The 144,179-nt window shown below is 34.7% G+C and overlaps 9 protein-coding genes across 9 annotated transcripts in view; 7 read left to right on the forward strand and 2 right to left on the reverse strand.

The window, feature by feature from the left end:
• Window positions 1–3,599, forward strand: part of LOC132546207 (ATP-binding cassette sub-family C member 5-like) — a 19,687-nt gene extending 16,088 nt beyond the window's left edge. Inside the window, exons 24-27 of the mRNA XM_060209918.1 lie at window positions 845–1,004; window positions 1,421–1,499; window positions 1,805–1,918; window positions 3,336–3,599. Of these exons, the coding sequence (XP_060065901.1) occupies window positions 845–1,004; window positions 1,421–1,499; window positions 1,805–1,918; window positions 3,336–3,599 (617 nt within the window). The remainder of the gene's footprint in view (window positions 1–844; window positions 1,005–1,420; window positions 1,500–1,804; window positions 1,919–3,335) is intronic.
• Window positions 3,600–9,341: 5,742 nt separating this feature from the next.
• On the forward strand, window positions 9,342–29,725 carry LOC132546208 (ATP-binding cassette sub-family C member 5-like). Its single transcript, XM_060209919.1, has 28 exons — window positions 9,342–9,421; window positions 11,811–11,975; window positions 13,162–13,309; window positions 13,667–13,814; window positions 13,921–14,006; window positions 15,210–15,383; window positions 16,792–16,876; window positions 17,455–17,603; window positions 18,044–18,151; window positions 18,680–18,827; window positions 19,293–19,366; window positions 19,593–19,664; window positions 20,089–20,213; window positions 20,560–20,632; window positions 21,099–21,302; window positions 22,176–22,323; window positions 22,749–22,859; window positions 22,987–23,165; window positions 24,291–24,518; window positions 24,793–24,922; window positions 25,581–25,863; window positions 26,100–26,286; window positions 26,969–27,055; window positions 27,349–27,532; window positions 28,063–28,222; window positions 28,424–28,502; window positions 29,104–29,217; window positions 29,462–29,725. The coding sequence occupies exons 1-28, from the start codon at window positions 9,342–9,344 to the stop codon at window positions 29,723–29,725; spliced, it is 3,993 nt and encodes a 1,330-aa protein (XP_060065902.1).
• Window positions 29,726–34,838: 5,113 nt separating this feature from the next.
• On the forward strand, window positions 34,839–59,619 carry LOC132546209 (ATP-binding cassette sub-family C member 5-like). The gene is made up of 30 exons (XM_060209920.1): window positions 34,839–34,960; window positions 36,310–36,474; window positions 37,274–37,421; window positions 38,013–38,160; window positions 39,939–40,024; window positions 40,462–40,635; window positions 41,040–41,106; window positions 41,305–41,376; window positions 41,570–41,718; window positions 42,091–42,198; window positions 43,308–43,487; window positions 43,958–43,990; window positions 44,435–44,506; window positions 44,663–44,787; window positions 45,415–45,487; window positions 45,857–46,060; window positions 47,010–47,157; window positions 47,464–47,571; window positions 48,031–48,209; window positions 49,996–50,202; window positions 50,848–50,977; window positions 52,514–52,796; window positions 53,804–53,990; window positions 54,491–54,580; window positions 55,420–55,603; window positions 56,186–56,345; window positions 56,781–56,859; window positions 58,006–58,119; window positions 58,390–58,554; window positions 59,521–59,619. Exons 1-30 carry the CDS (start codon window positions 34,839–34,841, stop codon window positions 59,617–59,619), a joined length of 4,059 nt encoding a protein of 1,352 aa, XP_060065903.1.
• A 4,979-nt stretch (window positions 59,620–64,598) lies between these two features.
• LOC132546210 (ATP-binding cassette sub-family C member 5-like) lies at window positions 64,599–90,771 on the forward strand. Its single transcript, XM_060209921.1, has 31 exons — window positions 64,599–64,720; window positions 65,355–65,465; window positions 66,463–66,627; window positions 67,327–67,474; window positions 69,584–69,731; window positions 70,569–70,654; window positions 71,093–71,266; window positions 71,659–71,721; window positions 72,636–72,720; window positions 72,887–73,035; window positions 73,475–73,582; window positions 75,031–75,205; window positions 76,038–76,102; window positions 76,733–76,804; window positions 76,936–77,060; window positions 77,754–77,826; window positions 78,014–78,217; window positions 79,338–79,485; window positions 80,140–80,262; window positions 80,859–81,037; window positions 82,113–82,319; window positions 83,459–83,588; window positions 84,208–84,490; window positions 85,493–85,679; window positions 86,002–86,091; window positions 87,561–87,744; window positions 88,058–88,217; window positions 88,663–88,741; window positions 89,480–89,593; window positions 89,895–90,059; window positions 90,673–90,771. The coding sequence occupies exons 1-31, from the start codon at window positions 64,599–64,601 to the stop codon at window positions 90,769–90,771; spliced, it is 4,221 nt and encodes a 1,406-aa protein (XP_060065904.1).
• Window positions 90,772–100,565: 9,794 nt separating this feature from the next.
• Window positions 100,566–106,114, forward strand: LOC132546211 (uncharacterized). The gene is made up of 4 exons (XM_060209922.1): window positions 100,566–100,580; window positions 102,828–103,362; window positions 104,143–104,316; window positions 104,853–106,114. Exons 1-4 carry the CDS (start codon window positions 100,566–100,568, stop codon window positions 106,112–106,114), a joined length of 1,986 nt encoding a protein of 661 aa, XP_060065905.1.
• Window positions 106,115–109,874: 3,760 nt separating this feature from the next.
• LOC132546213 (uncharacterized) lies at window positions 109,875–111,365 on the forward strand. The gene has a single exon (XM_060209923.1). It carries the CDS (start codon window positions 109,875–109,877, stop codon window positions 111,363–111,365), a length of 1,491 nt encoding a protein of 496 aa, XP_060065906.1.
• A 17,101-nt stretch (window positions 111,366–128,466) lies between these two features.
• On the forward strand, window positions 128,467–130,059 carry LOC132546214 (uncharacterized). The gene has a single exon (XM_060209924.1). It carries the CDS (start codon window positions 128,467–128,469, stop codon window positions 130,057–130,059), a length of 1,593 nt encoding a protein of 530 aa, XP_060065907.1.
• Window positions 130,060–132,150: 2,091 nt separating this feature from the next.
• Window positions 132,151–135,305, reverse strand: LOC132546186 (heat shock 70 kDa protein 12A-like). The gene is made up of 5 exons (XM_060209895.1): window positions 135,264–135,305; window positions 134,480–134,794; window positions 134,131–134,349; window positions 133,733–133,892; window positions 132,151–133,220 (listed from the first exon to the last, which is right to left on the reverse strand). Exons 1-5 carry the CDS (start codon window positions 135,303–135,305, stop codon window positions 132,151–132,153), a joined length of 1,806 nt encoding a protein of 601 aa, XP_060065878.1.
• A 5,238-nt stretch (window positions 135,306–140,543) lies between these two features.
• On the reverse strand, window positions 140,544–143,930 carry LOC132546215 (heat shock 70 kDa protein 12B-like). Its single transcript, XM_060209925.1, has 5 exons — window positions 143,835–143,930; window positions 143,284–143,598; window positions 142,784–143,002; window positions 142,459–142,615; window positions 140,544–141,613 (listed from the first exon to the last, which is right to left on the reverse strand). Exons 1-5 carry the CDS (start codon window positions 143,928–143,930, stop codon window positions 140,544–140,546), a joined length of 1,857 nt encoding a protein of 618 aa, XP_060065908.1.
• Between the last annotated feature and the right edge of the window lie 249 nt (window positions 143,931–144,179).

The raw sequence follows: 144,179 nt of genomic DNA on the forward strand, positions 1-144,179 counted from the left end.
TCATGTGTCTTTGTTCCCCAAACTGTAATGTTTTAAATTGTTTAAATTATTCATTTTTAAGAACATAGTTTCAGATATGCAAATCAGATAGTGTAGATAGTTGAACTTTAAGGCGACTTCATGAGACTTATGCTGTACATCGAAGTACATGTATTCATAATGTAAGCAGTAAAACAGGTTTCCAGCCAATGACCTCATTTTGTTGAGAAACAAATTCACATCGCTTACTTATTAACAAAAAAGGAAATGAGAAGTAGAAGAAAGATTGCTACTTGTATTGTTTAGTGTATCTCAAACTCTATCTGCATCGTTAATTCAGATTCAAAGTTTAATTTAATATTACCGCTGACGAAATTCTAAAATTGTAAATATTATTTTTTAAATGATTACGCGATTTTTATGTTATGGTAGTCTTTGATATTCCATTACGTGTTTCCGTTGAATTTGTTTATATTTAAAGTGCAATCCTTTATTCATGTGTCTTTGTTCCCCAAACTGTAATGTTTTAAATTGTTTAAATTATTCCTTTTTAAGAACATAGTTTCAGATATACAAATCAGATAGTGTAGATAGTTGAACTTTAAGGCGACTTCATGAGACTTATGCTGTACATCGAAGTACATGTATTCATAATGTAAGCAGTAAAACCGATTGCTTGATATTGAGGAGTAAAATACAGTTTGCTTGTGATGAGATTCATACCGTTTGTCAAATAAGGTTATTGACGTATGTTCTAAATCTTTTATGACCGGTAAGGGATGTTAGCACGTCTGTTCGACTTCAACTCTGTAGATTACATTGCTTCAAATGCTAGTTAAAGACATGCGTAGTTTTACATTATTAGGGAAATCCTCCTTGACTGCCGCATTATTTCGATTGTCGGATCTATCGGAGGGTCACGTGTACATTGATGACATTGACATTAGAACTATATCTAAGAAACTCCTGCGCTCAAAGCTGTCATCAATTCCGCAAGACCCTGTGTTGTTCGCTGGTACATTGAGGTAAGTATGCAGTGAATGAATATTCCATATAAGTTCGACATAATATTTTTCCGTCCGTTTTGTCAGTTCTCAGATTCTGTACTATTTGACAACCATTGCTGTATGTAACTACAATAATTTGTTTTCACTGTTGAAGCAATTTTCATGAGATGTCGTTAGCTTTCAGCAATACTTACAGGCAGTGGAATTTGAAAAATCAATATACCTCATTTTGATATCTAAGTCGAATTTAATGTAGAACAAATAGGCTCATGTAAGAGGCAACTTGAATACATGTCGTTTTTTCTTTGTCCCAACTGAAATCGGATCCTAGTAGTGAAAGTTGAATTCTTTATCCATTGTGTCACCTACTGGTCTGTTACTCTCACTATTTTATCGTTCTTATAACATAACAATGGCATGGTGTATCTCCACAGGTATAATCTAGATCCTTTTGGCAAGTATACAGATGAAAAGCTTTGGGCAGCACTAGATCAAGCCCATATAAAGGAAAAGGTACGTGTGATCTATATACCATTAAATGTTATAGAAATATTGCACGAATTTGATCAATTTCAAATTGGATACAAATTATCATTGACATTTTAATCCTGCTTGCGTATTCTACTTATCAACGATGTCCATCTCATTCTATTAAGAAATTGACCATACTATTTTATTTCTACTTTTATTTCACTAATATATATATATGAATTATGGAAATCTACAACAATAATTCATATTGTTATTTTTTCAAAGTACACAAATATGGTTTTCAGCAATAAAGAAACCGATATATTTCTCCTTTTTTTTTTATCTAGATGAAACTTCTCGGCCAAACCCTTGACACACAGATACAGGAAAACGGGGAAAACTTCTCTGTCGGGGAACGACAACTCATATGTTTGGCACGCGCAATCTTGCGTCAGAACAAGGTTGGTAGAATTTCAGGGAATCGAAAAGTTTTATGATACATAAGCATAAATTGTGTACTTTTCGTCTTTACTGACGATGGTACAAATAGTGATATAAAAATATAATTAAGCACAAATGGACCTTTTCAGAACTAGAATTCTGTATGAAACAGCATCAAGTATGAAAGCCTACACAAAACACTTGTACTGGTTTGAGCGCTTTTAGACGTATATATTGTGTAGTTGTCTTAATAAACGGTATACATATTAAATAGGAGTTTCCACCTTTTTCTTTGTTAACCGTTAACTAACATCAGTGTCTTGTAGGTCGGTCAGGACATACTTAGTCGACATTGGATGCTAAAAAGTACCGATCGTTTACTTGAAGTTAAAAACTAATCAAATTAGGCAAATTATGAATCTAATTTATTGACAAGGGAGAAACCTGAAATAAAAAAGCAATTTAAGACCTGAAGTTAAAAGTCTGTTCCATACTTGACATGGAAATATAGGCCAATTCTGGAAATCAAACTCGTTTTAAATAATATAACTTTCTAATTTCTTTTGCAGAAAATAATCTCTGCATTAGCACATTTCAATTGATCTGAATCGAGGAAGCTAAAAGTCGCTGTACATATCTCTTTCACAATTTTTTTTCTCCTAAAACTAAAAGTGATGAGTGGTTTAACAGTATCAAAATGAAATTGATAAAACTTGAATGAGAATATGTGGTAAATTGGAGTTATATACATATGAGGTATCAATGTTTTAGGAAACTATATCGCCAAATACAAACCAAACTGGTTTCATATGCTTTAGCTTTATGCTTAGAAACAGAAATGTTGGTGAAGTAACTACGCTATCTTTGAGTTAAAGATTCTTGATTTTTATCACGTACTATTAACACATATTGAACTTGCAAGAAACCTTCAGTAATTAGTTGTAATAAGGTCAAATACGATTATATATATGCATCACCCGCTAGGTTTTGTTATAACTTCTCTAACCGCCATGCATGGTTTTATATGCTGTATTTCGAGTTAGCCATATCTGGAGATGGTTTCATGTTTAGTTTCTTCCTCCGCAAATTTCGTTTGTAGATGTGATCTTTTCAAGGTTATAATCGTTAGCTCAGGCGATCCAGTATGACCATCCTAGTATAATTCGTATGTATTAAAAGCATGTAATAAAGTTTTAAGTAATTTTGAATCTTGACTTGTTGAACCTCTGAGGCGATGGACTGAACTGTGACAATACCCCCGAAATGTCCTAGCTTCAAGCTATCAATTCCAAAGGCCGGCAATTTCAAGGTCTAACAACATCCGAAAAATCACGTGTTTGGCGTGAATCAAAATTCGGTTCTTGCAATAACTCTGTAGGCGGCTGTTTTTGTGTTAGTTCATTTATGATGTCAAAAGAAAACCATAATGCATTCCAGATTCTGGTTTTGGATGAAGCCACAGCCTCTATCGACACATCCACAGACGCCATGATTCAGCAGACGATCCGAGACAGCTTCTGCGATTGCACCGTTCTCACGATCGCCCACAGACTGAATACTGTATTGCATTGTGACGTAATTATCGTCATGGAGGCTGGGCAGGTGATTGAAATTGGCAATCCACAGGCTTTGCTACGAAAAACGTCTTCACATTTTAACAGTATGATTCAGGCTCAAAAGATTCTATCAGACAATGCTTGATATTCATCAATTCATCGAATTTTTAATTATTATCAATTTGGGTTTTGTATAAAATGTAAAACGCATCATCAATATTAAAACGTTCTAGGACATTTTCTTGTTTTTATTGTCTTTTCATCAGAGATTTCTACAAACATCGCCTTTTTTCAAACGTGACGGCAACATACTTGCCAAATGGACATGTGAAAAGAAAAGAAAAAAATGCACTTACAAGTGTGCATGATGTCCAAATGTAATAGCCAGTTATTTCTCTAACTTGAAGTATATCATCAGTCTTTCATTCTTGGGTAAATGAACAAACAAAACGTTCTATGGACGTAAATATTTCCGCTGTGATGTATCAAGCAGTATACAATTTAGTATTTACAGCTGAATAAAATGTTTTAACAAATAAACAGTGTTACATTCATAACTTAATTTCGGCAAAAATCGTATTGGTACATTTTCAATGCATAGACGAGACGAAATCATGTTTAGGTAGACTCTCGGTGGTTACTTTGACTTTAAAATTAAGAGTCATAACATTTCCTTATTCCACAGTATGACATGGATCCATCATAGTAATATAATGTTCCGACATTATATACAATAAACTCCATACGAGATAAACCATAGGATTTGTCATTGCCTATTTGTCACAAAATTATTGCCATGACAAGCCTTTTGATCGTTTTTTTTTTTTTTTTTGGTTTCGGAAATGCTGATAGAACTAGTGAAGGTTACAACCTTACGAATGCCCGATCGAAGAGACACAGTGAAAGCAGCGTTTGCTGCAGTTGGTATCCTCTTTGAAAGTAATTTGCATCGTCCTTTCAGAAGCATATCTAATATTGTCATATCGATTTTGCAAATCGGTAGACTTTTTAACCTCGTAAACTGACCTCAACATTCAAAGGTTAAATCTTCCTTTAACAATTGAAATTACAAGAAACACTCAGAAAATACAAATAAATAAATAAATAAATAAACACAATCACTAGGGCAAAATAAAACAAAAGACAAAATTACGCGGAGACATCTGAAAAGGTACTAGAAGACTAGTATCAGGTGTTTCAGAAGAGTAAGCGTCTTCTGCTGCATCGACGACACCCACCACGTAAACCTTTGGGCAATCCAATAAGTAATGTCACGTTCTCAAACGAGCAACGTAATCAACAATGGAACCAACAGCCAAAGTACCGAGCATCAAACATGTCCATGTCCATATCACACAAAGATATAGAATATTTCTCATCGAAATCATTATGGCGATAATCAAATTTCCCCTCGACTTCTTATAGTTGGCAACGTTCCATTTCATATTTCTCGCATTTGCAGTACATGTAGGTATGGCGTCATTCATTATAGAATCATGAGTTTTGGCTCAGGATCCCACTCAAAAAGTTACTTGTCAATAGATAAGGCTTTGATGTATAGATATTTTTGCACAAAAATGCGCTCATTCGTTGAACGTAATTGCCAGATAGTACTAGACTGGAACACAATCTATCCGTTTGTCTTAACCAATTAACGTATGTTTTCCGTTCATAATAAGGATTTTTTGTTAAGGAATTAAATGACTTGTAACCTATATGCATGCATTAGAATCGAAACATTTATTAATTTCAAAACCAATTGATTTTTTAAGGCTGCTTTTCACAAGTCTCACTGTCCATACTTGGTTTAGATATAGTACCTTGGACAGCATTTGCTTGAATTAATTTCCATTGCGTGTGTATATTTATCTGTTTATATTTTTGAGTATTTATTAACATTAAAAAATCAATACATATTGTGATAAAAATTCATACCTTTTATTACGACTTGAAAATTATTGTAAATCTGTCGTCATTCTTAAATTCTTACTAGTGTTTTTCTTCGGTACCAAGCAAATGAAATACCCTATCAGCTATGATATGCATGATGCTTTCGATTTCTTTTTACTTAATGGCATACATATATACCAGATATTTACCTTTCACACAAGGAACCATTGTAGACTGTAATTGCGAGCTTTCGAAATGAGTTTCCTCTATAAAGAAAAGAGTGCTAATGACTGCGTTTTAATTTGCAAATGGACGAATGTTTAATCTTCTGTCAAATTGCCTTCCCAATACATTAACGTATTGTAAGGTGTGGTATGGGAGTTTGTAATTGCCCCTTTTCGGAAAGACGAGGAAAATTTCTATATGTTCAAGGAATCAGAATTCAAACACAATATTAAATCACTAAATCTTTTGCTTATATGTATACTTGAGCAAAAAAGTCATAGCTCGTCCATATATAAAGTAGCAAATGCAGGTTCAAAGTCTCCTTGTCGTATATGACTTAGATAAGTGTTCAATGTTGATCCTCTTAGAGTCATTCAGTTATATTTTTGACTTCGTTGAGCTGACTCTTTTTTGTATGTGGACGACATTGGCACCAGGCGAAATGACACTGTCCAAGTGCGACATTCTTACTATAGTGGTATATGTTAAACCTGGGTCTGTTACATCGGCGACAGAACGGTGCAACGCTGTAAATTATTACTTTTGAATAATTCATCTGTTGCACAATAACTATGCATGAAGAGTGTGCTTTTATATTACATACATAAACGTATGCATATCAAATAGATATATCCTTATTAATATATGCATTAACCTAGGATAATATATACCCAGTCTCCCATATACATAGATAGTAAATGTCAAATAAAAAGGTCATAAATGCTTACCCCATTGAATACAGAGGATATTTCACGACGATGTAATTTTCAATAGGCTGCGCTATATGGTAGCTATCATTTTATGTTGTTATCAAGAATGTTCTTACAAAACTGTTTTTATGCATCAAATCTGAACAAGAAAGATGCACACGGGAATTATGTGGTGGAAAATCAGAAAATCAACTTTATCTCAACAATAATCCTTCGTTTTATTTGAGTCCGAAAAAATGAAAATCAGCCATTTAAATGTCCACTGTAATTTTGAATCTATTACATTGGTTGATGGTTGTTTTCGGCAGTGGTAATAGTTGTGGGATGAATAAATGTTTAAACTGCTTAACAACAGTTACTGTTTAATTGTTTTACAATGCAGCCACAATGGTGTACTACTCGACGTGGAGACTCTACAGCATGTATCCTGTCTACAGCCTCCTATGTGTATAATAAGTTAAGAAAGAGGTCCGTCCTATCATTCAGTGTCCCACATTTGGGACATCGTAAGGACCTGAATTCAAAGTGAAAGAAAACACGGTGTTGATCGTGAGTTTAATACAATCATTACAGAATGATATATATTGACTCGTGTGCTGTAGCTTACAATCAATATCCGACTGGTTGAGTGGCCATTGTTCTTAAACTCTAAGGTGTGATTCCCAATGACAAGGTCATGCATTCATCATCATCTATGTTGAAACTGCCCCAAAGGGAAACATGTTCGTACAGAGAAATTGATGTCCTTTTCAGTCCCATCCTTTCCTAGAGACAGAGTGGAATGACTGTTTATGATGAACCCATTACTGTTGGGCTCAATTGGACTTGGTCTTTGCATATTGTTAAAGCTATGGAAACGAATATTTTCTCTGGGCATTTAGTACGTTACGCCTGCCTCCCAAGGCATATAGTATACTTGTTCTATATATCATATATTTTCAATTGAGTTGTTACAATTCTATACCGAACGATGGAGCGATGAAATTCATATAATTTTAACAAAAACAAGACGTAGTGTCATTTAATGCTATCGTACACATGAAATATATTCAATATATAATGCTTTCTCGTGAGATTGCCTCTATGTACCTAAATTCATGTAAATAATACTAATATCACTTTCATCCTACTTTGTGGCTCCTGTGCACTTAGATTCTGATCCTGGACGAAGCCACAGCGTCCCTTGATACATCCACATATGCATTGATTCAGAAGACGAACAGAGATAGCTTCTCCGATTGTGCCGTTCTGACGATCGCACACAGATTGTCCACCGTTCTACATTGTGACTGTATTTTAGTTATGGAAGCCGGACAGGGTAACAGAAACCGGCAATCCACATACCTTGCTATAAAATACGTCTTCATATTTCAGAATTAAGATCATTTCCCACAACGCTGCCGCATGACCTGTGACATGTCATGGAAATATCAATTGATGACCCATGCATGTCTCTGTAGATTTGTTTTTAGAATTGGAGCGTACTTTTAACGATAGGCCGCCAATGGCATAATCATTAATATGTGTTCCAAGAATAGCGAGATAGATGATTTGTAAATTTTGAGACCTGTCAGTTACATCTATCTGGCTACATTGTGGGCACGTATGGTAGGTTTACAACAAATGGCTTTGTAAAGTTTATTTTGGAGACCTCATTTAGGCTAACAAATGGGTCAATTGTATTTTGGTTTTCGTATACCTTTTTCCTATTTGACAATCTGACATTTCTTAATTGATTGGCCAAGATTTACACATCGGATGTCGTCGATGAAGTAGAATACGTTTACTCTTTCAGAACAATGGTCTTATTCTCCTTGTCCTTTTTCAGAAGTCGCCGTATTTTGTTGACATGTGGGTATTTCTCTTGTCGTGTCGATGTCGTATGTTTAACAATAATTCATGTGGTAGAGAAAGCCATAAGATGGCCACATCATAAAAACATAGCCACTACATATCACCTAAATATCTTGCCTTGATTAACTGCGTCACAGGAAACCATTTTATCTGAATTGTATTGTAATATACGTATGTGATTTAAAAAAAATGCATGAAATAAATCATTCCTAGTTGTGAAAAGAACATTGAAATCGCTTGAAATCAACGTCTGTTGCTGCGACTATGGAAAATTGCAGCACTGAGCAAAACTCCCAACTTCTATGGATTTATCAAGAACACTAATTTTTCATATGATATGTAATCGTTTCATCCATGTGTCCAGTATTAAATGGTAATGATAATCAAGTACATTGTCATGCATTTTCCCTTTGATAATCAAGTGTCACTCCTTACCATATGTTGCACCAACAAGATAATTATTCACTGATAACTTAACGATGATTGAAATCTACGTAATTTACATTTACATTATACATGGCGCAATCACAATCGATATTTTGTGAATATGTTGATTAGTTTGACAATTAGTATTATTGAAATAGCGTTATCATATAAAGGATTGTAAATATACTTGTTAAAATGAACTGTAATGGAGGATTTCTCTTACTGATTGTTTTAATTTGATTTCAACTTTTCAGTTTGACAACAGGTAGATAATTTGGCAAGATGTGAATTATTTCAAATAACAAGAAAATACCTTCAAACTTAAACACAACGAAAAAAAAAACCAAACAAAAAACAAACAAAAAACCTAGTGACCTTGATGTAGAATTCATGTAGACTTTTTTTACAATGCTCCTGTACGTTTAATGATAGGTGAGAAATGGCACGGCCGTCAATCCATTATGTCTGTGGTACATGTAAATAACAACTATTTCCCATTAAAACATCTATGAACTGTACATTTGTATAACAATAAATGATTGAAAGGAACTCGCTTAGTTTGTGTATAACACCGATCGGTTTGTCTACTTAACTTTACGAATTCAATTCAAAGATACTGTCTTGTCATTATGCAAAGCGTTGAGTACAAAATGAAATTATATTTACATTTATTGATATTAGGAATCTTCTATTAAACAATTGAAAGGAATACCATCTGTTCTTGCTAATTACTTAAATAGTTCGATATTGTAAGTGTTTTCATTATATGCAAAAGAATCATCATGAGATGTCTTTGGACGGCTTTTGATAAATACGTTCTCACAGAAAATGCAGAGACACGGCGTACGAATTCAAAGAAAAGGTATGTTTTATCTTTAAGAGTAATTACATTTTTTAGTGTAATTGAAACAAATCGTGCAAACAATATACCATTATCTATATATATATATCTGACACTTTATACGCTGAATCATGGTAAATCTAATATGTTTAATGTTTACTTTGAATGTTAAAAACTCGAAAACAAGCTGACCTGTAAAATAAATCTATCCTGAAAATAAATATGTTTCTAAACCCAGTAAAAAATAAGATTGGCCCACAAAAAGGTCAGATCACAGAGGTTTATAGCTGCAATTTTTTAACGAAAGCATTTTATGTTGAAGGCATACCGACACGTTATCAGACAATTGGAAAAGAAACATATTTACAGAGTTAATGCCTTAATATAGCATAAAATGACAGAAGATCACTTTGAATAACTTCGTTAACCTGGATGACTTGAATAACCATTTATTCTTTAATATCATTGGTATAATTATATAAATTAGTTAAACATGTAGAGAGATCTAGGGCAAAATGTATAAGATACATCATGAACCATTAAAGATGTATGTCTCCCACGAGTTCTGAACTGACCAAATATGAGAAGCATGAACAAATGCATTATAGGAAGTCATCGAAAATAGGTAACAGTAGATTAGGAGAGTGTTTTGAGTGAAAGCAACGTTTCATCAGGAGAGATTTCACAAAACTCTTTTCTTTTATTCTAAATGTAAATGTTAATTAAGTTAAGATAGTTTTCCAACTTATCATGCAATATACATGGACCATTATTACCTGCAAATAAACATACGGAATTATACAAGAAAAAGTTCAATCGTCCACTATGAAAACATGGTACGCTTCTCTAAATATAGGCATACACTGTTAGTTAAAGGGTGCAATACGTTGTGCTGTTAGAGTTAACTGCATGCCACTAGTGTTTATATGGTAGGCTATTGGCGTGAACTTAATGTGCTAATTGTGTCAATGATGCATGATAAATCTTACACTACAAATGTAATTAGGATTCGAACCCTGGACCTATGGTTTACAGGTCTTCCGCTCAAATGATCTAGCTATACGAATACCCTTTTAGTCGGCTGTTGTGTTTCATTTAGATATGTTGGCTTACACCTGACATTTCGTCTTTCCGCTTTGCCGCCCGCAAAAAGACGCCAGGCAAAAAGACGAAAAGCCGTCAAAGCGAAAAGCCACCAAGACACCAAATGTCAGGCATAAACTACCATAGTGTGTTGCTGATAATATGATTTACCCATGTTGTGCTTAACTATTGATATATATGCAAAAAAGAAGCAAATATACACTCAAATTTCTTCATTTTGTTCTTTACCAGTGTCATATATTATGGTTTTCTTTTGCATACCATCATCTCATGCTACGAAATGTTACCGTAGAAATGTTATATGGACGTTTTATCTTAGAATATGTAAATATGAACCGAAAAGAATAATCTTTTAATTAGTGTTTGCAAGCTGCTACCAACAGAGCAATTCATAAACGACAGGTGTGACCTTAATGGTATTCAACAAATATTTTAATTACGTATATTAACACCTTCACTTGATTTCAATAAAAAAAAAGACTCGATTCAAATAAAAAGACAAATTAAATGCCAACAAGTATCCCGCTAGTCCCTGTTATGCGCAAAATATCACCAGTGGAAATGAATCCCATATTTATAACATAAAAAAGAAATATGAAAAATAACTACGTCTGCGGTATTCAGATGTGAAACATACATATCAGGAATTTACCATGAACTGGTTCTGGAGACGTGTAGACAGGCTAATACATACGGATACAGAGAAACAGACACTACTTCACGATAAACATATGTAAAGTATATATTTTTATAGACAATCTACAAAATTTTCTCTGTTTATACTTTTCAACATTCTATGTGAGTTAGTCAAGCATAAGCGTATGTAAAATCTTACGGCGTCTTAATCCTGTTATCTCTTTGAAAAGATTGTGTAGATTTTATATGGTAGGCTATCCATAATGTTGTATATCATGCCGATAGAAGACTTATCACATTGATTATAATGTCGTTACTTGTATACCTTACTGGTTTCCTTTTCAGAGTTTAATTCACACAGAAAATAATTGACAAAAACTGCTACACAGCCGAATTAGCAGGATATTGTTGTTAGTGAAAACACGTCAATGATTATGTCCTTTTTGTAGCCAACTATTAACAATCTGCACACTATAAAATTTATCATAGACATTCCACTACTTCGGGACAGATGCATTCACAATAAGAAAATTGACTATTGTAATATCACCGAACGCATGGTACAACGTAGGAAATAATTCACACTTACATACTGTTTTCTTTTTTGAGAAAAAAAAAACCCAGCACAATTGCTTCTCTCAGCTGATTAAGTCGCTATCTACATTTTCAGTAACGGAGAAGTTCCTGTAAATGACGCGGGATATTTGTCCTACTTGTCATTAGGATGGCTTACCCCAATGATCCTGCAGCTGTTTAAGGACAGGAACAAGGAGATCAGAGAAGATGATGTGTGGTCGTGTTCAGAATTGGAGTCGTGTGCCGTCAACACAGAAAGGTACTTCCAAAACTACTAAATATTGCTTGTTTCTGGATAAAGAATATTTATATTTCCTTGAGTGAGTTGGATTTATTTTCATGAATGGATAGCAAGAGTGGAAAATGTTTCAATCCCATGTAACTGATATTTTCCAAGAAACAATAAATATGTTAGCTCTTACATATTATCTCATATCTTATTTATATCAGTTTAATTATGCCGTACCGTCTATCTGCCTATTAAGACAACACCGTTAGATAATATAGTTGGATGTCTGCCACGATTTTATTTTTCAAATTAATTTTACAGAAGTACAATATGTATAATACTCTAAGACTGGTAATGACAGATCAGTTAAAATAAAGTGAGAGTTACTTTCGTTCTGTGTATTGTGATCTGACTGGCCATTTTGGTAAGGTTGTACCAAACATACACACAGCAGTCAATAGTATCTTTAGAGTTAGATACAGTAGAAACAAACAGTTAAACTGTACAATAGACTTGTTTCGTCCTTTTAGAACTTGTTAAACATATCAAACTTGTCATGCTGAAACTACCACTCGTGTTTATACATGATTCAATAATGAGATGTGTACTTGGAACAAAAATGTACATGGAATTTTCTTCGAGCCACTGAGTATAATACAAGATATATGACAAACTACTGAATCTAAAACATCGCATTTTGTTCTGCGTTATTGATAAGTACGTAAGACCTTCTAATTACTTCAATATTACAAATGGTGAGCAAGTTATAATGGCACCGAAAATAATTCTGTAAGGGATAGTAACAACTCAATCCATTTAGACCGGCGGTGTCCTACGTAGCCCCACTGAAGATCTTGAGTTTGCAGTTCGACGCACCCTCTCCGCGAACGAATTGTATGTTGAGACCCGGAGAAACGAATCGGTGTGTATTAACGTGCTTGAAATAGAGAACCCCATACCTAATAACATTAGTTCGAGGATTCGAACAGCGGTCGCTTAGATGCAAACTAAAACGGGTCTTATATCCAGGTCATAAAAAGCTGAAAACCGGCAACATTGGATTATGTAATCTTTGGATACCGCCAGGTTACATGAACATTTATTGTTAATTGATAGTTTTTCTTTCTTTCTACTTTTATTTTTCTTTCTTTTTTTTCTTCTTTCATTTTGCTCTTTATTTTTTTACTCATTTTTTTCATTGATATATTTTCGTCAGATTGGAACCAATGTGGATCAACGAGCTACAGACGTATGGCCAGAAAAAATGTTCAGTTTTTAGATTGTGGCTGAAATTCATTTGGGTTCGGCTCCTTATTGCCTGCATAGCTGTCTGCTTTCATGCCGTTATAGCATTGCTAGTTACGGTCAGTATCAAAGCCAAAGTATGAACCTTCTTTGACTTCAATTTATGATTAACTCCTTTGTCAACCTTCATTCATCGATCTACATCACAATTTTCGTTTTTTTAAAGCTGTGGAAATTTTTTTTTTTCACACACTAAATCATCGCTGCTTATCTAGCTGCAAAATGGAGTACACATTTTATAATTTGACAAAATATTTTCAAACTTTAAAACACATAATAGAAATTTATAGAAACGAAGCTAACTGTAAGGAATATACGATATGCTTTTCTAAGGGGAATAACTGAAAACATCACATGTATTATTAATTCCTGCTATCTAAATACGTCTCAATATGTGATATATATTTCCCTTTTAGGGTTATTTGACTGATGTAATTGCAGCCTATTTAGAACAACCAGAAACATCCATACCTTATGCTGTTGGTTTGGTGATAATTTGCCTTGTTGGACAACTTCTAAGGTGTTGTATATTTACAACTCTTCTGTTTTATGGATCACAAACGGGTGAGTTGTAAATGGTTCTCATTACGTGTGTTATTAAGACGTATCATACATTTCTGTCTACTTACGTAATTGGAAGCAATTTTCTGTTTTTTTCTTTTACAAATAGGCTCAAGGTTTCGTTCAGGAGTCCTAGGGATGGTGTACAGAAAACTGATGAAGTTAAAAAACCTGAATGGGAAGGTTACTTCTGAGGTAAGTTTATCGGAATTGACCATAGGTGAAGTCCAAAGTCAACATGTTTCATTTAAGTAGATGTAACACAATACCGACGGAAATCAAAGGTTCTTATAGTTATTTGCATTCGTACATATCTATAACCGAATTAGCTATGCTTTTATCATAACATTGCATGAAAAGTTCTAATCCATTTACAAAATAAAATTCCTTTGACAAAGATATCACAAATATTACACTATATAACAATTGTATCATATTTCGGACTCTATAAGGCTTGGCGTGTTTAATATAAAAATACGGAGTTAACATATTGCATTGTAGACCATGGCGATTTCTTGTCAAATGTGGGCAACAAAAAATCCTGAAATAGGAACTATGTTTATATTGATTCAACAAGGTTTCTATTTACTATATTTACACCCAAGTTCAAACACGTCATGGACATCTATGGTATGCATAGAGCAAAATTACTTTGCAAGGAAATCAATCAAGATATATGTGTATACACACTCCGTATGGACGAATCTTGTAAAAAAAATTAGAAAGGCAGATATAATTGGGCAAAAGTATCTTATGAGTTAAGGTCTTCGGTCATTGATTTTGAACGTCTTTCCATACTTTGATATCTTTATTGTTGTCTATTTTGTTACATCTATTGATTTCCATGCATTACTCTAGATTCTTTATGTTCAGAAATTTGTTACATTCATAATATCAATCCCATGCTTATATCAACAATGATACAAAACGAAATATCATTTCAAATAAGAAAATTGTATTTTGAAAGAAAAAAGAAAATAATATTTCGATAACATGAAATGGCATTCATTTTGATGACACAAAATGCTATTTCGTTAAAACGTAATATTCGAAATATACGAAATTAAAAAAATAATAATAAACGATCTTACTGTACACTGGTAATTTCCTTTCACCGTTCCCACCACTTTTATTGAATGAAGTATGAAGGCCTACAATTTCGTAGCATAGCGACATTGCGAGTGATTTTACTTTGTATTTCTTAAATGTGTAGCTTTAACTAAAACAAAATATGAAAAGAAGAAGAAGAAAAAAATTGAAAAAGGTTTATTGATATACTCATTTAAGTTAAGTTGCTATTTTCAAAGTACAGAAATAAAACTTGTGTGCCTTATGAGATATGAACTGTCTAAGTTGCAAAGCAATGACATCTTAAAATTAATTTCATATTCATTACAGGTTGTAACTATATTTGGATCAGATTCTTTGCGGGTGTATATGAACTGTCAGTTATTTGTGTATGTCCTCGCAATGCCTGTTTTCCTTGTGGTTGGAACTGTGTATATCTACTACCTCATAGGACTATGGTGCTTTATAACATTTGCAACATTTATTGTATTCTTCATTATTCAGGTAAGGAAGTCATTTTTCGAATATCTAGAATTTTTTTCTTTATTTGAAATATTTTACAATACTTTATCATTCTGTAATATACTGATTTGTACAAAGCTATTCAAATATTTATTTCGTTTCAATTTTACAGTTAAAAACTTAGTTATGAAACTCGTTACATTTCTTCTTTATAAAAATTTTCGTCTGTTGGCTAAAAGACAAATACTTAGTATCGTTACATAGGATCCTATATAGAAGTCTTTGCAAGTATATTTTATCATTAAAAGGATATTTTTCTATGTGAAACCGCAGACACAGGTTGCCACAATCGTGTCCTTATTTGTCCACATAAATTGTAAAATATACCAGATGTTACCAACAAAATAAATAGACTATCAATTGTAGCTGAAACATAAAAATGTTCATGTTGTAAATTATATTTTTCTCTAATCATACCAATCAATGTTTGTGATCAAATTGTTCAATGCGTATTATCAATCTACCATATCCTAAGAATCGTTGTTCTTTACCAAACCTATTTATGCTGTATCCATTTAACTCATTTTCGTGTTCCATAATCGTACATCTATTTTGTAGGCTGTGTCGGTCATTGACCTCATATCCCTATTCCGCGATCATACATCTAATTGTGGCATTGATTGAACCTGTATCTTTCTTCTGCAACACTACATCTATATTTGCAGACTGTGTTAATTGAACTCATCTCCCTATTCCGAAGACGAACCTTAGTATGGACAGATTTAAGGGTATGTTTTCTCATGTTGCTAGTAAATAAGGAAGGGAATGTATTGTTCTGTTAAAATCGAGTATTGAATATTTATAAACGTCTGCTTACTAGCATTGATCTTTTGAAGTATGTATACTAAGGGAAAACAGGTCCACTTTTTTATGATCTGTTTTGGATATCTAAAAACACAATACCTGTATGAAATTGGTTATGCTCTCGACTGCGCTGATGGTTTTCATACACTGCAAACGTAGCAAAATGGGTAAAACAGTTCATGGATTATTGTCATATTCAAAGGAAACAAAGAATACGCATTCAAAAAATGATTTTGAATTGAAAATGACCGAAAGGAAAAGGAATTTAAATAATGAATTTTATACAATATATAAAAATACACCGTAATTATTTCAAATTTCCCAATTGGAGCAAAATCACGAAAGTGAGTTATGTGACACAGGTAAAGTGTCGTGACCATGGCAACTGCTCAGTGGATAAATGTGGCTATATTGTAAGCATCGAAGGGAACGGGGTAGGTGATATGAGTCGAAGAATATTGGTTCGAGGAACCCGTGGTTGAATGATAAAGACGCGGTCAGGACCAACCAGTGCGATATATAGGGCTATTGGAACCGTCGTTGTTTGATTAATTTGGGTTCCACTGCATATTTTATCTTTCTTCAGATACGGAAGATGAATGAAGTTCTTTCCAGCATGAAGTTGATAAAAATGTATGCATGGGAGGAATCGTTTAAACAATCTATATTGGGTAAGGACGCGTATCCTCCCGGGGCAACTGGTCTTATTCTCCATTCACTTTTTAAATAGTATCAGTCTAAATCATTTTTTCTTATTCGACATAGTTTCTCGACTTTAAGTACTAATTGAAAATATTCCGTTATTATCTCGATATTTCTTTTATTAGTTTCGAATTTATTCCTTAAGCGTAATGTATAAAACCGTTTATGTCTAATTTTGCATGAACGTTTTATTCGTTCGTTTGTTTTCAATAGTTCTTCAAAAATCTAATGACTCTAAAACGATTGTAGTAGACATTTTCTAAAATCTAAACATCTTATCAAATATTCATATGCACATAACAACATGAGGACAAAGAAATATTTAATGTAACAATGAAATGATAATTGATAAAGCAAACAATTACAATCCTTTGACCTTCAGAGCCAGCTGTCTTATCAGGTGTCATCATAAAATGCATGAAAAGATATGAACAGATTTACTACAACTTGAAGTTATTAAGTTAAAGAAAAGGAAATTTCCATTATATACAAACGGAGTAAATAATACATGTTAATTTCAAATACTATTGACACGTTTCTTCCATAGGTCTTAGGGACACGGAAATTAAACCATTGTTGCATTCGACAATATTGAATTTGATTTGCAATGCCATCATACCAGTAACTCCTTCACTTGCTGCGGTAGCCACAATATCTATGTATGTTAATGCAGGGAATGAACTAACAGCCTCAACAGTAAGTTATTTTTTATTTAATTTCATTTATTCACTACTGGAATTATTAACAGCAAAAGACAAAAAACTATTTTTCTCTTTTAATATGGTGTTAATTTCCTATCATAACATGTACAAAAAGCAAGGTTTGGTTTGATTGTTGCTAAGCAACGCATTTATAAAATAAAGATGGAAATTGAAAAATACTATATATATGTGTATATTTGTTTAAATTGTAATAAATGAAAACGTTCAAGAATAAAAGAAAGATGTATTTCAGAAGTGAAAGCGTTTTAAGATTCATCGACCACTCCCGCCATGTTAATCTACACATAAATTCACGTTATCAAGTTAATAAAATGTTTAAAGTAATGAATCGCCTAGCAACCGAATGTTAAAAGTGTATAATAGGCGTTTCATCAAACTGATCAACGACGATTAAATGTAACATTTCTGTTGTAGGCTTTCTCTGTTGTTGCCACTCTCAACTTTATGCGAATCATAGTCTCCTTCGTTCCGTACGCCGCTCGTATATTTGGAGAAACCAGGATCAGCTTTGAAAGAATAAAGGCATGTGTTAAAAGGAGATAAAATCGGACAATTCTAGTTATTCTCTTCCATAATTGTTTACATTGTAGTTGTCTCTTATAATTCCTTTTTTCAAGTCAATCATCATCCGTAGTCAACTTTGATATCTGATCATATGTATTGGTTTTATTAAAGCAATATCAAGCATTTACTAAGATGAAGCAATTTTTCATGCGATAATTAACCAGCGATATACCAATGTGTACAGTTTTGGTTAACTATGTAGCGTGTAGAATTTGTTGCAAATGACGCTACAGGTACATTGAGTTTATCACTTTAAGCAAATACAATTACAATACCAGTTTTTGCCTTAATAACTATTTCCATCGATTTACCATAAGGAAAACCAGTTTGCGTATATATTTTACTTTTGCAACATTAAATGATGGCTATCTAATTACAAGAAACAAGAAGCTTTCAAGATATTATATATGATTTTTTAAAGAAATCTCGTTTTTCTTTCTAACGCATTGAAAAACGTTAAACCGATATTGTTGTTTATTTTCTCAGCGCTTTATGTTAGAGGAAGAATTCACGCCGCCAAGTCGCAATGTTACTGTATCGAAGAATGCCATTGAAATACGAAATGCAGTATTCATGTGGGAATTCGGTACTAATAATAACCTTAGTGAAAAACAAAAACAGAAGAATAAAGAAGGTATGAAATTCATATTTCATTATCTAGCTATTGTATGTTTGAATTGTTTTTGCTATGTAATAAGAGTGAAAATATCATTGCAATATGAACAAAGAACAATAACGATTATTACTACACTCAATTGATATGTTCAGCAATAACACGGTCACTTGTTTTCGTAATTGATGTACGTTTTCTGCAAATGAACCGCGTTTAGACCCTTTCACATTTCCTATTGTTAAAGAATTGTACTTGAAAATCTTATATATCAAATGAGTGTCGCACTTTATATACTGAAATCATATGAATAATTTATAAAGAAAAGACAAATTATGCGAAGATGTTCAACTAATGCTACGATTTAGTTTTTTCCGCTGTAATGTGTTGAACGTAAAATAATCATATTAACTATTTACATGTTTGTTGAATTTTCATTAATTTTGATGTTTTTCTTTCGTTTACAACTTTATTTGCTATTTCACTTAGAATTGAACCATCGTTCGTCGATAGCATCATTGGCACTACAGAGCATCAATATTGCTGTCAGAAAGGAAAGAAAAGTAATAATGAAATTTGGATATATCAGTAATTACAACAATGATTTATCTTTAGACAAAAAAACTTCAATTTACAATCACGTACCTACCACATCTAAGATGAAGGAACAGTTAGATTAAGGAAGCCTTTCCTGAAAGTATATGTCCTTTTTGTACAAAATTATTATTTGAATCAAATATTTAATATTTTGAGATTTTGCTCTGTTTAAACTTCGTTAACATTTTTCAGGGGCTACATATCGGAATTTGTGGTACTGTTGGTTGTGGTAAATCCTCCTTGTTGCAAGCGCTGATTGGGAGGGTAATATAAAACTTCATTCAAAAAACACCTATTGTTCAAATCCTTTTCGAGCAATTTAAAATTAGATATGAAATGATGTGCAGTCACCTTAAAACTCAAAAACATGTTTCAAAGGAACGGCAAATACACGTACAAGTCTTGAACCGTGTCATGCAGGTAACAACAAATCTCATTAACTACAAGTTCACCAATATTTCTATAATTGTAAAAAGATGCACGTGAAAAATTTCCTCGAATACAAATTTACAATTTAGAGAAAAAATTACATCATATAGCCTTAAGAAACTTAAACACTGCCTATAACTATGGCCAATGTTCATTTTCTGAAACTTTCTAATTCCCAATTTGTTTTACAAAACTTTGAAACAATAGGAAGATCTTAACATCAAATAATATCAATTAAATATTTTTCTATTGATTGTAGATGCCCTTGATTACTGGCCATCTTGCTGTTGATGGTACAGTTGCATATGCGGCACAGCAGGCCTGGATATTTAACGGAACACTGAGGGAGAATATCCTCTTTGGAAGACCTTTTGAAAAAGATTGGTACGCTTTTAGAAATGCCACTAAATTTATGTAATGATTACGTGTTTGGTGTTATATGTTCCGTCTAGTAATATATAATGCCATATTATCTACTCATGTGATAAAAACAACAGTAACAACAACAAAGTAAAGACAATACCTGCACCGATTGAACTTAGTTTCATAATAATGACGCATACCTTCCAAATCCCAAAAGAAATAGTATTTTCTACACAAGGCTGTCTGTAATGCACATTTCGTTTTTGCTCAAATGAATTTTAAATGCTTTGAACGAACAAATCTGATAACCGAATTTGTCAATAAGCCAACTATAGAGGTAAATGATGTATAGCCAAAATCAATACAGGTACACTACGGTTTTGCACGCCTGCAGTTTGGATCCAGATATCCGCATACTTGCCAATGGGGACATGACTGAGGTAAGTAAATGCTAACAAGCAAATATAATGATTTTGTTTTCGGGCCATCGTGCAATATAACGATATGTAGATATCAGAGTTAAAAAACGTAGAATAACATCGGATATTAAATTAAGAATGAAACTTCATTCAATTAAAATCAATTAATGTATTATTTTATTTTACATAGGAATATTCGCATTTATCTTTTAAATCAATATATATTTAGGAATATCCACATTTATCTTTTAAATTTATATATATTTAGGAATATTCACATTTATCTTTTAAATTAATATATATTTAGGAATATCCACATTTATCTTTTAGATTTATATATATTTAGGAATATTAACATTTATCTTTTAAATTAATATATATTTAGGAATATTCACATTTATCTTTTAAATTATTATATATGTGTTCCACGTTACTTCGTTTAAGAGAAATCGAAAGACAAACATTATTTATCACATTTTCTTTTCAGATTGGAGATAACGGAATAAATCTCAGTGGTGGTCAGAAGCAACGAGTGAGTCTAGCTCGTGCTGTCTACAGTAAAAGCGACATCTATCTCCTTGACGACCCGCTTTCCGCCGTTGACGTTCATGTCGGAAGACACTTGTTTCATAAATGTATTGATACTCTTTTGAAGGATAAAACAGTTGTATTGGTGACTCATCAACTCCAGGTGAACTTAAAATTATCATGATCATGCAATCGATGCGTAAGCACAACATATTACAATGTATATATTGTTACACAGCGACAGTGTTACTTTAATCATATGATAAGCACGGAGCAGGGCATCTGAAACAAGTCTGTTACGCATTAAGATGTCAAATTGGTATATCGCAATTAGGTATAGATAGAAATGAGGCACAGTTTATCAATATGGGTCATATACAGTGGACGTGTTTACGAATAATAATTACGTTTTTTAACTCATGTCACAGATAATAAAACTCTTTTTCCATTAAAGATAAAGTAAGTACATAACACTCTTAAAATATCTAGAGTAATAAATGCTCAAACATGGTTCGCAGGTCAATTGTATTTGTACTTTTGTATTTATAAATAGTATTTAAAACAATTGATGTAATAATTCGGCCTCTTTAGCAAATATGCAATTGCTTCATTTTTATAGTAACTGTTCAATGTTGTCCAAATGCTGCATTATCAACGTGAAATATAGTAATTTGTCAGACTTCTATCTGGAAAATGATTTGTTATTTAAATGGCTATCCTGTCCACATACTTTCCATTGAAGTACGTTCAATCTCAAGATTAAATTTGATTCGTTGAGCTGTTATTCGTAACATATGTAGCAACACCTCGACATTTATGTCATATTTAAAAATCTAATTTCATTTGTAATGCATTAATAAGTATGTTGATAAAGATTCATATGGCACCAAACTGGAAATACCGGAATAAAGTTGAATTATTGAAAAGTAAAAAAAAAAAAAAAAAAAAAAAAATGCACCAAATTTTATCGAATCACAAAATACCAATCCGAATAATGAATTTCTTGGTGTAGTCATGTATTCTCTTTACTGTTTAGTATCTAAAACACTGTGATGAAATTTACGTTATGGATGATGGTGAGATAGCTGAACATGGATCACATGAGTCTCTATTGACCCTTGAGGGACAGTATACCAAACTAATGGAACAATATACTTCCAAAACGGACTGTATCGACACAAAGGGTAATGGCACCACGTTCTTGCTTCTTTATTTCAATGAGTAATATTGCTTATCTTCTTAACACGTTAAGTCTGCCTTTACGAACATTCGGCAATTTTGCCAGTAATACAAAAGCTTCTTCGAATGAACAGTTGTACGGAAACCTGAAGATAATAGCCAAAGCTTTCAATACAAATTAAGAAATATCTACATAAGTGCAGAATGATGAATTAAGATTTATTAAGCGTTTTGTAAATCTAGGCCAATTTAGTGATGGAAACCTTAATTAATAGACATTATATCTATATGTTAAGTAGAAAGTGATATACAGTTATAACGAAAAATTAATTACATTAAATTCACCATTCATCATCCTTTTTACTCTTAATCTAAAACGTCGTGTGATTTCATATTTAGTTATTCTTATTCTTTAATTATTACCTTACAGCTGATCAATCTTTAGAAAAAGATGAAATTATAGAAACAAAAGATACCACAACAAATCAGATACATAGTCATTCACCAGATGCTGTCAATAAAAATGATAATTACGAAAAAGGTAAGTTCAGAGAAACCACTCTGAAGTAAAGAAAGAAAAGTATTTACTCTTTCATTTCCGTTCGTTGTTTATTGCTGTATATCATTATATTGATCATGATCAATAGAACGTTTCCTATGTTGAACAGGGATTCTGACCGATAGAGAGACATCAATGGCTGGCGACATTAGTCTTAAGACATACATGAGCTATATCAATGCTGCTGGAGGCAAAATAGTGACAGCATTGGTGTTACTGTTGTATTTCTTGTCTATTTCATCAATTACCTTCAGTGAATGGTGGCTTGGAATTTGGATCGAACAGACAGTAGGTTACGCATCTGATTTCATAAAAATGTAATGTCATCATATCTCATTACAATTACGAAAATTATTCCCAACATAACTTATAAACTTTGAAAATATTTCTGCTGCTGCTTCTACTGCTATGTATACACTTCTTTATTTGTTAAATATCACAATTCAATTTGTATGAAAATGACCGTAGCGACAAGAACCAACTTAGCTTAGCGTATCAAGATAAAATTAGATGATCAGACCACAGAGGGATATTGCATAAAGTTTTCTTCTGCAAAAATGTACTTTATTCAAAGTAACATTCCAGCCATCTGAATGCTTAAATCGCCATATTGATTAACTATGCGTTTGAGTTGTCAGTTTCTAAATGATCATGCTCAGAAGAAATCTACTCTTATTTTCGTTATATCACTTTATTTGATTAAAACAGAACACTTCCAAACAAACTATAAACTTCGTTCTGATACGCAAAAAACATTTTTAGGAAGATAACGGTCTAGTAAAACAAGTAATATTACTACTAAACCATTTACCATTACTACTTCTACTACTACTACTACTACTACTACTACTACTACTACTATAACTACTACTACATTTGCTAGTACTTCTACTATTACATTTACTATATAAAGTACTACTACTACTACTACCACTACATCATCGATACTCCAGGGGTTAGAATAATTTTTTGCGCTCAGCACCTCTGGAGCATATTATGTTAACATTGAAAGTGTTATGTACGAAACCTTAGTGACATGACGAAAACGACTAGTTTAATCTTCTGATGTACATCAAACGATTTTCCAGGTCGCATATTGGTGTATTGTAAGACTTTGATGTTGGTTTTCACTCTTTTGTAATCTTAAAAAGGTGCGTATCAGTCTGTGATTGGTCAGTTCTTTTTTTCTCCTAGCACCAATCAGTGTTCAATGTTCCAGGGATGCAGGGAACGAAAATGATCGTATCCCCGTGAATATCGAAAACACTATTATTTCTACATAACTACTGCTGCTGCTGTTACTGCTACTTATAATTCAATGATAATAGTTACAACTACCAGTTTCATAATTAGTTTTCCCCGTCTTTTTGTAATATGATGAATAACCAATTTGGCGTTTCGCAATATTTGTAGACTTCAGTAGTGTTGACTACGTCTCCTGTCAAAACCAATGCAAAAGATACTAATTTCTCAGGAGGTGAGAATTTCACGTTGTCATCAGCACAAATACACGTAGGCTCTTCCATGGACCCGGAGACTGAAGACAACTTAGCGAAAAGGGACTGGTATTTGGATATCTATATATATACAACTTTAGCAATAGTTGTACTAGCGTTGTTGAAAGGTCTGATTTTAGGTTTGGTAAGTCATGTTTTTCTCGTAAAAATTTTGAATTTGTATATTATGGTAGTCGAGTAAGTTGAAATGCTCATTTTCTTTTATCGATACTATAGTGGAAAACGTTTGTGATAATACACTTCCCTCCGAATTCTACATGTGCTTCAACATAATTTTGGGACTGTGAATTATTGTATGAACAAGGTACAAATGATGAAATCACCATAGATTTTTGTGTGAGAAATTCAACACGTAAACAGTATGATATAAGCTAGCTAAAACACTATTAATGATGCAGGTGATGATAAGAGCTTCTGCCAAATTACACAGCAATGCTCTTGGCAGAGTTATGAGTGCCCCAATGAAGTACTTTGACGCCAACCCAACGGGTAGAATCCTTAACCGATTCTCACGAGACGTGGAAGATGGTTAGTGTATCTAGTGACTTGATTTTGAGGTTTTTGTTATCATGACCCAAATTAATATCTGAATACGGATTATATATGATATTCTCCTTACCAGTCCATGCTATCCACTTAAATATAGTTTTTAACTCAATCCCTATCAATCAGATCAAAGATGTCTTTTACTTTTGTTAAGGACTATTCAACTTATCATTAACATTATTTTTTGAATGTGTTATAATTTAAACATTTGCTGTGTTTTTAACATCATATATCTCTTCATATTTAATAAACTATACTTGAATATGTTGATATCAAGCATGACATTTGAAATATAAAATCATTCTCGTCCATAAAGTTTATTTTCATCCTTATTATAAATTGTTAAAGTTGTCTTGAATGACGGTTCCAGGGTTGAAACAGCATGACTGGATTAAGGGGGAAGTGCATGTGTCCTTCTGAATTTTGGCATCTTTTTCTCACTCTTTTGATATCTGCAGACACCTCTTAGGTTTCAACACTTTGGTTATTGGCATCAACTACAAGCCGAAGAAGTAACATTAGCTGAATGATACAGTTAAACTCATTGCTTGTATTTAGGTGCTACTTTCTTGAGTGTCCTTTTATGTAATAACTACAGTAACAAGTCTTGCATAATCGAATTCTTCCTTTTTTATTACAGCGGATATATTCATCCCAAATTTGATAGATAACCTTATTCAAGTCATGATCCTTATAATTGTCTCCATTGCCACAACAGCCTACAATTTCCCTTGGTTTCTCATCGCGATTGTTCCGATTGGATTATACGTCTACGTAGTCAAAATATTATCATCCGTATCAATCCGAAATTTCAAACGGCTTGAAAACGTCTTACGGTCACCACTTATAAATCATGTGACCACGTCATGCAATGGACTCGCCACCATCATCGCTTATTCACAGGAAGACGATTTCATGAACGGGTAAGAACAGATGACTATTATTATTGAATCAATAGTGCGTTTGTGTCACACAATATAATCTGAATCAGCAAAATGGGTTGAATGCACTATTTCATTCTTCATTCTGTCATTAATATTTAAAAAGGATACCATCCGTATTCAGAAATCGAATAATAAGACACGGTATCATAATTTACTCCTGAACGTATAGAAAACACACTCTATATATATATCTTGATAATGCCTGTTTATAACAGATGTTGCAAACACTCGGACTCGACTTCCATGGGATTGTTGTTGTTCGAAGCAAGTATGAGATGGATGGGTCTAAGAATGGACATTGGGGGAGGTGTTATTGCCACCATCACAGCTATCATCGTGTTGTTCACTAAGGGATCTATATCCCCTGCTTTGGCAGCTTTGTCCCTCTCTATGTCTTTCAAGGTAGATGACTATGTACATGTAGCATTTATCATTTACTCCGTTCTTAACATGTTTCGTATAATACATGTACTTAACATAGACAAATATATCATTAGATGACAATTGCTTCATAGTTCTTTAAAAAGGATATATATCAATACATTTAATCTGTGCAAATTATGCTCATCTGTTCTGAAACCTCCATTGATAAGGAACCTCATGATAAAAACATCTTAAAATCATAAAGAGGTCTTTCTATGACGTCATGTTAATTAATGGAAGTGTATGATACGTACCCACATCCTCTAAACCTTTGTCTCACAACATAATTTATACGTCTTATGTATAACATACATCATTATCATGATAAATATCCCGATTTCAATCATTATATCATAACACCCCCTTTAATATTCTCTCAGTTTTGTCGAATTTTGTACAAAATCGCGATTCCTTGTTACTGGTGCGATTTTTTTTAACTTTTGAGAGGAAAAAATAGATAAAAATAAGATTCAAGTATCTTATTTCATCACATTTCATGAGCATCTTTAAGAATGATGCGATAGTTTATATCTTTCAAGTTTATCCATGTAATAAATCAATGCAAATAATGCAATTACCCTCGTTGTTCTCATTCTAAAAAAAAAAATAATAAAAATAAACCCAAACAAATGTATGATTATTTTCCATTTCTTGGTGTCAGGTGGCTTCGATCCTCCAGTTCTTCGCCCGTATGCTGAATGAAGTTGAAGCTAGATTTACAGCTATTGAGCGTCTACATGAATATGAGGTATATGTTGTTGGTGATATGATGGTTTTATTTTACGAATATATATCACATAGACTTTAAAACAAATTTTAAGACTTTATAACGATTTTGATTGCTGTAAAGATTATCTAGGTAAGGAACAAGCGTCGTTTTGGTTTTTGCAGTGCAGTGAGGATATAACGGTCGTCACTGCAGTTTTCCTAGTCTGAATTACAACTATGTTATAGTGTTATTTCTCGAAAATGTGTCATCGTGTTGAACATGTTGATTATTTCATCTACTTAGAATGAAAATAATACTTATTGATATCGTAGGACCTTACAGTAGAAAAGGAAACTGGAAAAATGCAGATTGACAAAGAATGGCCAAGTCAGGGAAGGATACTCTTTTCAAACGTGATGATGAAATATCGCAAGGACCTGGACCCTGTACTTCATAACATCAGTTTCGATATCCTCTCCAAAGAAAAGGTCGGCATTGTCGGTCGCACTGGCGCAGGTATGGTTTAATAGATAAAAAAAAATACTCGAGGAACTGCCTACAATTCTTTACAGTTTAAGAATGTCAACAAATTAAAGACGTTGTTTTTGGAATGAGACGAAATTCTTATTTGAGATACAGAATACGACTTCATTAATTGTTCACATGATGATATATTCAGTCGCAAAATTGGACTTTTTCACCTTCCAAAAATATATGAATTCTGCATTGTGGAAAATCTTGTATGTTTGTAAATCATTATGTTGACGACATTTTCTGTTACTATTAACTATTTACTGTTTTCCATCAAATGTTTTTCGTTTATCTTCTTTGAACAAATCATCTTTTTTTTGACAAATAAATGAGACCAGTTCTGCAGTCAAAATTTGACTTAAAACATATTTCCCGAATTTATTCGCAATTTAATAATAAATTCATAAATAGAAACTCTGCAATCAAAGGCCATCGTTTTCAATTCGAGACATTACGTATACAAAGAATACAAGTCTAAGTATAATATCGAATTATTGTTATTAATTGGTGCGAAGGAAAATCATCTCTAGCTGCTGCGTTGTTCAGGCTAAATGAACTATCGGAAGGTGAAATAATCATTGATGACGTGGAAATCGGAACAATATCTAGGAAACGTCTTCGATTAAGTTTGTCATCAATCCCACAGGATCCTGTCCTTTTTGCCGGTACATTAAGGCAAGTTGATTGAAATTGTTTCTTAAGATTTTAGTGTTATCAGAAAATGTCCGAAACTTAGGTGTCCTACTGCAATGGTACTTAAATTATCGTTTACAAAATCATGGAAGTTTCACATATTTTTCCTGGTCACTATAATTACAATGTACGAAGGTATCCGTGATTCTAAAGCTGTTATGAGGTGTGTTTTCATTTCTACAGGTATAATCTAGATCCCTTCAATAAATATATGGACGATAAGATATGGGCAGCACTGGAACAAGTCCATATGAAGGACAAGGTATGCAATACAGTAATATAAAGCCCCCCAAAAAATTGGCAAGATTCTGAATTAACATACTTCGTTCTAAAAGTCTCCACTGCACAAATTTGTTATAAGGGGTTATAGTAGCCCACATTTTATGCCAACGAAATCACTGGTCCATCACTGGTTCATATCGATCGGATATCAAAGATAACCGCTTCAGGTTTTTCCCTATTTTGATTGGAGGGAAGTCGGTTCATATTGCTACCAATAGCATTACCATTTACTCAACAAGTGTTTAACACTTTCAGCGATATGGCAGGGCATTAATATAGGTATATTGTTCAATGGTATCGATATATAATAAATCATCAAAGCTACTACAATTGATAAGATACTTTTACTATCTTATATCACTTCATACAGAGTATTGGCCATCTTGTTAGGACAATCAAACCAAATTGATGTCGCGAAGACGTAACACTAGAAAGGAATAGAAATTCAGAGTGCTAATCTAATTTATTTTTTTGTGTTGATGTTTTCACTCTAATAATTGTGTCTGATATTCTTAAATATACACTTTGATAAGAATATACAATATTTCAATCAATAAACAATTTTGTCTTTTCCCATAAAGTTGATACTTCTTGACCAGAATCTTGACTTGCGCATAGAAGAAAATGGTGAAAATTTCTCCGTGGGCGAGCGACAACTTATATGTCTGGCACGCGCAATTTTACGTCAAAACAAGGTAACAATACATTTGAGGTATTTATATTCAAATATGAAATAGGTCATTCGTATTTGATATGATCTTTTAAAAATAACATAATTTTAATAACCAGAATCGTTTTCGTATTTAGATACCAAAATTGGTAAAAATGAGTTTGTTATGTATCAATGCTGCTTCTGTCTCTATGTGTCACTGCTTAACGAGGTTGAATTATAGATTGTTATTTGATTAATATTTACTTGAGCTTGTATAATTTATTTAGATTCTGGTGCTGGACGAAGCCACAGCCTCCATAGACACAACAACGGATGCCATGATCCAACAGACAATTCGGGAAAGCTTTGCCGATTGTACTGTCCTTACGATTGCTCACAGACTCAAGACCGTACTACATTGTGATGTCATTATTGTCATGGAGGCTGGGAAGGTGATAGAAATTGGTAACCCACAGGCCTTGCTGCAAAACTCTTCTTCACATTTCAGTAATATGTTTCAGGCTCAAACCTTCCAATCACACAATGTTTGATATTAATCAATTTCGTTGATGTACAAAGTCAACATAACACATGGGTTGTTAAATTGTTATCTTAATCTTAACTTATAGATTAATTACGTTTGACTGTTAATGTCATGTCTTCACTTAGTTGAGGAATTATACAGTAACATATAACAATCTGCAATAGCTTCTACCATTGGAGTGATAATCGAATTTGTAATAAGAATGTGAAATGAAAAATACCCTGCCAACGTTGGCATTCGAACTAGCGACCTTTTGGTCTGTAGCCCGACAATCTACCATTCGACAAAAGGAAATGTTGTACTAGCTGAGGCCCTTACTCACTAAAAAATAAAATAATAATGATGATAATACGTGTGTTGATTCTATTTATTTATCTATTTTTACTTATTAAAGGCATTAATAGAACGTATTCATTGCAAGACATCTCTAAATCAATGACGTCACGCGGATGTTCTCTTGAACTGTTTAACTGCTCTCCTATAGATATCTCCATTTTTTTGGTCGCCAATGTAATTAAGACTATATTTTTTTAATTTACTCATTACTTTCACATAAATGCATACCGTGTGCTTTCTGATTAACATCAATAAATATAATACCTCAGGTGAATATAATTTTCTCTCTACATTTTCAGCAACTCATTACTGTCTGAAATGGTAATGATGAGAGCAGCCATATGTATCCTTATAACAGCAGGGTGCATACATGGCTACATGTAGGCAGAGCCTATGTATAAGAAAAATACATAATATCATTAAGATTTGAAACGAATTAATCTCTATTACGGAAACAGCTCGTTAGGCGTTGCTAAAGTAGTTTTCGTAAAACACATATAGGACTTTCAAGTATATCGAGCATGCCTCTTTCCAGAAGTTAATAGAAAAAGAAGCACAATGTGATGAATTCAGATAAAATGCATTGATTTTAATTACCGTATACATCTAAATTGTTCATATAGATACTGGTGTTACTTCATACATATTTTTTCTACATCGATTTTTACTAATCCACTAAAATTGTTTAGATGTGCAACAATTTTGAATGATTTAACTGATCTTTATCTAACAATGTAAGACCATTTTGGTGTAAATACGGCTCTATAAGTCTGTGATATCTTGACTGATATAGTTTTTACTTTTCCTTAGTGTGTAAGACATGTTTCAGGTTACCAATAAGTGAAATAATAGATTGAAACATTCGTACGCTACCAGTATAACGACAAAAAAGTATGCATAATTCATGACCTGTGTTGTTGAATGTTAGATTTATCACATCTGAATATACAAAAAGATTTGACGCTAATATGTAAATATTGTCTAATATCACCCAACGCAGTACAATGATATGTGGTGTTTCATTAACTTCACTACAGCATCTTCACCAAACTAAAGTACGATATCCTGTATTAGATGCGGAAGTTCAGAAAGTAAGGATATTTGCCTTATCTGAAAGTAAACAAAGCTTTGTCAGTAACGTGGATATTTCAGATCACGCAACACAACAAATTAACAAGAAAATACCAATATGTCAAAATGGATATTCTACGAGTACTCCAATGTAGTATGGTGTTTTTAAGCCTCGAGGAAAGCAGATTGCTGATGCAACATATGACAACAGGCCGTTTCCTCCTGTTGTAATTACGGATATCTAACACCAGAATATAATACATCGGAACATGAGAGGGCCATCACTTGATTTAGCCTAACCATATCACTACCACACAACGTAAAACATTTAATTATTAATCAATCAAAGAAAGTAATGTCAAATTTTCAATTGATGATAAGGTATAAAACAACGAAACCAGCAAGAAAAATCACGAGCATCAAACAGCTCCAGTTTCATATCGGACAAAAATCAAATAAAAAAATAAATAAAATAATATAAAAATATTAAAAGGATTCAGAAACGCAACTTCTTCAATTCTTAAATTCGTCGTACTGAAATACATGGCCCTATAAAAAGCAGAATATTTGGTCACCCTACATAATCCATCAATAAATGTTAAAAATCGGGTTGGGGAGGGGGTTCCAATGGTTTAAAGACATTTGGAATGTCACGGCTTACGGTATCCAGACGAGATCCTGAAGCATCATGGTGTGCCTTTCATTATAAGGCACTGTTTGACCTTTCAGTATGATAACGCTAGGCCAAACGTTTTAAAGTTATATTGGGATTTTCTTGCAACCCAGGACATCGTTCCCGATCGAACCGTTGTGGGATGAATTAGACAGAAGAGCTCGGAATCGAGCATACATCACAAATAACCTTCTCCATTTGGTCCATATGAACTCCTTGACATTCAGAAATAAAGACGGTAGAGATGTTTGGGGAGGGCACACACTTTATTAGGGATCGGTCTGACAACTGCAGTTATTTCAACTTGTACAGTAGGGTCCCCTAATTCATGGCTACCGAATGGCGGCCTCATTTGTTAAAAATCTCGGACAATTAGAAGACGGATGACGAATATTCGAAATTAAGTATTGCGATGCACACTTAGGCACACTGCTCATCAATTGTATTTTATCAAACCGCAAAATTGAAGTTGTGTTTCGTTTCTTTATAGTATATTCTGAATGATATCACAATAACGACTCTAAAACTTCTCTATAATTTTTATGTTAGTTGACAATGGGAACAATCTTTTCAAGCGGAAAAAAGTGTGTTTGTGCTCGACCAGTTCTTAATTTCTTCTTTTGTATTCAGTAACATCGGCATTGCATTTTTCTAGAAGTGAAATGCGATCAAGAATTCAGCAAAAAAAAAAAAAAAAACCAAAAAAAAAAACCAAAAAACAAAAAAAAAAACAAAAAAAAAAAAAAAAAAAACGCGTGTGGGTTTAAGCATAATCATGAAGGGCTTTAAATATCTTGAAACTACTTTCATCAGTTAGAGCATGAATTTCAAAGCACATACGGATTCCTTTGGAAATCTAGACCAGAGAGTGCCTAAAACGAGAACATTCTGAGTTGGATTCACTTAACTTTTATTCATTTCTAAAAAGGTAACAATTCCCTTGTGCTTCCAGATATTAATCCCATTAACTTGATACTTGTCTGCAGACATTATTGTCTTTCCTATATGACATATGAAAAAGGTCAAATCCTCGTTGATAACGAATACGAGTCCCTGCCTACATATAATCCAATCTGCCAAGAGAAGAAATATTGGCCAATCGCGTTTCAGATTCCCACATAAATAGATTGCTTATGGGTAATAATGACATGGACCTTTCTCATTTATATTGGTTTTCTAAACTTAACAAGAAGAACATAAAAAACTACTTCCATTCTTAGTACTATAAAATAAGGGTTACATGTTTAGTGAACTTCATGCTTTTGACCAATCTTTGACATTAAAATATTAGTTTGATGAGAACTTTTGACTTCTTTTTTCACTTTACACACAACCTTACCCCATTCTAAACCGAATGATCGCCTCTATTCTTTTGTTATAATAGTTTTCTTTTTCAAAAAGGTGGATGGCGGTACTTACGTATACGAGTAAACGGGAGTATACGGGAATAGATCTACCGAAGAACTATCCAAACAAATCACAGCAAACTTGTTAAGTACTTCAAGTTCATTTTTAGATGTTTTGATAAAGTCTTGTCTTTGAATAACAAAATATCCCCATCTAAATTGGAATTCAAAGACAAGGCAGCCTTTTTTCATCTGAATATTATCTCCATCTTTTCCCACAAACAACATGGACAGCTTTCTACCGAGCTAATGCTTTCCATTGATGACTTTTCCCATTTCGTAATAGCAGCATTCCTGCTTTATAGTGTTTACATGTCGCTGTGAATATCGCGATCGTGACACAGCTTATTAGGATTGACCTTAATTTACATGGTGAGTATCGTGCATGAAACAAAAGACGTAAACCCATGGTCTTATTTTCCCTATACTTTTTCAAAAGTTTCCGTCTTTTTTATTTATATTATGCCAACTGTATAACCACATATACAAAGATGTATAAACTTTATTTATTTTACAACAATTTTGAAACGAGCCTTAACATTATATTAATCACACTGTTCGCCTGATAGAAGCGCACGAAAGGTTTTACTGTGGAAGGAAATCGGAGCACCCGCGGTAAACCCACTTGGGAAAGTGATGCCATACCTTTTTACGTCCGTGTTGGGAATCCATACGCCTAGGTGAAAGGAGAGTGTGTTAACATTTCGCCACCAGACCAATCAAATGCATAATTGGTGATGAATGAGGTCTTATATCATGACGCCGCAAACGATGAACTTTTAAATGACATGTGTTTGAATATCTTTTTTATTTCATCTCATTCCGTTCGCCAATATATAGGTCGTTAGGGTAAACATAGGCCAACGGGAGAGATACAAGGTCATATTGGTAACATGATGAACTAAGTACTCAAATTTCACAACGCTTTGGTTTATAATATTCATAATCAGTTATACTTAGAGAGGCGCGGTAAGGCGACGAATTCATGGTAAGTTTAGAACGACTTTAACTGTTTTGATCAACTTTGATGTTTTTTATCAAATCGAAATGATTAATTTCTTCATACAATTCTATCTTGTGATTAGTTACGTTTGATTTATTCTATAACAGTATAGAATTAAAGACAAATGATTATTTTTTATGATTTATTTTAATATTTCAATCGAAAAGAGTGATATCTTTGTAAGATTTTAGATATGCTGAGAATACATTTGATGATAAACCAAATAAAGTGGTAACATGACCCTTTAAAATACCAAATATTTACCAAACATTAAAAGCTGTGATATCAATTCATAGAAATTAATTGACAGAAAAGTTTGTAAAACAAGTTTATCTAATATTTGCTTCTATTGTTCTACTAAAGTTAAGTTTGTTTAAGAAGGTAAAATATATCGAAGTTTTAATCATGCAAAGTTAGTTTTGCTTGCGTTTTTTATTTCTAATTCGCAATCGTTAAACTTTTGTGGTAACACTAGAGCCATACAATACTAACTTGATGCGTTTTGATAAACTGGAATTTAAGATTATTTGATAATACAAAGTAAATATAGAAATTCTAATGAAGATAATACCATGCTTAAATTGTCTATCATTTATCTTATCAACCTTTTTACAGGTAAAAATTGACTAAAATGAGCATTGAAGGTCAACCAAAGAGCCGGCCATACAGTATAACTCAGGACAGGAAAGTAATAATTTCCTTTCCCAATCCCAGTTTTAATGGTGATCATGTTATAGTTAAAACTGATTCAAGGTAATTAATGCACTTTTATATATATCTAAATGTTAAATATGTAGTTAATGATCGTTCATAATTAGCGATATGCAGATTTTTTTTTATAATCTTCACAATAAGTAACCAGACAGAATGTTATGTATTTTATGCAATCTACCTTACAGCTGTCATATCTGACTGATTTGAATTCTTTTATTATTACATTGCATAGAGCTATTATAAACGACAGTTAGGCACACTGAACTATGTTTAACGTCCGAAACATATCAACATACCTTTCTACTAATTCTAGGTCAAATTAACTCTTACATGTTAAAATATAATATTGAAAACGGAAGATGGGTCAATCACTTATTTTGATCAATACCTACTTGCAAATGGTCATCACCATGTCATCGCATCCACTGCGTGTTTAACAAGTTCATAGAGATAGTTAAATCAGACATTAGAAAATGGCGGTATCATTGTGTTAAGCAAGCTTCATAATTATAATGACTGTCATATTGTTGCATTGTACATTGAATAAACTTAGGCTTCTTTTCTCGCTTCTGGTTTTTTTAAATCAATTATTTCTGGTACAGTTAATCATTACTTCGAATACAGTGAACTTCAATAATTGACAGCTATATGTAACATTCATTACGTCAGGTTTGTAGAATATCTTTCCATCATACTGGTTAGTTGACGCCATTCTGATCGCATTTTATCATAAAGACGGTGATATAATGTGTAACGAATGGACCATTGTTACCGGGGGACAGTTTGTGTTTCTAGGGGAGCTTAGATCACGGACCATCCTATACGTTTGCTAATGTGTTCTAAACTACAACATCTAGCCTTATTTTCTCTGCATATTCCCTCACAACATTCACCAGCTACGATACGAAAATTAGGACACAAATGTGCTGCTGGTCTATATAGGCCGCAAGCAAACCACTATTCCAGATCACATATGGTCATTTTTTCACTTTACAGTATGTCATCACCCCCGTGTGACGAGATAAAATGCGTTCGGTGCATACTATATCTAATTGTTTTGTTGTTGTTAAACTTGCTCTCATTTGAGGTACAAGGTATCAACTTACTTGGATTGCAATTATGTTAAGCCAATACGGTCGATATAGCAAAAAACACTGGTCCTTCCGGAGCATCTACTTGATCCATTCTTAATATCCTTGCATTCCGTGTAAACATTGTTTTCCTCATAATTTACCCTCGTTGAAATACCAATGTTTATCTGTTTTCATTGCCCTATACAACTTAAGCTACCAATTAATTTTCCAGTAACCTTACAGCAGATTATACAACTACTTAACGTCAGGCTTTGAGTGAATATTTCGTTTTACTATTATCATTAATATTTCAAGAAATGGACAAGTTCCTGTGAACAAAGTTGGTTTATTCTCCTATATCACGTTATCATGGATGTCCTCCATGATAATGAAGCTTTACAAACACAGAGACCAGGCTCTGAGGGAAGAAGATGTATGGGAGATATCAGACTGGGAGTCATGTGACATCAATACACTCAGGTAATACCTCCATAATGGTCTAGTCGGTCTGTATTTTGCAATAGTAAAATAGCTTATCATAAGGAAAAAATATTATGATATATATTTTAGTTAAAACGTTATCATTACTTTATTTTGTCACTGTTTATTTCTTTATAACTACATGAAAATGTAAATTTTACTAAAGTAAAAAGGGCTGAATATAGGAACGTGATAAACCAGCGTTAAACAGGACCTAGTATCGTTATCCGCTTGGATCGTCTAAACACACAAGTGAATAACACCTTGCAATACAGACAAAGAATTAGATAAATGGTACCCAGATTTCGTCCTTTCGGGACTCGTCATGGATGCTTAATTTTGAAGATTAGAAAAAGTAGAGAGTGATCAAATGGAATGTTCAAATTCGAGATGGAGAAGTGCACTGTCTCGTAATTCTCGTAATCCAATACCTAGTTTAATTCCATATATCGGATGATTTCTCGAAGGAATGGCAAATGCATGTGTACTAAAGTAGCTATCATAATGTCTGTGTATTGTGAGAACGAGTTATCAGAGGTTATTGATGTATCGTTTATTTCTGTATATCAGAAGAATAGCTTCCTTGGTTTTTTATTTTGTTTTGTTTTGTTTTTTCTTGTGAAAATGAGGAGGCAGAGGGGGCATGTTTCACAAATGATTTTTCATTTTTTTATCACATTTCAAGTTTCAAACACTTTTCATTTGAGCGATAGAAGAATCATTTAATGAATACTTGCAAAGACATGTGCGAGGTAATTATATAAAAAAACCTATTCAAATAACTTTTCTATATAATTAGGTTACAAAAAATATGGGAAGATGAAGTAGCAACACACGGAGAAAAACGATCCTCGTTCTTAAGAGTTTGGTTCAAGTTCATCCAGACACGCCTCTATATAAAGATATTGCTTGTCTTGATCAGTGCTGTGCTCGCATTTTTTATGAGCGTAAGTATGAATTAAGTAGGACATGATCTACCTATGTTATCGACACATTTTATGCATTACATGTACAAAACGTTTGATATCGTATTACTAAATCTGGCAAAGTAAAGACAAATGAGCATTGAAATGTACACCGATATGCAACCTGAAGGAGAAAACAAAATGTCTAATCGGCAGCACTTTTAAAAAGTGTACAACAAGTGCACAATTGACCTGAAACAAACTTTTCCAAATCTTCGGAAACATGTGTAATTATCACACAGTAATGCCAACCGCTTAATGTAGCCACCAGGATGGATTTTGATATATAGATAATACCTTTATCACGTAATAGACAATTTACTACTATGATCATATTAAGAATTGCAAGTTGACTACTCAAGCAACTTCCAAATTGGGGGCTGCCGTGTTATTGTGATGGTAAGGCAGTTGTAGAATGTCATGGCGAAGCGATTTGATGACGTAGATTGTAAGTGCGAGACCCGGATACAATGTATTTTTTTTTTTTCAAATTCCATGTCCTGAAAGAGGTGGATTGAATGATTATCACATTTAAGCTTAACTTTGCCAAAAAAAATATTGTAATTATTTCAGGGCTTCATGACAAACCTTATGGTCAGCTACTTAGAGTCTGAATCTACAGACTTGTGGTACGGTATAGCACTTGTTGCAATAAATATTGTCGGACAGATTCTTAGAGCCGTATCATTTGCTGTTATGATGTTCTTTGGGGTTCAGACAGGTAATATTTATGTCTTATCTATGTTTTATATATATATCTATATATAACTTTATTAAAGAAAATTTAGGAGGTTTTTGCATGAGTTGCATTGTCAGCTTGAATTTATTTAAGCATTAAACTGCTTTCAATTGACCTTCATGGGCGTATGAATGCCAACTGGACGAAGGGAAATTTAATGAAAGAAAGAAACATTTGGTTATATTATCATACAATATCCATGTTCAATCTGTTTTATCACTTGCGGTGAATGTTATTACTCTCACAATTTATCAATTGATCTTTAAATTTGTTGTATAAAACAGTTATGCTACACATGGACCAAAATTAGCGTCACACATTCGGAAATTAAAACACGCTATAGATAGCTTATTTCTTTATTGTATTGTATGAAATTGTCAATATTCGAAATCATTTAGTGGAATTTTACAGGACATTAAGCCTAAAATGGATTTAACACAGGTCTAAACAAAAGCTGAAGGTTATGTTTTATACGTTTAAATCGATTGAATGCATACAAAAATCACTTGTTGTTGCCACTGAAATATTTCTCATGGTATTGTAAGACACCATCATGTCTATTTCATATCTGTGTCTAAGTAACAAACTTTCTTGCACTCTATGCATATCTACCGGGAGATATTCTGTTAATCAAAGTCACCTGAATTATTTATGGAAAGCTATGATTTGTGTTTGCTTAATTAAATTGTAAACAGTTGACATAGCGTAATTCAACATGGCGCCAAAACGTCGTCATATTATTGTCTTGTTATCTCAACAAATTGCAAATGTATTTTGATTATTATTTGCAACATCTGATGAAATTCAACTTCTTCTGTGGCATCGATCAATCATCACAGTTGTAGTATAAACAATCATGTTATGCTTCATTTGATGTAACACTTTAACGTGCTTTGATTGGATAAAAGGAGCATCACGGTCTCATGGAAATTAAGTTTCGCTTTAAATAGTTGACGATTGGTTTTGTAATAGTTTAATTTGTAATGAGTTGAATATTTCTATACATATTTTTTTTTTAAAAATCGTCAGCATTTCACAAAAGTGTATATAATTACGCCCCAAACAATGATGTTAACAATAAACACGTTGGTACAAAACATGTCAATCCAACTTGGAATAACCGAAGAGTGAATAGCTTATGTAGTAGTAATAGGCCATATAATCCTGTGGTTGTTAAACAATGTTTTTCTTTTTGTGACGTTAGAAGTTAATATCATTATCATTACTGAAAGCTTACAGCTAATAAGTTTATACATTAACGCAATAATTAGATAAAAGTATTCCGGCAGTACTCCGGACCCTTCAATCTTAATCTGGATCAGTGACGTGGTTCCTTGTTTCAATTTTTATAGCTACGGCACGTACAATTCATCGACTGTCCGCTGCCTTTGAACTCCAAGAAAAAACATCCGATAAGTTTCTGGAGTAGTAAAACAAAAAGATTAAAGTTTCCGAGTCGGTCGGAAGCTTGACAGTTCCGACTCTTTCTAATGCCTATATGCTCCAGTATTAAATCAAATAGCGTATTATTTCGGCAGGCAAAACTTATATAACGTTCCTGTAAGGTCGGGTCATCTAATTTAGTCAAGATGTACTCAGATAAGTTGTTCCATTGACATGAAAATTATGATTATTATACAAATATGTATTTCATTACAATTTTTGCAAATTAAAAAAAAATATCACATATATATATAACTACTCGTTATGTAATCTCTATTCCAAAACACTACATGTATATTTCTGTCTCATATTCGAAGGCATACGATTCCGAGCTGGTATGCTAGGTGTTGTATACAAGAAGATCCTCAGGCTGAAGAGCATTAAAGGCAAGGTAGCATCTGAGGTAAGGGCCGAGACAAAATCAAATGATATATGGCAGGCATAACTAGACCTGATCAAATCAACTCGAAAACCAATTTATAATTTTATGAATAGCACGTCGACCTGTTGATTCTATGTTCAATATTTCCAAATCTAGATGTCCCTAAATTCGTTCAGTCAATGGAATTGATTATTTGTATTAGCTACAACCGTGTTACATTATACTTATCATTTTCCTACGTCATGCTAGCGTCGGTGTCGAGTGATTGAAAATGCTTAAAAACAAGGATCACATGTTCATCTTTTCAGTTATTTGTTCCTTCAGTGAAATACATTTCCCTTTGAAGTTATCATCGTATACATCTGTCAAACACTATGCTCATATCTATTAATTCCTGCAATAAATCATTGTGTTGCTGATTGTGAATATTGCATTGATATAAAGCTTTCTTTTTATAGATCATTACAATATTTGGAGCCGACTCCATGAGGGTGTATAACACCTGTTCATCGCTTGTATATTTGCTGGCTTTCCCAATATACGTCATCATTGGAACGGCATATGCCTACTACCTGATTGGTTACTGGTGCTTCATCGCTCTGGCAACGTTCATCTTTTTCAATCAACTACAGGTAGGACTCATTTCGATCTTTTGAAATTTATTTCGTCAACTATGATGCAATGATCATTATTTATCACATGGAAATAATTCATTGTGTATGACGTAATATTTTTCCGCGCGATTTAATGGAACTATTATCTAACAAGTTTTCTATGCTGTATTACCTGTTTTGAAACAGATAAATAAAAAAGGATACAACAATACGCGCTTAATAACTAACATCGATATTAGCATAGATTAACGAGATATTTTATTGGAATCGATAAGAAAAAGTCCAGTTAATAAAGTGAACATAAAATCGCATGTTTGATACATATTAAGGTCAGCAATTTTCTAAAAGACCAAATTCTGTTACCGAAAACAGCCTTCAAGATACTGAATTATGAAATTAGTATCATATTTACTTTGTTGCAGGCAAATCTCTCAACATTTGTCGCAGCGCTCAGGCGAAAAACGTTAATCCACACGGACAAAAGAGTAAGTCACTACAACATACCTAACCTTGTTTATCAGGATTCCGATTGTCTAACAAATGATGAATAACATATTTCATGTATTGAATATAATGTTTTTTACTTATCCACAACAGACATGGTACAAACATGATCAACAAATCTGATACTTGAAATATTCATCGGTGGTAAATATGATGTAATCAATCAACTTGTGTACCATTCAGATAAGAAAAATAGCAGCATGAAGATGATCAAGATGTACGGATGGGAAGACTCTTTCAAGGCAGCAATTATAGGTACGCATTAAGTCTAGTACTCTTGGATCACAGCATAAATTGTTGATACGTTTTCAAGAACACATCACTTCTGTTATCCTATCTCTACCATTATCCAATATTAACTAAAAATTCACTTGTAATCGATACACAAGGAAATACGTTTGTTTCATACATATATATATATACATATATAGTAAAACATTTCTCGCAGCCATCAGGAAAAGTGAGGTACGTGTTTTGCTAACCGCAGCGATCCTCAATTCCATCACCAGTGCCATTGTACCAGTCACACCCTCTATCGCGGCTGTCGCTACCATATCAACCTATCGAGCGTTCGGAAACGAACTCACAGCATCCACGGTAAGTTACTTCAAACAGAAATATGATTAATGTTGTCTGGGTTATATTTCGTATACCGCTGTTATTGCGAAAGCGTTATCTGTTTGATGCTTTTCGCTTTGCATTGAGTTGATGCTGATTATGAGTGCGAGGACCTATGAATGTAAACTCGTTATTACAAAAATGATTTAATGATATAATGAAGCATGAACGATGGATTAATTTAATATTTGAATTTCAAAACAAATTAATGCTTTCTTGCGCATTCCTTTCTTTCCTGAATACGGTTTCAATCATTTTGTATTATGTTCATTTTTTCAAGATACAACAGTAGATGTTTTTTGTTGAAGTAAAGTAATCTCTTATATTTTCTGATTTTCTATTGCTAATCAGGCATTCGGTCTGGTGTCTACATTGGATTTTCTTCGATATATCATGGCGCAGGTGCCATTAGCTACACGTTCATTTGGCGAGTCGAGAGTCACATTTGAACGTATAAAGGTATAGCAATGATGTATAAAACAACTTCTGCAGGGGGTTATAATATATATAGTTCCATAAAAAGCACGTGTAATAGAAACTGACTTTAAAATTCATTCTTGTGCGGCCAAGCAATAGGTGTTACAAATCATATTCTATATCATCTTCTTTCTCGAATACGAAACCACTAGGTCTTCATTTCGATGTAAACGGTATCCTACAATTGTGAGGCACAAGGTTATTCAAAAATATGCAACTCCTTGAAATTGTGACTTCACAGCAAATGCAGCACAAACCAACAACGGTGAACGTGTCGTTTTTAAAGTGTCTAGACCAGGAGGTTTAATCTACCAAACAGTTTGCTGAACTAGTGACTACAGGTTTTAGTAAGTCTTTCACTTCTTCTGCAATTATCATCCGCTGGGTGAAGGAATTCTACCTGTGTAGAGATAGTATAGAGAAAAATTAGAAGGTGACCACAATCAGGACCAACTGGTTTCAGCCCCGATAGCATTGACACAATGCACAAACTTTTGCTTTATGGATTATGATGAGTGTAATGATAGCCTACTGAAGCAAGTGAGCCAATCACTTAAGATGGACAGCCATGGAAAAGTCGAGGAATTTTGATTCAGCAACAAAATGTGTCATCCTACATCAATGTGTCGTTATTAACTTTTCTAGTCCTCAGCGACCTCCACTTCGTTCCCAGAATGAGAAAGATATCTTCGTTGCTAGAAACTTAAGGATAGTAATGAATCTGAATGCTGCAGTAAATGGGTTGGGTAGGGAATGTTTAGTTAAACTTATTAGGTATCGGACTGGCAAACCATGTAGATTAAGTGTGTGAATTGAGAATCTGGCAATACGAATAAAAATACCTTGCTGTTTCTGTGAGACTCAAAATTGTTTCATATTCACTCGTATTCATACAATGACATATCGACTGAAAAAAGGAAACAATAGATCAGAATAGTTTACTTCATCTTAAGTGCATAAAATACTACACACAGAATAAAAAACAAATGTCCAAATGTAGATAAATGATGCATTTGTGTAATCTGTCTTTATCTCTACTACTTGGCTTCTTGATAATGAAATATATTTCACCTTTTTTAATCAACAAATAGAAGTTGATGTTAAGAGAGGAGTACCAGGTTCCTAGCTCCGAAGTATTAGACGATTCTAACGCTATTGAGTTACAAGATGCTGTATTTCAATGGAACTTGATGACCGATTCGGATAACAAGTCGCAGAAAAGGAATGAACGTACAACGAAAACGAAGAAAAGTGAAAATGAAGGTAGGATCGTTTATTCAAACTAAAAAGCCTAATCATGAATATATGTAATTTAAGAAAGGAAACTATACATTTCGACGGGTCCATTAATTCCATATGAAAACTAAAATGTTACATTGTGTTCAAAATATTTCTTTTCAACGCTTTTTAACGGGAGAAAGACACCAAAGTTAAGGAGGAGTCCACTAGTTATCTCTGATCGGACTTTGAAAAACTGGGGCTAGATCTCTTTAGTAATATCAATTGCGATTTTAACTTTTGAAAGCAGAGTATATTTAGGTTCTCAGCAAGTCATGAACTCAAAGCAGTGTGATAGTTAATTATTCTATACATCGACAAGCAAATAGATGTTTCCATATTGATAGCATATTAGCATATAGTATACAACAATGAAAATATCTTAATATAACGTATATGTATGAACTCATCTATTTTACACTTTTATTTAGGCTCACACGGACAATCTAGTATTTCCGGTCAGCTCCTGGGCAGTATAAATCTTAATGTGAAAAAGGTAACCCGATTTACTGTATAACACTTAATGTAAATAATCACGTTTTCTTAATTTGTTTTTTCTTTTAGTACTGCTTGTTTTGCCAATCGAACTCAAATCATTCAGTGTAAAAGAATTTCCTTAATATATTGAAATGAATATCCATGTAATATATACTTATCATGTAACATATATACATAAATTACAATATCTTTGATCGCATATAATGTGACTGTTTTTTGGCACGACTTACGAATACGGCTGCTCCGATTTTCTTACCTACCGCCCCCACCGTGGGCCAAAATCAAGGCGTTGGGTTCGATATCTAGACGGAGTACCATATGGGCTAAAGCTCGTGTACATTATCAAAGTAGTAGACAGTATACTAGTCTTATTAACAGTTCTCTCTTAACTATGAAATCAAATCTAATTTTAATATTTCATGTAGCATATTATAATTACCAGGGACAAGTCGTCGGTATTTGTGGATCCGTCGGCTGCGGAAAATCTTCTCTGATATCAGCTATACTTGGACGAGTAAGTCAAACTAACCAAATTTGTAAACATTTGACTTATGACAAATCAATAATTACAGATAACACTACGTAACATCTTAAAATTTTGCAGTCGTAAATTTTAAATATGATTGAACTAGAAGCATGACATGTCTTCATATATTGTTACGCTGAACAGATGCCACAGAAGACCGGACATCTTGCAGTTCGTGGAAATATAGCATATGCTGCTCAGCAGGCATGGGTCTTCAATGGTACACTTAGAGAAAACATTCTGTTTGGCCAACCCTTCGATCATAACTGGTATGTCGGGAAAACAAAGGGTAGCATGCATTTGTTTTTGCAAAGTGAATAATATTTTTACAATCCGCGTACCAGATGCCTAATTCACAGAATCACTCTCGAAATATCACAAGTCCTCTCTGTTGGTTTAAAATGTGACGATAAATGGTAAATTTCGATTTATGTTTTATTTATTTTAAACTGTAATGGCTAAATACTTTAACTTTGACTTCGTATACATTTCCGTTTAAAAAAAAAAAAAAACCACGATGCTGCTTAAATAACTGTATTTCTGTGTAATTTCGTAACAGCATAGATTCAATATTCGTTTAGAATTTTGTCAGAAGAGACAAAGAGAAAGAAAAAGAATAAAAAAACAAACATGACTGAAACCAGCAGACTTTTCAATGACATTTTGTCACTTCTGCCTCTTAGATACTTTCTCTGCTAACATCAATTTGTAAACGCGGTTCAAGAGAATTGTCGATCAGTTATTTGTGGCAAGAAATGATGGCTGATAAACGGTGATTATATGGATTTCCCATCTAGGTACAGTGTTCACATTCTTTTCAGAAAATTGACACAAACTATATAATAAGATATTTCTTTTTTTCTCAGCATGTTTTAACTAGATAGCATTTCATCTAGGTACACACAAGTGATATACGCCTGTGGTCTTGAACCTGACTTAGATTTGTTGCCCAACAGGGATGAAACAGAGGTAAGACATTACATTACTTTCCCTAATAAAATATATCATGAATAAGGATTTAAAGATAACAAAAGTGTAACATCGCCCTTTTTGTATGAAGTTTGTACATACACAACCGTAATTTTCATTTATAGCTAGTATGTGACATGCTAAATTGCTTGCGAGTGCTTTCATGCGTTTCTATGGCAAATTGACTTATTTTCTTTGTGCTATTGTGTATTATTATATTGCCTTCATGTTTAACTGTAATGCGAAGGTGTTTCTTTAGTTTGATAGTTTAGCTGATGTGCTGAAGTAAATGGTCTCAATAAAAACTTTATTTGTTGAAAATATCTATCATTTATTGCTTTGATATCTAAAACAAATCAATACTTACAGATTGGTGAAAGAGGAATTAACATTAGCGGTGGGCAGAAGCAAAGAATAAGTTTAGCACGTGCAGTCTACAGTAAAAGCGACATCTATCTCCTTGATGACCCTCTATCGGCAGTGGACGTACACGTTGGCCACCATTTGTTCCATAGATGCATCAAGAGATTATTACAAGGAAAGACTGTTATTCTGGTCACTCATCAGTTACAGGTTAGTCTCAGTAGATACCTGTTATAAGTTGCCTCAGTACAGTTCATCGCTATCATAAATGTTTGAGGAAACAGAATCTAAATACAAACTATATATTAGACACTTTGCCAGTGTTACCGATGCTCAACACACATGTATAGAATAAGAGAAGACTTCATTTCCACAAAAATCATGTATTTATTATCATCCTGTAAAATCATCATCTTCTATGACCACGATAAGTGGCTAATACAGCAATGCAAATACAGCGAAATACAGTTATCGCTTCTTCAGAATGGACAGTATTGATACCGCACAGACATTGTCATTATCTTGTATATTATACAGCCTGATGACCATTTTATTGAAAATAATCCAAAGCCATATATGCAAACGTTATAACTCGTTGTAGATCAGTTATAACTTAAGTCATAATTAAAACCAGGTTTTTGATTGACACACATTTTTCAACATATAAAACTTTATATAACAACCCTGGCATTTTCAAACTGCTCCAATACTGTTCATAATTTTGAATGCAATTTCCATTCAAATGTTTCGTTTAGCAACACAAACGTAATTATAATAAGTGAAACTTACCCAGCATTTTATTAATACGTTAATGAGATGCGAAATGACAGAAGCAAGAACTCCCATGCGTGCATATTCAGGTACATTATCAGATTTTCCTGTGGAAATAATTCATTATGGGATGTCATTTCCATAAAATATTGCAAGACAACAGTTAAATATCTTTGCGAATAACTGCCTATATGAAGCACAGAAAAGTAAGTTCTTTAATCTTATCTTATATACCACACTTCACACTAATATCGGATTCACTGGTCGGTATACGTTCTCCGCTTTGATTATATGAATTGCTATATATTCAAAATCAAACATACCATTGGTTCGACGTAAATATTCAAATTATCGTTGCTTTAATAATGAATGCGAAATTCATTGACAGTACCTGAAGGATTGTGATGAAATGCTGGTCATGGAAGAAGGTCGAATCGTTGAGAATGGATCACACGAGTCTATGCTGGAATATGGTGGTCAATATAACTCAATGATAGGCCATTACCATGCCACAAGCGCCTCCACAGCAACCACAGGTAGAGTGTGCATGTATTGCAAAGACACAAATGATTGATTCACTTCAAGATCGAATACGTATTGGTCATTGAACTACGAATAAATTTAAGAAAGATATGATGTTTTGAAAAGGTGAATTTATTTTACACCATCAACAGCTATTACATACCTCTAGATATCAACAATTAAACGGCATGGTTCCAAGATAGTGAAAAAAAAACTACAAGGACAAACGACCGGGGTGTTCTGGGAGCTTCATCGACGATACTTGCAATAAACATATAAATTCAAATGACAATGACGATTTCAGTTCTGTTCATTACAAGGAAAAGACGAATCGCTGTCCTGCAGAAGTGAGGATGACCAGCGAGGAAAGAGTGGAGAGAAACTTCAGAAAGACAAAAGTGATGCCTCCTTGTCTAAAGAGAGCAAAGGTGAGGTTGTAAATTCTTGTAAGCATAGCCCAGTGTCTGTTGTGTTCGGTCTGTCGTCTGCATATAATACAGTTCACATTTGACAATCAGTGGATATTAGGCTGCACATCTAAATGGAAAGGTACACCAATTTAAAGAGGCTTACTCGTTTCATGTTGAAATAACAGAGGTGTACACATGTTTGACATAAAGTACCAGAATCACATTCCATTGCGAAACATGTGCCTTTGCATTCTTTTGTTGCCACTTATTGTTTGAAAACGTAATTCACTTTTTATTTGTTTCATTCAAAAAGCTATTTTTCTCCCTGCTCAAGTTACATTTGTTAACGTTTGCTCTTCACATAAATACCATGGTAATCTCGTGAAATAATGAAACAAGTGAATTAAAAAAAAATCGGAAACATTTGTTCTGTAAGTATATGTCTATATTCATACGTATGTATGATTTATATCACAGGGAAACTGACCATAAAAGAGGACGCCGGAGTCGGTATGGTAACGTTTGGGACGTACAAGTCGTATATTAATGCTGCCGGTGGGTTCACAGTTGCCACGGCTTTCCTTCTGTTGTACATTATTTCCCTGGGAACTGTAGTATTCACGGACTGGTGGTTAAGCATTTCACTAGGGGAAACGGTAAATTAAAAATTTGCTTCATAGTGTAAAATTTAACTAACATTCCTTTACCGTAATTGACGGTCGAGACGCTTATATTTTCGTAAGGACTATTGAATAAACCGGAAATGATTCAGTGTGTGACATCGAAATATGGCGATTTTTCTCCCTAAACAATATGGATTAATGTCTGGTTTTGGTTATAAATGCCTCTCGGTGCTTCTCACTTCGAAGTTCATAAATTGACTATAATTCGGTTATTTTTCTATCCTAAAGCCACGGGAAGACCTTATAACGACCGAGTTCTGAACATCTGCATCAAAGATCGATTTATTAGGCTTGCTAACCATTCGAAAACACTCGATTCACATTATTTCGATTAGATGGCCATCATCAAAGTGTGTACCGGAGTCGAGGAAGGCGTCTTTCAGGTGCATATGTTGTGTAGCATGACATATTTGGGACTGGAATTGCTTAGGACGCGTGTTGTGCCTTTCATTATTTCAGCATCATCAGGCTAGATCATATGTTGCATATAATCCATAATAATTGGCCTCCATATAGCCCAGATTTATCCCCAAACAAGCACTTGTGGGATGCATTAGACGGAAGAGTTCGAAATCTTAACGACTTACATATAACCTCCGCCAATTGGCCAATGCACGTACCGAAGAATGGAATAGCATTCCTCCACGGACAGTCAATGTCCATATGAACCACACAGTCATGCAGCTTAGGGACGCTGTCATGGTTCGGGTAGGGCACATTCAGCTAGAATTGGTTTAAAATAATGGTGACCGGACAGTGGTTGGTCGGAGGAAGACCGACACCATGGTCATGTCTGGCCGAAACGGCCTCCTCTTCCGCTACCCCCGGCTCATACCGAATGGTGGATCAGAAATGCAACGACCGAATGAACAAACAAACGAATCATCGATAGGAATGGCCACTTCTAAACAGATTTCCCTTGCTTTTTGGCCAAATAACACTAATAGCTAAGCTATATAGTCAGTATTAAAAACAGTAGAGTATCGTCCAAAAACATGATCTCTATGCCGACATTTTAATATTTCCTGTATACTTAATATAAATATTTACCCAGATAACATTTATCATATCAATATATTTTGACAAAATTGTTTACATTAATTTACAGAACATGTATTGATATAAAATGGTAGCTGACTCTTATACTCAAACATCCCTCCAATTTCTGTCATGATGTCTGTTCAATTCTTTTAAAACAAACCACTGCCCCTTTCCATGGCCAATTGTATCTGAAGAAGAATCCAAATTTGTAAAATGAAGAGGGCTTCATCAGTGGTAGTGATATATAAATTGTACTCCTTATGCATGTAGGTTAATAATTTGTATATCTAAATTGTAAAATTTGTTCTTAATTTATGGTAATAAGTTGATAAAACATAGACATAAATATATAAACCTTTTAGTCCGTGGCTAAATAAAAACTGTTGTCCATCACAAATATATTTGATTTATTTCAACAATGTATTAATTAAGCTAATCTAAAAATGTCCTTTCTGATTAGGATTAGCCTTTCCATGGAAGTTGTATTTAATAAGTTTGTTTCTCACTTCAGAAATCAAAAGCAACACTTTCTCTACTAATACAGCTACTTAAGATGAAGGGTTCCCATAAAGATAGTCTTTTTGAAAAAGTAAATAATTATTCATGGATTGCAGATAGAAATTAAAGCTGCGCTTTGCACTCATGAACGAATGATTGATACTCATAACGCCGTTAAAATTACTGGCTTTACGAATAAAGATATTTTGTATCATTGCAGAAAAAATCTTCAGAAGCCACACCTACAGCAAATATGTCTGTCAATGTATCCATCTCTACAACTATGACAACCAATTCTTTATATCAAAACAGTACAGAACCTACGAAGTCCCAGACCGGTGGCATGGACTTTTACCTTAGCATCTACTTGGCATCCATAGGGGCCATAATATTGTTGGCGTCTTTAAAGAGTGTCATAGGATCGACGGTAAGAGAACTGCGATTTTTTAACTGGTGAAGTGGTTGGGAGAAGGAGGGGAAGATGTGTGTTGCAAGACAGAATTATATGTTAGAGCAATTGATGATATCAAAATTGAAATTTTCAGTATTTGTATAACAACTTTTCTTTCATCTAACGTTCCAACGGGTGATTTAAGAGTAAATTCTTTGTCTGCACGGTTAACGTTTACAGAGGATGTGAACGTAATCACCACTTGACAATGAGTAAATATTTGCATGAGCATTGATAATGTACAGAACATTGTAAGAGTGTATTTCATTCTATTTTCCATTAAAACGTATTCGTTGTTTGCCAAAATAAACTTTTAGAAATTATTTTTCACATTAAATGTATAAGATAAAGTCGTTTTAAGCATTTTTACGGTATATTGTTACAAAAAAGAAAAAAAAAGAAATTTCAAGGAAAACATACACTATATACCAGAAGTTATACCGTTGTGGGATTGCGCAACGTTACAGCTCGAAGAGGAAGTAGACGTCACAAGGTCGTTCAAGATTCTCAAGTTTCCCAAAGCGCATAAAGAAGGCCAATATAAGGAACTAGATGAAATGCCATGTACCGATATACAAAATGGAATACATCATTATGATATATTTTCACATATTTTTCAAGGTGATGGTAAAAGCTTCCGACAGACTGCACAACCGAGCATTAGACAATGTCATGAAAGCACCAATGGCGTTCTTCGACGCAAACCCAACAGGGCGTATTCTCAATAGGTTCTCACGAGATATGGATGAAGGTAAGCCTTTGGAACAAACATTGAGGAAATCAAAAGAAAAAAATTATGTACGTTGTAGTTTAAATAATAAACTAAAAAGAGGGTAACAATACTTTGAGCTGCAATAAACTAATGGTACCGATAATTATTCTTCACAATTTATGAATAAAAATAATATATAATGTCGGAAAAGGCTTCAAATCTTGTCGTTGAAACGGAATAACTCGACGTTATAGGAAACTGGGGACGACATCAGATGTACATAATGCCATTAATGTTGCTTTTCAGTGTTAAAAAGTACTTTTAGTCCATGTATTAGTATTTCATAGATACTAATATAGTTTATACATATCGTCGGCGAGAACATAATGACATTTTGGATTTATATGCACTTAGCGTTAAGTCACGTGACATGGAACCACCGACATCAATTTTCGAAACGTGCAACCTATTAATGACATGTATATGATGATAAATTTACATTGCAAGAAAAAGCATTGTCATGATTTGATTTTAAAAAAGGACGAATCTGCAATTCAGATTGTTGGATGTATTCTGTTCACTAAGATGAAACAATAGCTTCCGTTTCCACATAGGTTACTAGGATGCACTGCTGAAAATATTTTAATGGATTTTAATGTCCCTTGATATGAGTATATTCGTGTTTCTCATACACGCGTCTATGTCATAAGTCGTAGTCAGAAGATTAATTCAGTTAAAGACATCTTCCTTAATTCATTTCAATAAAGTATGAAATGTTGTATGGGCACTAGAAATATGCAATAAGTAAAACTTTGCAACGACAAAACAGCTGTAAAGTTGCATAAGATTACTTTCGGGTTATTCACTACCATAACAGTGACGATTCGCTCGGCTCTGGAAAGGAAATGACAAAATACAAAACACATATTTTAATGCGAAGTGTGTACTTCATACCCTAACGACAAATGCAAGATTTGAAATTTGATAAGGCTTCTCTCGTCAATCCTGGCATAACCATTGCCACGTCGTAGGCAAATATCGTGACGTCACCGATTTTGGAATTTGTTACAATGTATACTTTGCATGAATATGAATAATGTGTCAGGGAGCAGCTTTAACATACATGCGTTACATCATAAGTAACCATTATCAACAGTAATTAAGAGTCGTCATTTGAGACTCATTAATTGGATAGTTCGGGGAGAGATGTTAACCGTTAATGGTTCATGGCTTGGGCAAGTTTAACGGTTCAACTTAACTTTTCCCCCACGCGTTGCCAAAGAATTGAGATTAATCATATTTACTACAGAATGAATAATTATTATATCAAAACAAGCTCTCAATGGCCAGTCTAATAAATCATATTCTGTCGCGGGCATGATTTTCTGATACAAATGGTGTGCGCTGGCGCGTTATCCTGTTCTTCAAAGCTGCCAACGCTATGACGGCTTAAGAAAAGTATATAATTACTGGTCTGCAATTTTCAATGTGACAATGTATGGAATTCCTAAACAGAGAACAATCGATGTTTTCCAGCTCTTGTAAGAAATAAACAAAATTTGCGTACTTTTACAGGTGATGCCTTTTTGCCTCATTCTCTGGACTTGCTACTTTATTTCACGTCTATGGTTTTAATATTACTGACTACTGCCGCTGCAAACCTACCTTGGATTGTGATTGCTTTCGTTCCTGTTGGTCTGTTTTATTTCGGATTTAAAAAGATTTCTGCTGAATCAATAAGACAACTCAAAAGATTTGAAAACGTCGCTCGCTCACCCCTTATTAATCACGTAGCCACTTCAGGAGCTGGTTTGTCCGCCATTGTCGCCTATAATCAACAGCGACAGTTCATTATCAAGTAATGCAATTTATTTTGTTGGTAATATTAGATTCAGTTATGGTAATGCACAATGCACCAAACCTGTGGGCCTTGCATTATTTGGTCTTCCTATGGTATAGGCCCAGATCCGTACGGATTAGGTCGTCCTTTTAACAAGCACAACAATGCAGATTTACTTGAGTATATATGTTTTGTCTATAAAACGATAGAAAAATAAAAAGATAATGTGAATAAGATTTCCTTTTTGGCTGTTTGCTTGTCATGAGTGGTATTTTGTAAATAAAACACTTAAAATTACAATGTGTATGTCTACTGATATATCTACATGTGTCCGACCTGTAAATTTATGGCTTACTTAGGAAATGTGCTCGTTATACTCCTACATATTTAGGAAATAATTAAACCATATCAACACTTATTTATCAGTCATTTCTAAATTTATATCAACCACGAGAGTATGGCACGTATGTTCGATAGAACCGCATTACGTTCGCATATATATGCAATAACTTATTTCGACCAGTTTTCCTATCGTACGAACACCGTATGCACTTCGTGTAACGTTCTGGGATCCCACAACTGAAACTTTTGTAACTGTGTATGAATGGAAGTGCTCTACATTTTGTTGAGTTTGACTCTTGCTCATTGTGATTCATTATATATACATTTAATAGATAAATGACCTGCTGTGTAATGTGATACGGCCATGCGCAAACATGAAAAGTGACATATTTGTATCATATCACTATTGTGACGTTATAAATAAATAGCTTCTTAATGTCCTTACATGATTGTCTCAGTAGTTTAAACCTTCTTCCGAGTCTACATTAATCTGCCATGAATGAGGAAATCAATTCGATACTTTTCACTTAAAAATAATAAAAAAGGGTTTTATGATAAAATGTGTTTGTATACATTTTGAGATGCAATTTGGAATTTATAAACCTCATGGCATAGCAAATTAATGTCACTCATATTAGGTCCTCTATTTACACAAAACAATCGCTCAATTTGACAATTAACAGATGTATGCAGTATACGGATGTGACGTCAACGGCATTGATGTTATTCGAAGGGAGCATGCGCTGGATTGAGTTATGGCTCAATATTGTCTCATCTCTTATGGTTGTGGCTACCGTTTTAACCATGGTTCTAACTAAGGGAACAATCGGCGTGGCTTTAGCTGCCTTGTCTCTATCACTGATAATCAGGGTGAGCTCATCAGTAGTCCTATCATTACCATCATTCTGCCTTCCAATAACATGTTCGGTACATGTTCCCTCCTTAAAGCGTCGTGTCTTTTTATTGAAAATGGTCGGAACCTGATATAGAAGAGAGTATATCAAATTAAAGCTTTGTGCAAAACACATAATGATATCAAATCCCTGTTTTCAAACGCAGTCCCTACTTCCCGCACTGCACTTTCAATGTTTTAGTAATATAGTTCAAATACACATTTTTTTTGTAGAGCTCTTGCTCGATTTCTCCGTTTATCAAGGGTCATATCTATTCCCAGGTCCTCTTTTTTGAATAAGTACGACTGATTCATGTGTTCCTGCGCTTGTTTCAAAGACGTCACCGTTTATTAAGAAGCATTTTCACAAAATTATCAAATTAAAGTTTTTTAATCAGAATATATAGCAAATGCATTGGAATTGAGATTGATTGGTATTTCAGAGTTAAAAACGAACTTAGCTTAAATATACTTTCAGGTTGTATCTTTAATGCAGCACCTCGTAAAATACTCTAACGATGCTGAAGCCAGATTTACCTCTATTGAACGAATCCAAGAGTACGTGTCGGTAAGCATACGAACCGCGTGATAATAATTACAGCCCGTATCACCAAGGTACTGCCCGGTACTGCCACTGTTTCGGATGTCATAAATAGGGAATCCATTTAAATGCGATTGATAAAGTGTGATATCTGTTTTTCATTTTAGGAGCCTCTGGCAAATTAATATAAGGATATATATGTTATCTAGAGTTGCATATATCATATCATCTCATTCATAATGCAGCGCTGCATTGCAGTAGTTGACCAGCTCTAACCGAACTACCAAATATCAGTAAATCTAATTATAAAATCGTTTTTTTCTATTTTAATAGGAAATGCTCATGTTATCACTGCTGTAGATGAATATATATTTGCACCATTACTCCGTCCAGTACTTTCGCAGTCTCTCAATCAATCATAAATCAGTTTAAAGGGCATAACTTCTATTTAAGTTCAACCACAATTGCCAATTTAGGTATGCGATTACCTTCCTAGATGGCGAAATATCACAGAATATAATGAATGCTTCACTGTAGAGGTGTTTGCCGTAGCTCCATCTTATGCCAATTAGAGAAATAATTATGACTATTTACAATTTATATACATTTGAGATCGTATGAAAATATCTTAACGTTCTAGAATCTGCCTTAATTATTGATACGTCATGTCATACCTAATTTAAAATAAAATGTGTAAAGTTGGACGGGACTAATTATGTATATTTGCAGCGATTTGCATTATGTCAGATTCGTTCCGTTCCATTTCAAAAGTGAGATTTTGTAATGCTTCAATCTACTCTTAAATCGGCATGATGCTTTCTATGATTATACAGTTCAGTGATAATAACACATACATTGTTTTAAAGCAACTGGACACAGAAGTGGACACTACCTCTGTGGTTCCGGACGAGAGTTGGCCCCGAGAGGGAGGTATTGCATTCACTGACGTATCAATGCGCTACCGGCAGAACTTGGACCCAGTTTTACGGAACGTACAGTTTGATATCAAAGCAAAACAGAAAGTCGGCATTGTAGGCAGGACAGGAGCCGGTATGTTCATCAGAAAACATTCCATAAAACACATTAACATAAAGTATATGCTACAAAATTTAGGAAACGGGTGATGTTGTTTTTACTCAATGTATCTGCAAAAGGTCATATGCCATTCCAAACGTAAAAAGGTACATTATAAAGAATATATCTAATATGTTTCTATTAATGCCTCTGTTTCGTCACTTACGTACTCCTAACACCACAAGAAAGAATGTTTTCTTTGTCAGTCTCACATGCCATTTCTTTTTCAATTTTGAATAAACGTTAATTTGACTGTAGTTAATATGACATGCTATTTTGTTCCTTGTATCTGTCTGGCATGACCTCTCGACATGAATGTGAAAATAAAGCAATTAACAAGAGTTAACAAATACCTAACTTATTAAAGTATCATATCGACAAAGTCTTTACCATCAACGTCAGTGATATTCTTTCAATATGCTAGACATCACAGTGATATCAACATAAAGCAAGATAACTTTTAAGTGTTGAATTTTGAATTTAATTTTACCTGGACATGCCCAATTACTAAACTTATTTTATACACACGTAATTTCTATTGATCGTCATATTATTTAGGTAAGTCTTCTATGGCCGCAGCGCTGTTCCGATTGTGTGATCTTTCAGAGGGGCATATCTACATAGATGGAGTGGATATAGCCCAAATTCCACGTAAAACTCTTCGATCCCGTCTGTCCGCCATACCTCAGGATCCTGTCCTCTTCAGCGGCACCATCAGGTACACTATATGGAACAAGTAACTAAACTAACTTAACACTACTAAACAGTACTTACAGTGAAATAATCAGGTTAATTGAAAGATAATGCATGTACCTATGATTAGTTCATTGGTGACAAGCTGTACATTTAATGAGTCCAGGGTGTAAACTGATAGATAGCGTTTCTTTGGTCGAAGTACTCTCACTATGACAAACCGTATATGTCAAAGGTTTATGTATTCGATATGTACACTTTGATCGAATACGTACTATGCGCTATCTGCCCAATCATCGGTAAATATTTAAACTATTCTGTCGTTAAGATATTCAGATATCAATTGATCAGTCCTTTGTTAGTTGACACTGATAATCTCGTTTTAATATTTCAACGTTTTGTATACCTATTAATTACCAAACCCATTAGACTTAATGTTTACAATTGAATATGGTTACAGGTATAATTTGGATCCATTTAATCTGTACTCAGAGGAGTTAATTTGGGCAGCCTTGGAACAGGTTCACATGAAAGAAAAGGTAGCCATTAACATTTTCTGATCAAGGCTAATAATTAGAAACATTCGATTTCACTGTAAATATGATAACTTTCATCGCAGCTTTATATATGTAAAGAATCCATAGTAAGTGTCTTGAAATATAAATGGTATTTTGGTGAAGGTGAAGAAATACAATAGTGGCAAGCACTTTGGCTTTCTGTACTGAGCCAAAATGCAAATGGTATTTAAAGACACTAGCTATATGTTCGTGTTATCGTGTAACTTATCGCAACTGATCGAAATCTTACGTATCTGACCGTAATACATGATTGTGATAGGTCGTTGCGTTCGATGTGTTATGTGTCCTAGAAGTGGAGCAACATAATCACAGCTCAGATATTTTGACCGATGCAACTTTTCTCGTATACCACTTAACCTAATTCTTATTTTACTTGGTAAATAATTAAAGATACATGTTCCCACTTAAAGATGTCAATTACTTTCAATACATATTCCATTAAGGTATACAGTTTAGTTATACATACCAGCGAAAAAGATGGCGCCGGCATAATTTTCCGAGTAGTATTAATACTGCTCCCAAAATCTGGAACTCAATAACTTATAAACAGTATTAGCATCAGTTACATTCATTTCGACATTACAGAAGCAAGCCTGTTTTATTGCTGTTATTTCGGTTGCTGAAAAATACAGCATACTTCTAAAACAATTTCTCCCAAACCATGAAAGCCGATATTGTTCGAGATGGTGAACCAACCACCACGAGCTGCGAAATCTGAAGTTTAGTGATAATTTGCCTTGTACTTTGCCTTGTTCATCCTACAACTGATTTTAAGTTTGGTATCATACGGTAATTATCACACCATCGTTACAAAATGCACATCACTAAAATTGAACAACATGAAAATATACTGACATTGCAGCCGTTGTAATCAACGCGACGTCATTGAAATGTTTAAATTGTAACAATGTATTAATGCATTAGTCGCGGACTAGGAACTAGTATCAACCATATGCGTACCCGATACAGAAAAAAAATATATGGCAAGTGTATTTTGACAAGTCCGACAGTTGAAGAATGATTATAAATATGTCTGCTTGCGTAAATCTTTTCGTTATTTATCATGCAATATAATAGGTAGGTTTTAACTTCCTTTTTATAATTCAGGTACGACAGTTTTGTGAGCAGCTCGACTTTGAAGTTGAAGAAAACGGAGGGAATTTCTCTGTAGGCGAAAGACAGCTGTTTTGCTTGGGTAGAGCGATACTTCGTAAAAATAAGGTAAGGAAATTCCATCTTATTTATGCTTCCATAAAAGAGAAATAATTACACAGGAAATACAATGACTGTTTGAAAGAATTTTTTTTTTTTTTTGGCTTGTTTACTCCTTTTTGCAAGATACTCATTTTGATACAGTATATCGAAGGCGTGCAAGACACTGGTGTAAAGTATGTGATGTATCAGATATATGTCGTAAGAGACATATATAGTGTGTATGTTTTAAAGTCCATTGAATGCCCATTGTTGAATTATTTTTGTATTTTCTAATAGATCCTAGTCTTGGACGAAGCAACAGCGTCCATTGACACTTCCACAGACGCAATTATTCAGCAAACGATCCGCGACAGTTTCTCTGACTGTACCGTCCTGACGATCGCGCACAGACTCAACACCGTACTACACTGTGACCTCATCCTAATCATGGAAGCTGGAGAGGTATTCTAACGAAAATACATCATGTTAATATGTTAAGCAATAATGACTTTTAAAATGAACCTGATGTTATTTATGATTGCATCCCACCTTTAACCAGACTGAAAAATGTATATAAAATCAACATGCTAATTATGAATACCTGTGTTGATAATAGGCAATTAAACAATTCATTCTTTTCGCTAAGATGATAAGGATACGATACACATTGCATAAAGGAACCTAATACATTTTTGGATACAACAACATTTCCTCTTGAAATTCATGACTGAAAATAGTAAAAATTTTAGATATCGTCGATGACATAAAATACTTACGATAAATCTAAATTATATTTCAATAAAAAATAATAACATCCATCGGAATATCATAATTACGCCTCGTCCAATCGAAAAAATAAAATCCCTTCGATATTACACACCGGATGTAGGGATAGAAATAAACCCGGACGTCAATCTACTGACAGATAATATGTTACTGATATGCCTCATCCATTGCTACTAAAACACCAAGCTAATGAAGAAATAGACTGAAGTATAACACTATATTACTTATATGCTACATAAAAAGAAGAAAAAAAACATAATATCACAGGACGTGTATATAATGTAACAACAGGTGCAAAGTAGAGTTCAGGATATGTCAACGGTCAGTACGTAACAGGCAAATGAATGTCGAGATCAGGCAGTACTTCTGATATAATAGACTTAAGTTATCAAAATAATAAAAGTAACAAAATTTCCTTTTTTTAAAATCCCATTTCGATGTGCAAGCGATTTTTTTCTAGCATGCAATCTTATAGATTTAGAATGATTAAATATAGCATTATTATTAATGATAAAACACGATATGGTACTAAGAGGACAATAATGGTCTTATTTCTATGTAGAGCCGGATGTGTTGTAGTGGTTTAGTATTTTCAATATACATTAATCAAAAGAAAACTTTATGCAATTATTTTCCTTGCAGATATTAGAAACTGGACACCCACAGAATTTAATGGCTAACCCTCACTCAGTTTTCAACAAGATGATCAGAGCTCAAACTGTGAAAATGCCATCATCGTGACCAAATCGTATTTCTCAGTCAAATTATATCATGTGAAGCGTGTGGATGACAGAATCAAGGATAATAAAATCAATTTCAATTTTAACCCAAAATAAATTTAAATTAGATTGTCTGATGATTATTTTTTTACGATATACAGACTTAATATACTTTGTATCAGAGATTGCCAATCTGATATATAACCTTCTTAACCTGTTGCACCTATGAAGGTGTTAGTTTTACTGCTTGAATTCCGACACCAATGACAAATTTATATAGATTCATATTAATATTCATATCAAGTCATCAAAACCACCGACGTGTATCAATTATTAATGTAGACATTATCCAGGACTACTTGTGACTCACCTATTCATTCTTGTCCTAAGTTCCAGTTCAAATATCAGATTGCGACCACATTTATTTACCTTTGTAGTATATATTCTTCTATGAACATAAACTGTATATTTCCGTCAATACATACCCTTACAAATATGATGACGTTGTTCTTTTATTAATATTACTGTGATTAGCGAGTTTAAGGATTTTATTTGTGTATATTTATTTATATATGCATGAGTGTGCTAAACTGGTACTTTGTGAGATGTAAATTTCAAAAGTGACAAAATGGAGGAGCACCAACTTTTGGACGAACCTCCATGAAACGCCAGAGAAGATACTGCTGTAAAGAGCGTAGCTTCATAAGTCCAATAACACACCCTATCAACTACAAATATCCTCAGAATTAGTAATTCATTAGAAAGACTGGAAACGTTACCTTGCATACATCTCCTTTTACCTTCTCTCATCCTACGACCGATGAAACTATAAGTAACATCTGCAAAATCATGATCTTACAATAATAGCTTAACCCGGAAATGTAGCATTTTGCTATAGAGTAACCCCTTTGCAGACAGGTAAGCAATGAATTTGGTAACACGAGGTTATGGAAAAGGTGATAGACAAGGTAATTTGTACTGTAGTAGAAAATTATTGAATGTGATTAAAATCCTCTGGAAAGATTTAGGTGTATATCATTGAGGCAACAGCTAGCTTAGCTAACTCCCATTTGAGAAAAGCAAACGAAATCGTGGTGTAGGGGTGGCGGGGGTGTCCGGGTACTTGTTCTGGTAGTTCTTGTGTCTCCGGTTCCAATGCCTGCGCTAATTGACATTCAGAAGTGACACCTCCTACCTTATTCTGTGCACCAGGAATATTTAAACTGAATGTATTGTTCTCAAAAGGGGCATGGTAACCCGGTTTGCTATTCAGTGTCATGGTCAATGAACTATTATCCACCCAGACAATTACTTTCCTGTTCTAGGTGTATCTTCCTCCCCCCTTACTTCCATTGTTACAAGTGCCACAGCCACTTCCCAGCTCAGTGTGACCTGCGCAAAACGTTGGTTTCATAGGGGTTTGTTTTAGTTATAAATCAGCCTACACCTAAATTTGTTATTTAGTCAATAACCTGTTGGAATGATGTATAACATAATGAATTTTGGACAGGATCAAAATACTCAATGATACTGTATCCACCAGTAGGGATAAATGGGTGATAAGATGCATGCCACCTGTCTTCTTTTGCGTTAAACATATGTGGGAGATATGCATTTTTTAAAGGTTGATGAATGTATGTTCAAACACACAAGTGAACAAATTATACTCCAAGCTCTCACTTGTTTCTTAAAAAACACAAACACATACCAGGTGCCTTGACATCAGATTGAAGAATCGTTATCCATGAACATAATGGAGAAAAAGTACAAATCACCTAGATTGATGAGATATCTGGTTACCCTGATCCTCATCTGGGTTCAAAAATTAGATAACCCAGTTGAAGTAGCCGAGATTGAATGTCCTTCGATTACAGAAGGAAAAACACATAATGATCTTAATGTACAAAATCTTAAACAGCGAAACATCTGAATATTCATTTGATATAATATCCAACCATTTTTTAATAATTTTGAAGAGTCGAGGTATCGACTTCGAAATAACATAATCTTCAATGAACTTTTTTGTCGAAATGTAAGCTATATGGATAGTTTCTTTCCAAACGTGATATCTGAATTTAACAAATAATAAGTAATCCCATAACTAATATCCACTCTTTAAGGCACTTTGAAAAAAAAACCCTTTATAGGACAAATCCTCCAGCTTGTAAGAATAACATCATTTTAATAAAAGGAGGACCAAGAAAGTTAAGTATCATTCTCTGTCAGCTAAGGAATTCAGGTAGCTCTCTAAAGCATGATTTACATAAAGACCATCTTTATGATGTCCCATCTTGTGCATGTGGTACCCAAACTGAAACAGCTCGAAACTTTTTTGATTGCCCAAGATATATTAACCGTAGACAATATTTATTATTAAGCTTAAATAACCATAATCTTAACCACTCACATCCATTAATTTATTGCTTGATGCTGTAGTTAAGTATATTATGATACAGAAAGGCTTAATGTCGAATGTTTAATATCTGCTGACTTGAATTGAAATTATAGAACAAATATAAAACTAAGACAAAATGCAAATTGGAAAAAATTGATATCCTTCCATAGATATAGTTAATTCAAGTTTTATCAATCATGAGATGAATGCTGGTTAATAGATATTTACTTTCCCCCCTTTTTCATATTATCATTTCTTATTTATTCCCAATAATTCAGTTATCATGTTATAAGAAGGAATCAACTCTGAACAATTCTTTATCTTGGTCTGAGTATCCTTTGTATTTAGAATAATTATCCTTTGATGTAAGAAAAATGTATGTATGTATGTATGTATGTATGTATGTATGTATGCTTATGGTGTATTGTGCTTATTTCTGACCACCATGTTGTCTTGGGAGAAGACTTATATAGGCTCTAGCCTGGTGTCTAATTATATTGATAATTTTTATCAATAAAATACTCTGATATAAAGACTCATGATTGCTTGTTTTTATAAAGAAAGACATGGAGATCAATGTACTCCACATGTAAGAATTTGGCCTATTCCGGTCTGAAATTTGCTAACGCAAGACTTGGTGAAGAATAATCAACAGTAACTGAGCTTTGTATTTTTGTAGACTGATTACATAACATTGGCATTTCATAAAATAATAGACTGAATCAAACATTAACTATCTGGTCGACGACAGTTTGCACCCAAGGCCATGATAAGAAGAAATTAAAAAATACCATACAAAAAATGTGACCGAATTTTCTTCACAAAATGCTGTTGTACACACAAGCTACGGAAATTAAGAATACGATGGGTCATTATAGTGTACTTGCAAATATTTGATCCCTAAACCGGAGAGCCGCAGCACAGCACATTTACTGCTTAGTGTGGAAATCGGTAAATGCTAATAACCAATCTAATAACTTACTGAAATTATGTAAACAGTTATTAGCGCATGATATCTACATCGGTAGTGAACAAATGTTATTTAAAAATCGACCAAACACGTGTTATTGCCATATTGTATATGCTTTAAAAATAAACTCTCATTTTAGCTCGAAACAGACAAAGAATACTTAATAAACATTTTTGAAGTGATTTTAGCAGGCGGGTTTTAATGAATTAGTAAATGTGGATGTCAAATGTTTACCTCTTGTGGTGTTGTTGACGATTAATGGCTTTTTTTTCAGGAAGTGTGATTGGGGAGATAAATCTAAGATACAAGGGAAATAACCCAAACCGTGGTTGCCTCTTGGTATCTTGATTTATGGTTTAAGAATGTATTTTTGTAATATTTCTGGTTTCTGGTTAATTCATACGGGTAATGCACCTGTCCATCATGGTATCGACATCTTCTTCACAATCAATTTTCTTTTTCTCACTCACCTCAAAATTTTGGAGTCTAGCATCAATGATGAGACCTAAAACAGCCTTATGATGCAGATGAATTGTTTTGACTCTAACTCTAAATTTGTATTGAATCATGCTATTCATTTGTATGGCGTTTGTGTAATCTAAGTAAGGGCGAAATACTAGGGTGGACTGAGAACACTAGTGAATAGTGCACAACACTGATATCTATTGAAAATAAACAATATATACATGTAACGTTGTAAAAATGCAATTATGTATCATAAGAATGAAATTTGTTGAGGTCATTTGGACATTGTTCGCATATCCGGACACCTGATGATGGCTATACATTTATATATAAATATTTATTTAAATTTTTTTGTTTGTGTTTGAGTAGCAAACTTACATGAAGAGACGTCTGTCAATCTGTATAATTAGCTTAATGATTTCCATTACCTTGTGAATTTTCAATTATCTAAAACATAACTGCATTCCCAGCTTATGGTGTTTATAAAACGCAGTGAGTATCAAGAAGGTAACACTACTTATCTACATGATGAGTTTCGCCCATGATGATGCTGACGCTTATCCTTTAACGGAAACCTGGTCACCGTCTATTTGTTCATGTTATGACACTTGCATAGTTGGTGACGAGTTAGGTCTTATGTCATGACGCTGCATACGATTAATATTGGGAATGTATGTGTTTGAATATAATTTTTTATTACACCTCATTCCAACGACCAATGGAAGAGACAAAAAGTCATATTGGGTAAATCATGAATTATTCAAGATGTCTCATTTTTTGCAAATACACATGCATATAAAAGTGAACAGATCCAGTAAAACCGATGCGGTAAGGCGAACTTTTTATGGTAAGACTATGATGGCTTTTATCAGTTTATGTATTATAGTTATTAAATCGCGATGATTTTGTTCTCGGCGTAATTGATATCATAAGATATAAAGTCTTCTTCAAGCTCCTCGAACTACATACAAATTCATGCATGCTTACGTTTTTTAATTTCTGATTTAAAGGAGACATACCGTAAGAATTCGTTGTGCTGTAGTCTGCTTTGAATTTAAGATAATTACCGTCTAATACAAGGTAAAGATATTTAGTGAAGATGTTAACTTGCTCAAATTGTTTTTTTGTTTGTTTATCTTATCGACCCATTTGCAGGTGAAAATTTACCAAAATGAGCAAAGATAGTCAACCAAAGCTCCGGTCATTCAATATTTTTCCGGACAGGAAATCAAATTTTTCCTTTGACAATCCGGCTGTGAATGGAGATCCTGATATGGCTGGAAATGAGTTAAGGTAATTAATCTATACATTTATATAATCTTTATTTTTATTCGTAAAAGTGCAATGTGAGATGTTTGATAATACCAAGATTGAGGTTGATATGAGACATTCTGTACGATTTGAAGTATGGGTATAAATGTCCAACTATATGTCTACCTTACTGTTGTCATATCTGACTGAATTCACCACTGTATTGAACTGTTTGGGTACACTCTAGTACTGTTATTATGTACCGCTATTCTAATGACTGGTATTAGAATCCGACGCGTCACAAGATACCTTCTTACTAATTCTAGGTCAAATTATGTGTTGCAAGTCAAAAAATAATATGAAAAATTGGAGATGGTTCAAATTGTGAATGGTCATAACAATGACCATATCAATTTCATTACTTCCACTTCAGTAAATGAGTGCATCAAAAGTTCCTGGAGATAGCTGTATCCGGCATGGCAAAAATTGATTTGCTATTCTGCACTCAATAAGCACTGTGCTAAAAAGCTTTATAAAAGAGAGATTATGCATTACCGCCGTATTGACGTATTGCACATTATTTTGTTTAAATAAACTGTTAAAGCTAAACAGTGTTTCGTGTACAGTAAGTCACAATACATTTGCTTTTTAAATTGTTTTCTTGTTATTTTTGCAGTTTACGGGGATTGAATGGATTTGTAGATAATCATGTCACACATGGATCGACATACAGGCGAAAATATTTTGCTGCACTCAAAACACTGAAACCTTTCCGTCCATCTTCAAAGTAAGAAATATTATTACTATATAGAATATATACGTATATAGATACCATGTAAGATGTTAAGCATGATGACTAACCTGCAGAAGCAGAGACTACATTTTCAAAGATACCAGAGCGATTTGTCAGTTTTTAAACAAAAGTGATATAACGCAGATCTGTACATAATACATTATTGTCAGTTGATTTCATGCATGTCATTTGCCTACGATATTTCCTGCGTAACTTGTCAGTCGATATTCGCACACGCGTATGGTTATAACTTGTTCTAGCGTATACATCACGATTTGATTGCAATCTGCCTAGGTCTGCTAAGGTAAGTAAATCAGAAATTAAAACGTGTCATTAATGATATGTTCATGCTCACATTGTGGTAGATCAAAGCCTGGTTTTGGTCTCTATTTTATAAATAGCTTGACGTAAAGTGTTGCCAGCTGATCAAATAATATCATAATAACACTTTATAGTAACCAGCATATCAATACATCACCGATAGAACTTACAAAAATACAAAATTTCAACTTCAATATGTTACAGTTATATACTACGTTAAGTCTGAAAATTATCTCTTTCAATTTTACTGATATGTTCATGCTATTCTGATCGTACTTTATTTTGAAGATGCTGATATAACGTAAGTTTTAGACCTACTAGGGACAGTTTCTTTGTCGGAAAGCTGAGAGCACACTGTGCTATTCTCTACTTGTTGTGTTCAAAGGGAGGACACTTACCTTATTTTTTGCTTCGCGCATTTACGTTTTCCCTCACAACATCAACCACCTACAAAATCTCTCTGGCGTTTGATAGATATACTCAGCAAGGAAACCACCTTCCAAAATCAGGTATAATGTTTTTGACGACGCTAGAACACTGACGTGCGTCGGTGAGACGATGCCTGCACACGGCATCAGTCCCGTAACATGTCAGTCAACCAGCCAACCAACCAACAACCAACCAACAATGGTCGTTTTTATTTTCATCAACTTTATGTTCTTTTTTATAGAGATGGAAAAATTCCAGTAAACAAAGTTGGTTTATTCTCCTATATCACGTTATCATGGATGTCCTCCATGATAATGAAGCTTTACAAACACAGAGACCAGGCTCTGAAGGAAGAGGATGTATGGGAGATATCAGACTGGGAGTCATGTGACATCAATACACTCAGGTAATATATTTATAATGGTTTTAATAGTACTGATCACTGCATCTTGCAATATCAAGATAGTTTATCATGTTATTCCATGAAGACATCATGGTATCCGTTCATGTGAAAGTTATTATTACACTATTTTATTACTGCTTTTCTTACTGGTTGGAAGTGCAATATTTTAGCAAAGTACAAAAGGCTGAATAGAGGGACTTGCTAAACCACACCTAATCCTGACGTAGTATAAACAGTTTCAGGATCCTGGCTAACATAGGAATCGTTGTCATCATAGATCGCACAAATGAAACACAAGTGGATAGCACTTTTCAATATAGAAAAAAGAATAAGTAGAAGACAATATTGAATTAACTTAATGATACAGCTGTTTCGTTCTTTTAGGACTGGCAAGTGAAGTTAAGGTTTGATTTTTAAACCTTGGAGAAAACTGAGGAAATTTGATAAAAGATTAGAAGAAATGTCACAATCTAGATGGAGTGTATAGTAACTTTTCGTATTTTGATAATGTTTTTATTTCTATTGGACTGTTTTCTTTTAATCGTTCATCACATTTCAAATATAAAACGCTTTTCATTTGTTCGATCGTAACATCAATGAATAATTACAAAGACATGTGCTCGTGAAATATGTTGAGAAATCATGTTCTTAACAGTGATAGCAAACAAACTAACCTATTCAAAGAACATGTTTTATTATTAGGTTAGAAAAAATATGGGAAGATGAAGTAGCTACATACGGGGCAAAAGGATCCTCGTTCTTAAGAGCTTGGTTCAAGTTCATCCAGACACGCCTCTATATAACGATATTACTTGTCTGCATCACTGCTGTGCTTGCATTTTTTATGAGCGTAAGTATGAATCAAGACGAATATGACCCTAATCATGTCCTTAACCTAACTTCTATGTACATTATATTCATTATCTATACATTTAAATGAAACATGATATCGCATCACTAACTTTGAACATTCGTGTGACGTATTAATGAGTAGCTTCAGCAACACGTGTAGAAATATACACCTATGTTTCAATTATGCACGACATGACACCTAAACGAAAAAAAGGAAGTCTATTCAATTCCGCGAATGCTGGTATTTTTCTCAAACTTCGGACAAAAAGTCTAAAAAGTATAGCACCTTTTGTGATTGTCACAGTAATAACATTCGCTTACCATAGGCACTCAGATGGATATATATATATATATATATTCAACAAAAATAGAAAGGTTAACATGTTTCCTTGGCGAATACCTGTAAATGAGTGAAAACAAAATGACGTTTGTGCAATATTAGAAAATGGTAATGTTTTACATTACAAAATCCAAGGGGGTTACCAAAATCATGCAAGCGTGAAAGTCTGTATTAGCGAAAGAGCTGCACGAGGTTTTCTGCGACTAACTTGTATCTTCGCTTGAATTTCATAAACATTCAAACTGACAACTGTTCCTTAGATCCTTAGGACTTAGAAATCACCGAATCTTGCTATCTATCAACTTTATCATTATGCCCCGGCTGTCACAAGTACAGAGAGAAAAGGCTGTAGGCGTGGTCCAGGCTGGGGAGTCTCGCCGTCGAGTTGCACGGCATTTTGGTTGCAGTGTTAAGACAATTTGCCAGTTGGTAAGTCGTTTAAACCAAAATAGGTCAACATCCGATCGTCCCCGAAGCGGCTGACCCCGTAAAACGACCGCCGGGAATGACCGTCTTATACTATTGATACACTTGCGCAATCGATTCGTAACCGCAGTAGAGACTACAAGGTCATTGTTTGGGCGTCGTGTGTCTCCCCAAACAGTCCAAAACAGGTTGAGGGTCTACCAATTGAAAGCGCGGCGTCCCTACACTGGACCCAATTTGTTGCGACGTCACCGTAATAATCGGCGTAACTGGACCCGTGTTCATCGCCAGGTTTTGTCTGCAACACGGTGACGGAAGGCGCAGAGTGTGGAGGCGATGAGGGGAGCGTTTTGCGAACTGCTGCGTCGCAGAACGTGACCGCTTTGGCGGCGGAAGTGTAATGGTTTGGGATGGTATTTGCAGGGGGACTCGTACCAGGCTTGTCGTGTTAAATGGCAATTTAACCGGCATTCGATATTTTTTAAGACCAGTGGTTCTGCCATTCTTAAGACGCCATGGCGTTGGCGCCATTTTTCAACGGGATAACGCACCAGCGCACATCAGTCGCATTAGCAGAACTTTTGCAGCAGAATAACGTACAGGTGTTAGATTGGCTATCTAAATCACCTGATTTGTCACCGATTGAGCATGTCTGGGACGTTCTTGGGCGACACGTGAGAGAACGTCAAAATCAGCCGTCAAACTTGCAGGAGCTGGCCCAAGCCTTGATCGCTGAATGGAAAATATCTCTCCTCGAATTATCCGCCGGTTTACGAGTTCCATGCGACGACGCTGCAATGCTGTTTACTTCGCAAACGGTGGTCATACCCGTTACTAATGGTGTTACCTTTGAAATTGACCCAACGTCCTTTACAGTCGAATAAAATCAACTGAACGCACAGTTTTATAATGAACCATGACTGCAGTTTTATCAGAATTGATCAATTACTTTATTCGTACATGATTGGTAAGGATTGATGAAGGGATTGATTAATTAATCACAGAATAAAGTAGTGTTACCTTTCTTTTTTTGTTTAGCATATATATATATCACGTAGGCAATTTGCCACTTTAATCATGTCGTAATTATCTAGCTGTTTATTACAACTTTCAAACATACTTTGTTGGGGATGTTGGGAAGCATGATGGTTAGGCAGGTGTGGAACGTTTTGGCTAGGAGATTTTATGCCGTAGATTGTGAATTATAGGAAACGATTAAATGAATGTCTTCAACACATGTGATACGCTAGAAAGGCGGACCGACAGATATGAAAGAGTTACTTGAATGATAATTACATTGAAGTTTAATTTTACCTAACCAAGTGATGGTAATTATTTCAGGGTTTCATTACTAACCTCGTCGTCAGCTACCTAGAGTCTGAAACTGCGGACTTCGGCTACGCTATGACGCTAGTTGCGGTAATTTTTGTCGGTCCAGTTATCAGAGCCGTATCATTTGCTGGTATGATTTTCTTTGGGGTCCAGACAGGTAATATTTTTGTTTTATCAATGTATAGTTATATATCGTATTTCTACTTTGTTTTTTATTTTACTACATGACATATTATTACGTCCACAATATATTCACCGAACATAAGTTTAAAGCCAACACATTGACGGAATATCTTTTTTTATATCTATAGAACAACGTTCACACCAAAGATAAAGGCCGTGTCTTTTGTAACGTTTTGGGGAAAAGCACTCAACTGTATTAACACAACAACCACTTGTTATGTCCACTGAGATGTTTTCTGTTATTATCAAACATTGTTTGTCTTATTAACAGTTATCATGAGTTTATCAATGTGAGTTTAAAATACAAATTTAAAATATATTTTGTGTACCATTCTATCTTAATAGATGGATATAATTCAATTTCAAAAAAGCAAATATAAATCACCCCAACATTCGTGTTAACTACTTGTTATGCCACATGTGTATTTCCTTTTAATTATGTATCTATTACTATGATTATTACTTTTAAGTTAAACATTTTCCCCTAATAGGTTAAACATTTCTATATGATACTGACATTCTTAGTTTTGGCATTTCACTGTAAGTCATAATTACTCCGCAAATGATTACAAAAACAAAGCACACATGGGTACAGAACAGGTTTATACAATTTAAGAATATCTTAATGTGGTAAAAACAGACCCATCTTAGGCCCATACCTGTCGTTGTCTTCTTCATATGGTATTTCTTTCAATTTTTTTTCAACTTTGTAAAACAAGTAACTCACGTGGGTAAACGAAATGCCACAAACCACAATTACTTTTTGTCTTTCCTCTATTCGGATATGTATAACTGTATCTCGTATATAAAGGTACAAGATTCCGAGCTGGTATGTTAGGTGTTGTCTACAAGAAGATTCTGAGACTTAAAAGCGTTAAAGGCAATGTAGCATCCGAGGTAAGGTCCGAGGCGAAGGCAAACTATGTATGGCAGTACTAAACGCAATATAATCAGCCTGAGAACCTATTGGTAGTTTTACTCATATGTCGGCCTGATAAATCGATATTATTTTTTTTTCAAATTTAGAATTTCCTAAATTCGTTTAGCCAGTATCAGTTTATAGAAGTTACAAGCATGTTACATATTGTTTTCTTATTTTGACCATTATTCTACCTCATGCAGGTGTCGTCGTGAATGAGTGATCGAAATTGTTTTACAAAACGTTGACAATAATTCTATCTTTTCTGTATAGATTTATACAATGTGTCACTACATTACCTTTAAGAGTTCGTCTTTGCATACATATGTCAAACAATATTTCCCATTTATTGTTTTATACAGTAAGTCATGATACTACAAGCAGAACGTTGTGTTAATACGTTGCTGTCTTTATAGATTGTTACAATATTCGGTGCCGACTCGATGAGGGTACTTATCAACTGTTATGCACTGGTATATTTGCTGGCTATCCCAGTCTACGTCACTATTGGAACGGCATATGCCTACTATCTGATTGGTTACTGGTGTTTCATTGCTTTCGCAACGTTTCTCTTCTGCTATCAACTACAGGCGAGACTTTATTCGAAATCTTGACATTAATTTTCTTAAATATGATGTATTGATCATTATTTTTCACACGAGGGTAACTAATCTGTGTTCTTATATAAGTAAAGAACGACTATTACAACGTCATTTTTTTCTCTAATCACTTCATTGGAACTAGTATTCAATCAGTTTTTATGATATATTATTAAATGAGAAAAAATGAACCAATATCAATAGTAACTAAAACCAATGTGAGCTTTTATTGGAAGCGGTAAGAAGAACTATACATAAACATATTGAGGTTACCCTTTTTAAAAGCTAAATTCTGTTAGAAAGTCAATTTTTCAAAACAGGTCTTAAAACAATTTTTAAAACACTTAATTATAGATTGAATGTTATTTTCATCTTTGATGCAGGCACGTCTCGCAGCATTTGCCGCAGGGCTCAGACGGAAAACGTTAATTCACACCGACAAAAGAGTAAGTTATTGTTAAAATGCTTAATTGGTTTATCTGTATTCCAACATGAAATTTGAACTCCTAATTGATTTCACAAGTGATGTATCACATGTTCCTTACTCTGAAATCAATATCATGTACATATACACATGGGATCTTGTACAAACCTGGAGTACAGTGATATTCATCTTTGATATATAATCAACAAAAATAAAAGGACAAAGTTTCCCCCACCCCTCACCTGCAATACACCTTAGCTATAAAGAAATAATGGAATATTTAGTCAGGTATTACACCAAGAATGATTTCCCATCTCGACACTCTATTCTAAAATCAGCCAAGCGTGACGATGTCATTTTCTGACTGCGAGCTTTTTTTAGTCCAAATCTCACGGCGTGGTCAAGGGTTTATTTTCAAACGAATAATTCGGTGGAGCTGCTGTAATGGTTTTTGAAGGCATCTCATGGAGTAAAATCCCCCTTAGTGGTCCTGAAGCAAAACTGCAATACCGTTCTATACAGAGACCAGAACCTCCAATCACATGTCCATTCATCCCTCCTCCCATATAGCCTCGACATTTTCCCCATTAAGTAACTTTGGGATGAGCTGTACAACATTCCCTTAAGGCGAATTAATGTTCTCACGAATTCAATACAACGGAGAATCCGTGCAGGGATTCGTGCAAGACGTGCCAACACCAGGTACTGACGTGTCATTTTTGGTATCCCACTTTGAGTAACTACTGACGACACGAGTGAAGTCACACAGATCTTTCGTCTATGCTATTGTATATATGTGACTTGTTCCTTCACACTGATATCATATTTTGTACAAATTTCCCAAAATGTCATGGATTGCATAATTTTGATTATACGTTTTTTTTTTTTTTTTTTTGAGGATATATAATGTAATTTATTCAATTGTATTCCATTCAGATTAGAAAAATGACAGAGGTTCTCAACAGCATAAAGATGATCAAGATGTACGGATGGGAAGACTCGTTCAAGTCAGCAATCACGGGTACGCATTGAGGCTAGTACCTTTGCATCACAACATTAACTAATGATATTATTTCAGGAACACATCGACTCTGTTATCTCTATCTCTATTATTAAACAATGTCGATACGTAATAAACAATAATTCATTCTATGTTTTAGTTTCGTATTGTAAAACATTTTCCGCAGCTATCCGGAAGAGTGAGGTGCGGGTTTTGCTTACCACGGCCATCATTAAATCCATCACCAATGTCATTATACCAGTCACGCCCTCTTTCGCGGCGATCGCTACCATCGGTACCTATCGTGCTTTTGGAAACGAACTCACAGCATCTACGGTTAGTTAATTCAAATAGAAATGAATGGATTGATATCGAAGAAGAGATATAATTTCAATATCAAATTCCTCTTTTAATGCCTTTCAGTATTTTCTCAAGTTAATCCTTCCTTATAATAATTGCAAGAACTAGTCAATGTAAACATTTACCCCCCCCCCCCCCCCCCCCCCACCAAAAAAAAAAAAATCATATATAAATATATATATATATATATATATTTTTTTTTTTAATGTAAAGCAGCCGAATCTAAAATTTCCATGCTAGCTTTCCTTACATTTTTATTCGAACTTGGAAATCTTGAAAACGGTTTAGATTAATCTACTTTCATTTTCAATCTAACAAACCGAAACAATTATTTATTTCCCTCTGAAATAGTATCAGGTAAAAAAAAAAGGAAAAAACATTATACATTTTATTTCATCTATTCTCATGCTTACAGGCATTTGGTCTGGTTTCTACATTGGATTTCTTACGGTTTATTGTGTCTTATGTGCCTTTTTCTATCATTGCATTCGGCGAGTCGAGAGTCACTTTTGAACGTGTAAAGGTAAGGCCAGGACGTATCAAACTACTTCTGCGTGAAGTAAAAACTTGACATTATTCATACAAATCAATAAACCCTCGCGAGTTAGATAATGATTAAAACACGCTAGGATGTATCTCTGATAAGTACATTAGACAGATACATATAGATAAAAAAAAGCAAATGACTATCTGTATAAAATTTCTGAAAATTAACAAATAGGGTTTCTTTGTTCTCAGATGCTATATATATATATAAATGTTAAATATTAATGATTAATATATAGAAACTTATACAACACTTATATTTAAGCATTAGCGTTTCATTTCGGAATCTTCGTTATACATACATTCGAGGGGATACCATAAAGCTTTGAGTCTTACACGTTTTCCTGTATGTTGGTAAGATTCACCACATCCAATTCACGTACCTAGTGGTTTCACGCAGCGTCATATTATTTCTGCATTTCTATGGTAAAATGGATAATAATGAGAACGGAGTGATTAAGTTTATAGTCCTGGATCATTAATCTGTCAAACATTAAAAACAAGTCACTATGATTTATAAGGAGTCTTTCCCTTCTCCTGCAACTAACATCCGCTGGGAATTCTTCCAAGACAAGGAGAGTTTATAAGATGACACCTGGACAGGACGACTATATAGTAACTAGTGCTAGCCCGGATAACATTCACACAGTGCACAATATATTGGTTAGTAGTAGCGTCAGACCTTAAATCTGGATTCATACACATGTAGTTGGCATCTGTAACATAGGTATCAACAAAGCTCTCCTATGGCATGAAGTATGGAAGGTTATCATCAATGCTAACTCGATATAAAGGCCAGTCCAGATGATTTTGGATTAAGGATGTAACCTACGATGAAACACTGCTTTATTAGTATTATTATAATTAGAGTAAACAGTAATAGATTGAATGGAAAGCAGTCACACCTCTTATGAGGAATATAATACCAACCGACTGGAGCAAGTGAACCAATGAATTAAGAATAAATGAGTTGAAAGAAGCTATAGAGGGATTCTGCTTCAATGTGACAACGCACCAGTCCTCTTTCATTCGACTCATTATCCAGTTCTAGCCCCTAGTGACTTTGACATCATTCGGAGACTGAACACTATATTCAGGTGATGATGAGTTCCACTTATTTGGTATACGACTGGCAAACTATACGGAACAAGTGTGTGAACTGTGAAGTGGAAACCAGCAGTATGAATCCAAATAGCTTGCTCTTTCTTTGTGAAACATTAAGTTGTTTCATATCCACTGATATAGAAAGTACAATATATCGGCTGTAGGATAAAAACATGAATAAGAAATGTTACCTGTTTATCTTAGATACGAAAGCAAAAGTCCAAAAGTAGATCAATGTCGCATTAGTATAATTTGTCTTAAACTCTATTACATGGCTTCGAGTTGATGAAATCTATTTCAACCTTTTTTATCCACAAATAGAAGTTGCTGTTAAGAGAGGAGTTCCAGGTTCCTAGCGCGGACGTATTAGACGATTCGAACAATATTGAGATACAAGATGCTGTTTTTCAATGGAACTTAATGACCGATTCACCGGATGACAAGTCGAAGAAAAAACATGAACGAAAAAACAAAAACAAGAAAAATGAAAATAAAGGTAGTTTCTTTTATATAGTTTACTTCACAAATAAACTGTGTATTTTGAATGTTTACTCTATACCTTTGGCAAAATGATATAATACATTTTGTATCAAATATTTCTTTTCGATGCGTTGTTCTAATAACAAAACATTGATTCTTACAATTGGTCATATGGGACAGAAGTTTATAGGAAAGGGCAAATCTAGTTTCACAAGTTAAATGATATATATACCTGCAACGCATGAAACCGGTCTAAATACGCTGATTTATTTGGAGAATGCCCTGCCATATGTCTGACGATGCACGACATAATGAGCCGTACAGGCCAACGTTCTGGTCGAGGATGATCCAGTACTGTATTTGTGTGCTGAAAACGGCTCCACAAAGCATATGTCGTTTTAACGCATACTTGAAGATATCTCTTTACAGTATTATGAAATTATTATTACCCAGTGGTTAGTGAACAAATGAAATTGTTGTCACGGGAAATACGTTTGCTCTTCAAATATATCAATCTGACCTGTCTCAGTAAATCTACAGTTGTGAAATGATAAAGAATTGTTTTTCGAACTGTTTAATTCATGTTTGGAAATGATCACTAACCACTGGTTATCCTTAAACGGTCCTTGAACAACCGGGGCAAGGTCACCAAGCTAAAATCATTTGCGATTTATATGTTTGAAAACACACACTATATTCCGGAAAGTGAATTGAGCTACAAACTGACTAGTCAGCCAATCAATTACATTTAACAATATTGCTACCATATTTGCATATAGTATTCAAACATGCAATTTTCTGAATAAATTCCATATGCATGAACATACACGTTTTAAACTTCTGTTAAGATTCTCAAGAGCGGTCTATAACATTCCGTCTGCAACTGGACAGTATCAAGTTTAATGTGAAAAAGGTAAGCCAATATAGTTTTATTTTTGTTGTTTTTTTTTTTCCCCAAATATAACCATTATCGTTAAGCTCTCTAGAATTTCGTTTGTACGTTTCACTATATATACTAAATATTCATGTTATATCTGTATATATTGATGTCAAAGTTATACTCACTTTGATGGCATATTACGTGGCTGTATCATTGGCATGACTTACGAATACGAAAGCTCCAATTTTGGTTTTCAGACAAATAAAAAAACTTTGTACATAAGTTCAATATATGATGACTGACAAACATAGCTAGACATCACTATTAGCGATAAAGAAACGCAAATTTAAAGATAATGGCAAGCAAGGGGTAATATAGAGAACTTATTTTTCTATTCCGACGCGGGTTTTCCTTTTTATTACACTATTTGACGTTTTGGAGTTAGGTAAGCTTTTGGTAAAGTCTCCTTTCGAAATTTCGTTAATTTTGCATGACCTGAATTTACCTATTCCCCTTGATTTTGAAATAATTCTGACTGAGAAGCTACTGCTTGTCAAAAGTATATAAGTAGTAGACAGTATTCTAGTCTAACTAATAGGAGTTATTTCTCTTATGAAATAAGATCTCATCTCAATATTAAGTGTAGCATCTTATCTTTACCAGGGACAACTTGTCGGTGTATGTGGATCTGTCGGTGGCGGTAAATCCTCCCTGATATCGGCTATTCTTGGAAGAGTAAGCCATACAATTTTTTCATTCTTCCCCCTCCCCCCAATTTTGCACCCATTAACATGTGGTTCAATACAAACCTAATTAAACCATATGAATGAAGAGCTTTTTTTTTATATCATTGTTATATTGAACAGATGCAACAGATGGCCGGACATCTTGCAGTACGTGGAAATGTTGCCTATGCTGCTCAGCAGGCATGGATCTTCAGCGGTACACTGCAAGAAAACATACTGTTTGGCAAGCGCTACGATCCTGACTGGTATGTTTTGGAAAAAACAAATCATGCATTCTTTGTACCCCATGACGGATAATTATATGGCCGAATCACTCTAGAAATATGACAAATCTTCAGCTTCGCTTCAATAATGAAAATAATCAGTTACGCTATATGGTATCGTGACTCATGATTTTTTTTAAAAACATGAATAACATCTAAAATCAGTAGTTAAATACTTTCACTTTGTGTTCATATTCGTCCCAGATTACAAAACATAGTGATGTCGCGTTACGTTATATTTTGTGTCATTCCGTAACAACAATAGAACCATATTTACATAACATAGCGAGAAAGAGATGAAGAGGATAATGACTTGGGATCGAACCAGCAGCATGTTCACAAACAATCCGTCACTTCATCCATCTTGTCTACTTTCTGCGCTTATATATACATCAATCGCAGTGCGCATTGCAACATTACAATAATTGAAGTTGAACACATAGTTGTGGCAAGCAATTATGACGGTTGACAAACTTCATAGTGTCAATTGCTACTTGCAGGAAAACTGACTCTCACTATCAAGCAGTTAAAAGAGGATGCTACAATAATGGTATTTCTTCTTGAATTTAAAAATAGCAATAATATGACTGATTGAATATTAATAAGGTTGAATTTCTTTTTATTTCGTTTTGTTTTCAACTATTTACATGTTTTAACTTGATAAACAATTACCAGGTACAAACAAGTGGTATATGCCTGTGGTCTTGAGCCTGACTTGGATATGTTAGCTAACAGGGATGAAACAGAGGTGAGATGTTGCATAATTTTCCAGAACATAACATTACATAAACAAAAAGTGCAATAACATCCATTTTATTTGAACTAAGTATATACATAATGTTATTAATTCATTTATTTTCAACACTAAGTAGTCTGGTACATTTCATCGCACTCTCAATTATCATTAAATTTCTTTTTTAAATAAAAACTTTCAGATTGGTGAAAGAGGAATTAATATTAGCGGTGGGCAGAAGCAAAGAGTGAGTCTTGCACGTGCAGTCTACAGCAAAAGCGACATATATCTTCTTGATGACCCGCTTTCGGCAGTGGACGTACACGTTGGCCGGCATTTGTTCCATAGATGTATCAAGAGACTGTTACAAGGAAAGACTGTTATACTGGTCACTCATCAGTTACAGGTTAGCCTTAGTAGATACCTGTTATAAGTTGTCTCAGTACAGTTCGTTGCGATCTTAAAATGTTTGAGGTAATAGAATCTAAATACAAGGTATATTTAAGAAACTAGCTGTTACCATCTGCAAATGTTACATGAATGCGAATGACACTATATAAAACTAAATATAAGTATATCGATCATTATCTTCTTGTATTTCACCGCAAAAACTAACTTATAGGCATGTAAACCCAGCTTACCACAGTTATCGCTTCCTAATATAGGTTACATGACCTTAAATAGGAGCAGCACTGGCATCACTTCCCTCACGCAACCTTTTCCTGTACACCATACAACCTAATTTTCATTTCTTTAACCCAATGCGCAGCCATGTATAGGAGCATGTCCAAATCATAACCAGGTTTCCAATTAAGGCGCATATTTCACTAACTGAACACAACGTAATAACTCTGGATTTTTAAGGCTACTCAAACATACACTCTTCATTATTTTACGTGCGGTTTCCATGCGATTGGCCAGTGTAGAGACACATACGTGAGAAATGGTTGTTGCACAGGTATAATTTCTTTGTAAGGACTTTGCTACCAATTGATGAAACTTCTCAGAGCTTTTTCAAGATAAGTTCTCTGGAAAAATTGATAATGAGCAGTAAATGTTGAAGTTAAGTGACAATTCTACTTCATGTTCGACTGTTCGTGCTAAAATGCATTTACTTTTGGTATTATGATATGACCGTGCTATCATTATCAATATAATACTTTGAAAGTACGGAAAATAAAAATAAAAATTGAACTGAAACAAGTTACGATGAATACTACAAAATGTCGTTGTTATCAACGTGACAACACATTATTATTTGGGAGCGGGTCTAATTGTGGGAGGAAACCGGAGTGCCCGGGGGAAAGCCACGTGGTCGAGCAGGTGACCCCGTACATGTTCATGTCCGTTCCTGAATCGAACGTTACCACTACACCACTCAACCAACCAATAATTTAGATTTGATGGTTGGTATACGTTCTTAGTCTTGACTATTAATTAATATACATTAGATGCTAAACTGTTGATTACGTACTAGCATTTTTATTATCATTTGATTTAATAATGAATGTGAAATTAATTGACAGTACCTGAAGGATTGTGATGAAATACTGGTCATGGAAGAAGGTCGAATCGCTGAGAATGGATCACATGAGTCTTTGCTGGAGCATGGTGGTTACTATAGTAAAATGATAGGACAGTATCATGCTACGAGCACGTTCACAACAACCACAGGTAGATTTTCACATTCTCTGTAACAAAGACTTAAAAGCATCAATTAACTTCATGATCGAATGTACGTATTGATCATTATACTACTTGCCAGGTTTAAGTTTTCGTAAATGAAACATGGGAATCTCAAGTGCTGCGAAGCGATGTAACATTTAAAAGCAGTCATATTAATTGCCTTTCTGACGCATAACCACCAAGGGAGGTAATCTAGTAAAATCGCAGAATTCTTAATTGAAACACAGAGAGAATGCTTTAAGCATTTTAACACAATATATCACGAGTAAAACCACCTTTTACCCCTGTCTCAGAAGACTGTTAAGAACATGATGTTACCAAATGAGATGGATATATATCATTCACGAACACATTTAGGTAACGGATTGTATCATTCCTTATTAAATGTTGATGGTGACTATAAAACATCTCACATTATTTAAGTACAAAATTAATACAAAAAACAACTAACTATCGACTTGTCAACATGATCTAAATTCAAACTAAAATTAAATGAAACATGAGTAAGCTATGAGTAATAAAGAGATTCACAAGGAGACCCAAGGAAACTACAAGGACAATACGACTGATTATGTCGGAAGCTTTATCTGCAATAAACATATCAAAACATAAAATGACGATTTCAGTTCTATTTATTAAAAGAGAAAGACGAATCGCCGCCATGCAGAAGTGAGGATGATCAGTGTTCTTCTGACCAGCGAGGAGAAGGTGATGAACAACAGAAGAAAGAAGAAAGTGATGCTTCCTTTTCTAAAGAAAGCAAAGGTGAGGTAATACTTACAGTCTTGGTGATATAATACAGTTTACATTTTAATTGTTCATCTAAATGAGTATAACTATTAAAATGTAATGACATCAGTACCATTCTGATGTTACCATGACAAATATCTATACATTTATGACATGAAAAGTCAACGGCACATTCCGTTGTGATACATACAGGTATGCTTTATTTTTAAAAGCCTATAGAACGAAATATGTTGAAGGCATTTCATTCCATTTATAGTTTGAAACGCGCCCCTATAAGTTTCTTTTTTTTTTCATTTCTGATGGGGTTAATTGAAATGAACACCACATTTACAAGAGTCTCGTTTGTAAAAGGAAACTTATTAAAAATCCAATTTTGCATATAAGCACATCTTGGCTTTAACTGTGTTTGTCAAAAATACTCCACTGCCTGCTCAGTTCCATTTATGAAGTCGTATAAGAAAATTGATCAAAGGTTGACATCGGATTATTGAACAAAATAGCATTACAATCTCATGAAATCATATCATAAGAGTTTCGGAGATTTCTCTAATCATAATCTATAAATACATGTATATGCCTCTATTTATACGTGTGTATACTTTATATCACAGGAAAACTGACTCAGAAAGAAGACGCCGGATCCGGTATGGTAACGTTTGGGACATACAAGTCGTATATCAATGCTGCCGGTGGGTTCATTGTAGCGGCGGTTATCCTTCCTCTGTATATTCTCCCCTTGGGAACAGTAGTATTCGCGGACTGGTGGCTTGGTTTATGGATAAAGGAAACGGTAAATTGAATTATACCATATATAGTATAAACTATAATTTACATTTCTTTGTGTGGTTCGTTTTACATTTGTATTAAGTTGATAACTTATTGTGATACTGTTTACTCATGAATTGTGTGATTTATGAAGAACTCATAGGGGCTTCTGACCAATCGTCAGCATCTTCTACTTAACACATTCTTCCGTCAGAACATTTCATTTTTTCACCACCATATCCTAATCTAAATTGAAAGAGTGCATTTGTCCACTTGTAATATAAGTTTTATTTCCTATGAAAGATGAACGGGTGATACAGACATATGTTTGTGTTAATGACGTTTTATAACATTAATCTATATTCTGTCTCATCCTCTTTCTCTTACGTATAACTTTACTTGTCTTGGACACGGTATCAGTCTTTGACCAGTACATTTTTAATTAGACTGAGACTATCACTCACTTATTAAAGGTAGATTGTTAACTGAAATATGACACATTTAAAAATCTACAACCACGAGAGACATTATCAAAATAAAAAAAGGGGGAAAAAAAAACTATCATTGCTTCATTTCAATAAATAACAATAACTTGGATCTTCTATTCAGATATTATCGATCATATCTAACAATAATATCTTCCAATTTTGTGCATAACAAAACATAATACCCTTATTCACGTTTATCAGTGCTGCCTGTGGGTTCACTGTAGCAACAGTTATCCTTCCCCGATGCATTCTCTCCCTGGGAACCTATTAAAAAAACATGGGTTGGTGATGCAGCAATGTTGCATCCAAATATATAAAGCTGCCTTGTCCCAACAGATTTACATCCCTGAAATGATGAAGTTTACACGAAATTATATCTAATAACTTTGCTCCTTTACTTCTAAAGACATTAGCACAAGTGTCTCTACTACTGCAGCAACTTTCATTGATGGGGGCCTATGAGAAACGTCCATTTCGCACCAAATACATATTCAGGAATTATTGACAGACACTCTACATTGCGCTCATTTAGCAATGGCTAATATGATTATAATCATTTCGTTGTCAAAATAATTGACTTCACGAATATAGATATCTTTTTCCTCATTGCAGACAAAATCTCCAGAAGCCACACCAAAAGCAATTATTCCTGCCAATGGCTCGATAGCTATGAATATAACATCCAACCGTCTATACCAAAACATTACAGAATCCACGGATGTCCAGACTGGCGACGTTGATTTTTACCTTAGCATCTACTTGGCATCAATAGGGGCGATTATACTCTTGTCGACTTTAAAGGCTGTAATAGCCTCGACGGTAAAAGAATTTTCCTTTTCTTTTTTTTTTAAAGATAAAAGCAGTTAATTTAAACGTTCAGCATATATAAGTAACGACGCTTTTGTCATAGAAGCTCCAACGGATGATTTTTACATATACAATGAGTGAGAATAGACATGAATATAGCATTGTTGTCTACAATGGTAAATTAAAATGATTTGAAAAACCGCATCAAAATCGGCCGACCTAATACAAAGATATTCACATGAAATGTGCACTTTTTTCACCTGTAATTCTACTACTAGTCGATATGATGTTGACTCGCGCTGACTTGAGATTCTATCGGCCGTGACATCGCAAGTTAAACGACTGGTCTCATTCGCTATGGAAAGAATAAGCGAGATTAAGATCAGCATATTGTTTTATAGTTTTGAGGATTAAGCCAACTCTGACGACGGTATTATTTGTATTTAGCAAACATGTAAAATTTGTCAGAATCGATTTAAACATATTTATTTTCAACCTTAATTTCAGTCAGCCTTAAAATAAGTGATGATGCACAAGTTACTATAATTGTACGTCTTTTCCAATATTTTTAACATTGACATAAGGAAACATTTTTGATTCATCGAAACATGCATATATCTACAATTGTTATCATATAAATAAAAAAAATATGTATGGCTGTATTCTAAGTCACAGGATTAGTATTTTCAAACAACATTGTATCCAAATGGAACGAAACATTCAATGTAATTAATTTTATTATCAAAATATTCCATTCATTGGTATACATATGGCACCATAAAAAGTAGTTTGACTTTTTTTCAAATACACGTAGCATTATTTACTAATGAGTTTAATTGAAAGCAACCAGGCTACTCAAGGGTAAGGTAACCTGGAAGCATTGTATACATTTTCGGAGCACAGATGAGAAACATGCGTTTTTTTATGACAGAATTTCTGTATTCCAAAGTTATACACCGTGGAAGCAAAACGGACACTCAAATGCATCAGCAATACCCAGCAATCTTGAAGAAGGAGTAGGCGGTAAAAGGTCGCTACATGATTATCCGATTTCCCAAAGCTCATTAATAGAGACAATAGGAATAACTAGATGAAATTCTATGTAACGATCTATAAAATGTGTTTTGAGATATTTTCACATATCTGTCAAGGTGATGGTAAAAGCTTCCGGCAGACTGCACAACCGAGCATTAGACAATGTCATGAAAGCACCAATGGCGTTCTTCGACGCAAACCCAACAGGGCGTATTCTCAATAGGTTCTCACGAGATATGGATGAAGGTAAGCGACAGAAATAAGAGATATTGAAGACTTGATTTTGCGGCTAAAGAAGTATACCGTATATCAATTTATATCCATTTACGAATAAAAACAATACATACATTCGGATAAAACTCCAAATATTTACGTTGAGTTGTTTTATTCGATGTTATAGGAGGCTTGAGTTGCTTTCAAGCGCAGAATCATAAGTTACCGGTATGATCACCGTGTTAGATATAAATAGATTAATTATGAGATAGTTAGAGGAGAATGTTGGCCATTAATCGTACAAAGCATGGGCCAGTTCCTACATATGTGACAACTCATTGTGACGTTTTCTCTCGCGCTGCAATAGAACGCCCGAAACATGCTCAACTGGAATAAAACATGGGATTTTTATAGCATGAACATTTAACCAGATTTCGACAGTCAGTCTTACACCTTAGATTGTTCTACCATAGGAAAGTTTCTAATGCAACTGCTGTGAGCTGGCGCGTTATCCTACTAATGGCGCCGACGTTTTGGTGTCATTAGAAGGATAGAACCATATTTTTTTTGTTAATCAGACAGTTACATAATTGATTGTTTATCTGATGTAAAAAGAAACAAAATAATAAACAGAAATGCGTACTTTTTTCAGGTGATGTATTTTTGCCGCGTTCTTTGGACTTTCTACTTCATCTCATGTCCATGGTTTTTATATCACTGATAACTGCTGCTGTAAACCTGCCGTGGATTGTGATTGCTTTCGTTCCTATTGTTCTAATTAATTTCGGAATTAAAACGATTTCTGTTGAATCAATAAGACAATTCAAACGATTTGAAAACGTCTCTCGGTCACCCCTCATTACCCATGTAACCACGTCAGGAGCTGGCTTGTCCACCATTGTCGCCTATAATCAACAGACGCAGTTCATCATCAAGTAAGATCATTTAGTTTGCTATGTAATAACAGATACCGTTGTGGTAATACACAACGCACTAGACGTTTGTGCACATGTCGTGGACCATGCATTAATTAATCATTCTATGGGTTAGTTTCTCACCTTAGAGAGTGGCGAGTAGTGCACCCCGATCAACAAATAAAATGGTATACAGGTATATACGTGACCATGCATTAATTAGGGGTGAGTGTTATACAGCAGTAATGAAAACAAGATTTCCTTTCTGACGTTAATGAGTGTCTGCACATATAGGCTGGTGGCAAAACACATTAAACTTCCAGTGTATGTAAATATTCAGTCTGTATGCCATATATCTACATCTGTCCAACCTTTAGATTTATGGCTTAATCATGAAATATACTTAGATTTACTCATATACATTTAGAAAATAGATAGACTATATCGCACACGTAATTAGATTTTCTAGATTGATCAACCACGATAGAATAGCACATCGGTGTAATAGAACCGAACAAAATGCTCATAGATTGTCAATAGCTTATTTCGTCCAGATTTACTATCGTGCGCACATCACACATCTTGTAACGTTTTGCATTTTGTGTGGCTCTTGCAAATTCTGTTTCATTATACCTTCATTTAATACATAAATGGCCTACTGTGTAATGTGATACGGCCATGTCATCAACATAATAACGCTATTGTGATGTCATAAAAATATATTATCTTGACGTCTCCATATGATTGTCTCGGTATAGTGAAACGGTACTGTCGGAGTCAAAATAAGTCTGCTTTGAATGGAGAATTTATTTGAGACATTTCACGCTCTTTTCCCTCAAAAAACGAGTTATACGATAAAAAAGTTCGCATATTTTTTAATTCGTTTTCCAAATTAATGAATGCGTTTAATCCATTCCTTATCCCGTGTAACTCATAAAATGTTATCAATTTACATGAACATTTTACATAGAAATATATCTATAAAAAGTACTGATTCCATTCACTCGTTTTAACAATTAACAGTTGTATGAAGTATACGGATGTGACGTCAACGGCAATGATGTTATTAGAAGCGAGCATGCGCTGGATTGAGTTAATGCTCAATATCGTTTCGTCTTTCATGATTGTGGCAACCACTCTAACCATGGTTCTTACTAAGGGAACAATCGCACCGGCTTTAGCTGCCGTGTCCCTATCATTGACAATCAGGGTGAGTTCCTTACTATTCATATTCATCGTCTGCCTTCATTTAACGTGTTCTGTACTTGTCTTATCCTTACAGAAACGTGTTTCGCTTTTAATGAGTTTTTCGACCTGATTTAAAAGACATTATTTAAATAAAATCTTCATGCAAAGATGCTATAAGATACCACCATTTGATAGAAATGTTAACTTATTTGTTAAAACGATTTCAACAATTTTATTAATTCAAGTTTTTTTTTTGTCATTTTTAGGCAATATATTAGTCATAAATGCATTGAAATTAAGGTTGATTGCTTAAACCACGTGCGAACTTAAAATTATACTTCTAGGGTGTATCTGTGATGCAGTTCTTGATAAGAAGTATGAACGACGTTGAAACAAGATTTACTTCCATCGAAAGGATCCACGAGTACGAGTCTGTAAGCACACAAACCATGTAACAATAATTATATCCGGTATCGCCAGGCACTGTCCGATACATCCTGTTTCGTATGTCATAAAAAAGAACCGTACATTTAAGATGAGATAATCAATATTTGTATCAATTTTGTCCTGGACCATTCCATACTGGGAATAAATAAACGAAATTTGGGGAAAATACCACCGTACAGATGACCCCACACTAAGCTCACCTACCGTAGGCAACGTGAGGAACACTCAATTAGATTCATTGGCACTACTGCGTTGTATGGCTGCAATAACCACAGATACTCTGATTAAAATATGTCCAGTCCGGGACAATTAACACTTTATTCTCTCCTATCTACTCGTAGTCACGGCCAGAGACATTCCAGAGACAATAAATCCGGCGGAAATACCTGTATGTTTGAAAATTTAATTGATATTTTATATAAACTATCGGGTCCATTATGTTCTTACTACTTAACACCCTTTTCCTATTTCCGTGTTATGAAAACTTCAAGTGGATTCGGGTAATACTGTTTCTAATGACCATTGGAAACTAGCTTGGAGACGTCATAAAATTATAGATGATGTGACATACATCAAACTTTTTAAACATGTCGTATAGATGGGCGCGATCCTTCAATAACTCGCCAATTAATGAATGTTTAGTTTGTTTATAAGGGAGCGGATGCTATAGACAACAAACAACATTTTACACCAGAATTCTGGTGAAGCAGACATTCCACCATACTTTCAAAACAGAAATACCTATGTAATTTCACAGTTACTCCAAACCCATAGCATCTTAACTCTTAAACTTCAAACAAACGTTGCAACAACTAAATGTAGAAGCAGATTGGTGAAAATCATGGAGAAGTCCGGAACACCTTACCTTAATGTGTCAATATTGGACTGTCCGTCTTCAAATTTTCTGACATTTTAAATTGCATAATATATACAAAGTGAGATAATGACAGCTCTCAGACAAATCCCTAATATCGTATGTGCCATCCCCGAACAGTTATAACACTTCTAATTCTACATTGCATGGAGTTCGTAAAGACATTAACTGTCTTTCCGTGATTTTCCATTCACTGGCAAGTGCATTGGCCAAATGAAGGAAGTTATGTGGGATGGCTGATCGATTCCGAACTAATTTGTTTATTTCATAATGCAGGTATTTGATTGAGGATAAATTGGGGCTATATGGAGGCCAGTCGTTGTGTTGTGTCTGAACGTGAAAAAAGAACGCATACATTTGTAAAGTAAATTTTGAAAACCAAATTATTGTATCAATACTTCATGCTATTTCTTAATTTGAATGACATTTGTGTATATTGGCAGTTCTTTGCACTATATTCACATTCATTCAATACCATTTTAAAATTGACATGTAATGTTAAATCTACCCCTAAATCGACATAATGCATTGTATAATTCTGCTATCCAGTGATGAATTGAATGTTTATTCTTGAAACAAAAGAAACTAGACACAGAAGAGGACACTACCTCTGTGGTTCCGGACGAGAGTTGGCCCCGGGAGGGAGGTATTGTCTTCACTGACGTATCGATGCGCTACCGGAAGGACATGGAACCTGTATTACGGAACATACACTTTAATATCAAACCGAATCAGAAAGTCGGCATAGTAGGCAGGACAGGAGCCGGTATGTTCTTCTTTTTCAAGTTCAACTGGACAGATGCATACATGAGTACATTTATGAATATTACTGTAAACAGTAAACGTTAAAGAAACACTACAACAATATACATGTATCGTGAAACATTTTACAAAAAATGAAACATAAATCATAAACTGCAAAAGATAGGAAAAAGGTTTTGTTCCTTGTATTGGTCTTGACAACATAACGTAAGAGTATAATCAAATGTTGGAATTTGAATCAAATTTCACCAAGACATGCTTAATTATAAAACTTATTTTATACACACGTAATTGCTATTGATCGATATATTACTCAGGTAAGTCTTCTATGGCCGCGGCGCTGTTCCGATTATGTGATCTTTCAGAGGGGCATGTCTACATAGACGGAGTGGATATAGCCCAAATTCCGCGTAAAACTCTCCGATCCCGTCTGTCCACCATACCTCAGGATCCTGTCCTCTTTAGCGGCACCCTCAGGTACACTATATGAAACAACAAGTAACAAAACTAACCTACCATACCAAAAAGAGAGGTAAAGAATAAGGTTAATTGAAAGATAATGCATGTACCCATGATTAGTTCATTGGTGACAAGCTGTACATTAAATGAGTCCATGGTGTAAACTGATAGATAGTTTTTTCTTTGGTCGAAGAACTCTCACTATAACAAACCGTATATGTCAAAGTTTATATACTCGATATGTATACTTTGATCGAATACGTATTATGCGCTATCTGTCCAATCATCTAACTATCTAAACTATTCTGTGGTTAAAATATTTAGATATCAATTGATCAGTCCTTTGTAAATTGACACTAATAATCTCGTTTTATTGTATCCTGTTTTAATATTTCAACGTTTTGTATGCCTATCAATTACCAAATCCAGTAGACTTAATGTTTACAATTGTATATGGTTACAGGTATAATTTGGATCCATTTAATCTGTACTCAGACGAGTTACTTTGGGCAGCCTTGGAACAGGTCCACATGAAAGAAAAGGTAGCCATTAACATGTTCTGATCATGGGAAATATTTAGAAACATTCGATTTCACTGAAAATATGAGAACTTTCATCGCAGCTTTATATATGTAAAGAATCCATAGCAAGTGTCTTGAAATATAAATTGTTTTTTGGTGAAGGTGAAAAAAGACAATAGTGGCAAGCGTTTGGTTTACTCTATAGTAAAAGTAACCAATAAACAGTATTAGCATCTGTTCCATTCATTTCGACATACAGAAGTAAGCCTGTTTTATGATGTTATTTCAGTTGCTGAAAAATACAGTAACCTTCTAAAACAAGTTCTCTCATATCATGCCATGAAAACCGATATTGTTCAAAATGTTGAACCAAATACCACGAGCTGTTAAATCTGAAGTTTAGTGATAATTTGCCTTGTACTCGATTGTTCATCCTAAAGCTGATTTTTAGTTTGACATCATACGGTAATCCTCACGTTACTATTACAAAACACGCCTTACAGAAATTGAATAGATATATCAAAGCGACATTGTTGAAATGTTTAAATTGTAACAATGTATTAATGCACCTACGAGTCGCGGACTAGGAACTAGTATTAACCCTATGTGTGCCGAATACAGGAAAAAAATATATGGCAAGTGTATTTTGACAAGTCCCACAGTTGAAGGGTGATTATAAATATGTTTGTTTGCGTAAATATTTTCGTTAATTGTCATGTAATAAGTTAGGTAGGTTTTAACTTCATTCTGATAATTTAGGTACGACAGTTTCGTGAGCAGCTCGACTTTGAAGTTGAAGAAAACGGAGGGAATTTCTCTGTAGGCGAAAGACAGCTGATTTGTTTGGGTAGAGCGATACTTCGAAAGAATAAGGTAAAGGAAATTAGAAAATTCCATCTTCTTTATGTTTTCATAAAAGATAAATAATTACACAGGAATGCAATGACTATGGGTCAAACTTTTTTGCTTGTTGTGATAACCTTTTGTTAAATTGTCTTATTGATAAAGTGAAAATACGCCGTGCAAGAAAATTGGGTGAAGAATATCTAATGTAATTTAATGTATGTCTTAAAAGGCAAATATTGTTTTATAATCATATATAGTGTATATGCTTTATAGTCAATTAAAGGCTAAAAGTTTGGTAGAGTACAATCGTTGTCGTATTTGTCAATAGATTCTGGTCTTGGACGAGGCCACAGCGTCCATAGACACCTCCACAGACGCTAAGATTCAGCAAACGATCCGCGACAGTTTCTCTGACTGTACCGTCCTGACGATCGCGCACAGACTCAACACCGTACTACACTGTGATCTCATTCTAATCATGGAAGCTGGAGAGGTATACTAATGAAAATACACTGCATTGATATGATAAGCAATACCATCTTTAAAAAATGGACCTAAAATTATTTACGATTGCATCACATCTTAAACCTGACTGACAAAAATGTATGTAAATACAATATGTTGATAAAGGATACATGTGTTGATAATAGGCTATCAGATAAGTCATCCATTTCGCTACGATGATAAGGATACGATATAGGCATTGCTTAAAGGGGCTTAATACTATTTTTTCAAATACAACAACATTTCCTCTCGTCTTGAAATTCACGACTGAAAATAATTGAAAATGTTCAATATCGTCGATGACATCAAATACTAAAGATAAATCTAAACTATAATTCAATGATAATACTTAAACCCGGAGAAGGTATGAATCCAACACAAGCAAGCTATTATTTCTAGTATGCTAGCATATATCTAGAATGCTTAAACATAGCATTATTATTAATGATAAAACACGATATAGTACTAAAAGGACCATAATGGTCTTATTTCAGTGTAGAGCCGGATGTGCTGTAGTGGTTTAGTATTTTTCTCATACATGATTAAAACAAAACTTCTCATTATGAAAAGTTTATGTAATTATGTAATTACTTTCCTTGCAGATTTTAGAAACTGGACACCCACACAATTTAATGGCTAACCCTCACTCAGTTTTCAACAAGATGATCCGAGCTCAAACTGTGAAAACGACATTACAGTGAACCAATCATATTTCTCCTTAAGTTATCATTTTATCACGTGGCACGTGACAAAATCAAACACACCGAAACCAAAATTCAAACAATTTATATTTCAATTTCTTCAATCCAATAATTTTGAATCAAAATGTCTTGTCTACTTCATTTCTGCGATAAACAGATTTGATAGTTTTTGTATTAGTGATTGTCAGTTATAGAGAATTATCTAATTACCTTGTTACTCCTATGAAGCTTGTAGCTTTATTACAGGAAAATTGACATCAATGACAAGCTTTGTTATATTCACATAATTAGAGAATACATTATAAGTGCCATAAAATATCTGCTTTTTTTTGCGAGGGTAAAGAAAGACAAAAGTGGAGAACCTCTGTTGAGTCACTTTGGTCTTTCTGTCCTCAGTCAAAATGCAGCTAATATTTTGAGATACTGATCATGCATTATTGTTATCTTGAAACCTTATTGACAACCAGACCATTAAAACTTCAACTATTTTGTTGTCTAATATTTGTTTATTGAATATTGCCTGATGACGCGCCCCAAAATAATTGTTCCGCGCGGAAATCTAATTCCAAACTTCAACGTATATGACAGCGATTTTATGAATTTTCGTAAATAAACTTGGTCATTACAACGTATAAAATAGCTTTCTTCAAGAGTTTTTTTTTTATCGTTAAAAATATTTTTAAGTAAATTCGAAAAGGCAATTATGTCGAACTAACGCACTTGATAAAATACAACTGTTTTCCGTCCTTGCCGAATACAGCAAAAATATTTGTGGCAGGTGTAGTCTTACAGTAGCAGTGCTAGTTGCATATACATCAGCAAGTTAGCAGGAGTAATGTTGTATATCGGATATTATCATGTAGATGGTAATATCTGTGACTACTCATTCTTATCTCAATTTTCCAATCAAAATATCATATTGTAACCTCATTTTAAAATCGATCTACTCGTGTAGCATATCTTTTTAGGGATGTCAACATGATTTATCAAATTAACTATAAATATTTACGTAAATCCTTTCAGATATATCGTCTTTGTTTTGTATTTAATATTAGTTTTCCTTATAATGTCTTTATTAAGAATTTAAAAACGCTTATTAATAACTTCTTTTATTCATAGTATCGCCTAATAGGATTTCACATTAACAATTAGTAGGTCGTTTTATACAATGTATGACACAGTTGAATTATTTGACTCAACATTTGTCTTGAAAGTGATAGGAAAACACAATGACGGACGGACTGAGAACACTATTGAATGGCAAACGACACTGATAAAACCGTCACCTTAAAAAACCATTGAACGGATTATCAGAGACGTGTAAAATCATTTCACTGTCCATTTGCATAAACATGAAATTATATTCACATTGTATGTAAACTATAACGAACAATCATCTCTTAATATTTTTTTTTTTTTTTTACAATATGCACATTTTGTTTGTGTTTGAGTAGTGATATACCAAAGAGATATGAAATGTTGGTGAAATAGGAGTACTCTAAAATATTTACTTTAAAATTCAAAAATACTTCAAAAATATCTTTCGTGATAAATCGTTCACCAATTTGTTTTCCCATTTTTCTTCAGCGTATTGTTCAATTCTTTTGAAAAACAAATAAATAACGTCGTCGACACCACTTTGTTTGCTTAATTTCCTCTCTCTAAATTCAATATTATCGATTCAAACTATTTTGATTTTGATTTCTCTTTTTTTTCTGATAGTACACAACAGATATATTGATTTCTTGATGAAGTTATGTTTCTTCTATAGAACATCAAAGATTAATTTCTGTAACGTTTGACAAACCAAACCACTCCTAAAAACATATCTTACTAGACATTGAACACTTTAATGTGTTATTCAGGTGATGAAAGGTATGTCTATTGTCCTACATAATAAGCGCAGAGTGATGAGTGTGCCAGTACGGTATTGTGACGCCAATCTCGCGGGTAGAATATTCTAATAGATTTGAAAAGATTTCAAAGAGGTGTAGAGTATTTGATGGCTTACAAAGACCAAGATATCAATCTATGGTGTCAACTCCTGATTGTATGAGAAATGCCCTTGGGGTTACTAATGGTAAACAGTGTTATCGAACATGACATGGTAATAATAAGGTTAATTAATTTTTAATATTTACGTAATGATGTATAAGTAGATTTTGTGTCGGATACATCGTGAGAAGGATGGTGTGTTGTACATCTTGAAATTTGTATGCAGTAAATCTTAATAAAACTTATTAAATATCTGTCAGTGGTACGTCTTAAAAAGATCTGCGTGTGGTACATCTTGAGAGGACTTATTTGTGTGTAATTATTTTAGGAAGATTTGTGTGTGGTACGTTTTGAAGAGATTTGGGTAGGATGCAAATGTATGAATTACCCTAGTAAAGTTGTTAAATTCTGACAGGCGGTATTGCATATTTTTGTGCAAACATAATGCTCAACAAAATGTTCATAACACCTAGGACTGAGTACTTCTTATTGTAATGGTTAATCACGATTTAGTCGTCCAATTTACTTTTATAATTACTAAGTCACATTGTGGTGGTCGTCAGTAGAGGTATATACTCAAGGCAGCCTCTTGACATATATCAAGGGAGATAACTGGAACAGGTACGGAAATTTCAGAGAATAGCAAATGGGCGGTAATAGGTATCAGGAAACAGTTAAATGGCCATTTTCTAAAAAATAAGGGACACATTCCAGATAATTACTCACAATAGATTAACCGGCGGAAACAGACATATAAAAGTTTATATTTTCATAAACTTCACACCACATGTAATTTTAATAAACAATAGAGCATTGTATAAACACATGTTTACTTTGTAATAAACACTGTTGAAAACCATGGTTACCATATTAAAAAACACTGAAAATAGAAAAATATCGTGATTTTTTTACTGAAAATCTCACAAAATAAGACAGAAATTTCAACTATTACACATATCGAAAATTTATCTCTACATATATGAGAGCAAAATTATTTCTGTTTCAGTGAAGTGTAATTTCAGAATTTGGCTGCTGGTAAAGCTAGCTTTTTCTGTGTAGGTGCACTTTCGTATAAAGGCCAAAATTGTAATCTAAAACCAGGTACATTTTTTTTTTCTTTTTCTTTTTTAGGTAAAGCCCGAATATCCAACATCATCATGAATATACCAAATTTAGACCTTTTTTTTTCATTTTTTCTACATGCATTTACATAGAGGTTCTCTACTGTACACAATATCACCATGGCCACACCAAGAAACTGTGTACTGCTACCTATTGAGCTTCATTCAAAGTTGACTATAACTATTGTACTTAGTTCCATTATTATAAACCTCCCTTTACAAAACATGCTTTAGTTTAAGTCAAATATAAACAGGATAGACGTAAATTAACAACTATTGATCATAGTCATGGTCACTCTCAAGACAGCAATGTTATATTTCTATTCAAGATACCTCAGGTACACGAGAACATGACATTCTGGCGTCGTCCCGGGTTGAAGTAATGTGTCATTACTCATTCATGTCACAGTGGTAACACACTCGCCTGTCACTAGAGGGCAGTGTTGTATGGGTTTTCCTACAGATATTCCTATTTCTTGCCCCGTTTCAGTCTGGGCGGACAAGGATGATACAGGAAAATATAAGTTACTATAGGTTTCTATAATCCGATTATTTATTATAAATGAAGTTTAAGACTGTATAGTTTTTTCACTTATCAAGCCCACTTATCTTACTAAATCTATTCACGTTAGGTTCAGTCTTATCGTGTAGGCGCCAAGCAGATATCACAAAAATGCGGAAATATGCCAATCCTACAGAAAAAAGGTGTAGACATTTCGGTTACATACATGCATGTGGTCAATGTCTATATAAATATGTAATGCAATGTCCTCTTCCTACTTTGCCATGAATCTAGTGATTCGAAGTTTGCTGTATTCCAAAAATAAATTTAGGATTTTCCACATTCGTTATTCAATATCGAAACACAGCATTTGATCATGATTTTGAATCTGAATTTCGTGTTATTTATCGGATTGATTCATCATTTGTATGGAAATATACACGTAAGTATTCTTACACATCTTAATATGCTTCATTGACCTCGATCTTACATACATGTATACAAAGATCTGATAGGAAACACAAACGCGCATGTGCTTCAGAGCTTCAGACAGGTATTACGTAACACAAGGGCAGTACTGAAAGTAGGATGATCTGCCATTAATTATTATCCGGTAAATATCTGCTAGTAACATTAAAGATTGTTAGTTTTATGCGCATAATTTATTGCTTACGAGGAAATATTTATCTGTAATCGTGAAAATGCATCAGTTCCCCATTTTCAATACTTTTTCAAAACTTTTTTTTCTTTTAAAAAAGTCGTTATATGTGAATATGGTGACCAGTTAGACTTTTAAAAACGAAATAATGAAGATTTTCTTATTGTTCCTGAGAGATGTCTTAAATGATTATCAATTAAATCACGATATCATTTTTCATATTATTCCCGAGAATATTTTGGTAGATATATTGTATATTGAGTGCACATACCTACTGGTATTGTACCTAAAACATTGACGATCACCAACGCCACTAAAAAGGTGAGGATTAAATTATACAGTATATATAAACAATTCGAAATAATGAAAATAAAGGATAAATAAGGACGATAAACAAATAGCGGATAAACAAAACAAATGCCAATTTAGTCAAGGATCCAGCGTTTTATTTATTAGTTTTATCTTAATTCATTTTATTATTTATTTATTTTTATTTCTTGTCTTGGCTCGTTTGTTTGAATCGATGTTATTGTTCATTTAATTTCCCTCAGATTGAAATATCGTTATACATACAGCCATCATTTCATAATCTATCATTTTTCGTGTCCCGATACATCCGGGACATAATGATAAGGTTATTGTGCGGGATAGAGGTCCTTACATATTACATTACCTGTATATTGAGTAAACGTTGGAGTTGAATAGTGGTCATTCTAGGAAGTAGTATTGATTAATCATGTACCAGCTGTTGGATAATATATATCATAGAATAGTTTTGCATTCATCTCTACATCAATATCTGCATAATATTGTAAACTATTTTATTCGGAACGAAAGACGTTCAAATATCACGTAGTGTTTAAAATACGGTACACATATATAAACACATAATTTGATCTACTGAGAATATTGTAACGTTATATATATATATCAAACTGGACTTTCTGTCAGCAAAGTCACCTGTGAAAATACGTGTAACATTTCAATGACGACACACTGTCACACGACAATGGCATGAACGTGAAAAATGTAGTGACGATTACAGAAACGTGAGACAAAAACAATGTAAATGGGTTGTGCTTCAAGTTTCGTGATTCATAAGATGAAAGAGTGTAGTGTCCAACCCGTCGAGCGTACAATCGTTTTAGAAATATAAAAGCTCTTTAATTTCTACATACCTCCATTAAACGATTGAAATCGAGTGATCATTTATGTTTGCAGACACAATTTAGCTATTAAAATAATCATTTATGAAAAAAATTCAGATGCAAGCTGTTGGCCGACCATATCCCATCATTTTATAAATGTAGATATGTGCTGTAACAGTTAGAGATAAAAGGAAGCAGTACGGCATGGCAGGATATGCATTGTATACATATATGGACGGGAGGCAGGTAGGGGGTATTGTTTTTTAATTGGGTTGGGGAAAGGTTGAAGGGTTATTTCAGTATCAGTTCAAATATGTGCAATGATTTCGATAGGAATATTTCTTTCTTTTAAATTTGCACATTGCACAAATGCATGCAATCCTCTCTTTAAAACTTTTTAAAAAGTTCATCATTTCATATATTTTAAACTTCACAACTCAGCGAAGGATGTAAATTCCTGCGCAAGAGCTAGTTCGACATGTTGTGACGTCATTTAAGCTCTCTGTTATTAAGAATTCATTTTTTAAGTAGGCCCGTTACTTTCCAAAAGTAATCGATATCAGTGATTGAATACAGAATGAGATAACATTCCAATGGATAACAAGTTCTGATCGTTACACGCCGAAATGTGCTGCCAGTGACAAGAGGTTGATACCGGAACTAACACAAGGGACAGCGGACACGAGGGACTTCTGCCAAATGCGACGACATACTAAAACCTAACAAGTTGTTCCTCCTGACGAAATTGAGCAAACCTGTCACTCGTCAGCCTTAAGAAGTCTTTGCATGTCAACTACCATAATTATATTATTCCCTGCTATTACTGCATGTGTTACTACAAAATAGGATTAGTTAAAATTCATCATGCACGACTGAGGATGTCCTTCAATCATCATTTGCGTTTTTAGGAAAAATAGATGATAGGTGTTTAAGTAACCACTCTGCAGAACTGAACACATCCCTTTCTCTGACCTGACGTCCGCCAATTCTGATTACAATATTTTAGAAATCCTTGACATTAAAACAAAACTACATATAAGTATACACATTTATGTCTAAAATCAATACACGAAGGAGATCACAATGTAAAATTCTCAGATTCTGTCGCTAAATTAAATCAAATTTAGCAAATGTCTAAACACAAGGGGATCTCCCTCCTCTGTATAACGACAATATCTTGCTATATCGAAATCCCGATATGCCGAACCAATATGATTATAATAAGTTTTACTATGTCAAACAATTTATTTGTAAGAGAAAACGACTTTTATAAGTGATAAGACACCATTTTGTAATCATTATAGATGTTTATACTATGTTAAATAGAAAGGTGCATCCTTAACCATGTAACTTGGCGACACATGTTAGCTTGCGTGATATATGGACTTTGAGTGTCTTGTTTATATCTAAATATTTAAATGAAACACCTTAATATGTTATAGAATATCAGGATGCTTTATCTTGTAAACCAATGTTATACGATATACATGTAATATAGACTTCTCAAATGTATTTATAATCACGTTATATACAGCTTCATAAACTAGCTCCTTCCAGTAATAAAATTCTTGATTTTCTCATCGTAACTTTTTTTTACGTTATCTCATGCACTCGGTGTCATGATGTCTTTTTCCCCTCTGGTGGTTCCCATTACTTTGCCTGAACTTCTCATCCTATCATTTGACTCTTCCACAAAACCAGACACAAAAGTATGAAATGCGTTTAGCCTGCTGAACGTACAGCTGGTTTCCATAGGATTAAGGCTTTTTATCACAGTATAATACACAGGTTCTACGGCTATCTTTGTATCATTGAATAAGGTCTCCTCCCCTAAAAAATACAGTAATAAACTATATGAACCAGATGTTCTAGAATGGCTCAAAAATTGTTAAAAAACAACATACAAATGAGTAACACAATTAAATACAACTTTAGAGTTAGATACAGTGGAAACAAGGTATGATTTCAACTGCACAATACGGCGGCTTCCTTTAAGGACTCATCAGTGGTGTTAAGTGCATATTTTTTGAAGCCCAGGAGGCGACAGTAGAAAGCCCATAATAATCGAAAGAAATGTCAAAACCCACTTGTACAAAAGGAACACAAGTGCATATCACCTTTTCATATAGATTTAAAGCTTGTTACAATTAAACCAGACAATTATTTAAACTGAATGATACAGCTGTTTCGTTCTTCGTACTTCAATCAAGTAAAGAGATGAATTCGACGAAGGATATCATTTTATTGCCTATTATAATCATTAAATTTAAAATTTGTGTCGCTATCCAAAGCTTGAATGAGCACATAGCTACACGTATAGAGTATACAAGTGCACACCTTGCGGCATGTACTACACACGAGGCACAGCAATATGCACTAGCCAAATAGAGCATTTTTTACTATCTCATGAATATTCATAATACCTTGTCCCTATTACATTGCCATTTATGACACTGGGAATTTCCAAAAAATATTTTTTCTGTTATACTACGGAACTAAAGAAATAAAGAAATGTGCAATAGTTCTATCGCCAATTTACGATGAAATAATGTTTATACTAAACTACTAAACAATTGTACCAGTAGAAAGTTCTGTCTCTCTGTCTCTGTCTCTCTCTCCTACTCTCCATTTCTCTCTCTCTCTCTCTCTCCCCCCCCCTCTCTCTCTCTCTCTCTCTCTCTCTCTCTCTCTCTCTCTCTCTCTCTCTCTCTCTCTCTCTCTCTCTCTCTCTCTCTCTCTCTCTCTCTCTCTCTCTCTCTCTCTGTCTCTCTCTCTCTCTCTCTCTCTCTCTCTCTCTCTCTCTCTCTCTCTCTCTCTCTCTCTCTCTCTCTCTCTCTCTCTCTCTCTGTCTCTCTCTCTCTCAAGGAACTGTAAAACTGCTGATTTATTGTACTATAAAAATAGTTGTAAAACTTTATGTCGTATGTGACGAATAGAACGATAGATTCATGTTGCATATTGTCGTTTTGAAAGATTATAAAACAAAGTTAAGAATTAATTGAAGAAAAAATATCAAATAGTCCGCCTGTTGTTAAACAAATTCGCTCATTTGTCACTAGTGTAATATACTCTGGGGCGTTTTCCATTATAATAATGTCAGTATTCGATCATGATGTCATAGTATGGACAATAATATTACATCATAGGCTAAAAAGTGGAACAAAATTGTAATCTCCGTTTGGTTTGTCCTCCATATTTAGACTTTAAAACTTATCAAAATGGGTTTTTTTTTTCTGAAATCTGCGATACAAAATACCTGAGATTGTTGTTAGTTCATTATGGGATCCTATAAAACTTGTCTCAAAGTTAATAGTAAGAGAACAATAAGAAGAAAAAAAACTCAAAAGACTCATTTCCTATAATGCCATTAAATGAAAAAAAAAATTTTCAGATCATATATGAAATACCTAGGTAGGCTGATAAAATCGTATACGGTACATGTATATGGGTCAGTGTCGTGGACAAGAGAAGCGATCCCACCCCACCCCCATCCCTACAATTTCTTAGAGTTTTAGTGGATAAGGGGTGGGGGACGCATCTTTACCTTTTTTTTTTATCTTTTTGTACTCCAAAACCCAACCTTTTGTCAAAAATTTAGAAATCATTTAAAAATGAATTAAAAGATCATTTAAATAAAATTTCTGAAATTTTTGGGTCTCCATAAAATTTATATTTCCATCAAGAAACTAGAAACTAAATTTACACATTACGTCGTTGTATTTGGGGTGGCCACAATCATTGCTACTGAAAGTCAGCAAGAAATAACAAAAAAATAATCTACTAAGTGACCATAAAGTCCACTCTCAAACAGTGACTATAACTCAAAATACAGTTAATAAATTATCCCTGTGATCAGAAATTCCGGGAAATTCTTTTCTTTCACTTTCTCGAGTATTGCCTAATGATACTTGCCCCCGCTTTAAGGCTATTTCTTCGCCATGACACATATTTTTTTTCCGTTTTTGATGCAGTGAGGAACGAAAGTGTCTCACTGTACAACAGCTGTGTTGTCGTTCTTTCGTAATACACACTTACATCAAGGACGAAAAAAATTTTAATCGCTTACATAAAGGTTCGTTAACAATGTACTTATCAACACGAGAACTGTGTCACGTGAATAGATTAGACGTTATATTTATAGAACAACGGGATCCCCAGGAATAATAGTGCGGTAGAAATATGTTCCGTTGAAATGTATGTTAAGTTGGTGATAGTGATAATGAGTATTTATATTGTCTCATTTTCACAGGTAAGTAAATGTTATCAATTGTAATGTTTATTTGTAATGTTTTCAGTATTACAGAACTACATATATACTGGTAACTTATTTTACTTTCGTTTTGGAATTTCCATCATATATATAGAAGCATATGAGTCAGTGGCAGGTATGTAATTTGTATGTAGTGATCTGTACAAACAGTATGATATAGAATATTGCACCAGTAAGTTTTTAAAAGGTTTCATATATCCATCTGGTGTATTTAAATACAATACAGACACCTGTTGTTAGGTTCTCGGTTTAGGAATAACACTACACTTCTAGTGTACCAAAGGAGTGGGTAGATAGGCAGGTTTTTGTGGTTAAAAATGCTGATTTTACACTTATATATACTTGGCTAGGTGAATCAGAAGTGTTTCAAATAGCAGTGCAAATGTAAAGTTAATTCGGCCCTGTTTATAACCCCATACATATTCTGTCCTGTTCACCAGTATATTATAGGGGTAATGTGGTTGACGGTAGTATTGCTATCTTTATAGTTGAGTTCGATTGGACTCATTTAGATAGGACAATTGACTAAGAACACTGTCATACCGTTGTCTACATACTGTGTTAAATTTTTAACGTGATATAGTTGTTTAGTTAGTTCATGTCAAGTTACACGGAAGTGTAAATAAATCTATGACTAGAGACATATGCGTGTACACGTGCCTTCGGCATTTAAAATTTGTAAGATAAAGAAATCAACCATTTTGTATAGCGGCCTGTAACTGCCATCTGGTTTTTGTGTTGTCATCGTAATTTATCGCGACAAATTGTCATATTTACATGACTTGTGGTACTTTCGTGTTAAGACATTGTATGAAGTCGATTGATCGAAATTATTATCGCGATGAATTTGATTTGTAAATCCCCTAAAGTATTGAACTTAGTGGCTGTAGTCAGTGCACGTGGGTTATCCTAAAGTCCCGTAAAATTAATTAACTTATTGGGGTATCCCGAATAAGGTGTGACTCTATTTTTAGAGAAAGTAACGTTTTAACTCATGTCAGTTTCGAGCATTGTAGTAACCAAAAGGTCGTGTTTTCATATTCAATTTAATTTCATTTAAAAATCAATTTATCACGATAATTATTACGACTAGTCGACTTAATAAGTCTTCTTAACACGATATCATCAAGACAAGCCGTGTTGACATATAAAAATATCCAGATAAATTGTCATGACAACACGACAAGTTGTTGGCAGTTACGTGCCACCATAACTCTGTTTTCTCTACCTTATGTTTGGTTATCCATGTTGAAACAACGTAAGGTAACCAACACATTCCAAACACGTAAACAAAACAGTTCATGTGTATCGCATGTCAGACGTTCTGTTCGATAAACAGGTAAAAAATCAACGGAGAACAATTGACAGACTTCTGTTATCTGTAAACATTGTCCTGTGTGTTTTGGTGAATTTGTTTAATCAATTTGTATAACCACGCATAAAAAATCAATGATCTTCAGAGACAGATGAGTGTACTTATTTTGCTATTCGGCCTGTCATTCTTAAAAGAATTTGCAGCTTGAAATCTTAAGTGGAACCAATACACATGGTAGCGTTCTACGATCCCAAAGGGTTAGTATCTCAAAATTTCGATTTACTAACTCGAAATTTCGACTTACTATCTCAAAATTTCGTGATGCTATCTCAAAATTTCGAGTTAAAATAAAACACAACGTGGCCGGAATACGCTTCCGTAGGATACGGACCTCCTTCGTTTTATTCGATTCTTTGGCTTCATAAGAATCCATATAAGCAACGTTTTATGGCTAACTCGTCTAGCTGTTCAACCAAACCTTTGTCAAAACCTCTAACTACCATCATTACATAGCACTTTCAAATCGGGTTAGTACAGCCCTGTTGTCATATTGTATATGCAAGACGTGGAAAAATAAGTATGTGGATTTTAATGACCTCCATAAAGCTTTTGACCAATCTTCAGCACTATCATAGAGTGTTAAACCAATCCATTGTGGTACGAAATTTCTCATTTAGTTTAATGGCTGTTAAATGGTTTACATAGATCTATATCCATGTATGCCGTTCCGCTCAGTGACACACCGCTATCGTAATTATATTCTTAGTATAAATCACCGCGTCATCTAAACTCCGTTCCTCGAAATCGGTGTTCATAAATTCAAATTCCGGGAAACGGCTCAGAAGTCAATTGGGATAAATCACAAAAAGTCTACCACGAAATTTCACGTACACCATCCTGAACATATATGTATGCCGAATTACCGTTCAATTACCTTTAATTTTCATTGCATCTACTTTAAAATGGGTATTTTGTTTAATCTTGCGGTAAATAACAAACCGAAACCTTTTTTTATATATATAAACAGAATAATTTTCTTTCTTGCAGGTGGAACCATTTTCGTCGACTTGTGAGTGGAAGGGGAATTACTGGTCATCGCGTCCAGACGGAAATGGGGAATGTACTCCTTGCTCCTCATGTCCAGCTGGCGAATTTATGCGTGGCCGATGTACAAAGACAGTCAATACCAGATGTGCAAAATGCAGACACGGATACTTTTCACTCGGTGGATTCAAAAAGAAATGTACAAAATGTCGCAAAACGGTTTGTAAGCCGGGGTATAGATACATACGATGTAGACGATATCGCAATGCTGGCTGTGTACCATGTAAGAAAAACTACTTCTACGTTGAAGAGACAGGTCAATGCAAGCGTTGTAACATATGCAAACCTGGGTACTACGTTAGTAGCATGTGCGGCTTATATAATGATACCGTGTGTAAACCGTGTCCAGAAGGCACGTTCTTAGAGAGTTCTAGTTTGCAGCTGTACTGTAGGGCATGTCGGTTCTGTCGTATCGGTGAACAGACCATCAGGCCATGTACAGCAGACCACAACACAGAATGTGGAAATTGTTCTCCAGGTAATACACTGGTTTTTGATTATTCCAAATACATTTTATTTGAAACAAATTTGTTATAAAATCAACATTTAATTATAACCAATCAATATCACAATTCTTGTTTACAGTGAACTTATTACACTAATATGACACTTACATATTCTAAAGCAATGATAATGAATAGAATTTTGATTAGAAGGTTTTGACTATCTGTATGTCCACCATTTGTCCATACAGCTATAGATGCACCTAACAGCACACTGGCAAACTAAGGCAATTTGTTTCATGATTGACATTGTGGCCTCATTAAGAAGTGGGAACGTCCTAATGTTTTGACGTTGCAATTTTAAAGGATGACAGCAACGTTCATGTGATACTTAGATGAATTACAAAATCATGCACACATAATTTAATAATGTTTTTATATGGTGTGCATGGGGAAATTTTGACTGCCGTTTTACTTTCGGCCGTTTTAAGCTTAAAGCGAAATAGGTGCCATTGCTTTATGGCGATTTTGACACTGGAAAAAAGACAGATATTATCTTTATTCGATGGTAGAGATAAGCGAATGTTTCCTCGCACACAGTTTCCTGATTGTTGTGATGTTTCAACGTGTCGAAGAGGTCTTTAGCGAATCATTTTACGTTCAACGTGGCTCTTTTTATTCGAAACATTAGTCATGATATAATTTCCTGTAGATGAAATGAAGCGCTCTTAAACAAACCACATGCGTTTCCTATTTATTAAGGACATTATATGTTTTTACAATGTAACAAACAAACCGGCTGATTTATGTTACAGGTTACTTCCGACGCCAGTCATCTCACGAATGTGATAGGTGCTCTCTGTGTTATAGAGAATACCCAGGACACACCATAGAGGTCGATGAGTGCCGAACAAAACAAAACGACAGTGATACTATTTGTATGCCAGTCCCCTTTCCTCCCTACGGATATTTTAATGACGATGAATACGGTATGCGATTTAATTAGATTTTTCGACTGTTTCTTCATTCATATTTATGAGCAGGATGCACATTTAAGTGTGAAGAAGATTCTTTTTCATTGTCAAAAATCAATTTCCGTTTATCTTGAAGATTATGTGATTCTTTTTTGGGGGGGAAACTTCTAGCCCCAAGTCTACTTCGGGATATCCCATTTCCCATTCTGATTAAGGGACATTTTGTCTCCCAGGTGTTATCCTTCACATAGCTCTTTCGAATGTATGTTTATCATCTAATTGTGAACATGTAAATAAAATCAGGCAACATGTAATCGGAAACTGAATCGAATAATTTTGCAAAGTTACTATTTTATCATTACGTTGAGAATATTAAATTCATGTCAAATGTTTTTATATAGGTAACAGTAAATTACATTTGATGACGTGCGATTTAGAACCTATATAAAATTACGCACTAAGCTTCGAGAACTAAGTTAGAATGGATCGATAGGTTTTTTATTTGACTGTAGAAGGTTATACAGAAATATGAATCATGATTTCGTTTGCAGATTATGAAGTGGAAATGCCCGTTGGTACGTCTGCTATCGATGACATATCAATGGCAGTTGGTGTCATGACTGGGGTAATTGTTGTGGTGCTCATTGGATTAGGCTTTTCGCTCGTTTTATTCTACCTCTGGAAACGCCGATGTAGAAAAGAGAAGGAGGCTAGCAAACCTTTACAAATGAGCCCAAGAGATAAAGTACAGCAATGGATATCCAAACAGGATAGTGAGGAGTTTTTCACAAAGAATATAAATAATAGTGAACCAGCCATATGGACTACAAGCATAGGTATACTTAAACGAAATTCCTATCCATCAGTGTTATCAGTAGAAACAGACCTAGAGTCGAGACATATTTTACGACCATTGAAACATGCCAGTTCTGGAAATGAGGAACAAGAAGAGTTTAACATGATTTCCGTCTCAGGGGATGACCTGCCGTCTGCAGATATAAACGGAATGGCTTCGGACCTGCTTTGTGACCATGCAGATGTAAATAAAACAACAAGGCTAGAAAGAGGATCTGAACGTATAGGAGGAATTTATACCATCGAACATCATCGAACCAATGACGTTGTGGAGGAATCCGAAACTGCTGATAGCAAACTTAACGAAGCTAAAGATATGAAATTCTCAGCTGTTCACGATTCTTCCGCGATACCTAAATCGACAACAGTTATTGCAAACATTAGTGCTGCTACAGGCGACTTTTTATATGGCAAAGAGAGAAAACCATTACTTACGGAAACAGAACATAGTAATAAGGACGTCGGTGTTACATCGAACAAACGTACAGCTGATTTGATACAATGTGAGCTTAAGTCTGTGAGAGGTGATACTTCGGTCCCATTACCACAGGCGACTGTTGTTCAAACTTCCTTACCACGGAATGGTAGATCATTAGAATGTCACACCCATAAGAACCTTATTGGTCTAGAGAGTGAATATGAGGGTTCATCAATAGTATATTCAAGAAATCAAAATGCTGCGAAGGCAAAAAGGTGTAACGAGGAGAGTATAACGTACGAAAGAGGTCAAGAACGCAAATGGCATTCCTTGGATTCGGCTCTTTATGGAAGTTTTACTGCTCATCCTCCTGGACATATTGTTCAGTCGTCGGTAGTGTCCAAAGCTTTATCGATTTCTGAACATAACATAAAGTTGTACCAAGAAAAGTGTTCCTGTCCGGACGGTTATACTGAACACACAAGAGACGAAAAGTCTTGTCATAGATATAAAAATTGTTGCCTTATGTCTTCCCTGTAAAAGATATGCACGATTGGCTGAGAGCTGTATAGTGCTTTCCAATAAAGGGTTGTTACCAACGTATGCTGACAGAAAATGTATTATTGCACAAAGATAAATGTTGTAGTAACCTTTTCATATCCACATAAGGAATAAGCATCATTTTGGAAATTCAGTTAATGATACATAGCTTAGTGAATGTAATGCAATGTTGGGATGTATGTTTTATATGTTTCCATTATAGACTATTTACAAAACAATGCATACATACAAGCCGTACGAGACAATAGTTTCATTGAATGTTTAAATGTACATTATACTTGATTTGTAGTAAATCATGATGGCTTTTTATTTGGGTTTTTTTTATTTAGATGGAAAAATAAAGTTTTTTAATCGATCTGTTCTACCAAACAACAATATTCTGTTTTACATGATAGATTGTGTAGGTAGTCGTCTTGAATCTGTTTTCCTAGTTCATAAAACGGATTTGCATGTACGTAATTGAAAGACTCACTTTCGCACATTGTACATAATGACAAACATGGGGACGGTTTTAGTTTGCCTTTCTATTACAAGTTAGGTGTCCCATATTCTCATAAAAACAAATTTCGATTTTGCTTTGGTGAAATTTTAAGCTGTATAAACTGTAACCAGATGCGGTATGCAGTTGATATGAAACCAATCCGATAATGATGAATATAATGGTGCCCGTTAGGAAGATGAGAAATATAATTGTGCCAATTAGGGCTGTGTCTATTTATCTTTCATTCGGATTGACTTCGGTTATAGGAAAAGCGACATGACCCAGATTGGTTACATATCCTCATGTCATCATAGAATAACAATCGTATGAAAGAGTGTAGTAAAACAATAAACTTTTCAAAATCTTCAGAGTTAATTTTTTCGAATAATTACAATATTCTATATTTGTTCTTTTGAAATACAAGCGGTTTATAGTTCATTCAAATGTCATTGATTTCATGAAACGATATGTCTAATGTTTCTTCATGAATTATTTACGTTTCCGTGTCGTAGTGTGGATTGATGTGACTTTTCCCCAGAATGTAATAACCATGGGGATTATAAATGGAAGTCGATCCTGTCAATAAGTGACGACATTTTGTTTGTAACAGATTACATTTGTAATTTGACTGTCAATTCGACCTTTAGCAAACGATGTGGACAAACTTGGTAACCTCCTCTGTTTTGGCGATAATTATGATTTTGTGTTAAAATTTATTATTTGGCAATAAATTCGTTTTGTGATGATTCAAAAACTTTGTAAAGATACTTACTTTTGTAAATGCCTCTTACATGAGTCCAACAACTTCGGATATATTAGTTTAACGAAAATGTCCGTATCCAGATTGTTTACCTATATAATATTTAGATTTATTCCTACACAGTTCGAACAATTGTAGTGTACCATATACCAAATACTATGGTTTGACATAGTAATGATATAAAGCCGAACCCAATGTAGAATGAAAATCTTACACTTATATCTGTAAGGTTTACCTTTTAATGGACGCCTCGCTTTGACCTCCGAATGTATATTTATACGCTCGATCAGACATGTATATATATATATATATATATATATATATATATATATATATATATATATATATCAGGATAATACCAACATGTCAACAAAACTCAAATCAAATCAAACTATCACAAAATATTAACAAAAGAAAAAATGCATTGAACCTAAACAAGTATAAACAGAACAAGACCAGATTTTCCGGAAGAGTAACCGTCTTATGCTTCATTGATGACATCCGCTATATAAATCTTGGTCAATCAAAATAATTGTTTCCCAAATGAGAACAATGTAAACAGGAACGGAACTCTCAGGTACTATAACAATCATCAAACACGTCCACTATCACATCGCATAAGGAGATGGAATATTTCCTATTGAAATCAATGTGAAGACAGAAAAAACTGCCCCGTTTGCCTTGGTATTTATGCTCTGATAATGTAATTAACAGCATTTTTTATTCTAACACTTCTTTCAGATCCGTTGAAATACGAACTGTATCATATTAATTGAAGTTATGTTATGAAATCACAAACTGTATTTTTTCATACGATAACTAAGGTGTCGGGTAGTAGTAAATTTTAAAACTGATATGTACCATTTTAGATTGATTATAGTTATTGTCTCACGGTCGATAACGATAGGCCCTCTTACATGTCTCATTCTTTGCCTGAAAAGGCAGTTGATATTTGTTCAAGGAATTTACATTTCTGAACATTAAAAACGTCTAAAAGTTATATTTATTGTCCTCAAAGAACACATATTGAGTTTTGAATAATATGTTTTAGAAAATAGTCAATAACGCTTGCTAAATACCTCGTACAACCGAATACAATTATGCATTCCAGACCGTTAAAATAATGCCACTATTACACTCAGAAATAGATTCTAGCACGATATATTGAGTTTGTTGGTCGAATAACATTATTAGTTTGACGGATACTTCCTGGTTGAAAGCTATAAAAAACAGGTTTATGAGTCCAAAGTTCAACACCAGCTATCGGTTTATTTAACTATGTAATTGTTTAGCAGTACAGTTTTTGTATTCATGTGTAGTAGACGTTGAGCGTAGATAAGCTAAGAATTTGTCCCTCCAACAAACCTTATACAAGGGAACATGTTTTTGCAAAACGCGCAAGATCATGTTATCTGCTCATACGATGCTGTTTCCGACTGAGTTTAATATATCAGTTTAAGGAATAGTTTCATGTCCCTTTGATATATATATATATATAGTCTTATGTTTCGTTCGTTAACTTTCATTTGTATCTATAAAAGTCTTCATAATTTTTTTCTTGGCTTGAAATTGAAAAGTATAGCTTAAAAAGATAAAGGCATAATGCTACTGGACGACCATGATACGATATATATGTGGTATCAAACAGACCGTAATTATTTATGTTGAGTATCAAGCGTTAAACCCCTTATGTATCAGCTGGACAGTAACCATATGACTGCCAATATCAACATTGACAATACCTCCAATGCGTCTTTACAGGAAAAATAGGGACACGCTGTGTAGACAATACTATCTTATCATGACATAAAAACATGTGTACAATGGCTTCTAATCCAACCAAGACAAAACACGTATGCTTGTTACTTTCACTATGGCCAATGCAATTTAATTTTGAAGTTAACATCTCCCTGGTTCTAAAGTCATTAATAGTGTTTCGGAATGAAATGTTTTGTATTTTCGTCACTCGTCACTCGATACTTAAGATAAAACGCAAATAGAAATGGGGAAAATGTATTCAAAGAACGAGCAATAATGTTTTAGTTTAATTTAAATGTTTTGCAATCTAAGGAACTCAACGACTGTCAAAGCACACAGTGTGTAACACTATTTATATAAAGTGGATTATCGTATTGAACCAAAGTGCACTGTGGAATTTATAATATTACCATATCTATGCGAAGATGTTTTAAGTGAAACTATATAGGCAATCAGGCAATTTTACTAGAAACTGGAATTAAGTTGTGTGGTCCTTTTTTAATGATGTCATAATGGGAATATAACGTTATTATATACATATGGCAATTGTTGCCTGGCTTTAGTTTGGCGGGACGGCTCACAGGTATCAGTTGACTTAAGCTCGTGAAAGGAGTGTATACTTTTTAAAAAGCTAAACTCCAAGATAAGGATGGAATTCTTTTCCTGATGTCTGTTCAGCTGAATTTAATCCATGATTATTAAGGTTTCAAGGAAAAAATAAAGCAACTTTCTACAACAACATGACAAATAGTAATACATCTGATGTAAACGCACTGAGTGCTGTGAGTGGATCTTTCTACAAATGGCTCGAGGATGATGTTGTGGATACTATAGCAGGTGTGGTTATGTCAATCATTTTCGTGGTCGGAATGATTCTTAATATTATAGTTATCCGTGTTTTATCCTCTAACTATCACATGACTATGACAAGTAAACCGGTGTTTGTCCAGTTGATCGCTATAGATTTTGTGACATATTGTTTTATTATTCTACCCGGAATTGTATCAGCATTTAAAGACTCGATTACATTTCCAGATGCATTATGTGTGATAAACGGACTATTTATAATGATATGTTTCCTGGCTTCCTTCTTCTTTATGACAATTCTCTGCTGCGAAAGGGCAATACGTCTGTGGAAACCGACACTGCACGAAAAGATCTTTGAGAAAAGGAGGTATTGCTTTCTTATTGTGATTGCTGTGTGGTTAGTGTGCGCAATCGCATCAGCACTTCCGTTTACCGGATACGGGCAGGTGGAACACATCCCTCTCCAGCAACGATGTGTTTTACACGGCGGAAACCAGATCCATATACATTTACTCTTTGTGTTTGGAATATATATCCCGTCTGTTGCGGTATGCATTTGTGGGGTTTTTACATATAACCGGAAACGGCAAATTGTTTTTTCTTTATCTAAGATAAACAAACAAGTCGAAATGATAAATCTTAAACTCGCTAAAAGAACCGAGGAAAGTAAAACATTATCCGCGACAGGTCGACGTTTTAATGAACAAACGAATTTATGCGTAAGCGAAATGGTAGAAGGATCTGCAAATTCTTGTCATACTATCTCTCAATCAGTGATGATTCCTGGTGATACATCCGTATTAGAAAAGCAACATAACGTAAAGCCGGATGACATCAACCATATTCTACCTGATGATACATTTAATCACAAACTAACACATGATATAGAAGCTGGGGTCGGTCAAAACGTAGTGGGTGGACCAATGACATCGAGATCAGAAAATGATACGAAACGAGATATATTATGTCGAGGCGTTACTGGTGATGAAACTAAATTATCAAAAGTTAAAGTCATGTTCACAGTTTACGAATCTTCCTCGGAAGAAAGGGACGTAACTCTAGCCGTCAGCTACATTTTGATGTTTATTGTGGTAATGGGTTTGTGGCTACCGTATGTGGTACTGTCCTATGCAGACGGTGACCATAATACTCTTTGGGGAGGCTGGTTCACCCTTGTCGGGATGGTATCCGATATATCCTATTGTATCAAGCCAGTGGTGTACCTTAGTCACAACAAGGTCTTAAAGAGGGCGGCTATGGCGTCATTTCCGGAGTCTGTAAAAAAACGAGCAGCAAAAACACAAGAAGCACTCTTGAAAATCGGGAAGAAACTCGATAGTCTCGTTTTTATTCAGATTCCAGATACCAAATCATTGATAGATATAGAAAGGGATAGAGTACGTGTTTCCCCGACAACAAATTGATACAAACGGTTTCACGTTACAATAGGAAAACGAGAATAATGTATGTCAAGTGACTCGAAAATGGAAAGTAGAGATCGCTTCCTCAAGTTAGATTAAAATTATGTAGATGGAACTGTTATTACTTTAACATGAAGGCTGTTGAATATAACATGACTAAAAGGTTTGCTGGTTCGGGTCTGGATAAAAGAATATCCTTCGGATGGTGTCATTTCGTGTCTTGTAATTAAACCTAGTACAGAGGAGAATGAAGCAAATAATGTATGAACAATACATACATGACACCTAAATGTAGACTTTTTATGGCCAACAATTATTTTCCTACCCTAAACGAATGTTTTTGTACAGAACCTGGTCAGGACGCCCCAAATAAACGTATCGTCTTGTATACTGACGTTTCTGTCGTTAATTCAACCTAAGACGTCGAATAGAAAGCGATGAATCTGTTACTATGGTTTTGTATATCTAATGCTATTGAACATATTGTTACTATTGAACTTTTGATAGGGTGGATTACATTGTCCTGGGTTTATTGTATATATCAACTCACATAACGTTCATGGATTTATCAACCTATCAGCAAATAATAGCAGGTATAACCTTTTTTCTGATAGAAATCAGTTTTTAATTAGAGCTAACATATTGTAACAAAATCATTTTGTTTGCCTACATTGAATTTACTGTTGCAAGATCAATCGGGCAATCTATCGTTTTTGAAAGGAAATGAACCATTAAGGATGTGTGGCTTGATGATTGCTGTACTTTATAAATATTCTGATATATCTTTCACTATTAAATCAATCAAGTTAATTAAGTTCAAATGCTCTGTATGTGAGTTCCCTTATCCCCAGTAACTTACATCTTGCTTCTAAGCAAGAAATATAGGATGACATCATTAAGACTGATTCAAATGAATGTGAGATCTTTCCGGTATCAGAATGACACTGGAGTATTTTTTCTTTTGATTTCATTGATTCTGATATCTTAACCCCTTTGTGATTCATCCCTTCATGACACGGAAGTCGATTGTGGTATTTTATTATCAGAAGAAGGTATGAATTGTTGGCTAGAAATTTCAGTTCAGCTTTAGTGTGCTCAAAATGGTACAATATTTTAAACATTTTAATAAAGTAAGGACGAGAAAGGTTCATTGTGTGTTGGAATTTGAAACAATATTGTGATAAAGAAAGGATTGCGGAGAAATATATATATAGATATATACACGAATGAGAGCCAATTGTATACATATCTCCCTCAGCGTTCGACACAATAGCGTGGATATCACAAATATCAGAGGTAGTTAACCTATTGTCCCATGATCATGATACTTTATATATTAATCTGGCGAGCCTTTGTTCATCATGAACCGTACGTATAGCGTGTGTTGATTTAAACAAGATATAGACATGTGATATTACTGAACAGGTTGAGTGCTTTGATCTTAGGACACAGATACCACACACATATGTGACAAAGCGAGATCATATGAATGATTTGGTTACTGGAGGTGAAGCTGGCCTCATAGAACACACTTTGATGTTATTTTTACCTGTGAATTTTGAGCTCTTTATGTCTATTGTTGGTATATACTATATCTACTTAGTAATTGCTGATTTGTAAATGCGACTATTATTGGCTATTAATGTACTTTCACTATGTTATAATTTCAGGTGTTTACTGCCAAAGTTTATATTATACTTACCAAGTTCGTAGTATTGATCTGTCGATGTGTAACTAATGTAAACAAAGAGTATAGTTAATTAGTTGGTATATATAGTTTTGTAATGTTTAGTGCTGTCGCTATAGACAAGATCCAGCTGATCTGTAATGTAGTGTTCATAACACGATACAACTATGTGTTATACAGACACTAGTATCATATTTATATATATATATGATCTATCTTTGTATATTTAACTGCTAATATCGCCAGTAGGTGTACTAGCCTACTTACTTTGATGTCTAACGTATAGGTGATTGGTTCTATTTAGGTAATTATTTTCGGTCACCCCGTGACCTATTGGTCTATATACATGTATCGTTGTATACGTTTTTGTCTATTCAGTTCTAAACACCATAAGAACTCTATAAAATTATGTTGTCATGAGCATTGTCAGTTGAACGTTTTATTTATAATTTCCTTTGTCACTTATTGAATAATCCTTTCTCACTTGTAACCTGATATTCCCAAAATCATTGTAAGTGACTGTACATAAAAAAGAAGACAGTGTAAACAAGACGTTGTGATGTATCACCGTGGCTGTTTTACAGTAGATTCTAAACCTCGCTTGGCAACTTTACATACCTTACTACTTTGTTGATAAAAGCAAGTTTTAAGCCAAACCTCTCTGTAATCATGACTTCATCTATCATTAATACTATTTTCATCTGTACCAGTCTCATACTTTAATTGACAGAAAAAAAATCTTATATATAAATATATTCAATGCATATATTTTACAACTGAATTGCAAGTGAATGACATATCAATGAAACATGGTTCTTGTAATATTATAATGAATACCAAGAAAGTCATTATTTTTATAGTAGCTATAAACTATAGTGACTATATACACATGTTCTCATGCAGTTAAGCTATTTATCGACTAGTTCGGATACTACCTTATATCGATAGATGTTTACTCAATGACACGTACACCAAATGAATTTGTAAATCAATATGTAATGATTGAATATGTGTATGATGCAATGTAAAATAATAAACTAGTATATTGTCAAAACTGTACATATATATATATATATATATATATCCAGTTAACATTTAACACACAAAAGTCACTGTAACGATAACCCCTGTGCTGTAATAATCCATATTAATACATCGATATTTCTTTTATTACTTCATGGGAAAGCTAAAGCTGACTTTCAAGGAAACAAGGACAGTCGGAGTTTGAATTAGAAAGAACTCGTATTATCTAAAGTTGTGAGATTTGTTTTCTGAAATAAGATTACAAGTCACCCATTATGTTTACAATGTTGATATAGGTTAGTTGTTGTGGGCTTGTCTAGTTATCGGCTACAAAATGTGTATTTAAATTCGTTAGTTTATATGATTGAAAATTTAAAACACTTAATATTATTCATATATCACTGTATCATTGTACACACGCAAAAATTGTTCATATTTCATAGTGTTTATGTAACTATGAAAACATTGTTTTGCAAACCTAAATTGAACATTAACCTTGCAAAAATATCATCGAGTAAAATAAATATATTTTGCTGTATAAAATGTTCCATTCTTTTTATGCATTATCGAGATTTTGGAAGCAAAGTATCAGTTTTAGTATATTAAGTCTCTGTCTGTCTGTCTGTCTGTCTGTCTGTCTGTCTGTCTGTCTGTCTATTGATAAACAGCAGTAACAGTATAAGGGAGATTACTCTTTAGCTCTTATTACATGCACATCGAATTTGCTTATATATATGTTTACAAGTTTGAAATGAGACTAAAACCATGGCTAGCAATAAATAAACATGACAAGTGTAATGGTTATAAATTCCGGTAAACAAACCTTACAGTGTTTAGAACTATTTATGCAAATGCTTTTTGATCCGCTTATCGCTGTCTATTCACACAGAGTAGACCGGGAGCCCACAGGGGTCAGCCTAGCTGGAAAAGTAACAAAATTTGTTGTGCACAGCAAGGATCTATATACTTGGGTATACTTGGGCAAACAAAGAAATGAAAGTCTACCGGTCCCCTGCTGGTGGGTGTGGTCATCAGGGGCAGGTTAATACATGGAAAATTTGAGCTAGCTTAGCTTTCATGGGTAACAAAGAAAAACAACTCAATATGTAATAAGCGTGATCAAGTGTATTAGAAATGACCAATAACATATTTTTTTCGTAGTGGAGTACCCCTGCCAGAGCTCAAAAAAAGGCCCCAAAAATCATGCTAGTTCAGCTCATGGGGTAACAACTTAAAACCAGCCTCAAATTTATCAGTAGGGCCCACTTTATCTGAAAAGAGCAGTGACAGACATTTTCAGTGGTGGGGGGTCTGAGCCAGACACCCGAAAGTATCACGCCCTACAGCTGAGCTAGCTCAGCTCATGGGGTAACAACTTAAAACTAGCCTCAAATTTATCAGCAGGCCAACTTTAACTGAAAAGAGCAGTCACAGACATTTTCAGTGGTGGGGGAGGGTCCGAGCCGGATGCCCTCAAAATACCTTGCTGATGGAACCATTTTGTCATGCATGCATGACTTTTAAAACTTTTTATTTGCTCCAGCCTAATGGATATATCAACACATTACCTAATACTGCATTGGATATCCTCTCAGGCCTACATCGTGAATAACTAATCCCAGAGGATTTTTTTCCACCCAGAGTCAGTGGATCAATCATAGATACAATCCTAATTCAAAAGGTCATACAGCTTTTCAAGAAAAAGTAATTAATGCCAGTTGTAGTGATGAGAGAGATCCCGTTGCATAGGCCACAGCATGCAACAGCATGCACTGTGTAGCTTCTCCAGACTAAATTTTAGGGAGAGTACGATAGGTGCATGTGGTCCTGGATGTTCTTGTCCGTATTTTTTTCCAATTTCTTCTCCATCATCACTTGATTTCACGCAACAGAGTACATGTAACACAATAGTCCGATTAGTGACATTACATTAGACTTGCTAAAGTTCACCAATTTGACTTTGTATTAAATTTTTAGCTCCTATTATCTGGTAAAAACTGGAATTATAGCCCTACGATCAGAGACCACAGAATTAATTAAATTAATTAATTTAAATGAAAAGTCAGAAAATCCATAGAAAAAGAAAATCCAGATACATGTATGGCAGGGTATCTCAACAATCATAGGGAGGTTGAGATACAGAAAAAAATACAATTATCAATTCACAGATAGTGTGATAATTCTGAAGTTTCTTTTGAAAGGCACGTGACTGCATAACAGTAATATTAATAATAAGTGTGCCTGGAAATTTAGATACAATATCTTTAGGGAGGTATTATTGTTGAAAAAAATTCTTTTAGATTGAGCATTTTACTACCAAAACTGCTATCATCATCAGTATGGATGCAGAAAACACGGAGACAGATAGAATGATGGTTGAGGAGACCCTCCATCAACAATCGCCTCAAATAACAACACCAGTTGAACAGGTACTGTGGTGGCTTATAATATAGAGGATGGATGGATGGTGGATGGCGTCCAGAAGTTGAAACTTTAATATCTTGAACACTACACATCATAATTCAGCCAAGCTTTTCACTCATGATATTGTCTATTTACTTCATGATATTGTCTATTTGCCATACATGTTTCAAATTAATACCATTAATATTAACCCCACACTGCTAAAAGACAAAAATAGTTGTACAAATACGCAATGCCAGATGAAGTTCTGGTGTATCGAAAGAGCTGTCGAAAATAGAAACTTGTAGAATTGAACAGCACTAATCAGCAACAAATTCCAATGAGAGGTTCATGCACAACACTCAAACACAAAAATAAACGCAATTAGAAATGGCATTTAAGAATGCCCAAATTCAGTCCAACTTTTGCGATTTTGTTCAACAAAGGCCCCCCTCCCCCAGGTTGTAAATTTACTAGTGTCTCCTCCCATTCCAGGGGAAAGGCACTTCAAGAAACCAAGGCTGCTTCATCTGCCAGAAATCAACCGACGAGGACAGTAAGCTCAAGGTGTTTAACGAGAAGACCAGGACCTCAGTAAAGAAAGCTGCCACTCTGCGAACAACTTTGAAATCAGACAAATATACAGACATCACGCAAACAATACTGAAAAGCAGCCAAGAATCAACTTACCATTATCACCCTTTATGCTATAAGAAGTATACTGCTGTCAAAGTCTGCCTCTGCAACAAACGATATTGATACACCTCCTGCCAAGCAACCTAAAATTCAAACATGAAACTCTAGTGTCCTCCCAAAAGATGATGAAGTAAATGTTTTTTTCTGTGGGTTGAGTAGAAAAAAGATGAAGGGGAAAGAGGAACCCAGACAGTGCGTCAGAACACTGGGCGGGTGTGAATCACTTCGCCAGCGAGCCTAGTTGTCAACAAATGAGCGTGTAAAAAGCTTGATGAGGAGTGGAGTTGACCTGATTGCAGCAAATGCATGGTACCATAGAAGTTGTCGTGCGAAATTTCTCTCCGAAACTGACCGTGCAGTACAGAAGGCCCCAGAGGAAAGCTCGGCATCACCAAATCTGTGCCACAAGAATGCTTCTGCATCCATCTGCTCATATATCCAAGATGAGGTGGTTGAAGGACAGCGCTCAATATTGGTCTCTGGGTTGCTTGAGATTTACAAGGCGGAGTATACAAGCATGGGAGGAGATCAAGCAGATGTTGAATCATATTTGGCCCAGAATTTGCATAGAAAGATCGTAGTTGTCTTTGGTGACAAGATAAAGATCAAGTTGGCAGACCAACGCAGAGGCAATTTTGTCTTCAATTCAGTTGTTTCAGAAGGTGATGCATTCGCTCGACTTCACCATGATGCAGAAGAACATCTACAGAATGAAAAGTTGCGATGGGCTGCTCTTCACCTTCGATCCCAGATAATGAAGCACCCTAAATCAAGGACACCAAATCCAGCTACCGTTCAGAATCTGAAGGAGTCGGCCCCAAACATTCCCGCACAGTTAGACCTGTTCTTTAGGAGTCTTCTCGGTGGCCTAACACCAAAATTCTGTGGGGCACAGAAGGATGGTATGGACTATAAGGTTACTTCGATGGTATTCGATGCTATTTTTAATGTCACTAGAGGAACAGTCAAGCCATGGAAACACTGCCACAGGATTATGGATGGGTTCACTTACTGGATCCAAGCTCGCAAATTTTGAACAGGTCAGGGCACAGTATAAGTTACACTGAGACGAAGGGTCTAGAGACAGAATTTGCGTATTCTGTGGAGTCATGCGATCGCAATGCACCCGATGGCATAAAGTGGAATCCAGGTCTAGCAACAGCATCTGTCTGGGATAATAATTACGCCAATGTGGAAACTTTGGATGGAAAGGCAACCCTTCACACAACTGTCGGTCACACATACCAGAATGTTTTGCCGGACACGACAACAGGCTCAACTGCAAGTGGAAGTGGATTTCGAGAGGGAAGGAACCGACGACAATTTATTGGGGCTCCATGTGAGCTTCCACCATTCAGACAACCTCTGAAGAAAGCAATGTTTGTATGCAGCACTGTCACCAACACCGATGAGACAAAGATCGAGCTGAAACCCCTCGACCTCTACTGGTTTTGGAGGCTCCAGGATGGAAACACACCCCTTCATTCGGGCTTCATCAGCTTGTATATCAAGGATCCATTACCAATACAGCGCATATGCTATATGGACCCTATACTACGATCACCCACTAACAATGATGTGGTGAAGGAGACCATGGTCAGGACCATGAGCATTGCAGAGGAGACAGGGCAACGTTTCGGCGTAGTAACCTATGACCCAGCTGTTGCGCTGAAGGCCTACTCCATTCAAGTAATTGAAAGGCCACTCTTCGACAAATTGTTGGTAATGCTTGGAAACTTTCATGTAGAACTTGCCTTCTTCGGAGCAGTTGGCAATTTTATTTCTGAAAGTTGGATTGAATATATCTTGACAGAGGCAGACATACTGGCAGATGGATCGATGCTTGGCTTCATCAAAGGCAACTTCTACAATAGGTGCAGTCGTATCCACGAACTTCTGGCGAACGTTCTTGAGCAGAAGATGTACCAGCGATTTGTCTCAGAAGTGCCAGCCGAGGAGTGCGAGGCATTGCAGGAAGTGATGAAGAATGTCCCCACCGATCCTACTCAGATGGAAGAAAGACACCTGGAACATCCAATCATCTTGGAACATCTCAGAAAGTTCGAGGACTTCTCCTTGTAAGTGCGCAACAGAGAGTTTTGTGGAACAGCACAGTTCTGGGGAATATACATCTTCCTCATCAACCGTATCCACAGGGAGATGCAAAGATGCGTGAAGATGAATGATGTGGATGGCTACATCAGTGTCTTTCCAGCAGTATTAAATGTGTTCTTTGCCCTACATCGTCCAAATTATGCCAGATGGGGGACGCTCCTCATTCAAAGATTGGTGACTGCAGACCCAGCTTTGTGAGATATTCTTCAAAAAGGAGTTTTTTCTGTCCGGAGGACCTCAAAGAACTACAGCAGATCTGCAGTTGATCTCTCACTCGAGCAATCCGTCAATAGGGATTCAGCATCTAGTATGAGGGGCATTGTTTCATTCAAGAACTCTGAAACTGCATTGCGGCGTTGGTCACTCACAATGATACAAAGAGCTTTGGCTGTGACAGAACTTCGAGCACTCACCGGACTTGAAATTATTGAACAGGCAACTGCGCAATGTTGACCTTCACGAATCAGAAAGGACAACGACCAAATGAAATCCCTCAGTGAGAAGATTGATGAGTCCTGCAATCCTTTTATGGTGGATGCTCCGACAATCTTAGTTAATGTTGCAACTGGACATGCCGCGTCCAAGACCACTGAGGAATACCTGCTCAAAACATTCCAAAGGGGAACAGACGCCAGGGAAAAATTCAAAGAAGAGTGGAAAAGTAACAGTGGGCGTTTTCTCCAGCCAGTCAAAAGAACGAAAGTTCAGAACTTCGCTGCTGAGAATGTAAAGGAGAAGGTCAAAGTACCAGCTCTGAAGAAAGCCATTACCAATGCAGAGAGCCTGCGTGATGCTTTCATCCTTCTGATAGTGGCTGTCGCAGAAGAAACAAGCGTAGACCTTCGCAAGGTGCTGTCCTTCCCGATCATCTCATATCCCCTGTCAATTGCACACTGTGATGGGTCAAATGTGAAGACAGTCAAGGCAGCACTGCTCAACAAGCTGGAGTCCATGCAGACAGTTCTGTTTACAGAGAAAGGGGTATGCACAGATCTTTAATTTTGGACTGCTTCTGCACTCGACAGTGTCCCAGACGAATATTGGAGCATCATACGGATCCATTGCTCGGTCAATCCTGTCTACTGTTTGTAAGGGGAGAGCCACAGAGGTACACGTATGTCTTGACAAATATGTCTCAAATTCCATCAAGGACAGCGAAAGGAAGTTGCGCGGAGCAACTGACTGCCAGTACACAATCACAGGACCTGATCAGAAGATGCGGCAGAATTGTCAGAAACTCCTTGGGAATGTCAGTTTCAAGGATGAACTTGGAAAGTTTCTGTTGCATGAATGGGGAAAAGAGCACTACCGCAATATCTTTGGAGGGAAAACAGTTATTGTGTCGTTTTAACTGTGTTGAATAGGTCCAAACATGAGATGGCAGAATTGGTATATTCTTGACAATCCGAATTTGAGAGATTTTACCAAATAATCATAATTAATCAGAGCTGACACCCATGTTTCAATGCTACAATGATAATTTGAATTAAATTTGTCTTCCTTAGGAAAGGTAAAGCCAAACCCTTCGACATCATGAAGAAAGACGCCACCAGAAAATTTGTGGAGATGTTCATCAGTATGGGAGATATCACTGTGGATGTTGACACTGACGTTGCTTCAGAATTCGTCTGCCTCATGTATGCCCAACACAAGACACGAGATGTTAATGAAGCCCGTTACCTCAAGTTGCTTGAAATGACTGGAAAAGTTAACCAGGTGAATTGACAATAGACTGAAATGTACATGTATAATGTGCTTTACAACAGTACCCAAGGAGGAACCTTATAACCAACCCTCTCTTTTCCTTTCAGGATAATCCGCTTGCCAACATCAAAAGGGTAGACTGTGCACTATTGCCACGAAGTCGCCCAACCCTCAAAATGAAGATACGCCGATCACAGTATGTTACAGCGATATGGAGCCATGCAACCGAAGCTTCTCCTGGCAGCAGCTTGATACCATCAGATTATGGGTGGAACAAGAAAGACAATATTCTACAACCTGCCTGGTATGAGGGACCTGCAGTTCCATCGAGCCTGTTCAAAACAACTAATGCCGATTCCATGGAAGGGGACAGTGACAGTGATGAGACCATCATCACAGGTAGTGATGACATGGACTTAGACCAAGAAAATCCAGATGAGCTGGATGAACTGATCGAGTCTGATGACGAGCCATGGAGTGAGGACTCCGATTCAGATCACGACGATGACAGGGAGTAACATAATTCCAATGAAAATTGGAAGATAACTGGCGATTGCCATTGCCTCGTCCTCTGTTGAGAATGTCACTGCTTATTTCTGAAAAAATGGGCTCTTCTGATAAAAAGGAAGTTGGTTTTAAGGATAAACTAAAGTAAATCGCTATTTTGGAAAAATCCCGAAATCAGGCATGCCGGTGTAGCCAAACTGACAGATGTGAGCAACCAGTATACATTCAAACTGGGTCTATAACAAAACAGACATGAATGGTTTACTTAATTTGGACTGAAATTGTGAACTTTGGCTTGACTGACTGAATAAATTTATTTCTGCCACTTTCCAAAAAATTCCAAAATAATGGTTTACTTTAGTTAATCCTTGAATTGTTACCCTATGAGCTGAGAGCCTAGCTTGGCTGTAGGGCGTGGTACTTTGGGGTGTCTGGCTCAGACCCCCCACCCCCCACCACTGAAAATGTATGTCAGTGGTCATTTCTGATAAAGTGGGCCCTACTGATAAATTTGAGGCTAGTTTTAAGTTGTTACCCCATGAGCTGAGCTAGCTCAGCTGTAGGGCGTGGTACTTTGGGGGTGTCTGGCTCGGACCCCCCACCACTGAAAATGTATGTCAGTGGTCATTTCTGATAAAGTGGGCCCTACTGATAAATTTGAGGCTAGTTTTAAGTTGTTACCCCATGAGCTGAGCTAGCTCAGCTGTAGGGCGTGGTACTTTGGGGGTGTCTGGCTCGGACCCCCCACCACTGAAAATGTCTGTCACTGCTCTTTTCTGTTAAAGTGGGTCCTACTGATAACGTTGAGACTAGTTTTAAGTTGTTACCCCATGAGCTGAGCTAGCTCAACTGTAGAGGGTGGTACTTTGGGGTGTCTGGCTCAGACCCCCCACCACTGAAAATGTCTGTCAGTGGTCATTTCTCTCAAAGTGGGCCCTACTGAGAAATTTGAGGCTGGTTTTAAGTTGTTACCCCATGAGCTGAGCTAGCATGATTTTTGGGGGCCTTTTTTGAGCTCTGGCAGGGGTACCCCACTACGAAAAAAATATGTTATTGGTCATTTCTAATACACTTGATCACGCTTATTACATATTGAGTTGTTTTTCTTTGTTACTCATGAAAGCTAAGCTAACTCAAATTTTCCATGTATTATCCTGCCCCTGATGACCACACCCACCAGCAGGGGACCGGCAGACTTTCATTTCTTTGTTTGCCCAAGTATATAGATCCTTGCTGTGCACAACAAATTTTGTTACCTTTCCAGCTAGGCTGACCCCTGTGGGTTCCTGCTCTAGAGGTCAGACATATGGAATGGCCAGTAAATACGTATTGAAAATTTACAAAGACATACTTTTGTGCTGTTTTTGTATTCTGTATTGTAAATAACGATAAATAAACAACGTGAGTATTGTGAAGTGTTTGAATGCATAACAAGAACGAGCATGTATTGTTATCTGACACCACGAATGCTATATGATAGTAGGAGCTTATAAATATACATACTATTTAATTAATGAATATACGAATAATATATATACAACAAGAATCTAGCTTGTTTTGCCGAACTCAATACTTATTCCATGCATTTCTTGGTTTTGTGAATATATTCAATTATAAAGTGACATTGACTACATTGTAATAAATGATAATCAGACATGAGTGACAATGAAATGTTTCAGTAATTCTTCTACAAGCCCAGCATCGATTAAATACCCTAAACTCTAGTATCTCACGATATATAGTACACTACGATAAAGAACACCACGATATAATACACTACAATATAGTACACTACGATATAGTACACTACGATATAGTACAATACGATATAATACGCTAAGATATAGTGCACTACGATATAATACACTACGATATAGTGCACTATGATATAATACACTGCGATATAGAACACCACGATATAATACACTACGATATAGTACACTACGATATAATACACTACGATATAGTACACTACGATATAATACACTATGATATAATACACTACGATATAGTACACTACGATACAGTACACTATGATATAATACAGTACGATATAATACACTACGATACAGTACACTACGATATAGTACACTACGATATGATACAGTACAATATAGTACACTACGATATAGTACACTACGATATAATACACTACGATATAATACACTACGATATAATGCTCTACGATATAGTACACTATGATATAATACACTACGATACAGTACACTACGATATAATACACTACGATACAGTACACTACGATATAATACATTACGATACAGTACACTACGATATAGTACACTATGATACAGTGCACTACGATATAATACACTACGATATATTACACTATGATATAGTATACTATGATATAGTATACTATGATATAATATAGAACACTACGATATAATACATTACGATACAGTACACTACGATATAATATACTACGATATAGTACACTACGATAAAGTACACTACGATATAATACAATACGATACAGTACACTACGATATAATACACTACGATATAGTACACTACAATATAGTACACTACGATATAGTACACTACGATATAATACAATATAATATAGTACACTATGATACAGTATACTACGGTATAATACACTACGATATAATACACTACGATATAGTACACTCTGATATAGTACACTACGATATAGTATACTACGATATTATATAGCACACTACGATATAATACAATATAATATAGTACACTACGATACAGTACTCTACGATTTAGTACACTACGATACAGTATACTACGATATTATATAGTACACTACGATATAATACAATATTATATAGTACACTACAATATAATACACTACGATTCAGTACACTACGATACAGTACACTTTGACATCGTACACTACTATATAGTACACTACGATATAGTACACTACGATATAGTACACTACGATATAATACACTACGATATAGTACACTACGATATAGTAAACTACGATATAGTACACTACGATATAGTACACTATGATATAATACACTACGATATAATACACTACGATATAGTACACTACGATATAATACACACGATATAGTATACTATGATATATACACTACGATATAATACACTACGATATAGTATACTACGATATAATACACTACGATATAATACATAGATATACTACACTACGATATAGTACACGATACGATATAGTACACTACGATATAATACACTACGATATAGTACACTACGATATAGTACACTATGATATAATACACTACGATATAGTACACTACGATATAGTACACTATGATATAATACACTACGATATAGTACACTATGATATAGTACACTATGATACAGTGCACTACGATATAATACACTACGATACATTACACTATGATATAGTATACTACGATATAGTATACTACGATATAATATAGAACACTACGATATAATGCATTAAGATACAGTACACTACGATATAATACACTACGATATAGTACACTACGATATAGTACACTACGATGTAATACACTACGCTATAGTACACTACGATATAGTACACTACGATATAATACACTACGATATTTTGCACTACGATATAATACAGTACGATATAGTAAACTGCAATATATTGCACTATGATATAGTATACTACGATATAGTATACTATAATATAATATAGAACACTACGATATAATACATTACGATACAGTACACTACAATATAATACACTACGATATAATACACTACGATATAATACACTACGAAATAGTACACTTCGATATAGTACACTATGATACAGTGCACTACGATAAAATACACTACGATATATTACACTATGATATAGTATACTACGATAAAGTATACTACGATATAATATAGAACACTACGATATAATACATTTCGATACAGTACACTACGATATAGTACACTACGATATAGTACACTATGATACAGTGCACTACGATATAATACACTATGATATAACACACTATGATATAGTACACTATGATATAGTACACTACGGTATAATACATTACGATACAGTACACTACGATATAATACACAACGATATAGTACACTACGATATAGTACACTACGATATAGTACACTAAGATATAATACACTACGCTATAGTACACTACGATATAGTAAAATACGATATAGTACACTGCGATATATTGCACTATGATATAATACACTACGATATAATACACAACGATGTAGTACACTACGATATAGTACACTACGATATAATACACTACGATTCAGTACACTACGATATAACACAATATGATACAGTACACTACGATATAATACAGTACGATATAGTACACTATGATATAATACACTACGATATAGTACACTACGATATAGAACACTATTATATGATACAATACGATATAGTACACTGCGATATAGTACACTACGATATAATACACTACGATATAGTATACTATGATACAGTGCACTACGATATAATACTCTACGATATAGTACACTATGATACAGTACACTACGATATAGTACACTACGATTCAGTACACTATGATATAGTACACTACGATATAATACAGTACAATATAGTACACTACGATATAGTACACTACGATACAATACACTATGATATAATACACTACGATACAGTACACTACGATATAATACACTACGATACAGTACACTACGATATAGTACACTACGATATGATACAGTACGATATAGTACACTACGATATAGTACACTACGATATAATACACTACGATATAATACACTACGATATAATGCTCTACGATATAGTACACAATGATATAATACACTACGATACAGTACACTACGATATAATACACTACGATACAGTACACTACGATATAATACATTACGATACAGTACACTACGATATAGTACACTATGATACAGTGCACTACGATATAATACACTACGATATATTACACTATGATATAGTATACTATGATATAGTATACTATGATATAATATAGAACACTACGATATAATACATTACGATACAGTACACTACGATATAATATACTACGATATAGTACACTACGATAAAGTACACTACGATATAATACAATACGATACAGTACACTACGATATAATACACTACGATACAGTACACTACAATATAATACACTACGATATAATACACTACGATACAGTACACTACAATATAATACACTACGATATAATACAATACGATACAGTACACTACGATATAATACAGTACGATATAGTACACTACGATACAGTACAGTACGATATAATATACTATGATACAGTACACTACGATATAGTACACCACGATATAATACTTTACGATATAGTATACTATGATATAGTATACTACGATATAATATAGTACACTACGATATAATATATTACGATACAGTACACTATGATATAATACACTACGATATAAAACACTACGATATAGTACACTACGATATAGTACAGTACGATATAGTACACTATGATATAATACACTACGATATAGTGCACTACGATATAATACACTACGATACAGTACACTACCCTTTGGTTCACTTAGATATAAGTACACTACGATTTAGCTCCCTATTGGAACCTCTTGTATTGTCTGATTAAATACCGGAAAGAAAAATTTGAAGATAGGAATTCCAAGAAGCAGGTCTTCTTACGATATCGTGCTACTTTAATTACAACATTTGGTAGACCAGAAAACGATTTCATTATGCAATCCTGACACTGTGTATATATACAAATTATACAAACAATTTATTGAAATATTTTAACATTTGACAAGGACAAAAAACAACTAAATTTAAAACCCCGAACTTGTCAATAGATGCCAGATAATATCAGAAAAAAGTCAGACATGCTTATGACACATACATACGTAGGTATTGACTATCAAATCTGTATATCACCTCCGTGTCCGCCTATTGGGCTGTAATGTTTCTAAATGGATGTGAAGTAGGATAAAGTTTGTATATTTGAATTATAAGCAATTATATTGGAACTAGGATAAAGTACATTCATAGTGCATACGGTGTTCCTGATAAATAACACCAATATCTACTTTCTGCATTATGATATTTATATATTTATTCATTTATCTATTTATTTATTCATTATTTATTTATGGTTAGTATTTTTTAACCATGGTGATATTAGAGAGGACTCATTTTTTTTTATAACAGAACATTTTATTTCATGATTTAATGTACAGAAGGAAATGCGCGGCAGACGTAAGGTATGAAAGCCCCCTCCTTGTTATCTTAAATTTATACCATGTTACAAGTGAAGTAATTAGTCTTAATACTTGGGTTACTTGGCGTAAATCACATACTTTAATCCATATTATAAAAAGTTGTCCGGTAAACATTTGACATGCAAGCCTGGTCTCTATCACAGTATTTTATTGTTGGATAAATAGATCAAATATAAAGGCTTGTGATATAGGTAGTTTACCGACATACAGTGTCTTTAATCTGTCATTACAAAACTAGCGCTATAGATAATCCGTTATAATTCTAATCTTTGGTCAATGGATTTATCTTAATGATAAATCAATGACCCGATTAACTGAATGCCCAATAACATTGTATATAAACTATATGTTAACCGAAATTTCATTATCGCTAGTGTAAATATTGCGTGTGTTGTTTAACTTTTACTCGGACGCAGGATATACGAATGTAGACCATAAAAAGGAATCGTATTTATTACATATTGACTGTGTGGAATACAGGAATATAATGATAACATATTGACTATGTGGAATACAGGAACATAAACGTGACGTTAGAGGCTGTTTGGAAACCCAGTATTACAAATGTGAATTACGAATTATGAATCAACTGTGTACATTTATAAAACGAACAAATAATAAGAAATAACTTTTTAATAAGTTCAAACTTAACCGTAAAGACTTCTAATTAATTATTCCAGTGGCGAGTTGTTAAACTGAGACAGGACCTCACAATGAGTTCCAACATCGGCACCTCTATTGGTGGTGCTTTTATTAACTGGTTCTCTGAAGATGTTATGCCCAAGGTTGCGACTGCGGTCGATTTAACAATACTCCTCGTTAGCATCATTCTAAACGTACTACTTATAGTCATGTTCAACAAGAAACACTTATTTCTGGATCCTGCCAATAGATTCATGTTCCAGTTAATTATTGTGGACATTCTATCCTGGTTTTTTATTCTCATCCCCGGCGCAGTTGTAGCTTTGAGGGGACAATGGGATCTAACAATGCCCGTATGTTACGCCCAAGCCGTAATAGTGAACTGGATATACTTAGTAATGTTTGGTCTCATTACTACGTTGTTTGTAGAAAGGGCAGTTTTAGTGAAGAACCCGAAATTGCGCGACAAAATTTTTGGAAAAGTTTCGAAAGTGACCATCATTTCAATTATGATATGGAGTATCGATCTTGCTATTGCTGCCATTCCAACTTCCGGGTGGAGTCCTATTGATTATGACTTTTACCATAGTAGTTGTATTGTCTACAACGAATCCAACGTATATTACGTCATAATATTGTTTATGTTCGGAATAGGAACAGCCATCTTATCCGGGGCTGTCTGTATTCCGATCATTTTGAATTCTCGAAAGTCAAGAATCTTGCGCGAAAATGCAGAAGCTGCTAAAATAGAGGCAGATATTCGCCGTAAGATGAGGCTGGAAGCCATAGCAGAAGAGAAAAAAGAAATGGAAGCTGAAAAAATCAAGAACGGTCAGGATTCAAGTAAGAAATTAGAAAAATCTCTTCAGCCGCAGGCGAGACAGGGATGGACAAACGATAAACCATCAAATAGTAAAACAAATAATAATGCAAAGAAGAAACAAACGAGAAAGAAAACACGACGCGCGAGAACACCAAAACGGAGAGACAAACGCCTGCTAGAAGATGATTATGAGGATCCCGACTTTCACCTGACTGTCACATATATGATAATGTGGGTCCTATTGTTGGTACTCTGGCTGCCGTACTTTATAGTCCTATTCAGGCACGCGGCGATTAACGACACGGACTTTTGGAGGGGATACTATTCCGTAACTGTCATACTTGCCCTTTTCAGTTTCTGCATCAAGCCGATCATATACTTGTCTCATAATAGACACATGCAAGAGAAAACTAAGGACACTATTCCTGAAAATGTTGTCAACCGCGCATCAGCTCTGCGGATGTCTTTTGGTGACGTTGTTGATAAATTGGATAAGATAGTGTTTAAATCTCCAAGGACTCAGCCGTCTATTCAGACTACAGTGAAAGCGCATACTATAGCTATGAAATGGATGAATAAGTCCAATGTGAAAGATAAATCTGTTAAACAAGAGGCTGATGTCGCTTCAGAGGGTAGTCAAGATGAACATAAACATGACCAGTCAGAATCGGTAAATGATAAAGAGGGCCTCCTGAACCTTGCTGCTCCAGCGGATGGGTCATCTAAGGTAACGTCACCAACGCCAACGGATACGAACACTGCTGCCGACACTGCCGAATCAGCCTTAATTGATATGGAGGAAAGCGATCAGGGAACGGGCAGGTGGCCAGCGATGATCTAACATTCACCAGAACATGTGTCTCGAATGTGACAATAATAACGTTTCATATGTAATGTTTCAGAAAAGGATAGTGTTCGTTAAATGTGTTTTTGTATCTATGACCATAAATGTGGATATTTTATTTGCCTGTTAGAAAATATTGACAGAGTTCACGCCTTTTCACTTGTTCATAACTAATTCCACTACAACATTTGATTTATATTTGCGAGAGAAAAACGAAATATAACTTCTAGGGATGAAGTTTTGTTATCAGTTTTGTAATCTAGTTTTGGGCCAGAAGAAACCAGCTTATCAAACATTTAAACGATTTTATGTCCCACGAAAAAAATATCTTAATCACAATTTTCATTTTGTCATTTTCTTTTACTGTACAGTTGTGTTCATAACTTTACCTCTATGCTCAATATCTACAGCTAATATGTAGATGTACGAAGAAGTCACTACATAACCAGTAAGTCACGTGACTGTCACGAGAGACTGCATTAGCATATCGACGGTATATCTTTTCTGCGCACCTATTCGACAAAATCACACTTCATACAGAATTTGGACACACCCTAGAGTAAAACTGATGTAAATTCATCTTATGGCCAGAGTACAGTGCAAATATGACGCAGTAATGCTCAATGCTTCAAAATATTTCGACATAATAATTCAATTTATAGGGAGTAGGGGTGGGGGGAATCATATAAGATAACGACAAAACGTGGTTTATTTTAAATGATATAGAATATTGGGAAACACAGACGCGACTCATGTCAGACGCTTTAATATCTATCTGTAAATATTAGAACTCTCAGGTATTTTAAATATCACACGACAGTTGAGTGATTAGAGATATAAAACCATTATTGATACAAAGATGTCGGGGTCATAAATTCCGATCCTTTATCATATAGATAGATAGCTTATAAAGACATGGAGTATCGTAAAGTATGCACTCGGTTATGTCTATAATCAACAAGTGTTGTAAAGCAAAATAGTTAACATGTCCACCGGTGTAAATACTCATGTACGTATTGTGACGTCATCGGAATGTATAGATATCAACAATCCATTCTTTACGCGGTGATATCCACAAACGCGCTATATTTTATCTGAATAAGGCCAAAGGTTTTTTTGCTTTGTTTTTTGTTTTTGTTTTTTTAATGGTTCTAAACCATGACACCTGATTGAATTTGGTTGGCTTTGTTCTGTGCTACGCAAAGGAGAACTTTGTATAAACCACGGGTCTAACCCTATAGGGGAATTTGGGTACATCTTTGAAAACTCTTCTTCAAACAATAATGTTAAGTAGGGAATTCGTCGGCAGGAAGGTAATCCTTCTTATATAAACAGCAAGTCTTTGGTCATCCAGTGCTGAAATGATGAGGTCAAATAGACTTTTGTTAATCAATCAATCTTAGTACATCTGATCTGACAACGCTGTATAATCTAAATGTCACTGACGACGTAGTTGTAATATACAATTTTATTCTTTGTTTGGCTCTACCGTATATAACACTAGATTTGTACTGAAAGAGCTATTTACTTGTGTGCTATTTATACAATCTACGATATTGCAGGTAGTAAACCCTAATGGTAGACATTTAGTCCCCGAGGCTTACCGTAGCCTTATTGCTACGATTTAATTCATTCAAACAGTGGCACGGTTCAGAATATATAAATGTACTTGGCGGTGTTCCAAAATTGTCAGATATATAAAAATCACATAATTTATTGAGTTATAGGGCTAGGGCACCTTCCAGTCTCGATTATAACTTTTATATCGATCTGTTTGGTTCTTCCTTATTGGCCTCAAGGCTTCAAACTTTAGTTCCTTATCATCACTGTCGAGTCCAAGAATAAAGAAATAGAAGTATGTCACATTTTACTTCGTTGTGTTTGGCTCTGCTGTATTTAACTCTAAATTTGTATTAAAAGGAGTTATTCACGAGGTTGTCTTATGTAAAATCTTCGAGATTGCAGGTGGTAGACACTGTTTTTGGACTTTTTGGAATCATTGCAAATAGATATGTTTTTATCACCGTTTATGTATTTAAAGTTTGTCTATTAATCATCACACAAACTAAGTGAAGTTTCCATTTACTCTTATCCAAGAAAATCAAGGTAAGCCAACCTCTCTTCATTTGAGTCTCTGTCAGTGACTTGTATTTCTATCTCTGCACCGCCGAATGTAAACTGAACGTCGGCACCTCGTTCAAGTCCTTTGCTGATGTCAGGCATTTCTATTTCAACAGATCCAATACACTCACAGCCTTCATCTGTGACATACTCTGGTGACGGGTTGTGAGAAATGTAAATACCGAAAAGTATTCCTGTTTGATCTGGATATACTACGGCATAAGGATACTTCTCTAAACTCTGCCATACAGGTATTACGTCTCCTTTCTTTACATGAATGCTAAATACATCAACACAGTATACCGATTCACCATCTACTTCTTTCAGTTTCTCGACTGGATCTTTTTCGGGAATAAACAACCGCATAGTGTCTGTGCCATATGTATACCTACTGATTCGTTCAGTTACAGTGTTTAGCTCATGTCCGTTTATGACAGCACCTTTCAGAACAGCGAGACCTGCCTCATGTGGAATGACAAGACGCTTGTTTGGAAACTTGGTGGAAATTCCTGTTTGCAATAGCGGACATTCTGAATATCCACCAACAAGAAGTATAGCCTGCGCTTTGGCGACCTCAGGGTGTTCCAACAATTTTTCCACGTGGTTTTTTATCTTCTCGACGGATTTCTTGAATATTGTCTGAGCTAGATCTGACTTGATCCGCAATCTATCCATCTTCCATGTGAGATTGTTTGCATACTTTTTACTTGAAGATATACTCTTCTCGATGGTTTTATTTGGGTGCATCTCAGCAAATGTTTCAATCAAAGTTATCGGAAGTGTAAATGTTATTTTTTCATCAGTCGTTGACGAAATCGACCTTTTCTTGGTTTCAAAAGACCTCTGTAGCTCTAGATAGTCTCCTACATGTTTTTGTTTGAATTTTTCAAACACGTCAGCTCCTAGGATTTCGGAAAGAAGCGTTTCAAAGTCATTGTCTACCATGGTCCCTCCCCAGTCCCCACCATTTGCCATATGGATTTCCTTCAGCTTTAGACCTTCCAGTACTTCGTGCACTGTGATATCAACTGTGCCGCCTAAAACATGGAAAGTTAATTCCTATAATTACTTATAAGACAACTAGACCAATGAAGAGTATCAGAATAATGCAGAACTCGGTGTGAAAAAACTGTTTAGACAAATGCTATTTAAACTTTTGATAATGATTATTATTCAGGGATGGATATTATTGCACCTGTCACGCCTACTGATTGTATCTATTCAGTATTCTTCTGTCATCCATTGTGCATCATATTTTATGATATTTTAATTTTGTTTTTGAAAAGCGTCTATATGAATGTTAGAAAGTAATGAATTATTGCAGGTATTTAGCAGATTTTTTTAACGTCGATGCAACAATGAATGCGGAATAGCCAGCAAATGCACGTGTCAATAATATGTAATTGGTAGATTCTCACCACAATTACTCCAGTGTCAACTACAATCTCTTGTGGCATTCTGCAGGAACGATCCTTTATTAGTGTATAGATCCATAGTTAGTAGTGTCAATTTCTATTGTTCCAACATCGGTATTACAGCATGTACTTACCACCAACATCTACCACAATGTATCGAGACCCTGGCCGGAAAACCGCCAGGTTGTCGCCTCCTTTTCCGACAGACATTTCTTTAAGAGGCAAGTGCTTACAGAACAAAGCCGCTGACTCAGCCTCTAACGACAGGACCAGCTGATAGCTTGGGATACCTGCCTGAACAAAGAATGCAGATTTATTCAGTGAGATATATTCTCTATTATCAACAATTATTGGTAAGACTTTAAATAACATTCTACATTGTTATATTATATCTCATTACTTTTACCTTTACCGTGACATAATACAAAAAGTTAGAGTGACGACAAGATGTTTTAGATACATCATTGCAGTGAACTTTATAACAGCTTTATGGTAGGTTGACAATTGGATAGCGCAAACCATTGTCCGTTACCTGCTGAGCGCATTCCCTCATAAATTGCTTTGCTCGATCTGTCCAAATTGCAGGAACCGTCAGGACCCAACGGATATCGGACGTCGAAAGTTCGAGTCCTCTCTTTTGACACGTACTTAGTAGGTGGTCTACCAAATACTTCATTGCCGATGCAAATACTGTCATTGCGAGCATTGGTTTACCGTTTTGAGCATACAATTTCATAGATCTGGTGATATCCTAAAAATATAGAGAAATGTCAACAATTCAGTTAACACAACTACCAGTAAACCTAATAATCTTAGCGATTTAATCCGAATTCCGATTAATCATATTTTCGATTGATGGTAACCAATGTATTCTTGCTTACCTCTTGCTCATACAGCGACATCTTAAAACGTCTGAAGAAAAACCAATCGTGGTGTTTTCCCTCTTCTATCAGCTCGGCATACTTGTCTTCGGCCTCAAACCCAAATGTATCAAAGTGTCCGTCTGGCTTGAACAGAACGCAACTTGAAGTCTTCAATGAGGCAAGATTCCCCGATCCAGCTTTCCATACAAGAGTATTGATATTCAAAGGGTTTTTCATATACTCTAACCGTGTTGAGAACGCGTATCCCGAGTAGGTTGTTCCGAAGTCCAATGCTGCCGCCAAAATGTACGGGTTGTTTTTGAGGTCTTTTTTCTGTAACAAGGTAATCGTAACATGGAAGACAGGCAATGTGTTATTGATAACAGCATGTTTACAACAAAAACAGGTCACAAGACAGTCACAATAAATATCTGTATATTCGCATTTTTTCCGTATGTACATTTTGGAGAGACTGACTCGTCTATACATACAGAATAGATATATATATATATATAATTAACAGAATTATTTAAATATGACTGATTTTGTCTTCATTAATTTTAATTCAAATCAATCAATGCGAGTGCATTCTCGTTGGTATGCTACAAAATACAATATTTGCGCTGATTGAACTTTTAATCAGTGTTGATCGTTCTAGAACATTCTGCACTAACTATACAAAATGATAGCCTGACAGTGACAAAAGTAGTACCATGAATCCACAATTGTGTATTGATATTTTGTTCATATTTTGTGCAATCTTCATAAGTCAAAACAATATTCAACATTTTCTTACACTCACCAGTATGCGAGGCTGCATCTTCTGTTCCACTTGTGAATCCATCTGAATCAAACCATGACTCATTAGAGATGATACGGATATGACTAGCTTAATATACTACAATGGTCAATAGTCGCTTTGTGGTTTTAAGACAGTCGCAAGAATTTCAGCTAATTGTTTATCTATCTTCTTTACTACTATCATTAGTCTTTGCATGACTTAAGTTTGTTATGAAGAATCCTGTAACACTTTATGCATCCATATTCGATCCGATTCCATGTTATATATTCATTTGTACAGGTTTCGTGGTCGCTTGACGGGAAGTTTTGTTTGTTTGTAGTAACCCTGCACACCCCAATTAAGTGTTTACTTTTATTTTTAACGGGATATGATAAACACAAGTACATGACGTCTGTTATAACATCAAATGCAGTCAAATTACAATATACATGTAATTATGTGGTTAATTGTTGTGGCTCTATTGCAACTTATTCGAAAGACATAAGATTCGTTTTTCCCCAGTTATTGAATCCCGCTCTGTTGGTCCCTCGTAACACGTATGCATGTCTCAGTTTCTTTCATCATTTGAATTTCATCATAGGAGAAGCCAATGTGAAAATAATGGCTTCATCATTATTTCACATTTTAGTAATGGTTTAAATATAACGAAAATGTAAACTTTCAAAACATTACAGGCCGCCTGTATTGTGTCGTGTCGCACATCTAAATATAATTAGACACATATGATGAAATTACTTAATTACGTAGGTAGTAGAACACTTAAAGCCCGCATATTGTCTTATTGGGAAACAGGTTTGAGACTTTTCGTGTGATTCTCAGAAATATGAGTTATATGATAGTTATAATTATAAACTTGTGCTGATGTAATATGCGATTAAAATGTAATATGGTATTTAAAAAGTAACAACACCTCGGTAAATGATTTGATATGTCACCCAACTATGTCCTGACATATTGATTTATTGAATTCATTTAATAAATTTTATGCTTAATCGACATTCATGTGAGACCATCCGTATATGCATGTAAAATAGAGGTTTATTTCTAAAATGCTTCTGAAGTAAGCACAGGTAGATACATAGCATTTATTATCTATGTTTGTGTTTAATTATAAGGGTAAAATTGAATGGATAAGCTTAGATAGCGTCCGACAGTAAGTCATACAATACAGAAAGGTAATCACTATATATATATATATGTGTGTGTGTGTGTGTGTGTGTGTGTGTGTGTGTGTGTGTGTGTGTGTGTGTGTGTGTAATTATGTATTCGCCTATAATCAAAAATGTATGAAACACATATTTTTCACTTCAATATATAAATATTATCATCCTATATTTATATGAATTACTGTCAAACATCAGATTCCTGTACACATATGATACTCACCTTAGCTTGTCTGTAATCTTTCACTATACCTACGTGAAGGAATGAGACTATTTGGAAATCATTTCAATAGAAATAAATTTGGAAATTAGGACCAGGAAGTTTAAAACATGCGTAACGAATATTCGTTGTACAAGTCGTTTCTGGCATACACCACCAAGAAAAATACGATCCTATGCTATGGAGCTCTATACTCCTTGATGTGGAGTATAGATAAAAACATACATTTCAAACGCTTCATTAATCCTAAATGTTCAGTGTCTCAGTGACTAACTCTGACCTGATCATAATTATTTGCATGTTGGGCAATGTCCTTAGCTGATATTTTCGTAAAACCGTTAACATAAGTTGCTTTCGGATGACGTCAGAATGTAGGCTACAGTTATTTCGAGCATGTCTTTGTATTACAGAAGAAAAATCGTTATTCAAATACTTGTTTCATTTCGCAATGATCACACGTCTATGCTATTCCAATGCTTAATTTATAAATGTCGCTATTAACTTAATCTAACTAAATTGCCATGAAACATAATGAAACTTTAATCATCCTTATAATTCACTTTGTGTAACTAAATTTCAGGTCATTTAAACTATTTATACCGCTATTTTTCATAATGCAATAGTTCAGTGTAAAACGATACAATAATATATACGGTCATTGTTATTCCGTCTCTCTCAGCACACAAACGTCCGCGAAAGCTTGGTTTAGAGAAAATGCATTATTTTAATGCTAAATGTCGCGTGACATCAAAGTGTTACTTCGGCGGTGGTGATATTTTATTTACCTGATAAGACACTACTACACCGGTCACGCCTGTATTTATTCATAAACATTCATGATCGTTTTAAGATAAATCTACCCTAGTATACAGTTAATGTTTATAGAATGATTCTCCCCTTTTTAATCTGTACACGGCTATATCCAATCACGTGAACGTTGTCCGTCTTGATTCATAGTCTACATTTTAGATACGCACAATTGATTGTGAACTTCACTCGATTTTTTCGTGGTTAGAAATCTGGTGATGGCAAATATCATAAAATTCCACGATTGGTTGTTTAATATCAATTGATACGTACATCGGAATCAAACTGATGTCCAAACCCTAAGGAAAATAAAGAACTTTTGTCATATTTTTAATTTATAATCTCAGTAACAACTAAACTGATACATTTCAAGATCAAATAAAACCTGTTCTTATTTGTCATTTGTCAGATAGATAAAAGACAATCTGACGACAGATCTTAACTGTTATAACTATTATATATACTGTTTTAGCATTCGTGTATGTTATTAACAACTTGGTGCCAGAAGGATGTTTCTTTGTTTAGAGAACCTGTTCGCAATACAGATAATAACGGAACGCGTTCGTGGTCCACTATTTTGACACATACCACAGTTTGACCTACTTGTGCACACACTCCGTGCACTTGCTATTTGTTATATGTTTAAATCAGTCCTTCACCTACCTGCTTCGAAGGTAATTTCAGAATTATAAATCATATAGTAAAAAAATATCTATTGTAATTATGCACAGGTAAAAATCAATATCATCGACTCACAAAATTTGGTTTGATATAAACAATTTTATTTGCCCAAGATTTGCAAAACGATAAAGTGTTTAGTTAAAGACGAATATTTCACTTTCTTAATCAAGGGTATCGCAAAACTATTGAATCTTATGAGAAGTCCCTGTTTCCTACAATACTTTGTACATACATTATGTATTAGCAGGGACATATTATAGGTCCCTGATATTAGACCCGGTCAATCGAAATAACCCTTTGACTTCACCTACACCATGTGAGCTCATTATATTTCCCACTCGTGCATAACGAGTACTTTCCACTACCTAACATCAGGTATCGGGATACATACCAGCGGTGCGATCTGGGTGGCTGTGCTATTTAGACGATAATGTAATATAATCTAACGGAAACCAAAGTCTTGGCTTAAACTCTTTATGCATACCAGTACGTCGTCAGTTTGAAATTATTGAGAAAAGAGACGTGATTATCCGATAAAGGAAAGTCAACGTATGGCCATTACAACATGTGGACATGCAAAGTTTTTTTTCTTAGTTTTTATTCTTTTTTTGAAATATTTTGACACAAGTGTACAAAACAAGATATACATCCATCCATCATCCATCCAACCATCCATCCATCCATTCGTCCTCAAAGGCATAATGAATATGTATACGTGCCTGTCCTCACTATTCACCCCATCGTCATTATAATCACCTCCATTACGATACAGCCTCATATCTCTAGTACATGTTATCATCACATACAATACATATATGTCATCCTTCTAACTTTTGCATCCAACTCATACACACAAAGACACACCCACCCACACATTCACCTATAGTCACCTGTTCATTCATATGTACCACAAGAAGACAAACACAATACATATGTATAGGGTAAGAGATAGGAGAAAGGAGAGAGAGAGAGAGAGAGAGAGAGAGAGAGAGAGAGAGAGAGAGAGAGAGAGAGAGAGAGAGAGAGAGAGAGAGAGAGAGAGAGAGACAGACAGACAGACAGACAGACAGAGAGAGACAGAGAGAGAGAGAGAGAGAGAGAGAGAGAGAGAGAGAGAGAGAGAGAGAGAGAGAGAGAGAGAGAGAGAGAGGTGGGGGTGGAGTGGGGGCGGGGGGAGCGGAAAGATAGTGTGTGGTCAGATTTTCAGATTATCTTCAAATGAAGTAGTAATAGAATAGTACAAGACGATGTGTTCAAATGATAATAATAATGATAATAGAATTAGGCGAACTCAACAAGTTTCATCCATTTCTTCCATTTATTATCAATGTTTTTGAAGATAGTCATCTCCTTAATATATTTCTGGACTTTATATCACTCCTTAATCTGGTTAGCTAATACCATAACATTTAAGGATTTATGAAAAAAACATCTGGTTATATATATATATTGTTTAATAAGTAAAATAATTCCATTATTTACTGCATGGTAAAGACCTGTTTGTTCATATATTCCAAAATATTCCATTATTTGTAAGACCAGTTTTGTAAATATAAGAGTAAGTAGTTAAGATGTGATGGTTTATACAAAACTCTAACCATTGAAATTTTGTATTGCTAGTAGTCCTAAACGGAAGGGAGGACATGAAAAGTTTGCGTGTATAATTCGAAAGTAAACAAAAAAAAATGTTGCAAAGTATATTCCACCACACACACCACCATCATAAACACAATATTTAACATTTAATTCAAACTCGATAAACGAAGGCAAAAACATACCATAGAAAATTGACACGGATCCCCATGAAAAAGTATAGGAAAATAAAATGATGTGTTTCAGAAGATTAGGCATCATCGAAAGAACCTGTTACCGTATACCTTAGCCAGTCCAAATCCATCATGTCACTTTCCCAATGAGAACAGCAATGAAATCACAAATATTTCGCCTTAGAAATCCATTACGAGCAGATAGATGAACAGCTTTGTTTTAAGTTCAATCATAGAAATGCAATCCTTGTCTTGCTAGCCATACATGATGACCGTTTTACACGCAGAATCTCTTTTTCAACAAGTAAAACAATACTCGAGGTAACTCAAGAAACCAAACTAATGAGACAGGCGGACCTTCTTTGAAGATGTTAAGATGAAGCTCATTGTGTAATCGTCATTTAGTGAATAGAATAGGCAGGAAGCAGCGTTGTGAACGTTTAGCAGACTGCTATGTTATCAATACATTTATTGTATAATAACGCATGAATAAAAAAAAGTCCGACTGTACTAGACACCAGTGCAAATATGTTTATCAGTTTGTTGGGTTCCTGTACTTGATTTTTTTATCTGTTTTTTAAGAGAAATATCTTTACTCATTGGCAAATGTTAACAAACTAACTTTTAATTTAACATGCAACACTTATTCTAGAAAGTTAAAATATGCATTTGTTTCCTTCTGCGTGTGTATATCATACGCTTTCACCTCAATCTCCGCACCACCAAACGTGAATACCACATCCACTCCTCGATCCAAGCCCCTTGTTGTATCGGACATTTCAACAATCAGTTCACCAACACTTTCAACGCCTTCTTCAATTACATACATGGGATTTGGATCTGTTGTGGTGTGCAATCGCACCGGGAGCTTTTTCTGGTCTTTTTCTACAACTGTATAACGATTTGATTTGCCACTGAGACCAACCGGTACTGCATCTCCAGCACGTACGTGTACAGAGAAGCCACCTGCACAGCGCGGTCTCCCATCACCTCCTGATACCTTAAGCCGGGGATCATGTACTCCTCGAATGAATGGAATATCTGCTGCAACGCCGTAGGTAAGTCTGCTGATCCTCTCGATGACGGCTTCTAGTTCATGTCCATTGATGACAGCCCCAATGAGCACAGCGAGGCCAGCTTGGTTCGGAATCACAAGTCTTTTGTTTGAACATGATCTGGATATTTCGGTTTGTAGAATCGGGCATTCCGAAAATCCTCCAACCATGATAATGGCGTCGATATCCTCTACCTGTGGCTGATGAAGAAGGTCTGTGACCTGGTTTATGATGTTTTTAACCGACGGTTCAAACAATTTCCGAGCGATATCCGATTTGATGCGAAGCTTGTCTCCTTTCCAAGTCAGATTATTCGCAAATTCTTCATGGGCTTCCACCCTGTCTTCTACGGATTTTCCCTCGTTAATCTCTTCAAAAATATCATTCAAACTACACGGGAGGGTAAAAGTAATTTTCGAGTCAGAAGTAAATTGAATACACCTTTTTTTGGTTTCAAAGCTTCTTTGAAGTTCTAGTAAATCTGAAACATGTTCACGTTTGAATTTTTCAAACACATCAGAGCCCAAAATATTAGCCAATAATTGCTCAAATTCTGTGTCGACCATTGTTCCACCCCAGTCTCCCCCATTGGCCATATGGATCTCCCTCAGCTGCAGTCCGTCCTCCACTTGATGGACAGTGATATCCACAGTTCCTCCTAAAAACACATGCTGATGTATATGCACGAGTTGGTAGAATGACATTCATTTTGACAGAGATAACGTGATGTTTCGCTCAAAGAGATACTGTACAAATTATTGGAGAACATATCCCAAATTGCAATATAAATACTTGCATATTGAGTTTAGAATGCTGATCATATGATACACTTTGATACCAGTTTGTATAACAAATTCCTATCTGTGCATTAATGATGCTGAAAAAATGATTCCGTAAAATATGATCAACAAAACTAACCGAATTATCATTATCATGATATAAAATGATAAATCTAAGGTAGCTGATGATTAAATCAAAAGAATGAAACATGACTATCCTACCTAACATAAAAAAAAAATAAAAAGTTCCGGGGTTTTTATTTCATTTACACTGGTATCATCATTCGAAGCAACTACTGATGTCCAGCGGATCTTTTTATCATAAGATAATATGAAAATTTGCCAAAAACGAAAAATGTGGGTGTTGATATACATGAATGAGAATGTCAATGAAACGAGAGGCCATATACATATGTTATTTTGAAGTTTATATGTTTATTTTCATATGCTGAAGGCATAGCAAATTGTTTTCCCTAACTGTGATCGTTTAAGTTTAGATTTCGTCTATGATCAGTTCTCTCAAGGAAAGTATGAAAGTCTACTCATGAATGAACCAGTTGCTGATTACATCAATAAGGTCATGCTGTCATGTTGATTGAGTCGTAAATCAAACACATAATGGAAGATATGAGATCGGAATGAGACTTTAAGAAAGGTTTACAAGGAAATCCTTAATTTCTTACATAAGGAATAAGACCAGGTCCAAATTACATCTCAAACTTACCCCCCATATCCAATACCATGTATTTGGCTCCTGGTTTGAAGATAGAGACATTGCCCGCTTTTCCGACAGCCAGATCACTGACGGGGAGGTACTTGCAGTACAAGGCCGCAGCCTCCGCTTCGAGTGCCATCACCAGTTGTGGACCGGGTATTCCTGCCTGTAACATAACAAAATGTGATGGTAATTTTTTTTTACAAACTGAATCAATATGATTACTTACTAGAATTATGGAATTATGGAAAACATAATGCAAATCCAAAGAAAGTTTCATCAACTCGATTCATATTTAATCAATTAATGACTTAATCAATTAAACGTGCATTACCTTTTCAGCACATTCTCTCATGAACTGCTTGGCTTTGTCACTCCAGATTGCAGGCATTGTCAGTACCCAACGGATGTCAGACATCAGAACCTCTGCACCTCTTTCCACGCATTTCGCTATTAAATGGTCCTTTAAAAAGCGAATGGAGCTAGAAAACACCTTCATTGCCAGCATTTCCCTTCCATTCTGATCTTTTATTTTCATAGTCCGGGATATTTCCTAAATGGAAATAATTGGATTGTTGAAAAAGGACATGTCATCAGGTCAGTGTAAATTGGTGGAAGCATAACGTCCTACTATTTCAATTAATGGTGAAATAAGGAAGCATAGAATGGATTCGCTACAAGGTATAACGTGGGTTATTTTACAGTATTTAAAATGTTTACCGAGTGTTTATTGTGACAATCACCATGTAAGGAAATAACATAAGAAGACACTAAAATTGTAACTAATATTCAATATATTTTCAATTATCTCAGTGGAAGTAAATACCAAGATACCTTCTGTTCATATAAACACATCTTAAAACGGCGAAAAAAGTACCAAGACCCATGTTGTTTGTTATCTAGCAGATCAGCGTACTTGTCTTCTGCTTCAAATCCGAAAGAATGAAAACTACCATCTGCTTTAAAGAGAATACACGTGGACGTCTTCAGAGACAAAAGATTGCCCGATTCGGCGGTCCATGTCATATTTGAAACTTTTAACGGCGATATTTTGTATTCAAACTGACTTGAAAATGCATAACCAGAGTAAGTTGTCCCGAAGTCAATAGCAGCTGACAGAATATATGGCATATCTTTCATATTTTTCTTCTGAAAGCAAACAATACACCATCCATTTTACATATGCTATAAAGTATTACATTTCAAGAGACATTTAATGTGCTTTAATTGAATAAGGAAACACAGGATTAACATGACAATGAAGGAAAGATTAATTTTACGTTTATCAACTTGTAATATAAAAACATCGTAATTTTAGTAAAACTTAAACATGATGATAATATATTTTGGGGAATTAATGTGAGACGGCATATTTGATCATGTACCTGGATACCTAGCCTGACAGGATCTATACACCCAGGTGGTTTATATGTGGTCTTCGGATCCGGCTTAAATTTTCGTGCGTTTTTAGCAGCTGCCATTTCACCCCGTTCACTGTAATGTAAGTGTATAATAACATTAATCACACATAACGAAACTAGCAAAAAGTGCAAATAAAGGCGAAACATAAAAATCTGTTAAAGGAGCACATTACATTGGTTATTTATAGTTTGCTTATAATTCTCTCAGAGTGGTCGGTTCGTGCTACAGTAGCGCACTCATCTTTACCATGCATTAAGAAAAACAATAAGTTACCTGCCTGAACACGTATTTCCTCGGATATTACGGTG

The sequence above is a fragment of the Ylistrum balloti genome, unplaced genomic scaffold (assembly GCF_031769215.1).
Source record: "Ylistrum balloti isolate Yb309-2 unplaced genomic scaffold, AGI_CSIRO_Ybal_v1 Utg369876, whole genome shotgun sequence".
Taxonomy (NCBI): domain Eukaryota; kingdom Metazoa; phylum Mollusca; class Bivalvia; order Pectinida; family Pectinidae; genus Ylistrum; species Ylistrum balloti.

What these genes read in the sequence shown, in the direction of transcription:
- LOC132546213 (XM_060209923.1), top strand. Translation starts at nt 109,875, where the DNA reads ATGACAAATAGTAATACATCTGATGTAAACGCACTGAGTGCTGTGAGT.
- LOC132546215 (XM_060209925.1), bottom strand. Translation starts at nt 143,930, where the DNA reads ATGGCAGCTGCTAAAAACGCACGAAAATTTAAGCCGGATCCGAAGACC. An exon ending in CTGTCAGGCTAGGTATCCAG is followed by an intron (nt 143,599 to 143,834) that starts GTACATGATCAA and finishes GTTTGCTTTCAG; the next exon opens with AAGAAAAATATGAAAGATAT. An exon ending in TGAGAGAATGTGCTGAAAAG is followed by an intron (nt 142,616 to 142,783) that starts GTAATGCACGTT and finishes GTTATGTTACAG; the next exon opens with GCAGGAATACCCGGTCCACA.
- LOC132546209 (XM_060209920.1), top strand. Translation starts at nt 34,839, where the DNA reads ATGAGCATTGAAGGTCAACCAAAGAGCCGGCCATACAGTATAACTCAG. An exon ending in AGAGTGTCATAGGATCGACG is followed by an intron (nt 50,203 to 50,847) that starts GTAAGAGAACTG and finishes ATATTTTTCAAG; the next exon opens with GTGATGGTAAAAGCTTCCGA. An exon ending in CGATACTTCGTAAAAATAAG is followed by an intron (nt 58,120 to 58,389) that starts GTAAGGAAATTC and finishes ATTTTCTAATAG; the next exon opens with ATCCTAGTCTTGGACGAAGC.
- LOC132546211 (XM_060209922.1), top strand. An exon ending in ATGTGGAAATTGTTCTCCAG is followed by an intron (nt 103,363 to 104,142) that starts GTAATACACTGG and finishes TTTATGTTACAG; the next exon opens with GTTACTTCCGACGCCAGTCA. An exon ending in TTTTAATGACGATGAATACG is followed by an intron (nt 104,317 to 104,852) that starts GTATGCGATTTA and finishes TTTCGTTTGCAG; the next exon opens with ATTATGAAGTGGAAATGCCC.
- LOC132546210 (XM_060209921.1), top strand. Translation starts at nt 64,599, where the DNA reads ATGAGCAAAGATAGTCAACCAAAGCTCCGGTCATTCAATATTTTTCCG. An exon ending in ATGGCTGGAAATGAGTTAAG is followed by an intron (nt 64,721 to 65,354) that starts GTAATTAATCTA and finishes TTATTTTTGCAG; the next exon opens with TTTACGGGGATTGAATGGAT. An exon ending in TCTTCTGCTATCAACTACAG is followed by an intron (nt 71,267 to 71,658) that starts GCGAGACTTTAT and finishes TCTTTGATGCAG; the next exon opens with GCACGTCTCGCAGCATTTGC.
- LOC132546214 (XM_060209924.1), top strand. Translation starts at nt 128,467, where the DNA reads ATGAGTTCCAACATCGGCACCTCTATTGGTGGTGCTTTTATTAACTGG.
- LOC132546208 (XM_060209919.1), top strand. Translation starts at nt 9,342, where the DNA reads ATGAGATGTCTTTGGACGGCTTTTGATAAATACGTTCTCACAGAAAAT. An exon ending in AAGGTCTGATTTTAGGTTTG is followed by an intron (nt 24,519 to 24,792) that starts GTAAGTCATGTT and finishes TTAATGATGCAG; the next exon opens with GTGATGATAAGAGCTTCTGC. An exon ending in CAATTTTACGTCAAAACAAG is followed by an intron (nt 29,218 to 29,461) that starts GTAACAATACAT and finishes TAATTTATTTAG; the next exon opens with ATTCTGGTGCTGGACGAAGC.
- LOC132546186 (XM_060209895.1), bottom strand. Translation starts at nt 135,305, where the DNA reads ATGGATTCACAAGTGGAACAGAAGATGCAGCCTCGCATACTG. An exon ending in TGAGGGAATGCGCTCAGCAG is followed by an intron (nt 133,893 to 134,130) that starts GTAACGGACAAT and finishes TTCTTTGTTCAG; the next exon opens with GCAGGTATCCCAAGCTATCA. An exon ending in CATTGTGGTAGATGTTGGTG is followed by an intron (nt 133,221 to 133,732) that starts GTAAGTACATGC and finishes TCCATGTTTTAG; the next exon opens with GCGGCACAGTTGATATCACA.